This window comes from Myotis nattereri (assembly GCF_964212035.1).
Source record: "Myotis nattereri genome assembly, chromosome: Y".
Taxonomy (NCBI): Eukaryota; Metazoa; Chordata; class Mammalia; order Chiroptera; family Vespertilionidae; genus Myotis; species Myotis nattereri.
The window spans coordinates 21,944,501-22,088,679 of NC_138094.1; the positions used below are offsets into that span (position 1 = coordinate 21,944,501).

The 144,179-nt window shown below is 42.9% G+C and overlaps 1 protein-coding gene across 1 annotated transcript; it reads right to left on the reverse strand.

The window, feature by feature from the left end:
• Window positions 1-57,176: 57,176 nt before the first annotated feature.
• On the reverse strand, window positions 57,177-120,255 carry LOC308512376 (centriole and centriolar satellite protein OFD1-like; the record flags this gene model as incomplete). Its single annotated transcript, XM_081082144.1, is given in 20 exon segments — window positions 57,177-57,242; window positions 65,871-66,023; window positions 66,679-66,830; window positions 74,382-74,495; window positions 75,492-75,504; window positions 75,506-75,605; window positions 77,073-77,197; window positions 82,113-82,208; window positions 82,736-82,866; window positions 84,293-84,482; window positions 85,382-85,476; window positions 87,055-87,128; window positions 89,134-89,198; window positions 89,200-89,229; window positions 92,728-92,826; window positions 107,996-108,035; window positions 108,037-108,158; window positions 108,784-108,920; window positions 110,161-110,268; window positions 120,234-120,255. Coding segments are annotated over 20 exon segments (1,932 nt in total).
• Window positions 120,256-144,179: the final 23,924 nt, after the last annotated feature.

Below are 144,179 nucleotides of genomic sequence, written 5' to 3' on the forward strand. Positions count from 1 at the left end.
CTGTTCACAGCTGTTGTGGCTCTTTTGGCTGGTGGAGGGAGGCTTCACCCACAGCAGCTGTTCCTCAGACAGAGCGTGTGGAGATCAGGAGGCCACTGTTGCTTGGATCTGCTGCGTTGATTTAAAGGCACAAAATACAACACAACAAGGCACAACGTACCAGGCACTGAACACAAATGAATTACGGTATTAATAACCCCAAATAAAGATGGCCACCCAAGCTAAGAGAGTTGGGGGGTAAGGAAGAAAGAAGAGAAAAAGATAGAGAGAAAAACAGAAAAAACAGAAAAAAAAGAAGAAAAAGAAAAAAAAAAGAAAAATAGAATGAAGTAGAAGAGGGGAGGAGACTATTCATATGAGGAGAAAACTCCGATAGAACCGCCACTAATCCCAACAAATTCCAGCAACGGATCTCTGGAGTGAATACAAACTACAAACAGCCAATAATATCAAGTGAGGCAAGGGAAAGCAGAAGCACAAAAATAACTGGCCGGGGGCGGGGTGGGGAGGGGGAATGGGAGACAGAAAAAGAAAAAGAAAAAGCAGAACAACCTCACATACAATCCTTAAAGAAAAGAAAAGAAAAAAAAACACAATATACTCAACAATCGAGCAAGCAACAACAGAACAATAGAGAAAAGGAGAGAATAAAAAATTTGGATAGTGAAGAAAGATAAGGGAGAGGTGGATAAGGATTTAGAGCAGGTGATTGGAAAAGGGATATATAAGTAGGGTGAAATTTAGACAGGGCATATGAAGAATAGGAAAAATCTAAAGCAGGAATAGGGTAAGAGAAACAGGACAGCAAAAGGGGAAAAGTGGGGAAGAGAGTTTTAGCACAGCAGCACAATTGAGGTAGAGGAAAATGATGCTAAAGGAATGATGAAAATAGAATGGAGAACCTTAGTCCCAAAATAAAATAAAGAGAAAATAAAATGACACTTTAAAAAAAAAATGGTAAAATGGCAGCAGTAATAATACTGGTTAAAAATAAAAATGTAGTAATTAAAAGGGTAATATCAGGTGATGAAAAAAGAAAATAAATGGTTTCTTAGTTAAAAGGTGAAACAATAATTAAAAAAAAATAATTAAAAAAAAATGGGCTGTAATGAAGGTGCTTCAGATCTTCTGCCCCTCTTTTTGGCACACCAGGTATTCAGGAGAATGTTGAATTTTCCTCTGATACACTGTTCCTCTGTGTTGTAAGCCACAGTCCTGATTTTAAGGCAGGCTACATTGGTTTCCCAGACAGCCCTTATCTGTATTTACAGAAGAGTCAGTTCATGGCTCTGCCTCTGGGTGGCAGTGCGTCGGGAATGACCTCCGAGGGTATAGGACCTCTCTGACCAGGTGTTCTCTATTGTACCGGAAGCTGGTTTGGGAATGTCCTCCGCCCAGAGCTGGTTTTCCAGTAGTCACTCCCCGCTCTGTTTCCCAGGCTCCCCCAAAACAGCCTTCCCTTACAAGCTCTGTGACTGCCCCCAACTGGGTAGTCCCTTGCACTGGGTTCAACAATCAAACGCACAGATTTAAGAGCCTGGGAAGTTGTGCGAACTCGCAACGCTTCACCTTCCAAATCTGCGCGAAGTCTCTGCGCGCGCTCTGGCTCCTGGCACCGAGTAGCCGGCAAACTGGCGTAATCTGAGGCTGCCCGTTTGTGTCCCGTCCAACTGTGGGCTTATTTATAGCGTTCCCTTCTGCCAGCAGCCCTGGAGGTGCCCTTCTACACTCGTGGGTCACGCTGGCTCCAACGGCCGCGGTCTTTGTGGGGCGCAGAGCCCCCACCCCCCTGCGCGCGTTCCACTCTCCAACCTAAACTGCAAACCGCACCTTTGGGGAAAGTCTAACCTTTCTGTGGGGAGAAGCCGAGTTCTTCTGAGTTCACGTAGTCGCGCTGCTTGAGAGCCGTTGTTGCCGGGTTAGTAGCTGGTCTCTGGATGCTGGCGACAGTCACCCAAGATGGCACGGTCTCCGCGGCTGTGCCGGCGCACCTGGAGAGGTTTCAGCCTCAGCCTCTAACCGTTCCCTTTATCTAGGATTTCTCTGTCTTTCCTGGCTGCAGACTGTCTCAGCTGAATCTCCTCTGCTTATTCGGGCTGTATGCTACCCGTTTCAGCTGCCCGCCCTTATCTGCTCCGGGACAAGGCACCAACACGTCTGTCTAAACCTCCGCCATTTTCTCTAGCCCCCCACATAACATAATTACATATTGTTTTTGTGATTAATCACTATGCTTTAATTATGTTCAATTTGTAACAATGAAAATACATCCTGCATATCAGATATTTACATTAAGATTCATAACAGTAGCAAAATTACAGTTATGAAGTAGCAAAGAAAATAATTTTATGGGGAGAAGAAAATGGCAGAGGTATAGACGGACATGTCCTGTGCCTTGTTCCGGAGCAGATAAGGGTGAGCAGCTGAAACGGGTCACATACAGCCCTAATAAGCAGAAGATATTCAACTGAGAGACAGTTTGCGGCTGGGAAAGGCGGAGGACTCCCGGAGAAAGGGGAAAGTTGGAGACTGCGGCTGAAATCTCTCCCGGAGCACTGGCTCAGCTGCTGGAGACCATGCCATCTTGAGTGGCTGTTATTGGAAGCATATCCATCAAAAGACCAGGCATCCACAGCATCCAGATATCGGCTACTAACCCAGAAACAACGGATCCCAAGCATCGAGACTACATGAACTTAGAGGATCCCTGCTTCTCTCTATGGAAAGGTCAAATTTCCCCTAAAGGTGTGGTTTGCAATTCAGGTTGGAGAGAGGAACATGCATACGCGCAGGGGAAATCTGAGCCCCACAAAGTCCACGGCCGTTGGGGCCAGCGTGATCTGTGAGTGTGGGAGGGCTCCCGCAGGGCTGCTGGCAGAAGGGAAAGCTAAAAATAAGTCCATAGCTGGACTGGATGCAAAAAAGCAGCCTTGGATTTTGCCAGTGTGCCGGCTACTTTGCACTGGGGAAGAGAGGGTGTACGGAAGGGACTGCGCACAGAGCTGAAAGGTGGGGGGTTGTGAATTCGTGCAACTTCTCAGGCTCTTGTTCTCTCTCTTCCCCTTAAATCTTTGCGTTTGATTATTAAACCCAGTACATGGGATTGCCCAGTCAGGGTCACTCACACAGACTGCAGGGGAAAGTTGTTTTTGTGGAACCTGGGAAACAGAGTGGGAGTAACAATTAAAGAACAGGATCTAGGACAGTCGACGCTCCCAAACCAGTTTTAAGTGTGATCGGGAAAATAAACCCTAACTGCTGGACAGAGAGGACTTATAGCCTCGGAGGTCTATCCAGAAACAATGCCACCCAGGTGCTGATCCAGAACTGACTCTTCTTAAATACAAATAAAGGCAATCTGGGAAACAAATACAGCCTGCCTTAAAATCAGGACTGTGGTTTACAACACAGAGGAACAGTGTATCGCAGGGAAATTCAGCACCCTCCTGAAAACCTGGCAGGACTAAAGCATGCCAGAAAGAAGAGTAGAGGACCTGAAGCACCTTCACTACTGTACATTTTTATTTTTAGTTCTTTTTTCACCTTTTAATTAAGAAACTATTTTTTTTTCTTTTTTCATCACCTGATTTTACCTCTTTAATTACTACATTTTTATTTTAAACCAGTATTATTACTACTACCACTTTACCATTTTTTAAAGTGTCATTTTATTTTCTCTTTATTTTATTTTCATCGTTCTTTTAGCATCATTTTTCTCTACCTCAACTTTACCGTTATGCCAAAACTCTGTTCCTCACTTTTCCCCTTTGTTGTCCTGTTACTCTTACCCTATTCCTGATTTAGATTTTCCCTATTCCTTTTTTACCCCCTGTCTAAATTTCACCCTACTTATATATCTAATTTCCAATCCCCTGCTCTAAATCCATATATACCTCTCTCTTATCTTTCTTTTCTATCCAAATTTTTTTCTTCTCTCTGTTGTTTAGTTTTGTTTGCTTGATTGTTGAGTATATTGGGTTTTTTATGCTTGTTTGTGAGATTGTTTTGCTTTTGCTTTTTCTTCTCCTGTTGGTATTTTTTTCTCCGGTTATTTTTTTGCTTATGTTTTTCCTTGCCTCCCTTGATGTTAGTGGTTGTTTTTAGTTTGCATTCATCTCCAGGGATCTGTTGCTGGAATTGGTTGGGATGAGTGGTGGTTCTATTGGAGTTTAATCTCTATATAAATAGTCTCTTCCCCTCTTCTATTTCATTCTCTGTCTTTTCTCTCTTACTTTTTTTTTTCCCTTTTCCCAATTCCATTTTTGCACTCCTTTTTTTCCCTTTTCTCTTTTATCTTTTCCTCTTCTTTCTTCCTTATCCCTTAATTCTCTTTGCTCAGTGACCACCTTTATTAGGGGTTATTAATATTGTAAATACATTTGTGTTCAGTTCCTTGTATGTTGTGCCTTGTTGTGTTGTATTTTGTGTCTTTAATTCAACACAACAGAGAGAGAACTACATAACCAAACATCTGGAGAAGAGGGATCATGGTGAAACAAAGAAGGAGCCCGCATATGAAAGAAAAACAGGCATCACCAGAAAAGGAAGTAAACGAAATGGAGGCAATGGAGGCAAGCAACCTGTCAGAGAAAGAATTCAGAGAAATGGCCATACGGTGGATGAAAGAATGGAAGACAAATTCAACAATATGTGTAATAATCAAGAGGAAATGAATGAAAACCAAGAAGAATTGAAAAATGACATCACTGCTATAAGGAACTCAATAGAAAGCATCAAAAGTAGACTAGAAGAAGCAGAGTACCGCATCAGTGAGCTAGAAGACAAGGTAGAAAAAAATACCCAAGCAGAGTAGCTTCTAGAAAAAAATAAATAAAAAAAGGAAGAGAGCCTAAGAGAACCCTGGGACAACACAAAATAAAAGAACATCCGAATAATAAGGGTGCCAGAGGGAGGGGAAACTGAGCAAGGAGTAGAAAACCTGTTTGAAAAAATAATGACAGAAAACTTCCCTGACATAGGGAAGAAAAAACTCAAAAATCCAAAAAGCTCACAGAGTCTGAAACAAAATGAACCCCAAAAGACCGACTCCTAGGCACATTATAATTAAATTGGCAAACACCAATGACAAAGCAAGAATCTTAAAAGCAGCCAGAGACAGAAAGTTAACTACAAAGGACCCTCCATCAGACTAGTGACTGATTTCTCACCAGAAACACATCAGGAAAGAAGGGAATGGAATGAAATATACAAAGTCATGCAAAGGAAGGGTCTGAATCCAAGAATACTGTACCCAGCAAGGCTATCAATAAAAATTGAGAGTCAAGTCAGGAGCTTCACAGACATAAAAGGTCTACGGGAGTTTATTACCACCAAACCAGCAATGCAAGAAATGCTAAAGGGTCTGCTGTAAAAAGAAAAAATAGGAAACAAAGAAGGAACACAGGGGTAAAGAACAAAAAGGTGACAAACAAGTGTCTATCAATAATAACTTTAAATGTAAATGGATTAAATGCCCCGATCAAAAGACATAGGGTAACTGAGTGGATAAGAAAACATGACCCATATATCTGCTGTCTACAGGAAACCCACCTCAGAAAAAAAAGATGAACACAGACTGAGGGTAAAGGGATGGAAAAGGTTTCTCAGGTGAATGGAAATGAAAATAAAACCAAAAGCTGGGGTAGCAATACTTATATCTGACAAATTAGATCTCAAAGTGAAGGACATAAAAAGAGATAAGGAAGGCCACTTCATAATACTAAAGGGAGCAATCCAACAAGAAGAAATAGCTCTGGTAAACACATATGCACCCAATATAGGAGCACCCAAAAATGTAAGAAAACTTCTGGAGGAGATTAAGGGAGAGATTGATCATAGTAGGGGACTTTAACACCCCACTATCACCATTGGACAAATCCTCTAAACAAAAAATCAGCAAAGAAATATCAATCCTAAATGACTCACTAGATCAGATGGAATTAATTGACATCTTCAAAACATTTCACCCAAAGCCACAGAATATACATTCTTCTCAAGTGCTCATTAGTCATTTGCAAAGATAGACCATATATTGGGTAACAGGCAAAGTCTCCTCAAATTCAAGAAGATTGAAATAATATCAAGCATCTTCTCAGACCACACTGGCATAAAACTAGAAATCAACTACAACAAAAACAATCCAAAAAAAATCAACACATGGAGAATAAATAGCATGCTATTAAACAAGGACTGGGTTACCTGAGAGATCAAAGAAGAAATAGAAAACATCATGGCAACAAATGACAATGAAAACACAACAATCCAAAATGTATGGGACACAGCGAAAGCAGTCTTCAGAGGGAAGTTCGTAGCTCTACAAGCCTACTGCAAGAAACAAGAAACAATGAGAATAAATTACTTAACCCCACAACTAAAAGATTTAGAAAGAGAGCAAGAAGAATATCCCAGTGTAAGCAGAAGGAAGAAAATAATAAAGATCAGAGCGGAGATAAAAGACAAAAAAAAAAAAAACAATACAAAAGATCAACAAAACCAAGAGCTGGTTCTTTGAAAGAATAAACAAGATTGATACACCTCTATCCAGGCTACCAAGAAACAAAGAGAGAGAACCCAAATAAACAAAATCATAACTGAAAGAGGAGAAATAACTACAGACCTCACAGAAATACAAAGGATTGTTAGAAAATACTATGAACAACTCTACTCCAACAAACCAGATAAAGATACCAAAACCAGATAAAGACAACACAATGAAAGAGAATTGCAGGCCAATATCCCTCATGAACATAGATGCCAAAATCCTCAACAAAAATCTTAGCAAATCGTGTCCAGCAATACATAAGAAAGATTATACACCATGACCAAGTAGGTTTTATCCCAGGGATGCAAGGAAGGTATAATCTCTGCAAATCAATAAACGTAATACATCACATAAACAAATTGAGAGAAAAAAAACCACAGTCATATCAATTGATGCAGAAAAAGCATTTGACAAAATCCAACACCCTTTCTTGATAAAAACTCTCAGCAAGGTAAGAATAGAAAAATCACACCCCAACATAATAAAAGCCATATACGACAAACCGAAAGCCAACATCATAATCAATGGACAAAAACTAAAACCATTCCACCTAAGAACAGGAACGAGACAGGGATGCCCCTCTCACCACTTCTGCTCAACATAGTAATGGAAGTACTAGCATTTGCGATCAGACAAGAAGAAGAAATAAAAGGTATCCAAATTGGAAAAGAAGTAAGACTGTCATTTTAGCAGATGACATGATACTGTACATAGAGAACTCTAAAGACTCCATCAAAAATTTATTAGACTTAGAGGGCATGCGCTGGGGGGTGGGAGCAGCTGGGGAGAAGTCAATGGTGAGGAAGGGAGACATAGGTAATACATTAGACAATATAGAATTTAAATTTAAAGAAATAAATAGGAGAGACAGAAGATGGCGGCGATATAGGCAGACGCGTCCCAGGTCCTGTCCCGGAGCAAATGGAGAGAGCAGCTGAAACTAATAGCATCCACCCCGAATTGGCGAAATTGCTCAGCTGGTGAGACGGTTTGCAGCCGGGAAGAGCAGAACTCCCCCGGAAAGGTAAAAAAAAAACCAGGGTTGTGGGAAGGAAAATTTGCCACACCTCTGAGCCCAGAGAGTCGGAGTGAGACCGTGTGGCAGACAGCCGCGTCCCTTGGGACAGGCACAGCCCCTGACGGGGGAAAGGAGAACCGCGGGATTCCTGGCGCCGCCTGGGGAATTGAGAGCTGGGTTCTGTGATCACGGAGGACTGAACCTAAAGGGGGTAGCCTGAAGAGCTGACCAGACCATGCAGTCCCGGTAAGAGAAGAAGCTTACAGAAACCAAGCCTTTCCCGTTTCCGCGGCCGGCATTTGTTTGTTTGTTTTCACTGAATCCTGTTCATGGGACATTTCGGATACAGACACTCACCTGTGCTGAAGAGAGGGAGAGTGTGCGGAGGAGTGGAATCTGGGGAGAGACTGAAGAGAGAGGGGGGCCGGGAGAGGTGGCAGCGAATTGAGTGCTGAGACACCCCTGGGCCCATGTCTGGGGCAGCCATTCTCTCCGGAGAGTGAGACTCCTCCCCCCAGCCCCCAGGCAAGGAGCACAGCCACACCCAGATTCCACCCTGTAGGAGATCAAGGATTAAAATAATCTGATCAATCCCTGGGAGTTAACAGGGTCTGGCCTATAGAGGGATTTTCAATCCCAGCAACAACACAGCGCCGGTAACTAACTATTACGCAGCCAGCTCTGGACAGTGAACTTCCACTGGACAGAGAGGCCCTATAGCCTCAGAAGCCAACCCCAGAACACTGCCACCCAGAGGCTGACCCACAAACTGACTCTTTGCTAAAAACAAAATAAGACAGTCTGGGAAACAAATGCGGCTTGCTTTAAAATAAGGACTGTGGTTTACAACACAGAGGAACAGTGTATCGCAGGGAAACCCAACACTCTCCTGAATACCTGGCAGGTCTAAGGTGAGCCACACTGAAGAATAGAAGAACCGAAGGACCTTCACTACTGCAATTCTTTTTTTTTTTCCTTTTTTTTTTCTTTTTTCACCTTTTAACTAAGAAACCAATTTTTTTCTTCTTCTTTTTTTTCTTTTCTTTTTTTTTCTTCTTTTTCCATCACCTCATTTTACCCTTTTAACTACTACCTTCTTATTTTTAACCAGTATTATTACTGCTACCATTTTACCATTTTTTAAAGTGCCATTTTATTTTCTCTTTATTTTATTTTGGGATTAGTGTTCTCATTCTATTTTCATCGTTATATTATTGGTTGTTTCTAGTTTGCATTCATCTCCAGGGAGCTGTTGCTGGAATATGTTGGGATTAATGGCGGTTCTATAGGAGTATTCTCCTCATATTAAAAGTCTCTTCCCCTCTTCCACTTCATTCTCTCTTTTCACTCTTTTCTTTTCTTTTTTTTTTCTTGTCTTTTCTTTTCTCGCTTTTTCCCCCCCTCCTTTTTCCCAATTTCATTTTTGAACTCCTTTTTTTGGTCCTTACTTTTCTTTTCTTTTTTCTCTTTTATCTTTTTCCCTTCCATCCTCCTTATCCCCTAATTCTATTAATTCGGGTGGTCACCTTTATTTGGGGTTATTAATATCGTGAATATATTTGTGTATACTGCCGGGTACGTGGTGCCTTGTTGTGTTGTATTTTGTGCCTTTAAATCAATGCAGCAGATCGAAGCTACAGCAACCTCCAGAGCACCACACCCTCTGCTGAGGAACAGCAGCTGTATGTGAAGCCTCGCCCCACCAGCCAGAGGAGCCACCTCAGCTGTGAACAGCACACACCAGAGGAGCTGCTGCCAACTGAAGAGCAGCTGCTACCGCAACCGCCCGAAGAGCAACCACAGACCAAGGAGTCACTGCCAGCAAGGGAGCAACCACTGAACGACTCAACGTCTAGATATGTCAGTGAGATCAAACATGGGTAGACAAAGAAACCCCCAAAGGAAAGAGAAGGAGGACTCTCCAGAAAAGCAGCTAAGTAATACAGAGGCATGCAACATGACAGACAAAGAATTCAGAATAAGGGTCCTAGAGTGCATAAACCGGATGGAGGAAAAAATCGACATCCTCTGCAAGAAGCAAGAAGAAACAGATGAAAAAATCGATAACATATGGAAGAAGCTAGAAGAAACAGATGAAAAAATCAACAACTTAAGTAAGACCCAAGAAGAAATGAAGAGTGATATAGCTGCAATGAAAAACTCCATTGAAAGTATCAACAGTAGACTAGGAGAAGCGGAGGACCGAATTAGTGAATTAGAAGACAAGGAAGCAAAACACACCCAAAATGTACTGCAATTGGAGAAAAAAATTAAAAGACAGGAGGAGAGCCTAAGGGAGCTTTGGGACAACATGAAACGAAACAACATACGAATAATAGGGGTACCAGAACAACAGAAGGATGAACAAGGATTAGAAAACCTATTAGAAGAAATAATATCAGAAAACTTCCCTGAGGTGGGGAAGAAAAAAGTCACACAAGCCCAGATAGTCCCAAACAAGGTGAACCCGAAAAGACCCACACCAAGACACATCATAATTACCATGGCAAATGTTCAGGACAAAGAGAGAATCTTACAGGCTGCAAGAGAGAGACGGAAAGTTACATACAAGGGATCTCCCATTAGATTGTCAAATGATTTCTCAACAGAAACACATCAGGCCAGAAAAGAATGGACAGAAATTTACAAAGTGATGCAAAGCAAAGGACTGAATCCAAGAATACTCTATCCAGCAAGGCTATCATTCAAACTTGAAGGGGAAATAAGAAGCTTCACAGACAAAAAAAGGCTAAGGGAGTTTATCACCACCAAGCCAGCAATGCAAGGAATGCTAAAGGGACTGGTATAAAAATAATAAAAAGCTCAGAAAGAAAACAGCCACACACACAAAAAAAGAAATGGCTACAAATAAGTACCTTTCAATAATAACTTTAAACGTAAACGGACTAAATGCTCCAACCAAAAGACATCGAGTGGCTGAATGGATAAAAAAACATGACCCATACATCTGCTGTCTACAAGAAACCCACCTCATTAGAAGGGACTCACACAGACTGAAAGTGAAAGGATGGAAAAATATCTTTCAGGCAAATGGAAAGGAAAAGAAAGCTGGGGTAGCAATACTTATATCGGACAAAATAGACCTCAAAGTGAAGGCCATAACAAGAGATAAGGAAGGCCACTTCATAATACTAAAGGGATCAATTCAACAAGAAGATATAACCCTGGTAAACATATATGCACCCAATGCAGGAGCACCCAAATTCATAAAAAAACTCCTGGAAGATATCAAAGGAGAGATCAACAACAATACAATCATAGTAGGGGACTTTAATACACCACTGACAGCACTGGATAAGTCCTCTAGACAAACAATCAGCAAAGATACAGCAATCCTAAATGACTCACTAGATCAGATGGACTTAATAGACATCTTCAGAACACTTCACCCCAGTGCCACGGAATATACATTCTACTCCAGTGCTCATGACACATATTCAAAAATAGACCATATATTGGGTCACAAGCAAAGTATCCCCAAATTCAAGAAGATTGAAATCATAAAAAGCATCTTCGCAGACCACGATGGCATAATATTAGAAATAAACTACAATAAAAACAACCCAAAATACTCAAACTCCTGGAAGCTGAATAGCATGCTATTAAATATTGATTGGATTACCAATGAAATCAAAGAAGAAATTCAAAACATCCTGGAAACTAATGACAATGAAAACACAACAATCCAAAATCTATGGGACACAATGAAAGCAGTCCTGAGAGGGAAGTTTATAGCTCTACAGGCCTATCTCAAAAAACAAGAAAACATGGTAGTAAATCAGCTAACTCTACAACTCAAAGAATTAGAAAGAGAGCAACAAGAAAACCCCAGAGTGAGCAGAAGGAAGGAGATAATAAAGATTAAAGCCGAAATAAATGACATAGAGACCAAAAAAACAATACAGAAAATCAATGAAACCAAGAGCTGGTTCTTTGAAAGGATAAACAAGATTGACAAACCTCTAGCCAGACTCACCAAGAAGCAAAGAGAGAGGACCCAAATAAACAAAATCAGAAACGATAGAGGCGAAATAACAACAGACCCCACAGAAATACAAATGATTGTTAAAAAATACTATGGACAGCTCTACTCCAACAAACTAGACAACCTGGAGGAAATGGACAAATTCCTAGAAAAATACAACATTCCAAAACTCAATCAGGAAGAATCTAAAAATCTCAACAGGCCAATAACTATGGAAGAAATTGAAGCAGTCATCAAAAAGCTTCCAGCAAACAAAAGCCCAGGACCAGACGGCTTCACAGGGGAGTTTTACCAAACATTCAAGGAAGAACTAAAACCTATCCTCCTCAGACTACTAAAAAAAATTCAAGAGGAAGGAACACTTCCAAGCTCATTCTATGAAGCCAGTATCACCCTAATACCAAAACCAGGTAAAGACAACACAATGAAAGAGAATTACAGGCCAATGTCCCTCATGAACATAGATGGCAAAATCCTCAACAAAATCTTAGCAAATCGGATCCAGCAGTACATCAGAAAGATCATACACCATGATCAAGTAGGATTTATCCCAGGGATGCAAGGATGGTACAATATCCGCAAATCAATAAACGTGATACATCACATAAACAAACTGAAAGAAAAAAACCACATGGTCATATCAATTGATGCAGAAAAAGCATTTGACAAAATTCAACACCCATTTTTGATAAAAACTCTCAGCAAGGTGGGAGTAGAAGGATCATACCTCAACATAATAAAAGCCATATATGACAGGCCCACAGCCAACATCATACTCAATGGACAAAAACTAACACCATTTCCCCTAAGAACAGGAACAAGACAGGGATGCCCCCTCTCACCACTCCTGTTCAACATAGTACTGGAAGTGTTAGCCATTGCAATTCGGCAAGAAGAAGAAATAAAAGGCATTCAAATTGGAAAAGAGGAAGTAAAACTGTCCTTATTTGCAGACGACATGATATTATACATACAAAACCCTAGAGACTCCATCAAAAAGCTACTAGACTTAATACATGAATTTGGCAATGTAGCAGGATACAAAATTAACCCCAAGAAATCTGAGGCATTTCTATACACCAATAGTGAACTTTCAGAAAGAGAGATTATAAAAACAATCCCGTTTACCACCGCACCAAAAAAATTAAGCTACCTAGGAATAAACTTAACTAAAGAGGTAAAAGACCTCTACTCAGAAAACTACAGGACGTTGAAAAAAGATATAGAGGAAGACATAAACAGATGGAAGAACATACCGTGTTCATGGATTGGTAGAATCAACATCATTAAAATGTCCATACTACCCAATGCAATCTATAAATTCAACGCATTTCCCATTAAAATACCAACGGCATACTTCAGAGATCTAGAACGAACTCTCCAAAAATTCATCTGGAATAAAAAAAGACCCCGAATAGCTGCAGCAATCCTGAAAAAGAACAAAGTAGGTGGGATCTCAATACCAGATATCAAGTTGTATTACAAAGCCACTGTTCTCAAAACAGCCTGGTACTGGCACAAGAATAGGCATATAGATCAATGGAATAGAATAGAGAGCCCAGAAATCGGCCCGAACCAATATGCTCAATTAATATTTGACAAAGGAGGCAAGAACATTCAATGGAGCCAAGATAGTCTCTTCAATAAATGGTGTTGGGAAAATTGGACAGATATATGCAAGAAAATGAAACTAGAGCACCAACTTACACCGTACACAAAAATAAACTCAAAATGGATAAAGGACTTAAATGTACGACAGGAAACCATAAAAATTCCGGAAGAATCCAAAGGCAACAAAATCTCAGACATATGCCGAAGCAATTTCTTCACTGATACAGCTCCTAGGGCACTTGAAACTAAAGAGAAAATGAACAAATGGGACTACATCAAAATAAAAAGCTTCTGCACAGCAAAAGAAACCATCAACAAAACAACGAGAAAACCCACTGTGTGGGAAAACATATTTGCCAATGTCATATCTGATAAGGGCCTAATCTCCAAAATCTATAGGGAACTCATACAACTTAACAAAAGGAAGATAAACAATCCAATCAAAAAATGGGCAAAGGACCTAAATAGACACCTTTCAAAAGAGGACATTCAGAAAGCCAAGAGACATATGAAAACATGCTCAAAGTCACTAATCATCCGAGAGATGCAAATCAAAACAACAATGAGGTACCATCTCACACCTGTCAGACTGGCTATCATCAACAAATCAACAAACGACAAGTGCTGGAGAGGATGTGGAGAAAAAGGAACACTTGTGCACTGCTGGTGGGAATGCAGACTGGTGCAGCCACTATGGAAGACAGTATGGCGTTTCCTTAAAAAACTGAAAATGGAACTCCCATTTGACCCTGTGATCCCACTTCTAGGAATATATCCCAAGAAACCAGAAACACCAATCAGAAAGGATATATGCACCCCTATGTTCATAGCAGCACAATTCACCATAGCTAAGATCTGGAAACAGCCTAAGTGCCCATCAGTAGATGAATGGATTAGAAAACTGTGGTACATCTACACGATGGAATACTATGCTTCTCTAAAAAGGAAGGAACTCTTACCATTTGCAACAGCTTGGATGGAACTGGAGAGCATTATGCTAAGTGAAATAAGCCAGTCAATGAAGGAAAAATACCACATGATCTCACTCATTCATGGATAATAGAGACCATTATAAACTTTTGAACAATAATAGATACAGAGGCAGAGCTGCCTCAAACAGATTGTCAAACTGCAGCGGGAAGGCCGGGGAGGGTTGGGGGGCAGGAGGTAGGGGGTAAGAGATGAACCTAAGGACTTGTATGCATGCATATAAGCATAACCAATGGACATAAGACACTGGGGGATAGGGGAGGCTGGGGGACTGTCTAGGGTGGGGGGATAAAATTGACACATATGTAATACCCTTTGTAATACTTTAAGCAATAAAAAAAAAGAAATTAAAAAAAATTTATTAGACTTAATAAATGAATTGGCAATGTAGCAGGATACAAAATTAATACCAAGAAATCTATGGCATTTCTATACACCAATAGTGAACTTATAGAAAGTGAGATTAAAAAAGCAATACCATTTACCATCGCACCAAAAAAATTAAGATACCAAGGAATAAACTTAACTAAGGAGGTAAAAAACCTATGTGCGAAAATACGGGGCACTGAAAATAGAGATAGAGAAAAACATAAACAGAAGGAAGAACATACCATCTTCATGGATTGGTAGAATCAACATCATCAGAATGTCCATACTACCCAAGGCAATCTATACATTCAATGCAATCCCCATTAAATTACCAATGGCATATTTCACAAACTAGAGCAAATGTTTCAAAAATTCATCTGGAATAAAAAAAGACCTCGAATAGCTGCAGCAATGCTGAGAAAGAAGAACAAAGTAGGTGTAATCTCAATACCAGATAATAACTTGTATTACAAAGTCACCATTCTTAAACAGCTTGGTACTGGCACAAGAACAGACATCTAGATCAATGGAATAGATTAGAGAACCCAGAAATCGACCCAAACTACTATGCCCAATTAATATTGGACAAAGGAGGCAAGAGAATACAATGGAGTCAAGACGGTGTTGGGGAAATTGGACAGATACATGCAAAAAGATGAAACTAGACCACCAACTCACATCACAGACAAAAATAAACTTAAAATGGATAAAAGACTTAAACGTAAGATGGGAAACCATAAAAATACTAGAGGAATCCACAGGCAGCAAAATCGCAAACATATGCTGAAGGAATTTCGTCTCTAATAATGCTCCTAGGGCAATGGAAACTAAAGAGAAAATAAACAAATGGAACTACATCAAAATAAAAAGCTTTTGCATGGCACAGGAAACCATCAACAAAACAACAAGAAGAATCAATGGAATAGAATATAGAGCCCAGAAATTGACCCGAACCAATATGCAAAATTAATATTTGATAAAGGAGGCAAGAACATACAATGAAGTCAAGATAGTCTCCTCAATAAATGGTGTTGGGAAAATTGGACAGATACAGGCAAAACAATGAAACTAGACGACCAACTTACACCATGCACAAAAATAAACTCAAAATGGATAAAGGACTTAAATGTACGAAGGGAAACCATAAAAATACTAGAAGAATCCAAAGGCAACAAAATCTCAGACATATGCTGAAACAATTTCTTCACTGATACAGCTCCTAGGGCATTGGAAACTAAAGAGAAAATAAACTAATGGGACTACATCAAAATAAAAATCTTTTGCACAGCCAAGAAAACCATCAATAAAACTACAAGAAAGCCCACCATATTGGAGAACATATTTGTCAATGTTATCTCCGATAAGGGTTTAATCTCCAACATTTACAGGGAACTCCTACAAATTAACAAAAGGAAGATAAACAATTCAATCAAAAATGGACAAATGATCAAAATAGACACCTTCCAAAAGAGTACATTCAGAAAGCCAAGAAACATATGAAAACATGCTCAAAGTCACTAATCATCAGAGAAATGCAAATCAAAACAGTAATGATGTACCATCTCACACCTGTCAGAATGGCTATCATCAACAAATCAAAAAATGACAAGTGCTGGAGTGGATGTGGAGAAGAAGGAACTCTCGTGCACTACTGGTGAGAATGCAGACTGGTGCAGCCACTATGGAAGACAGTATGGAGTTTCCTCAAAAAACTAAAAGTGGAACTCCCATTTGACCCCATGATGCCACTTCTAGGCATATATCCCAAGAAAACAGAAACAACAATCAGAAAGGATATATGCACCCATATGTTCTTAGCAGTGCAATTCACCATAGCTAAGATCTGGAAACAGCCTAAGTGCCCATAAGTAGAAAAATGGATTAGAAAACTGTGGTACATCTACACGATGGAATACTATGCTGCTGTAAAAAAGAAGGAACTCTTACCATTTGCAACAGCATGGATGGAACTGGAGAATATTATGCTAAGTGAAATAAGCCGGTCAATGAAGGAAAAATACCACATGATCTCACTCATTTATGGATAATTAAGACCATTATAAACTTATGAACAAAAATAGATATGGAGGCAGAGCAGCCTCGAACAGATTGTCAAACTACAGTGGGAAGACCGGGGAGGGTTGTGGGGCAGAAGGGGTTGGAGTAAGAGATCAACCGAAGGACTTGAATATAAGTATAACCAATGGACATAAGACAGTGGGGGGTACAGGAGGCCAGGGGATTGTTAAGGGCAGGAAAAAAGGAGACATATGTAATACTCTTTGTAATACTTTAAGCGATAAAACAACTTAAAAAAATAAAAAAAAGAAAAGCAGAGAAATAAAAGAAACAACAAGAAGACCCACTGCATGGGAGAAGATATTTGGTAATGATATCACGGATAAGTGTTTAATCTCCAACATTTACAGAGAACTCATGAAACTTAACAATAGGAAGATAAACAATCCAATCAAAAAATGGACAACAGACCTAAAGAGACACTTTTCGAAAGAGGACATACAAAAGGCCAAAGACATATGAAAACATGGTCAAAGTCGCTAATTATATGAGAGATGCAAATCAAAACGACAATGTGGTACCATCACACACCTGTCAGAATGGCTATCATCAACAAATCAACAAACAACAAGTGCTGGAGAGGATGTGGAGAAAAAGGAACTCTCGTGCACTGCTGGTGGGAATGCAGACTGGTGAGCCACTGTGGAGAGCAGTATGGAGCTTCCACAAAAAACTAAAAATGGAACTCCCATTTGACCCCGTGATCCCACTTCTAGGAATATATCCCAAGAAGCCAGAAACACCAATCAGAAAGGATATATGCACTCCTATCTTCATAGCAGCACATTTTACTATAGCTAAGATTTGGAAACAGTGTAAGTGCCCATCAACAGATGAGTGGATCAAAAAACTGTGGTCGATTTACAGAATGGAATACTATGCTGCGGCAAAAAAGAAGGAACTCTTGCCTTTTGTAACAGAATGGATGGAACTGGAGAGCAGTATGCTAAGTGAAATAAGCCAGTCAGAGAAAGATAAATACCTCATGATTTCACTCATTTGTGGAATATAGAGAACAACAGAGACTGATGAACAGGGACAGATCCAAAGACTGAGAAACAGCGATCAGGCTATTGATCCCCAGAGGGAAAGTAGGCAAGGGAGGGGGCAAGACTTGTATGCATGCATATAAGCCAGACCAATGGACACGGACAACAGGGGGATGAGAGCATGAGTGGGAGTAGGAGGAGGAGAAAAGGGGTTTAATGGGGGGGACGAAGACACATTTGTAATACCTTAAGTAATAAAGAATTTTTTAAAAAAAGAAATCAACTACAATAAAAACAATCAAAAATTTCAAACACTTGGAAGCTGAATAGCATGCTATTAAATAATGATTGGGTTGCCAAAGAGATCAAAGAGAAGTTAAAAACATCCTTGAAACAAATGACAATCCATTGTTGTGAAAACACAACAATCCAAAATCTATGGGACACAGTGAAAGCAGTTCTGAGAGGGAAGTTTATAGCTCTACAGGCCTACCTCAAAATAAACAAGGAAAAATGTTAATAAATTATCTAACTCTACAACATAAAGAATTAGAGAGTAGCAAGGAAAGCCCAGAGTGAACAGAAGGAAAGAGATAATAGAGACCAAAACAAAAATAAATGACTTAGAGACCAAATATATATGGTCAATGAAACCAAGAGCTGGTTCTTTGAAAGAATAAACAAAATTGATGAAAATCTAGGCGGCTCACCAAGGAACAAAGAGATAGGACCTAGATAAACAAAATCAGAAATGAAAGAGGCAAAATAACAACAGACCCCACAGAAATACAAAGGATTGTTAAAAAAAATACTATGAAAAACTAGACAACCTAGAGGAAATGGACATATTTCTAGAAAAATAAGACCTTCCAAAACTCAACCAAGAAGAATCAAAAAATCTCAACAGGCTGATAACTAAGGAGGAAATTGACCTGTACTCAGAAAACTATAGAACATTGAAAAAATAGATAAAGACATAAATAGATAGAAGAACACACTTTGTTCATGGATTGGTAGAATCAACACCATTAAAATGTCCATACTATTCAAAGCAATCTATAGATTCAATGCAATCCCCATTAAAATACCAACAGCATATTTTGCAACCTAGAGAAAACAACAATTCATATAGAATTAAGAAAACTCCAAATAGCCACAGCAATCCTGAGAAAGAAGAGCAAAGTGGGTGGGATCTCAATACCAGATATCAAGCTACATTACAAAGCCACTGTTCTCAGAGCTGCCCAGTACTGGCACAAGAACAGACATATAGAACAATGGAATAGAATAGAGAACCCAGAATTCTACCCAAGCCAGTATGCTCAATTAATATTTGACAAAAGATGCAAGAGCATACAATGGAATCAATACAGTCTCTTCAATAAATGGTGTTGGGAAAATTGAACTGATACATGTAAAAAAATGAAACTAGACCACCAACGTACACCGTACCCAAAAATAAACTGAAAATGGATAAAGGACTGAAATGTAAGATGGGAAACCATAAAAATCTTAGAGGAATCTACAGGCAGCAAGATCTCAGACATATGCCATGATTTTTGATAAAAACCATCAGCAAAGTGGGAATAGAGGAATCATAGCTCAACATAATAAAAGCAGTGTCTTCACCAATACAGATCCTAGGGCAATGGAAACTAATAAGGGAATAAACAAATGGGACTACATCAATATAAAAACCTTCTGCACATCAAATGAAACCATCAACAAAACAATAAAAATGCCCACTGCATGGGAGAATATAGTTGCCAATGTTATTTCAGATAAGGGTTTAATCTCCAAAGTTTACAGGAAGTCATACAACTTAACAAAAGGAAGATAAACAATCCAATCAAAAAATGGGGAACGGATCTAAATACAGTCAATCCTTGGGTTATGTAGGTCTCGACTTACCGTTTTGTGGTTAGTCTTCATCTCCCATTTATTTATAAAAAAATGTTTCGTCATTTCGATGTATGTACATATGTGCTTTATGTTTTTTATTATTTATTTACCACAAGTAAAGGTCAGGATTTGCCGGGCTGAGGTAACCCTCCCACCCAAATACATGAATTTTTGTGCACTAGGCCTCTAGTCCTATATAATATAAGCCTAATATACAAATTGTTTCCTCGACTAGAGTTTGGCTGGGAGTTTGACAGCTTAACCAGTCTCTATGACATGCATTGACCACCAATGGGCGGACGCTCGGACCAGTAACTTAGCTTGCTGCAGGCGCTGGTGGGTTGGACTGGAAAGTGAGGTGTGAGGAGAGAGCTGTCAGGAAGCTCCCAGGGTTTGGCCGCTGGATGGATGAGGATGGCAGTGGGAGCCAAGAGGGATGGAGCGGGAGGGGAGGCTGCTACACTTGATTCAAGAGCCCTCTGCAGCCTGTGGCATTCTCAGTGCACGAGTTATAATATTCAGAGATGCTTATTTTTATTTGTTAAGTTTCACTAACTACTCCAGGAGAGTGGGTAGCACCATTACAGGGGGCAGGCCAGGCATACCTGCCCAAAGCCAAGGTGCAGCTTTGGGCCCCTGGAATGCAACAGAGAGAGGGGTGGGGCTGTCAGAGAAACTGAGTCCAAAACTTGAAGTGGAGGCATCAAGGGGTGGAGGGTGATAGTTGTGCAGGGGTCTAGAAAAGCTAATGGGTGGGGGCAGCTGAGGAGCTCAATGCCTCTCTCATGGGACAAGCACCACATCTCTCCCTCCTCCTCCCGGTGACTTGTCACCCCAGCTCTTCTCCAAAGCTTGGGCTTGCCCCACACAGCTCTCCACCACTGCACACCCCACACTGCTTTGCCTACCCCACCCCACTCTACACAACCCCCCTCAATTCCCACACAGCCTTTGGAGAGCTCCACTCCCAGAGGAGAAAGTGGGAGGCTGTAGACAGGAGGTCACATGAGGAGGGGTCAGAGCAGGGCTCACCAAGTTAGATGGAGGGGAAGGAGAGAAACCCCACAGGACTAGGGGCAGAGACAGGCGGGGAAGGAGGGCCATGTGGAAGCTTTGCCCTTGGTTGAAGTAGAAATCCTGACCCCATTTTACAGACCCTAGCAGAGTGTGTGTGTGGGGAGGGTCAAAGACAAAAGAGGGTTTGAGGGGACTGGATGGAGAGCAGCAACATTTGATTAATGGCCTATTTATTATTTTTGTTAATATATTTTTTTTTGATTTCAGAGAGGAAGGCAGAGAGAGAGAGAGAGAGAGAGAGAGAGAGAGAGAGAGAGAGAGAGAGAGAGAAACATCAATGATGAGAGAGAATCGATCTGCCTCCCACACACCACCTCCTGGGGATTAAGCCTGCAACCCAGGAATGTGCCCTTGACTGGAATCAAACCCAGGACCCTTCAGTCCACAGGATGTGGTTTTATTCACTGAGGAAAACCATCTAGGGAAACTCATGGCCTATTTATAACCACTGAAGTAGGCTGAGGAGGAGTCTTACCATGATGGTGTTACCTGATAATGAGGGTGTCTCTCCTTATGTTGGAGTAATTGGAACTGCAGCTAAGTTAAGACACATTCATGGAGCCTGCAAAGGGTTTACACACACACAATTCAATTTACTTCATGTGGCAGCTGATGATGGTGAGCAGAGCCTTGGAAAGACATGCGGTCTCCAAGACCAGGGGCAGGAGAAAGTGCATGCGGGGCATTCCGCACCTTGAGTTACTATCTATTCCTATATAATAAAGATGTAATATGCAAATTAACCCTCACACCCTCACAAGACCAGGCCAGCAGGGGGGATAGTGAGGGACAACCAAACAACTGAACAAGCAGTTGCATGGTGTGACCAGGTCGGCAGGGGGGTTAGTGAGGGATGACCAAATAAATAAACAGCAGGCTGCGTTGGGCGACAAGGCCAGTGGGGGAGGAGGCATCAGTGGTGACCAGGCTGGCAGGGGGCACAGTTGGGGGCAACCAGGCCAGCATGGGGGCAGTTGGGGGTGGCCAGGCCGGCAGTAGGAGGCATTTAGGGGCAACCAGGCAGGCAGGCATATGAGCGATTAGGAGCCAGAGGTCCAAGATTGTGAAAGGGATCCCAGATTGGAGAGGGTGCAGGCTGGGCTGAGGGGACCCCCCTCCCTTGCATGAATTTTGTGCACTGGGATTCTAGTCTTATCTAATAATAGAGAAACATGGTAATTAACAGTAACTTCGCTACCCTTCCCATTGGCTAATCAGCAAGATATGCAAATTAACTGCCAACCAATATGGCAGCCGGCAGCCGGACAGCTGAAGCAAACAGGAGGCTTGCTTCAGTGAAGGAGGAAGCCAACGTTCCCCGCCTGCTGCTGCCAGCCTCTGAGCTTGCACTCTAAGAAACAATGTTGCAATTATAGAAGCTAAAAAATCCCCAGAAACCTGATTTCAGGTGTCAGAGCTGGAGCGAGCAGGACCGCAAAAGTGTTACAATTATAGAACCCAAACAAACCCAGATAAATGCTTTCAGCAGCCAAGGTCTCAGAGCTGGAGCCAAGCCTCCGAGCTAAAGCCGGCTCTCAGCTCCAGTGACAGCCATAGCAGGTAAATAAATCCCAGAATTTAAAAAAGAAAAAAGAAAAAAAAGGAGAGGTTTGGAGCTTCAGTCACCTGCCAGTCTGAAAATGGCCCTCAGCCCCTCACCCAGACTGGCCAGGCACCCCATTGGGGACCCCCACCCTGAACAGGGTGTGACCAGCTGAAAACAGCCATCATCTGCTCATCCAGGCTGACCAGGCACCCAAGCAGGACCCTCACCCTGATCCAGGACACCCTTCAGGACAAACCAGCTGGCCCCCACCCATGTACCAGGCCTCTATCCTATATAGTAAAAGGGTAATATGCCTCCCAGCACCAGGATCAGCGGAGCCGCGAGGCCTCCTGGCACCGGGATCAGCGTGACAGGGGGCAGCGCCCAAACCCCCTGATTGCTGTGTGGCTCTGTGTGTGACAGGAGGCGGGACCACAACCTCCCTATCCGCCCTGCTCTGTTTGTGACAGGGGAAGGCGCCCCAACCCCCTGATCAACCCTGCTCTGTGCCTGATTGGGGGAGCTCCCCAAACCCCTGATCGCCCTGCAGCTCTGTGTGTGACAGGGTGCGGCACCCCAACCCTCTGATCGGCCCTGCTCTGTGTGTGACAGGGTGTGGCGCCCCAACCCCCTGATCGGTCCTGCCCTGAGTGTAACAGAGTGTGGCGCCCCAACTCCCCTATCAGCCCTACTCTGTGTGTGACAGAAGAGAGCTCTCCAAACCCCTGATTGACCCTGCTCTGTGCGTGACAGGTTACGGAGCCCCAACCCCCTGATGGGCCTGCTCTGTGCGTGACAGGGGGGAGCTCCCCAACCCCCTGACTGGCCCTGCTCTGTGCATGACAGGGGGTGGCGCCGCAACCTCCCCATTGACCCTGCCTTGAGTGTGACAGGGGGCGGTGCCCCAACCCCCCAATCATACCTACCCTGAGCGTGACTGAGGGTGGCATTGCAACCTCCTGATTCGCCCTGCTCTGTGCATGACAGGGGACAGCAACCCAACTCCCTAATCAGCCCTGCTCTGAGCCTGACCAGGGGCTGCACCTAGGGATTGGGCCTGCCCTCTGCCACCTGGGAGCAGGCCTAAGCCAGCAGGTTGTTATCTCCCGAGGGGTCCCAGATTGCGAGAGGGCACAGGCCGGGCTGAGGGATCCCCCTCCCCCCAAGTGCACAAATTTTTGTGCACAGGGCCTCTAGTATATATATAAAGCCTAATATGCTAAGTGTCGGACTGTGCAGTTGGCCGACTAGTCACTATGACATGTGCTGACCACCAGGGGGCAGATGCTTGGACCACTAGGTTAATTTGCAGCTTGAGTCCCGCCAATTAGGACTGGGTGAGATTAGGCCAGACAGGCCCTGGAGCCCTCCCTTGGTCTCTCTCCAGCTACTGGCCCCAATCAGAAGTGGGTGAGAGAGCCCTGATCAGCCCCAATCATTGGACAGGCAGAGGGACCCCAACCATGCATGGATTCAGGCAGTGTTGAGTAAGCGTGGTGAAAGTGGACATCCTTTTCTTATTCCTCTTGTTAAGGGAAACACTTTTAGTTTTTGTCCATTCAGTATTATGTTGTGTGTAGTTTTGTTATATGTGGCCTATATTATGTTGAGATATGATCTCTCTATTTCCACTCTTTTGAGAGTTTTTATCAAAAAAGAGTGCTTGATTTTATCAAATCCTTTTTCTGCATCTATTGATATGATCATGTGGTATTTATTTTTCAATTTATTTATGTGATGTATCACACTTATTGATCTGCAAATATTGTACCAGCCTTATAACCTTGGAATAAATCCCACTTTATCATGGTATATGATCTCTAATAATAAAAGCATAATGTGCTAATTGGACTGGACAGCTGAACAACCTTCCTCGCATCCTTCTAGATGGCCTTCTGGACGAAGCCAGGACTGTGAGGCCTAGGCAAGCCAAGGCAGCTGCAAGGGCCAAGCCCCTTGCACAAATTTTGTGCTTGGGTCTCTAGCCTTTTCAAAATATTGTTGGATCTGATATGCTAATATTTTGCTGAGGATTTATTTTTTATTTATTTCATTTATTAATACTTATTGTTGAGATTATTACAGATGCCCATCTTTTTTCCCCCCATAGTTTACCTCCACCCAGTTCCCACCCTACTCCAGGCCCTCGCCATCCTATTGTCTGTGTCCATAGGTAATGCATATAAGATCTTTGTCTAATCTCTTCCCACCATCCCTCCAAATCCCCTTGCCTATAAGAATTGTCAGTCTGTCCCATTTCCATGCCTCTAATTCTATGCCATTCACCAGTTTAATTTGTTCAGCAGATTTTTTATTCATTTGATTTTTAGATTCAATTGTTGATAGATATATCTTTGTTGTCACTTTGATGCTCATATTTTTTATCTTTACCCTTTCCTTCTTCCTCTTTTTTAAAATACATTTTATTGATTTTTTACAGAGAGGAAGGGAGAGAGATAGAGAGTTAGAAACATCGATGAGAGAGAAACATCGATCAGCTGCCTCCTGCCCACAACCCAGGCACATGCCCTTGACCGGAATCGAACCTGGGACCCTCCAGTCCGCAGGCCGACGCTATCCACTGAGCCAAACCGGTTTTGGCTTCTTCCTCTTCTTAAAGAATACCCTTCAGCATTTCATATAATACTAGTTTGGTGGTGATAAACTCTTTTAGCTTATTCTTGACTGAAGCTCTTTATCTGACCTTCAATTCGAAATGACAACTTTGCTGGGTAAACTTGGTCATAGGTTCTTGCTATTCATCACTTTAAATATTTCTTGCTTCTCCCTCTGGCCTGCATAGTTTCTGTTGAGAAATCAGCTGAGTCATATGGGCACCCCTTGTAGGTAACTAACTTGCTGCTTTTAAGATTATCTCTTTATCTATAGCCTTGGCATTTTAATTATCATGTATCTTGATGTGGTCTTCTTTGGATTCCTCTTCTTTTGGGTTCTCTGAGCTTCCTGGACTTGAAAGTCTGCTTCTTTCACCAGGTAGGGGAAGTTTTCTGCCATTATTTCTTCAAATAAGTTTTCAATATCTTGCTCTCCCTTTCATCTTCTGGCACCCCCATAATTTGGATATTGGTGCACTTAAAGTTGTCCCAGAGGCTCCTTACTCTATCTTCATATTTTTTAATTCTTTTTTCTACAGCCACTTGGCCTGGAGGTCAAACCCTCCCTGGTATTAGCTACAACAATCAAGTCTTAACTACAAGACTGCGCACAAAGACCACTACGGGGTGCACCAAGAAAGCATAACAAAATGCGGAGACAAAGAAACAGGACAAAATTGTCAATGGAAGCTATAGGGTTCAGAACCACACTTTTAAGGTCTCTCAAGAACTGTTTAGAAGCCGCCGATAAACTTAATGAGATCTACAAGAAAACTAATGAGACCCTCGATGTTATGATGGGGAAACAACTAGAAATTAAGCATACATGGACTGAAATAACGAATATTATACAGACTCCCGACAGCAGACGAGAGGAGCGCAAGAATCAAGTCAATGATTTGAAATGCGAGGAAACAAAAAACACCCAACCGGAGGGGCGGAATGAAAAAAGAATCCAAAAATGCGAGGATAGTGTAAGGAGCCTCTGGGACAGCTTCAAGCGTACCAACATCAGAATTATAGGGGTGCCAGAAGATGAGAGAGACCAAGATATTGAAAACCTATTTGAAGAAATAATGACAGAAAACTACCCCCACCTGGTGAAAGAAATGGACTTACAGGTCCAAGAAGCGTGGAGAACCCCAAACAAAAGGAATCCAAAGAGGACCAAGACACATCATAATTAAAATGCCAAGAGCAAGAGACAAAGAGAGAATCTTAAAAGCAGCAAGAGAAAGAAACTCAGTTACCTACAAGGGAATACCCATACGACTGTCAGCTCATTTCTCAACAGAAACTTTGCAGGCCAGAAGGGAGTGGCAAGAAATACTCAAAGTGATGAATACCAAGAACCTACAACCAAGATTACTTTATCCAGCAAAGCTATCATTCAGAACTGAAGGTCAGATAAAGAGCTTCACAGATAAGGAAAAGCTAAAGGAGTTCATCACCACCAAACCAGGATTATATGAAATGCTGAAAGGTATCCTTTAAGAAGAGGAAGAGGAAGAAAAAGGTAAAGATACAAATTATGAACAACAAATATGCATCTATCAACAAGTGAATCTAAGAATCAAGTGAATAAATATTCTGATGAACAGAATGAACTGGTGATTATAATAGAATCAGGGACATAGAAAGGGAATGGACTGACCATTCTTGGGAGGGAAAGGGGTGTGGGAGATGCGGGAAGAGACTGGACAGAAATCGTGCACCTATGGATGAGGACAGTGGGTGGGGAGTGAGGGAGGAGGGTGGGGCGGGAACTGGGAGGAGGGGAGTTCTGGGGGGAAAAAGAGGAACAAATGTAATAATCTGAACAATAAAGATTTAATTAAAATATAAATAAATAATTTTTTTTTCTCTTCTGGTTGGGTGTTTTTTGTTTCCTCATGTTTCAAATCATTGATTTGATTCTTCGGATTCACTAGTCTACTGTTGAATCCCTGTATATTATTTTTTATTTCAGTGTATGGTCCTTTTCAATTTTCTTGGCATTCTCCGTAAGATCCCTGTAAGTATCACTAAGTTCTGCTGGGATCCAACCCCAGCAGGTCCAGGGGTTCTCAAAGGCGTAGACAGAGTCAGCGAAGAAGGAAGGACACAGAGACAGTGTTCAGTTGATCAGCAGCCTAGCCAGGATCTCCAGCCAGGATCTCCAGCCAACTTCTGGTCTGGATCTCCAGAGAGGTTCTGCTGTTTATTGCCTTGTTACATCCGTATTTATACCAGTTGATTTTAATCCTGTCAATTTCTATTACAAAGGTTAGGGTGTTTCTTATCTCCATTCCAGGGAGTAAAGATTATGTAGCTTAAGCATGATTGTTTGTAGTTAAAGTGATTAACTACCCGCCTGGCACTTAGTTAAGGAGTTTCATCCCCTCCCTAACTTCAGGGAAAAATCCCTACCTGGGGAAACAACCTGTCTTGGAGAGGTGACCTTGGTTAAAACACACAGCGCTAAGGGGAGCAAACATATTAAGAACAGTATGCTATGTACGCCAGGTCCCTTGAAACATATGCTGTGCAGATGTTTCTATCCTGCAGCGACTGTGTCATGGACCGGTTTCCGGCAAATTCCCCCTTTCTTGTTTTTCAAATGATAGCACATGCAAATCACTGGCCACCTCTCAGATTGGGCCATTTAAAACTCGGAAGAAGACTGGCAAGCAATGGCAGTGAGCATAACTATAAACATAGTGGATGGAGTGCACAAGGAGCCCCATTCCTGTAGAAGGTTGCCAGCCTCTTCAGTCAAGGGATTTCAGCTGTCTTCAAGTTGTTGTTTTGATTGTCTTTGTTGGTCTGGCTAGCGGGCGGCGTCACTGGCGACGGGCTTCCCGAAGCATCAGCGAGTTGAAGGGCTGCATCAAAGCGTCCATCAGGGCCGTGGTTGATGGTGGTGCCGGTGTCCGAGGAGGAGTAAGCTGTGCCCTCTGGGTCAGCTGATATGGAAGATGGAGGGCAATAGAGAGAAAAAGAAGAGAAAGCAAAAGAACTACAAGGCATGGAAGTGTTTAGAAAAAAGAGGGAGAAGACAGGGAAGAAGGCAGCATCCTGACACAGCCCTTACCTTCAGCTGACCCTTTCCCCGTGGTCCAAGGTAGAAATGGGAAACAAGTCCTGTTGCAGTGAGAGGGCAGCTGCTGTCAGCCAGTCTCTGTCTTTACCTGGGTCCCGATCTGAGCTGGGTGTGGGAAGCAGGAAGCAGCCATGGCGACAGGAGACCTTCCTCAGAAGGGGCGAGTGTTCAAGCCCCTGAACCATTGGGGGGGGGTGAGGATCTGTGCCCCACCTCTGTTGAACCCCAAGTTCTCTCCTACTGGCCCTCCGAACTGTGCCTGTCTTCGGTTGCCCCACCCCTTGGGGTCTTACCCGTCTTTGACTACCAGCCATCTCTGGGCCAAGTAGGGTGATGTGAGGTTCAGTTCTGTCTCCTTGGTAGCCTATGTCCCTCTGGCCTCCATGCCCAGCAACTGCCTTGGGATCCCCTTGCCTGCTGGCGGGGCCCCGACATTGATCACATATCTTGGGGAACCCGGGTTTCTTCTCCAGGGAGGGCCCAGCTCACGTATTGGGTGAGAGACAGATCCACGGTACCAGCCACCATGAGGCTTCAACCTCAGCATGAACAGAGAGCTCAGGCAATAGCTATGGGCAATTGGATTGTAAGAAGAGGGTCCCTCTTGGCACAAGGGTAAGAGAGGCCAATACAGGACAAAGGAGAGTCCAGGAACAGGGCTTTCTCAGCCCAGGATGTCAGGCTCTTGGCACAAGGCAACTCCATGTATGGGACATATACCAAACACCCCTAGTCACGGCGTAAAAGAGAGGTGCCCTTCCTGGAACAGTAGGGTAGGGAGATTCTAGAAAAGGCTGTGTTCAGGAAAGAAGGAGAAAGGCCAAAGAACCATCAAACAAGTAGTTAGGTTTTAAAAGAAGGAAAAAAGGAAAGGAGATGTGGGGCAAAGCTGGGACATGTGGAAAGACAAAAAGGAGGCACATGTGATCCTCCCAACGGACAGATTGTTCCAGCTCAGGGCTGCACATCTGCTGCAGACGGGCACTGGTCAGGTGTGCTATGGTGAGGCAGAGATGGAGGGCGGTGAGACATAAGGTTGGACTAGACGGTCTGGAATCCACACAGGTGAGTCTGCGTCCTGTGGAAATATATAAGCATATCCTCTCCCCCAGGTTAAAAGTACATCAGGTCCCTTCCAGGTTCCTGTAAGCAAGTCTCTCCATTTGACGAGGGCTTTAGGTTTAGTTAAATCAGGGTTCCAATGCCTGTACATCGGGGAATTTCCCTCAGAATCTACATTTAGTATATTAATTACAAATAGAGTATGTTGTAGAACATGATGAGGAGAGGAATATTTAAACTCATTTTCTTGTAATATTTTGTAACAGGAGTAAATCAAACACCGCTGGGGCTATATAATAGAACTCCCATTTGAGATAAGATATCTCTTCCCCATAATGTAAACGGGATAGTCGTAATTACATAGGGACAGAATGTTCCTGAATGTTGATCTTCATCAGCCCAAGTTAAAATCTGAGAACTCTTTTTTACATTAGATGCCTTGCCTAGGCCTACTAGGGAAGTGGAGGTGGTGTGCGTGGGCCATGAAGAGGGCCAATCCTTCCCTGCTATGCAGGACACATCTGCTCCTGTATCCAATAGACCTTCAATTGGTTTTCCCTGAATTTGTAAAATTTTTGTAGGTCTAGTAGCATGGATTTCTTGTATCCAAAATGCTGCATCACTAGATCCAAAGCCTCTGGCCCCTCTAGCTTTCTGGGTAACAGCTGTCCCTATTTTATGTATTGGTAACAGGAGTAATTGGGCAATTCTCTGGTTGGGCTGAATCTGTATAGCTGTGGTGGGTGGGGAAAGTAAAATCTGTATTTCTCCTGTGTAGTCTGCATCAACAACTCCTGGGATGACTAAGATCCCCTGTAACGAGGTGGAGCTCCGTCCTAATATTAAACCTACAGTTCCCTCAGGCAGCGGCCCAGACACTCCTGTAGGAATGGCTGCTACTGGTGAGTCTGGGGTTAGTATTGCATGGGTGGTTGAGTGCAGGTCCAATCCTGCACTGCCTGGGGTTGCCCTGAAGAGGTCACTGACTGATCGAAATTTGCAGAGGGGTTGAAGGTTGATGCCCCTTTTATTGCAGGGGCCTGGGGCTGGCCCCTTCTCAAGTTTCCCAATTGAGGTGATGGGATATAAACTCCTTGGGAGCTATTTGTAGAGTTTAAAGGCCGACCATTTTTTTTTTAAATATATTTTATTGATTTTTTTACAGAGAGGAAGGGAGAGAGATAGAGAGTTAGAAACATCGATGAGAGAGAAACATCGATCAGCTGCCTCCTGCACATCTCCCACTGGGGATGTGCTCGCAACCCAGGTACATGCCCTCGACCGGAATCGAACCTGGGACCTTTCAGTCCGCAGGCCGACGCTCTATCCACTGAGCCAAACCGGTTTCGGCTGGCCAACCATTTTTATGGTATTTTGATCTACATTCCTTTGCCCAATGGAATCCTTTCTGACATCGGGGACAAACGGTTTTTGGAGGATTAATATTATTCCCTAATGTATTTCCAGGCTGTCGAGGAGCTTGCCATCTGGCCTGAGTATTATTATTTTTATTTGGGCATTCTCTGCTAAAGTGCCCAGATAAGCCACAAGAGTAGCAGTTCATATTTCTTTTATTACCTGTAGTATTGCTGGCTTGTCCTATACCCTGTACATATTGAGGGTATGTCTCCCCTTTGAGAGCTGCAGCTATAGCTACACCCTGTATAAATGCTGGACTTACATGAGCACACTGTTTTATAAAATCATTTATAGTTCCTGTTCTGCGAATCGGCCTTAATAAAGCCTGACAGGTATTATTAGCATTTTCAAAAGCCAGTTGTTTGATTAGGATATCGGCTGCCTCTTTGTTATTGATTACTCTCTTGACTGCCTGTATGAGGTGAGAAAGGAAATCCTGATATGGTTCCTCGACCTTCTGTTTAACCTCTGTAAGGGTGGTTGTTTTTCCTGCTGTATAAGGTAGGGATTTCCAGGCATTTCCTGCGCAACTGGTTACTTTGGTAAGTGCCCCTGTGGGCATATTCATTCGCTCCTGAGCCATGTTAAAATCACCTTCTCCTAATATCATGTCTAGGGTTATTCTTTTTCTTTTCTTTTTTTTTTGCTAGTGGCTACAGCTTTTTTATAAAGATCATCATATTCAGTTTTCCATAATAAGTAATCGCCTCCTGAGACACAGGCTTTACAAACCTGTGACCAATCATAAGGAGTCATCCATTTACTGGCTAGGGTTTCTACCAAGGTTTGTGTGTAAGGAGCTAGAGGTCCATATTCAGAGCAGGCCAATTTTAATTCTTTAAGTACTTTGTAAGGTATAGGCTCCCAGGTGGGGTTTCCGTCCCCACCAGACTCATTCTCATATGCAACTGGGAAGCAGAGTGAGAATTCAAGATCTCCATTAGCTTCAGCTTCTCTTATCGCCCTTTGAAATTTAGACATGGAGCTCTTAGGAGCCACAGTCTTCCTTTCTAATTTGGGGAGCCTGTTTTGAATGGGATGGCCTCTCTCCTCTCTACTGACTGGAAAGGACCAATGGTCATGTTTATGATATTTATTCTCCTCCCGATCAGTAGGCATAGCTAAATTGCTTTTAGATTGAGCTGAAGACAATGATGATGTGTCCTCTCTGGGTGGAGCCGAGGGACTATTTAAAATTTGAGAAAGTTCAACCGTTTTTGCCTCTGGTGCCAAGGTGTCACAGATTGAATTCCAGAGGGAAAAGACATTTGGCAGGACTTTCTCAGATCCATGGTAGCTGTAATAGTTCTTTAATTGCTTTCCTGCTTTAGTCCAAGTTTCTAAATTAACAGTTCCATCCTCAGGAAGCCATTGACATACGTCTTCTATAAAACTTTCTGTCTGACTGGGAGTAACCTTAACTCCTCTGCTAGCAAGCATATGCGTTAAAAGATTAATACAGAGTCTTTTTTCTTTAGACTCAGTATGACCCATCCTGTCAATCTAAGTTCTGTACTAACTACCCACTTACCCTACTTATCCTCTGGGGGGTGGGGGGTCTGCAGCACCCTAAGGTGCAGTCCTATCCGTCCCAAGTATAGGGGGAATTACCTAAGGGTTCCTGTTCGGGCGCCAGATGCCGGGGTCCAACCCCAGCAGGTCCAGGGGTTCCCAAAGGCATAGACGGAGTCGGCGAAGACGGAGTCGGCGAAGACGGAAGGACACAGCGACGGTGTTCAGTTGATCAGCAGCCTAGCCATGATCTCCAGCCAGGATCTCCAGCCAGGATCTCCAGCCAACTTCTGGTCTGGATCTCCAGAGAGGTTCTGCTGTTTATTGTCTTGTTACATCCGTATTTATACCAGTTGATTTTAATCCTGTCAATTTCTATTACAAAGGTTAGGGTGTTTCTTATCTCCATTCCAGGGAGTAAAGATTATGTAGCTTAAGCATGATTGTTTGTAGTTAAAGTGATTAACTACCCGCCTGGCACTTAGTTAAGGAGTTTCATCCCCTCCCTAACTTCAGGGAAAAATCCCTACCTGGGGAAACAACCTGTCTTGGAGAGGTGACCTTGGTTAAAACACACAGCGCTAAGGGGAGCAAACATATTAAGAACAGTATGCTATGTACGCCAGGTCCCTTGAAACATATGCTGTGCAGATGTTTCTATCCTGCAGCGACTGTGTCAAGCAGCAAGGATGGACCGGCTTCCGGCAAATTCCCCCTTTCTTGTTTTTCAAATGATAGCACATGCAAATCACTGGCCACCTCTCAGATTGGGCCATTTAAAACTCGGAAGAAGACTGGCAAGCAATGGCAGTGAGCATAACTATAAACATAGTGGATGGAGTGCACAAGGAGCCCCATTCCTGTAGAAGGTTGCCGGCCTCTTCAGTCAAGGGATTTCAGCTGTCTTCAAGTTGTTGTTTTGATTGTCTTTGTTGGTCTGGCTAGCGGGCGGCGTCACTGGCGACGGGCTTCCCGAAGCATCAGCGAGTTGAAGGGCTGCATCAAAGCGTCCATCAGGGCCGTGGTTGATGGTGGTGCCGGTGTCCGAGGAGGAGTAAGCTGTGCCCTCTGGGTCAGCTGATATGGAAGATGGAGGGCAACAGAGAGAAAAAGAAGAGAAAGCAAAAGAACTACAAGGCATGGAAGTGTTTAGAAAAAAGAGGGAGAAGACAGGGAAGAAGGCAGCATCCTGACACAGCCCTTACCTTCAGCTGACCCTTTCCCCGTGGTCCAAGGTAGAAATGGGAAACAAGTCCTGTTGCAGTGAGAGGGCAGCTGCTGTCAGCCAGTCTCTGTCTTTACCTGGGTCCCGATCTGAGCTGGGTGTGGGAAGCAGGAAGCAGCCATGGCGACAGGAGACCTTCCTCAGAAGGGGCGAGTGTTCAAGCCCCTGAACCATTGGGGGGGGGGTGAGGATCTGTGCCCCACCTCTGTTGAACCCCAAGTTCTCTCCTACTGGCCCTCCGAACTGTGCCTGTCTTCGGTTGCCCCACCCCTTGGGGTCTTACCCGTCTTTGACTACCAGCCATCTCTGGGCCAAGTAGGGTGATGTGAGGTTCAGTTCTGTCTCCTTGGTAGCCTATGTCCCTCTGGCCTCCATGCCCAGCAACTGCCTTGGGATCCCCTTGCCTGCTGGCGGGGCCCCGACATTGATCACATATCTTGGGGAACCCGGGTTTCTTCTCCAGGGAGGGCCCAGCTCACGCTATTGGGTGAGAGACAGATCCACGGTACCAGCCACCATGAGGCTTCAACCTCAGCATGAACAGAGAGCTCAGGCAATAGCTATGGGCAATTGGATTGTAAGAAGAGGGTCCCTCTTGGCACAAGGGTAAGAGAGGCCAATACAGGACAAAGGAGAGTCCAGGAACAGGGCTTTCTCAGCCCAGGATGTCAGGCTCTTGGCACAAGGCAACTCCATGTATGGGACATATACCAAACACCCCTAGTCACGGCGTAAAAAAGAGGTGCCCTTCCTGGAACAGTAGGGTAGGGAGATTCTAGAAAAGGCTGTGTTCAGGAAAGAAGGAGAAAGGCCAAAGAACCATCAAACAAGTAGTTAGGTTTTAAAAGAAGGAAAGAAGGAAAGGAGATGTGGGGCAAAGCTGGGACATGTGGAAAGACAAAAAGGAGGCACATGTGATCCTCCCAACGGACAGATTGTTCCAGCTCAGGGCTGCACATCTGCTGCAGACGGGCACTGGTCAGGTGTGCTATGGTGAGGCAGAGATGGAGGGCGGTGAGACATAAGGTTGGACTAGACGGTCTGGAATCCACACAGGTGAGTCTGCGTCCTGTGGAAATATATAAGCATATCCTCTCCCCCAGGTTAAAAGTACATCAGGTCCCTTCCAGGTTCCTGTAAGCAAGTCTCTCCATTTGACGAGGGCTTTAGGTTTAGTTAAATCAGGGTTCCAATGCCTGTACATCGGGGAATTTCCCTCAGAATCTACATTTAGTATATTAATTACAAATAGAGTATGTTGTAGAACATGATGAGGAGAGGAATATTTAAACTCATTTTCTTGTAATATTTTGTAACAGGAGTAAATCAAACACCGCTGGGGCTATATAATAGAACTCCCATTTGAGATAAGATATCTCTTCCCCATAATGTAAACGGGATAGTCGTAATTACATAGGGACAGAATGTTCCTGAATGTTGATCTTCATCAGCCCAAGTTAAAATCTGAGAACTCTTTTTTACATTAGATGCCTTGCCTAGGCCTACTAGGGAAGTGGAGGTGGTGTGCGTGGGCCATGAAGAGGGCCAATCCTTCCCTGCTATGCAGGACACATCTGCTCCTGTATCCAATAGACCTTCAATTGGTTTTCCCTGAATTTGTAAAATTTTTGTAGGTCTAGTAGCATGTATTTCTTGTATCCAAAATGCTGCATCACTAGATCCAAAGCCTCTGGCCCCTCTAGCTTTCTGGGTAACAGCTGTCCCTATTTTATGTATTGGTAACAGGAGTAATTGGGCAATTCTCTGGTTGGGCTGAATCTGTATAGCTGTGGTGGGTGGGGAAAGTAAAATCTGTATTTCTCCTGTGTAGTCTGCATCAACAACTCCTGGGATGACTAAGATCCCCTGTAACGAGGTGGAGCTCCGTCCTAATATTAAACCTACAGTTCCCTCAGGCAGCGGCCCAGACACTCCTGTAGGAATGGCTGCTACTGGTGAGTCTGGGGTTAGTATTGCATGGGTGGTTGAGTGCAGGTCCAATCCTGCACTGCCTGGGGTTGCCCTGAAGAGGTCACTGACTGATCGAAATTTGCAGAGGGGTTGAAGGTTGATGCCCCTTTTATTGCAGGGGCCTGGGGCTGGCCCCTTCTCAAGTTTCCCAATTGAGGTGATGGGATATAACCTCCTTGGGAGCTATTTGTAGAGTTTAAAGGCCGACCATTTTTTTTTTAAATATATTTTATTGATTTTTTTACAGAGAGGAAGGGAGAGAGATAGAGAGTTAGAAACATCGATGAGAGAGAAACATCGATCAGCTGCCTCCTGCACATCTCCCACTGGGGATGTGCTCGCAACCCAGGTACATGCCCTCGACCGGAATCGAACCTGGGACCTTTCAGTCCGCAGGCCGATGCTCTATCCACTGAGCCAAACCGGTTTCGGCTGGCCAACCATTTTTATGGTATTTTGATCTACATTCCTTTGCCCAATGGAATCCTTTCTGACATCGGGGACAAACGGTTTTTGGAGGGTTAATATTATTCCCTAATGTATTTCCAGGCTGTCGAGGAGCTTGCCATCTGGCCTGAGTATTATTATTTTTATTTGGGCATTCTCTGCTAAAGTGCCCAGATAAGCCACAAGAGTAGCAGTTCATATTTCTTTTATTACCTGTAGTATTGCTGGCTTGTCCTATACCCTGTACATATTGAGGGTATGTCTCCCCTTTGAGAGCTGCAGCTATAGCTACACCCTGTATAAATGCTGGACTTACATCAGCACACTGTTTTATAAAATCATTTATAGTTCCTGTTCTGCGAATTGGCCTTAATAAAGCCTGACAGGTATTATTAGCATTTTCAAAAGCCAGTTGTTTGATTAGGATATCGGCTGCCTCTTTGTTATTGGTTACTCTCTTGACTGCCTGTATGAGGTGAGAAAGGAAATCCTGATATGGTTCCTCGACCTTCTGTTTAACCTCTGTAAGGGTGGTTGTTTTTCCTGCTGTATAAGGTAGGGATTTCCAGGCATTTCCTGCACAACTGGTTACTTTGGTAAGTGCCCCTGTGGGCATATTCATTCGCTCCTGAGCCATGTTAAAATCACCTTCTCCTAATATCATGTCTAGGGTTATTCTTTTTCTTTCTTTTTTTTTTTTTTTTTTTGCTAGTGGCTACAGCTTTCTTAGAAAGATCATCATATTCAGTTTTCCATAATCAGTAATCGCCTCCTGAGAGACAGGCTTTACAAACCTGTGACCAATCATAAGGAGTCATCCATTTACTGGCTAGGGTTTCTACCAAGGTTTGTGTGTAAGGAGCTAGAGGTCCATATTCAGAGCAGGCCAATTTTAATTCTTTAAGTACTTTGTAAGGTATAGGCTCCCAGGTGGGGTTTCCGTCCCCACCAGACTCATTCTCATATGCAACTGGGAAGCAGAGTGAGAATTCAAGATCTCCATTAGCTTCAGCTTCTCTTATCGCCCTTTGAAATTTAGACATGGAGCTCTTAGGAGCCACAGTCTTCCTTTCTAATTTGGGGAGCCTGTTTTGAATGGGATGGCCTCTCTCCTCTCTACTGACTGGAAAGGACCAATGGTCATGTTTATGATATTTATTCTCCTCCCGATCAGTAGGCATAGCTAAGTTGCTTTTAGATTGAGCTGAAGACAATGATGATGTGTCCTCTCTGGGTGGAGCCGAGGGACTATTTAAAATTTGAGAAAGTTCAACCGTTTTTGCCTCTGGTGCCAAGGTGTCACAGATTGAATTCCAGAGGGAAAAGACATTTGGCAGGACTTTCTCAGATCCATGGTAGCTGTAATAGTTCTTTAATTGCTTTCCTGCTTTAGTCCAAGTTTCTAAATTAACAGTTCCATCCTCAGGAAGCCATTGACATACGTCTTCTATAAAACTTTCTGTCTGACTGGGAGTAACCTTAACTCCTCTGCTAGCAAGCATATGCGTTAAAAGATTAATACAGAGTCTTTTTTCTTTAGACTCAGTATGACCCATCCTGTCAATCTAAGTTCTGTACTAACTACCCACTTACCCTACTTATCCTCTGGGGGGTGGGGGGTCTGCAGCACCCTAAGGTGCAGTCCTATCCGTCCCAAGTATAGGGGGAATTACCTAAGGGTTCCTGTTCGGGCGCCAGATGCCGGGGTCCAACCCCAGCAGGTCCAGGGGTTCCCAAAGGCATAGACGGAGTCGGCGAAGACGGAGTCGGCGAAGACGGAAGGACACAGCGACGGTGTTCAGTTGATCAGCAGCCTAGCCATGATCTCCAGCCAGGATCTCCAGCCAGGATCTCCAGCCAACTTCTGGTCTGGATCTCCAGAGAGGTTCTGCTGTTTATTGTCTTGTTACATCCGTATTTATACCAGTTGATTTTAATCCTGTCAATTTCTATTACAAAGGTTAGGGTGTTTCTTATCTCCATTCCAGGGAGTAAAGATTATGTAGCTTAAGCATGATTGTTTGTAGTTAAAGTGATTAACTACCCGCCTGGCACTTAGTTAAGGAGTTTCATCCCCTCCCTAACTTCAGGGAAAAATCCCTACCTGGGGAAACAACCTGTCTTGGAGAGGTGACCTTGGTTAAAACACACAGCGCTAAGGGGAGCAAACATATTAAGAACAGTATGCTATGTACGCCAGGTCCCTTGAAACATATGCTGTGCAGATGTTTCTATCCTGCAGCGACTGTGTCAAGCAGCCAGGATGGACCGGCTTCCGGCAAATTCCCCCTTTCTTGTTTTTCAAATGATAGCACATGCAAATCACTGGCCACCTCTCAGATTGGGCCATTTAAAACTCGGAAGAAGACTGGCAAGCAATGGCAGTGAGCATAACTATAAACATAGTGGATGGAGTGCACAAGGAGCCCCATTCCTGTAGAAGGTTGCCGGCCTCTTCAGTCAAGGGATTTCAGCTGTCTTCAAGTTGTTGTTTTGATTGTCTTTGTTGGTCTGGCTAGCGGGCGGCGTCACTGGCGACGGGCTTCCCGAAGCATCAGCGAGTTGAAGGGCTGCATCAAAGCGTCCATCAGGGCCGTGGTTGATGGTGGTGCCGGTGTCCGAGGAGGAGTAAGCTGTGCCCTCTGGGTCAGCTGATATGGAAGATGGAGGGCAACAGAGAGAAAAAGAAGAGAAAGCAAAAGAACTACAAGGCATGGAAGTGTTTAGAAAAAAGAGGGAGAAGACAGGGAAGAAGGCAGCATCCTGACACAGCCCTTACCTTCAGCTGACCCTTTCCCCGTGGTCCAAGGTAGAAATGGGAAACAAGTCCTGTTGCAGTGAGAGGGCAGCTGCTGTCAGCCAGTCTCTGTCTTTACCTGGGTCCCGATCTGAGCTGGGTGTGGGAAGCAGGAAGCAGCCATGGCGACAGGAGACCTTCCTCAGAAGGGGCGAGTGTTCAAGCCCCTGAACCATTGGGGGGGGGGGTGAGGATCTGTGCCCCACCTCTGTTGAACCCCAAGTTCTCTCCTACTGGCCCTCCGAACTGTGCCTGTCTTCGGTTGCCCCACCCCTTGGGGTCTTACCCGTCTTTGACTACCAGCCATCTCTGGGCCAAGTAGGGTGATGTGAGGTTCAGTTCTGTCTCCTTGGTAGCCTATGTCCCTCTGGCCTCCATGCCCAGCAACTGCCTTGGGATCCCCTTGCCTGCTGGCGGGGCCCCGACATTGATCACATATCTTGGGGAACCTGGGTTTCTTCTCCAGGGAGGGCCCAGCTCACGCTATTGGGTGAGAGACAGATCCACGGTACCAGCCACCATGAGGCTTCAACCTCAGCATGAACAGAGAGCTCAGGCAATAGCTATGGGCAATTGGATTGTAAGAAGAGGGTCCCTCTTGGCACAAGGGTAAGAGAGGCCAATACAGGACAAAGGAGAGTCCAGGAACAGGGCTTTCTCAGCCCAGGATGTCAGGCTCTTGGCACAAGGCAACTCCATGTATGGGACATATACCAAACACCCCTAGTCACGGCGTAAAAGAGAGGTGCCCTTCCTGGAACAGTAGGGTAGGGAGATTCTAGAAAAGGCTGTGTTCAGGAAAGAAGGAGAAAGGCCAAAGAACCATCAAACAAGTAGTTAGGTTTTAAAAGAAGGAAAAAAGGAAAGGAGATGTGGGGCAAAGCTGGGACATGTGGAAAGACAAAAAGGAGGCACATGTGATCCTCCCAACGGACAGATTGTTCCAGCTCAGGGCTGCACATCTGCTGCAGACGGGCACTGGTCAGGTGTGCTATGGTGAGGCAGAGATGGAGGGCGGTGAGACATAAGGTTGGACTAGACGGTCTGGAATCCACACAGGTGAGTCTGCGTCCTGTGGAAATATATAAGCATATCCTCTCCCCCAGGTTAAAAGTACATCAGGTCCCTTCCAGGTTCCTGTAAGCAAGTCTCTCCATTTGACGAGGGCTTTAGGTTTAGTTAAATCAGGGTTCCAATGCCTGTACATCGGGGAATTTCCCTCAGAATCTACATTTAGTATATTAATTACAAATAGAGTATGTTGTAGAACATGATGAGGAGAGGAATATTTAAACTCATTTTCTTGTAATATTTTGTAACAGGAGTAAATCAAACACCGCTGGGGCTATATAATAGAACTCCCATTTGAGATAAGATATCTCTTCCCCATAATGTAAACGGGATAGTCGTAATTACATAGGGACAGAATGTTCCTGAATGTTGATCTTCATCAGCCCAAGTTAAAATCTGAGAACTCTTTTTTACATTAGATGCCTTGCCTAGGCCTACTAGGGAAGTGGAGGTGGTGTGCGTGGGCCATGAAGAGGGCCAATCCTTCCCTGCTATGCAGGACACATCTGCTCCTGTATCCAATAGACCTTCAATTGGTTTTCCCTGAATTTGTAAAATTTTTGTAGGTCTAGTAGCATGTATTTCTTGTATCCAAAATGCTGCATCACTAGATCCAAAGCCTCTGGCCCCTCTAGCTTTCTGGGTAACAGCTGTCCCTATTTTATGTATTGGTAACAGGAGTAATTGGGCAATTCTCTGGTTGGGCTGAATCTGTATAGCTGTGGTGGGTGGGGAAAGTAAAATCTGTATTTCTCCTGTGTAGTCTGCATCAACAACTCCTGGGATGACTAAGATCCCCTGTAACGAGGTGGAGCTCCGTCCTAATATTAAACCTACAGTTCCCTCAGGCAGCGGCCCAGACACTCCTGTAGGAATGGCTGCTACTGGTGAGTCTGGGGTTAGTATTGCATGGGTGGTTGAGTGCAGGTCCAATCCTGCACTGCCTGGGGTTGCCCTGAAGAGGTCACTGACTGATCGAAATTTGCAGAGGGGTTGAAGGTTGATGCCCCTTTTATTGCAGGGGCCTGGGGCTGGCCCCTTCTCAAGTTTCCCAATTGAGGTGATGGGATATAACCTCCTTGGGAGCTATTTGTAGAGTTTAAAGGCCGACCATTTTTTTTTTAAATATATTTTATTGATTTTTTTACAGAGAGGAAGGGAGAGAGATAGAGAGTTAGAAACATCGATGAGAGAGAAACATCGATCAGCTGCCTCCTGCACATCTCCCACTGGGGATGTGCTCGCAACCCAGGTACATGCCCTCGACCGGAATCGAACCTGGGACCTTTCAGTCCGCAGGCCGACGCTCTATCCACTGAGCCAAACCGGTTTCGGCTGGCCAACCATTTTTATGGTATTTTGATCTACATTCCTTTGCCCAATGGAATCCTTTCTGACATCGGGGAAAAACGGTTTTTGGAGGGTTAATATTATTCCCTAATGTATTTCCAGGCTGTCGAGGAGCTTGCCATCTGGCCTGAGTATTATTATTTTTATTTGGGCATTCTCTGCTAAAGTGCCCAGATAAGCCACAAGAGTAGCAGTTCATATTTCTTTTATTACCTGTAGTATTGCTGGCTTGTCCTATACCCTGTACATATTGAGGGTATGTCTCCCCTTTGAGAGCTGCAGCTATAGCTACACCCTGTATAAATGCTGGACTTACATCAGCACACTGTTTTATAAAATCATTTATAGTTCCTGTTCTGCGAATCGGCCTTAATAAAGCCTGACAGGTATTATTAGCATTTTCAAAAGCCAGTTGTTTGATTAGGATATCGGCTGCCTCTTTGTTATTGATTACTCTCTTGACTGCCTGTATGAGGTGAGAAAGGAAATCCTGATATGGTTCCTCGACCTTCTGTTTAACCTCTGTAAGGGTGGTTGTTTTTCCTGCTGTATAAGGTAGGGATTTCCAGGCATTTCCTGCACAACTGGTTACTTTGGTAAGTGCCCCTGTGGGCATATTCATTCGCTCCTGAGCCATGTTAAAATCACCTTCTCCTAATATCATGTCTAGGGTTATTCTTTTTCTTTTTCTTTTTCTTTTTTTTTTTTTTTTGCTAGTGGCTACAGCTTTCTTAGAAAGATCATCATATTCAGTTTTCCATAATCAGTAATCGCCTCCTGAGAGACAGGCTTTACAAACCTGTGACCAATCATAAGGAGTCATCAATTTACTGGCTAGGGTTTCTACCAAGGTTTGTGTGTAAGGAGCTAGAGGTCCATATTCAGAGCAGGCCAATTTTAATTCTTTAAGTACTTTGTAAGGTATAGGCTCCCAGGTGGGGTTTCCGTCCCCACCAGACTCATTCTCATATGCAACTGGGAAGCAGAGTGAGAATTCAAGATCTCCATTAGCTTCAGCTTCTCTTATCGCCCTTTGAAATTTAGACATGGAGCTCTTAGGAGCCACAGTCTTCCTTTCTAATTTGGGGAGCCTGTTTTGAATGGGATGGCCTCTCTCCTCTCTACTGACTGGAAAGGACCAATGGTCATGTTTATGATATTTATTCTCCTCCCGATCAGTAGGCATAGCTAAGTTGCTTTTAGATTGAGCTGAAGACAATGATGATGTGTCCTCTCTGGGTGGAGCCGAGGGACTATTTAAAATTTGAGAAAGTTCAACCGTTTTTGCCTCTGGTGCCAAGGTGTCACAGATTGAATTCCAGAGGGAAAAGACATTTGGCAGGACTTTCTCAGATCCATGGTAGCTGTAATAGTTCTTTAATTGCTTTCCTGCTTTAGTCCAAGTTTCTAAATTAACAGTTCCATCCTCAGGAAGCCATTGACATACGTCTTCTATAAAACTTTCTGTCTGACTGGGAGTAACCTTAACTCCTCTGCTAGCAAGCATATGCGTTAAAAGATTAATACAGAGTCTTTTTTCTTTAGACTCAGTATGACCCATCCTGTCAATCTAAGTTCTGTACTAACTACCCACTTACCCTACTTATCCTCTGGGGGGTGGGGGGTCTGCAGCACCCTAAGGTGCAGTCCTATCCGTCCCAAGTATAGGGGGAATTACCTAAGGGTTCCTGTTCGGGCGCCAGATGCCGGGGTCCAACCCCAGCAGGTCCAGGGGTTCCCAAAGGCATAGACGGAGTCGGCGAAGACGGAGTCGGCGAAGACGGAAGGACACAGCGACGGTGTTCAGTTGATCAGCAGCCTAGCCATGATCTCCAGCCAGGATCTCCAGCCAGGATCTCCAGCCAACTTCTGGTCTGGATCTCCAGAGAGGTTCTGCTGTTTATTGTCTTGTTACATCCGTATTTATACCAGTTGATTTTAATCCTGTCAATTTCTATTACAAAGGTTAGGGTGTTTCTTATCTCCATTCCAGGGAGTAAAGATTATGTAGCTTAAGCATGATTGTTTGTAGTTAAAGTGATTAACTACCCGCCTGGCACTTAGTTAAGGAGTTTCATCCCCTCCCTAACTTCAGGGAAAAATCCCTACCTGGGGAAACAACCTGTCTTGGAGAGGTGACCTTGGTTAAAACACACAGCGCTAAGGGGAGCAAACATATTAAGAACAGTATGCTATGTACGCCAGGTCCCTTGAAACATATGCTGTGCAGATGTTTCTATCCTGCAGCGACTGTGTCAAGCAGCCAGGATGGACCGGCTTCTGGCAAAGTTCCTCAGAGGTTTCTAGAAGATTCTTTAGTCATCTTATAACTGCGGTTTTGAACTCTATATCTAGTAGTTTGTTTTCTTCCATTTCTTTCATGTGTGACATGTTTCCTTGTCTCCACATTTTGGCTGCTTTCCTGTGTTTGTTTCTACGTATTAGGTTGCTGCTAAGTCTCCTTGAGTTAGTAGAGTGGCCTTGTGTAGTAGGTGTCCTATAGGGCCCAGTGGCTCAGCCTACCCAATCACCTGATATGGACATCCTTTGTATGCTGTGCGCACAGTTTTGTTGCAGTTAAGCCTTAATTGCTGTTGGTGTTATTTAGAGGAATTGACCTCCAGGCCAATTGGCTGTAGGGACCAGCTGTGACTAGAGTGGGAGAGCTGGTGTGCAGGAGACACCCTTATGGAGCAGGACTTGCTTTAGTGGGACTTTGGTGCTCACTGAGTCTGCCCCTTGAGTGTATCTCTTATGGATGTGAAACGTTGTAATCTGGTATGGTCTCACACTGACTACTGGGTACACTGGTTCTTGGGTCTCCAGGGCGGTGCAAAGACAGCCTCTGCCTGGAGCCATCCAGCAGGAGCTACAGAGACATATGCAGATTCCTCCTCTTTGAATCAGGTTTGGAAGTGTCCAGAGGAGGCCCAGCTGTGAAGCAAGGCAGGCTGGTTCTGATGCCAGTTTTGATGCCTTTTATTTATAAGTTTGGGACTCCCTGACCCAGCTGCAGCTTGTTTGACAGGTTTTAGCCTGAGAAAGAACAGGCCATTCATATGCAAAAGCTGCTGCACAGAGCTTGGGTGGTGTTATAAATTGGGTGGGGTGGGGTCTTAGGTATTCACCTTGGTGGAGCAAAGAGAAATGGCTGCCAGTCAGCTCTGCACCAGGGAGGTCTCAGCTTGGGAACAATGACCACTGAGAGCTCCTCCATCTGGAAGAAAGCCACCTCCGAGTTCCTGCCCTGCTGCTAAACAGTCCCATTTCTCTCCGTATATGTCTGGGACCACGACAGCCTCATCCAGCAGAGGAGCTCAGAGCTTATAAATGCAGTTTGTGGTGTCAGCCTTTTAAGAGGAGCAGCTAGGTCTCCAGCAACCTGTATGTTACTCAGCCCCAATCCACACTGGTTTTTGCAGCCCATATTTCTTACTTCCTGTAGGGACCTCTTTCCCCAGCTCTGGAACCCTGAGCTGGGTGTCTGATATGGGGCTGGGACCTCTTGCTCCTTCAGGTGGCCTCTGCAGAGGCAATCTCCCTCCTGATTAACAAAGTGGCACACCTAGGTGCCAGACCAGCCCGTTCCATGCCTCTGAACCTCCTATCAGTCTCAATGCACTTTCTTCTTTACCTCTCTAGTTGTAGTATTTCCACTCAGCCAGTTTTCTCATGGTCTGGAGGATGGTTGTTCTGTATTTTAGCTGTAATTTTGATTTGGTTGTGGGAGGCAGCAAGTACAGGCATTTACCTAACCTGCCATCTTGATTCTCCTCTTGCTGAGGATATTAGCATCCGTGTTCATTAGGGTTATTGTCCTATAATTCTCTTTTTTTGTAGTTTCTGGTTTTGGAATTGATATAATGCTGGCTTTGTAAAAAGAGCTTAGAAGTGTTCCTTCTTCTTGAATTTTTTTGAATAGTTTGAGGAGGATATGTGTTTGTTCTTTGAACATTTGGTAAAATTCTTCTGTAAATCCATCTGGCCTAGGACTTTTGTTTGCTGGAAGTGTTTTTATTATTATTACTGCTTCTATTTCATCAATAGTTATTGGCCTACTCAGCTTTTCTGGCTCTTCTTGATTGAATTTTATAAGACTGTATGTTTCTAGGGATTTGTCCATTTTGTTGGCATATAATTGTTCGTAGTATTTGTTTACCATTCATTGTATATCTGTGGTGTCTGTTATTATACCACCACTTTCATTTCTGATTTTATTTATTTGGATCCTCTCTCTTTGATTCTTGATGAGTTTAAGGATTTTCATCAACTTTGTTTATCTTGTAAAAAAAACCACCAACCACCCAGCTCTTATATTCATTAATCTTTTGTACTGTTTTTTTTTATTCTCTACATAATTTAGTTCCATTCTGGTCTTTATTATTTCCTTCCTTCTACTTCCACTGGGCTTTTCTTTTTCAAATATATTTTATTGATATTTTACAGAGAGGAAGAGAGAGGGATAGAGAGTTAGAAACATTGTTGAGAGAGAAACATCAGTCAGCTGCCTCCTGCACACCTCAAACTGGGGATGTGCCTGCAACCAAAGTACATGCCCTTGACAGGATTCAAACCTGGAACCCTTCAGTCTGCAGGCCGACACTCTATCCACTGAGCCAAACCGGTCAGGGCACTGGGTTTTCTTGCTGTTCTCTTTCTAATTATGTATTGCGGGTTAAAGAGTTTATTAGTGTTTTTTCTTGTTTCTTGAGGTAGGCCTATAGCATCTATCTTTTTGTGTTTTTTAGTTTTCATGTTGTGATTAATGTCAAGTTTCATAGCATTACGGTCAGAGAAGATGCTTGATATGCTTCAATCTTCTTAAATTTATTGAGGCTTATTTTGTGTCCTAACATGTGTCTGACCTATAAAATATTTCAAGTGCACTTGTAAATAATGTATATTGTACTGCTTTGGGTGAAATTTTCTGAAGATATCAATTAAATCCATCTGATCTGGTGTGTCATTTAAAGCCACCATATCCTTACTGATTTTCTGATTGGAATATCTATCCATTGATATCTATGAGGTGTTTAAATCCCCTACTGTGACTGTATTGCTGGTAACCTCCTGCCTTATGTCCATCAAGATTTGCTTTACATATTTTAGTGCTCCTATGTTTGGTACATAAATATTTACAAGGATTATATCCTCTTGTTGGATTGTTATTGTTATCATTTTATAGTGTTTTAGTTGTATTAACTATAACTTTTGCTTTAAAATATATTTTATCAGATATAAGTTTTGCCACCCAGCAATTTTTTCTATTTGTGTGAAATATCTTTTTTTTTTTTTGCTTTTAGTGTATGTATCTTTTGTAGACAACATATGTATACTTTTTCTGTTCTTATCTATTCAGCTGTCTTATGTCTTATGTTTGAAACTTTTAAGCTATTTACATTTAAAGTAAATATTATGTTTCATATATATTGCCATTTGAGTCTTTTAACTATGTTCCTTTGTTTTTCTTCTTTACCTCTTCCTCTTCCCTTTCTCCCCTCCTTCTTAATGCAGCCCCTTTAACATTTCTTGTAATACTTAGTGGTAACAAACTCCTTTTGATTTTCCTTGCCTGGGAAGCTCTTTTTCCTTTAATCCTATCTAATAAAAGAGAAACATGCAAATTAACCATCACTCCATTCCACCCACAAGCCACGCCTAGCAGCCAATCAAGAGCAAGTATGCAAATTAACCCAACCAAGATGGTGGCAGCCATGGAGCTGGAATGAGCAGGAGGCTTGGGTTACCCCTGGTGATGGAGGAAGCCAAACTTCTGGCCTGCCCTGACAGTCCCTGGCCTCCCTCAAGGCTACAAAGTTTCAATTATAGAAGATAAATAAATCCCAGATACCTGCTTCCAGCCGGCAAGAAGGGGCTAGGAGCTTGGGTCACTGGGGCCATGGCCATCCTGCAAAGAGCCATCAGGCCCTTACCCAGGCTGGCCAGGCACCCCAGTGAGGACGCCCACCCTGAAGGGGATGTGGCCAGCTTTAAAAAAGCCTTCAGCCCCTCACCCAGGCTGGCCATACTCCCCCAGCAGGGATCCTCACTCCATGAGGGCATGACCGGCCTGCAAACCACCACAGGCCACTTACCTAGGCTGCCCCATGCATGAAGAAAACCCCTACCCTGATCCAGGGCACCCTTCAGGGCAAACCAGAAGGCCCCCACCCATGCACCAGGGCTCTAGCTAATCTAATAAAAGAGAAACATGCAAATTGACTGTACCTCTGCTACACCCACAAGCCACGCCCATCAGCCAATCAGGAGCAAATATGCAAATTAACCCGACTCAGATGGCAGCGGCCACGGAGCTGGGGCAAGCAGGTGACTTGGGTTGGCCCCGGCAATGGAGGAAGCCAAGCTTCCAGCCTGCCCTGCCGGCCCTGAGCTCTGCTCAAGCCTACAAAGTTTCCATTCTAGAAGATAAATAAATCCCAGATACCTGCTTCCAGCCATGGCCGTGGCCAGCCTGGAAACAGCCATCAGTCCCTCACCCAGGCTGGCCAAACCCCCATGGGGTGAAGGTCCCCACTGGGGGGCTTGACTAGCCTGCAAACAGCCATCAGCCCCTCACCCAGGCTGCCCAGGCATCCCAGTGGGGACCCCCACCCTGAAGGGGGTGTGGCTAGCCTAAAAACGTCTCTCAGCCCCTGACCCAGGCTGGCAGGCATCCCATAGGGACCCCCACCCTGACCTAGGACACCCTTTAGAGCAAACCAGACAACCCCTACCCATGCACCAGGCCTCTATCCTATATACTAAAGGGGTAATATGCAAATTGACCCTAACAGCAGAATGACTGGGAATGACTGGTCACTATGACACACACTGACCACCAGGAGGCAGATGCTCAATGCAGGAGCTGTCCCCTGGTGGTCAGTGCACTCCCACAGGGGGAGCTCTGTTCAGCCACAAGCCAGGCTGATGGCTGCCAGTACAGCGGTGGTGGTGGGAGCCTCTCCCACCTCTTCAACAGCGCTAAGGATGTCCAACTGCAGTTTAGGCCTGCTCCCCACTGGCAAATGGACATCCCCTTAGGGCTCCCGGGTTGCCAGCGGGATGTCTGACTGCCAGCTTAGGCCTGATCCTCTGGGGATTGGGCCTAAGCCAGCAGGTGGACATCCCCCAAGGGGTTCCAGACTACAAGAGGGCACAGGCCAGGCTGAGGGACCTCCCCCCACAAGGTCACAAATTTTTGTCACCGGGCCTCTAGTCTATACTAATAAAAGGGTACTATGCTAATTAGACTGGGAGACCTTCCAGGAGACCTCTGGACATTCTTCCGGACAAAGCCATGGTGGCAAGGCTGAGGTAGAGGTGGTTAGAGGCCAAGAGGGGAGGGCATTTGTGGGTGATCAGGCTGGTGGGGGGCAGGGCTATTGGGAGTAACAGACCAGCAGGGGGACCAGTTGTGGCAAGCAGGCCATCAGTGGGGGTCAGTTGGAGGTGATCAGGACAGTGCGGGGGGAGGGGGAATGCAGTTTGGAGTGAGCAGACCAGCAGGGGCACAGTTGGGGGCAAGCATGCTAGTGGGGAGGGAAGTTGGGGACAAGCAGGCCCGCAGAGGGGGAAGTTGAGAGTGAGCAGGCTGGCAGGGCAGGAAGTTGGGGGCAAGCACACTGGCACAGAGGGTAGTTGGGGGTGACTAGGCTGGCAGAGGGGGCAGTTGGGGGCAATCAGGCAGGCAGGCAGGTGAGCAGTTAGGGGTCAGCAGTCCTGGATTGTGAGAAGGATGTCCGACTGCCATTTTAGGCCCAATCCCTTCGAGCAGTCCCAGATTGGAGAGGGTGCAGCCTGGGATGAGGAACACCCCCTACTCATTGCACGAATTTCGTGCACCAGGCCACTAGTTTTAAATAATTGCATTTCTTGATAATGTAGCCTTGTTTGTAGGTCCTTTATCTTCATCTCTTTGACTATTTCATGCCAATCCCATCTGACCTGGTGTTTCAGCTGATAGTCCTACGGGACCCTCCTTTTAGGTAACTATCTTTATCTTGGAGCTTTTAAGATATTCTATTTGTCCTTAACCTTTGCAGTTTTAATTACTATAAGTCTTGGTGTGGGCTTCTTTAGTTCCTCTTGTTTGGGACTATGCTTCATGACTGTGCTGTTTTTCTTCACCAGGCTAGTATAGTTTTTGTTCATTATTTCTGAAAATAGGTTCTCATTCCCTTACTCAATCCCTTCTCTTTCTGGTTCCCCTGTGATGCAGATGTTGGTACATTCTATATTGTCCCTAAGTTGCCTTGAATTATCCTCTTCCTCCTTCTCTCTCTCTCTCTCTCTCTCTCTCTCTCTCTCTCTCTCTCTCTCTCCCTCCCTTCCTCTCTGTGTTAATCCTCACCTAATAGTATTCTTCCCATTGCTTTTCAGAGCATGGAAAAGAGAGAGATCAATGTCAGACATATCAACTGATTGCTCCTGCATGCATTCTAAACAGGGGCAGGGACAAACCCTCAACCGAGGCCCATGTCCTCAACCAGGAACATGGTGTGCAGGTTGATGCTCTAACCAATGAGATAACCAGCCAGGGATAATTATCATTTTTTCTGTTCATCTGATTGTGTTTTTTTATACCCCATCTTCCAAATTGGTGAATCAAACCTATGCTTCATTTAACCTACCATTTATTCCTTTCAGTGTATTCCTCATTTCAAATATCATACTAGTATTCTTTTTTTTTAATGAGCAGTTAAAAGTGAGGTATTTTTAAATGTATTTTCAGGAGAGAGAAATGTCAGTGTGAAAGAAAAATAATTGATTTCCTTCAAATGTACCGACTGGAGATTGAACCCACTTTTAGTTTATGAGACAATATTCCAACTAATTTAGCCACTGGCCAGGTTCAGATATTGTATCCTTTATTTCTGACTGGTTATTTCTTATGGTTTCTATATTCTCTTTCATGTGGTTGTAGTTTTCATTAAGTACCTTGTGGTTCTAAGTTCTTTGAGCATCCTTATAACCTTTTCCTGAACTGTCAGATAAGTTGTTTGCCTCAATATTACTTAGCTCTTTGATTACATGGATCACTACCAAATAAATGCCCCTTGAATAAATCAGATAAAGATTTGAAGTAAAATAAAGACCACCCATTTATTTTCTGTGATAAAGGACTTTTATGGGCGGGCCTGTTTTTCCCCCAACACAGTCTTTCCTTGCAGAGCCCACAAAATTGGTAACTGTAAATTCTTTTTGAGTAGTAGCTGATTTATCAAAGCCAGTTCTCAAATTACATGTAAGATTTTTATGGGAAGAAAAACTGTTCCTGGATCTGAAAGTGTTAAATATGTTGAAATATAAGGAACTTGAAATGTAGATTTTGTAGGAAAGATGAGGGAAATAAATGTGAAAAAGTGTTGCCACATCAACTGTAAAAATTCCCAATCAGAATTTTTACTTTTTTGGAATGAAATAGTTATAAAATGAAAAATGTATTTTTACTACTAGAAATTAGTTAACACAGACTGCATGCTTTGCTTGTAATTTTTAAGGTTGATTTTGAAATTCACTTAATTATTTTATGTTAATTATGTAGTTATTATTTACCCAAAATAAACATTGTTTACATTTTTTAGGTCTTTCGTGTAATTGATTTTTATTGTGTAAAAGACCTTTCATAGGAAAGATATTTGCTCTACAGTTACTTGAAAATAACCACAATGTTTCTTAATTTCTGCATTAGTTTATGAAATTACTCTATGGTAAAAGCACCCCCTTGTTTTATATTTGCCTTTTCTTAATAACTTTGGCCATTTTTCCAAGTGCATTATATCTGTATAACTTTTCTTCTGCCTTTTAATATTGACTCTACTAGAACATGCTTTCAGTATCTGATGCCTCTGATTGCAGAATGAGTATTGAACTTGGGTGGAGCAGCAGAGCCTAATCCCAGGTCCCTGCCACAGCCCACTTGGGCGGAGCCAAGACTGACAGGCAGAGCTGCGGGGACTCTGGGGCCCATCACAGGAGGAGATATATAGGTCAGAGCCTCCCCACTAGTTCAGTTCTGGCTTTGAATCTGGAATTCCTTGGACTAGCAGATCTGTGAAATAAAGGTTAAACTTTCCTCCCTCAGAGTGTTAACTGATTGTTCTCCCATGATTTCTGCCACATTTTTGCTGTACAGAAGCTTTTTGCTCTTAGGTAGTCTCATTTGTCTCTTTTTCCTTTGTTTCTCTTTCCTTGGAGACAAATAAGAAAATATATTGCTTCAAGAGATGTCTGAAATTTTACTACTTGTAATCTTTTAAGATTTTTATTATTTTACAACTTATATTTGTCTTTAATCCATTTTGAGTTTATTCTTGTGATTGGCTTAAGATGGTGGTCTATTTTCATTTTTTTTTTTTGCATGTATCTGTCCAGTTTTCCCAATATTTACTGAAGAGACTGTCTTTACTCCCTTCTATGCTCTTGCCCCCTTTGTCAAATATTTATTGGCTATAAAGGCGTGGATTGAATTCTGGGCTCTCTATTCTATTCCACTGATCTATGCCTGTTTTTGTGCCAATACCAGTTTGTTGAGACACAACAATGGCTATATATGACAAATCCACAACTAACATCATACTCAACAGTGAAAAGCCAGAAGCTTTTCCTCTAAAATCAGAAGGATGTGTACTCTTGTAACTTTTATGCAACACAGGATGAAAGACCCAGCCAAAACAATTAGGAAATAAATAACCCACCTATCCAAATCAGAAAGAAGTAAAAGTGTCTCTATTTGAAAATGACATGGTATCATATATAGAAATCCCTAAGTACCCTACTACTGTTGGAACCAATAAGAAAAATCTGTAAACAATGAAAAACCAATATATAAAATTCAATGCACTAACAATGAAAACTCAGAAAGAAAAATTAAGAAAACTATCATTTACAACAGTATCTACACCAATAAAAGAGAAACATGCAAATTGGTGTCACTAAGCTACACCTACCAGACAATCAAGGAGAGTATGCAAATTAACCCAACAAAGATGCCAGCAGCCATGGAGCAGGAGGCTTGAGTTGCCCCCGGTGATGGAGGAAGCCAAGCTTCCCCCCTACCCTGGCCACGCTCAAGGGAGGAAACAACCCGCAGCCGCGGCCAAGAGCCTGAGAGATCAACACAGAGGGGTGCCTGCTCCAATCCTCAGCAGTGTGGCTGGGGGCAGGCCCCCAGTGGACACGGACACACACACACACACACACACACACACACACACACACACGGGGTGCCTGCTCGCCAAGCCTCCGACACGGCTGGGGGCAGACCCCCAGCGTACACACACACACACACACACACACACACACACACACACACACACACAGAGGGCCTGCTCTGAGCCTCTGCTGCCAGACTGTGGCTTAGGCCCACTCCCTGTCAGTAGGACATCCACTAGGGCTCCCGGACTATAAGAAGGGGCAGGCTGGGCTGTGGGACCCCAGACCCTCAGTGCAAGAATTTCGTGCACTGGGCCTCTAGTAAAAGTAAGAAAATACTTAGGAGTATATTTAACAAAGATAAAACATCTATACATTGAAAACTGTAAGACACTGATAAAAGAAACTATAGACACAAATACATGGAAAATATTCCATGCTCAACTGGAAGAATGCTGGTAAGATGTTCATATTACCCAAAGAGATCTAAAAAGTCAATGTAACACTTATCAAAATTACAAAGTCATTTTTTTTCATAGCAATAGAAAAAAAATCCTAAAATTTGTATAAAATCACAAAACAACAAAAATCTGAATAGCTAAAATGATGTTAAGAACATAATTGGAAGCATCACACTTCTGATTTCAAAATATGTTACAAAGATATAGTAATCAATAGTATGGTATTGGCATAAAAATATACATAGATCAATGAAACAAAATGGAGATCCTAGAAATAAATCCACGCTTATATGGTCAATTAAGTTATGACAAAGCAGCCAACACTGTACAATAAGGAAAGAAGTCTCTTCAACAAATTTTATCAGGAAAGTTGGGTAGGCACATGCAAAAGAATAAAAATTGGACCGCTATCTTACACCCTATACAGAAATCAACTCCAAATGGAATACAGACTTGAATGTAAGACCTGAAACAGTAACATTCCTAGAACAAAACATAAGCAAGCTCCTTAACAGATTTGGCAATTATTATTTTTTTTTTTGGGGGGGGGGGGGTTAAGACCAAAAGCAAAGCTAACAAAGCCAAAACAGATAAGTGGGACTACATCAAAGTAAGCTTCTGCACAGCAAAGAAAATCATCAACAAAATAAAAAGGCAAACTAGATAGGATGGGAGGAAGTATTCACAATTCATCTACTATTATATGATAAGAGGTTAATATCCAAAGTATATATTCTGTCCCTTTCATACAACTCAACAGCAAAACACATTAAAAACAATTAATCCAGGCACTAGGAGCTACAGCTGGCATGGACCCTGCAGGGCTGGATGGCGGTGGCGGTGGCGGCAGCCATGGTGAGGACAGACCCCACTCCCAGTGGCCATTCAGGACCTTTACCTGACGGGCCCATCACTCGGGATCCAGCTGCCATTTTGCTCAAGACAGGAAGGCGTCCCAGGACTGCAGGTACTTCAGCGAGGATTCTGCTTCCATGGAGACTGGTGCAGCTATCAGCACCCGCAGCCCCCGGGCCACTTGCAGTGGGGGCCGCCGCCATTCCTAGCCGCTTGTCACCCAGCCAGGACCCCCGCTGGGGCTGACCCGCAGGGGCTCCGAGCCCACCTACTTGCCCACAGTGGCTGTGGGTTAGGGAGGGGCTGAGGCCGAGGCTGAGGCCATCTGGGACACGGAGCCTGGCCTCGAGGGGCTGGCCAGCCGGAATGAGGAGCTTGGTGGCTGACATCACCTGATGGAGATCACGGCTACTCCCAGAAGTCTCGGCCTAAGTCAGACCCTGCCCAGGGGCTCTGGGCCCCACTTCAGAGCACGGACCTTGCGAGCGAGCAAGACAGCCGCGATGTCGTGTGTGGCATCTGCATGGACAAGGTGTGGGACAAGCCGGAGGGCAAGCGGATCTTCGGCATCCTGCCCAACTGCACACAAGCCCACTGCCTGGGCTGCCTGAGCACCTGGCGGATGAGCCGCCAGCACTTCCCGCTGAATGTCATCAAGGCCTGTCCCCAGTGCCGTGTCTATTCCAGCTACATCATCCCCCACAAATTCTGGGTGAGTGAGGGGGGCAGAGAAGGTGCAAATCATCAGGAACTTCAAGGCTCGGACCAGCCAGATCCGATGCTGGTACTTTGCGCAGGGGAATGACCGCTGCCCCTTCAAGTCTGACTGCATTTACCTGCACCAGCTCCCGGACACGGCCCCATCCTCGGCTTCTCCCTGCCCATCCTCGGCTTCTCCCTGGCCCAGATTGCACATAGCCGGCCTCCGGGAGTGAGATGGTGCTGGGCTCCGCAGTGCTGCTGGAGGACAGATGTTCCTGGATTATAACCTGGCCGTGGCCTTCTTGGGGTTAGAACTCCTGCTGGATGGCACCAGTTCTTAACCACAGGCTCCTGCAGCCAGGACCAACGTGTGAGGGGTGGGGTTGAGGGGCAGGGTGAGTTAGGGGGAAGGTCTTTCCCCTTTTGGGGTTTCTAACACGTCTGTGACAAATGTAAAACTTGTATGTTACCTATGACGTTAACGGAGCCCACTAAGTGGGATGGAATTAGCCCCCTCTCCACCTCCATGAACATGAGAAGGGTGGAGGGCTCTGGGTAAAGGGGAGGGTTCTCACTGCCTTACTAGGGACTTGGATTTTAACTTTGCCCTTTTGTAGAAGGATTCTGACAGAAAACCAATAAAATGCACCTAAGCCAAAACAAACAAAAAACAATTAATCCAAAAAATAGGCAGAACTGAAGACGTTTTTCCAATGAAAACATACAAATCGCTAACAGGTACATGAAAATGTGTTCAAAATCACTAATCAGGGAAATGCAAAATCAAAACCACAATGAGCTATAACCTCACACATTTAGGTTGGCTATCATAAAGAAGACAAATGTTGGTGATAATATGGAGAAAAGGGGAACCCTTGTGCACTCTTGGTAAGAATGTAAATTGGTCCAACCACTATGAAAAACAATATGGAGGTCCCTCAAAATATTTAAAATAGAACTACCATATGATCAGCAATTCCACCTCTGGGTATTATCAAAAGAAAATGAGAACAGAATACTGAAGACTCTGCACTCCAATGTTAGCAGATATAATGCAGCATTAATCACAATAGCCAAGATATAGAAACAACCTAAGTGCCTAGTGTCTATAAGGGATGAATGGAGAAAAATATGTGTGGGTGTGTGTAAGAGACTACTATGAACAATTATAGGCCAACAATTGAACATCCTGGATAAATTCCTAGAAACACAGCCATGAGAAGACATGGAAATCCTCGCATATGCAACAACATGGATGATTCGTATGCTAAGTGAATAAATTACAGAGACAAATGCTAAATCTCTATATGTGGAATCTTAAAGAGAACTCATATGAACAGAGACTAAAGTAAGGGTTTACCAGAGGCTGAGTAGTGGGCAAAAAGAGATGTTGGCCAAAAAGCATATACTCCCTGTTAGGGAATGAGTAAGATTGGGAAGTCTATTATGTGTTATAGTAACTATAGTTATAATGCTATGTTGTATAATTGAATATTGATGAGAGCAGGTCTTAAATGTTCTCACCACAAATATTTGATAATTATATGATATGATGCAGGTGTCATTGAATTCCATGGTGGCAAACATTCTGCAGTAGTGTGCCAAATGAACACATTATATACCTTACCTTAAACTCACAATCTTCTGTCAATTTTATCTCAATAAAGCTGGAAGAAAAATAATGTTATCTAAGAGCTGTTGCAAGAGATGTCAAATTCTTGGTGGCAACATGAGTAAATGTTTTGCTTATGCTAATTGTGACAAAAAAAATAGTGCTTAAATTCTTTCAATTACTTTCCAAAATATTCTTCAATAGCCCTGGCTGATGTGGCTCACTTGGTTGGAGTGCACCAAAAGGTCACAGGTTTGATTTCTTGTCAGGGCACATACCCAGGTTGCAGATTTGATCCCTGGTCAGGCACGTAGGGGAGGCAACCAAATTGATGTCTCTCTCTGTCCCCGTCTCTAAAATTAAAAAAACTAAGAAATGAAAAACATATTGTCAAGGATTAAAAATACTTCAAAGATAAATTTCTTAAAGCCTAAAGAATAACACTAAAAAGCCTTATCATTTTGTTGTAGAACTCAAGGGCTAGACAAGTATTAATGGCAAAAACAATTCAGCTTAGCTTGTATTTGTAAAGGAAGATGATCCACTCCAGGATTTTCATGGAAGGACTGACCAGATAAATCCTTCCTGTGTTAGGCTGGATTTGGGTGAAATGCATTTTCTAAAGGCCATTCTGGAAGAGCTTCTAGGGGCTGAGACATTCCCAGTCCTGGGATGTATTCCATAGAAGCAGCTCCAGCACAGCCCAGGCTAGAGGCAGCGATGCTGGTCTAGACACCTGGGTCCTGGCTGCACAACTGGATGGTCACAAGACCTTGGTCAAGTCTCTAACCTCTGTGTCCCACGTTCCCTAATCTATAAAATGCAGGCAGTCACACTTCATATGGCTGATATGAGCATTAAGTGAGTTAATACAGGTACAAGTTTAAAGAATACCTGACACACAGTCAGTAAGTGCTCAGTAACTGTTACCTTTTCTTCTCAGGGTTTGGGTTCATTCTCAAGACAAAGATGTCAGAAATAAAGCCCAGTGTACTATGCTGTTTCTGGCACCTAGAATGAAAAACCTTTGTCTTTATTTTGAGGGACAAATCAGAAGGATGGTGCTGGGGAAGATGGCCTCTGGTTTGACAGGCAATAGCCCAACTCTGGAGAGCAAGGAACACAGAAGAAACGACCAAAATGCAGTCCGGAAATTTGACCAATAACATGATTTTCAAAGAAATATCTAACACAAAAATGAGGAAAAAAACACGTAACAGCTCATTCTAGTGTAATGAAAGGTCTAAGTATGAGAAATTCTGATTATTTTTAATTTTATACACTAGAGTACCAAATTAAATGATGAAAAAGAAACCACCCTGTATTAAACAAACATTTTTTATTGAGAATTGTATTTATTACATTGTGTTACATGAGAAAAAAGCTGGGCAACACAGGTGGTTACCAGAAGTCATCTGGTTCTTCATGAGACAGCCCTGTGAAACTAAATTAGAGAAAGACAAAAATTTTAAAAATTTGTTAAATTCTTGTCAGTTCATTAGGGGACCTTTCTAATGTTCTCATTCCTTTCCTAATCAGTAGCCATATCATAACTTCAAAATGTAAAAGATTCTTTTGGCAGTCAGTAATTTTGATTAATTCAATAGTTTCTTAGAGGCAGACCTCAACATATGAACAATGCTCTTGGGCTAACAAAGTCAGCAATGTGATGAATGATTTGCATAAGAACACAATGTTGGGGAAAGCATACCTTTAATCTTTATCACTAGGGAGCAGCTTGTCCACTTGTGAGTCTTCTCTGACACTCTTTATTGAACTCTGAAAAGAGGAGAAAGAATAATTTTGAAATTAGAGGTGTATTAATGTATTAATTTTATTAAACAACTAGGGGCCCGGTGCACTAAATTCGTGCACCGGGTGTGTGTGTGGGGGTAGTGTCCCTCAGCCCAGCCTGCCCCCTCTCACATACTGGGAGCCCTCAGGCGTTGACCCCCATCACCCTCCAATCGCCGGATCAGCCCCTTGCCCAGGCCTGACGCCTCCGCCAGAGGTGTCAGGCTTGGAGAAGGGACCCCCATCTCCCCCCGATCACTGGCTCTGACCCCCGCCCAGGCCTGAGGCCTCTGGCCCAGGAATCATGCCTGGACAGGGGACCCCCATCTCCCTCTGATCGCTTGCTCCACCCCCCGCCCAAGCCTGACACCTCTGACCCAGGCTTCAGGCCTGGGCAAGGGGACCATCATATCCCCCCAATCCCAGGCTCCGCCCCCCACCCAGGCCTGATGCCTCTGGCCGAGGCGTCCGGCCTGGGCAGCGGGGACTCGCAGCGGCAGCAGCGCCGTGATCCCCCGCTCTGCCCCTGCCCAGGCCTAACACCTCTGGCCGAAGCATTAGGCCTGGGCAGGGGACCCCCAGCTCCCAGTGGTTGCAGGCTCCGCCCCTGCCCAGGCCTAACGCCCCTGGCCTAGCTGTCCGGCCCGGGCAGCGGGGACCCGCAGTGGCAGCGGGGGGCGCCGCCATCGCGCGGGCTCCGCCCCTGCCCCTGCAGGACGCCTCTGGCTGAGGCATCCGGCTCGGGTAGCGGGGACCCGCAGCTGCAGCGGCCCCGCGATCATGGGCTCCGCTTTAGGCACAGGCAAGGGACCCCTAGCTCTCAGGACTGCCAGTTTCGACTGTGCCCAGCTCCCATCGCTGGCTCCACCCCTACTTCCTGCTATCACTGGCCAGGGTGGCAAAGGCGCCTGATTCTCCGATCATGGCTGGGGGGCAGGCCAAAGGTGGCCCCAGGGCCGCCTTTGAACTGCCCCCCACCTCTTAGCTCCCCCCTGGGTTTCCCATCACTGTCAGTGGCAGGGAGCTTCTTCCTGCTTTCCCTTTCGCCTCCCTGCATGTGCCTACATATGCAAATTAGCCGCCATCTTGTTGGCAGTTAACTGCCATCTCAGTTGGCAGTTAATTTGCATATAGCCCTGATTACCCAATGAAAAGGGTAGTGCCGTACGCCAATTACCATTTTTCTCTTTTATTAGTGTAGATTTTGATTTCTCTGAAACTCTTAAAAAAATGATTTTGAAAATATCAGAAGATCACAGACATTCCAGAAAACTGGGATCTTAACCCAGCCAAAGGAATGACATTTCAATTTTTCAATTTTATTTATTATTTTGTTAGCTTTTGTTTTTCTTTTTTGTCGTCCCCCCCCCTTTTTTTTGTTTGTTGCTTTTATTCTTTCTTCTTTCTTTGTTCTTCTTTTTTTGTTGTTTGTTCCTTTATTTCCTACTTCTGTACACATTATTTTTTCAACCACGTGAGCAAAAGACATGTGAGCGGTGCACTCTTGTCCAGGGAGCATTAGCCCCGTGAGCAGCCTGCGTTGAGCCAAAGAGAGGCAGCCTCATGTGGCCTGCCCCTATCCAAGGAGCAGCAGCTGTGTGAGCAGCCCACTTCCCCGTCCGAAGAGCAGCAACCACATGAGCAGTCTGACCTGTCCGAGGAGCAGCAGCTGAACAAGCATCTTGCCCTTGTCCAAGCAGCAGCAGCCGCACAAGCAGCCTGCCCAATCCAAGGAACAGCAGCTGTGTGCCCATCCGAGGAGCAGCAGTTCTGCAAGTGGCCTGGCCCCATTCGAGGAGCAGCGGCAGCCGAACCCGGTCCAAGAAACAGCAACCACATGAGCAGACCGGCCACATCTGGTGAGTGGCAGCTCTACACAGCATGCACCGGAGGAGCAGAGCCACAACAGCCTGCACCTGTCTGATGAGCAGCAGCCGATACTAGGAGCAGTAGCCCCACAAGCAGCCCACCACAGAGGAACAACAGCAGCATGCAGCCAGCCCCCAATCAAGGTTCAGCGGCCACGTGAGCAGTCCGCCCCAGGTCAAGGAGTAGCAGCTGCGTGCGTAGCCAGCCCCAACCAAGGAACAGCAGCTTCGTGATCAGCACATCCTCTGTCTCAGGAACAGATTCTGTGTGTGAAGCCTCCCCCCACCAGCCAGAGGAGCCACCACAACTGTGAACAGCACCCACCAGAGGAGCTGCTGCCAACTGAGGAGCAGCTGCTACAATAACCGCCAGAGGAGCAACCACAGCCCGAGGAGCCACTGCCACCCAAGGAGCAGTCGCTGAATGACTCAACATCTAGATATGTCGGTGAGATCAAACATGGGTACACAAAGAAACCCCCGAAAGAAAGAGAAGGAGGACTCGCCAGAAAAGCAGCTAAGTGAAACCGAGGCATGCATGACAGAAAAAGAATTCAGATTAAGGGTCCTAGAGTGCATAAACCGGATGAAGGAAAAACTCAACAACTTATGCAAGAAGCAAGAAGAAACAGATAAAAAAAAATCAATAAATTATGTAAGAACCAAGAAGAAATAAAGAGTGATATAGCTGCAATAAAAAACACCATTGAAAGTTTCAACAGTAGACTAGGAGAAGCGGAGGACCAAATTAGCGAATTAGAAGACAGGGAAGCAAAACTCCCAAACTGAATTGCAATTGGCGAAAAAAAATTAAAAGACAGGAGGAGAGCCTAAGGGAGCTATGGAACAACATGAAACGAAACAACATGTGAATAATAGGGGTGCCAGAACAACAGAAAGAGGAACAAGACTTAGAAAACCTATTTGAAGAACTAATATCAGAAAACTTCCCTGAGGTGGGGAAGAAAAAAGAGTCACACAAGCACAGAGAGTTCCAAACAAGGTGACCTTAAAAGACCCACATCAACACACATCATAATTACCATGGCAAATGTTCAGGACAAAGAGAGAATCTTAAAGGCTGCAAGAGAGAGACGGAAAATTACATACAAGGGATCTCCCATTAGATTATCATATGATTTCTCAACTAAACACATCAGGCCAGAAAAGAATGGACGGAAATTTACACAGTGATGCAAAGCAAAGCAATGAATCCAAGAATACACTATCCAGCAAGACTATCATTCAAAATTGAAGGGGAAATAAGAAGCTTCACAGACAAAATAAGGCTAAGGGAGTTTATCAATACCAAGCCAGCAATGCAAGAAATGCTAAAGGGATCAGTGTAAAAAGAAGAAATAAAAAGCTCAGAAAGAAAACACACAGAAAAAATAGAAATGGCTACAAACAAGTACCTTTCAATAATAACTTCAAAGGTAAATGGACTAAATGCTCCAACCAAAAGACATCGAGTGGCTGAATGGATAAAAAAAACAACAAAACAAACAAACAAAAAAAAACCATGACCCATACATTTGCTGTCCACAAGAGACTGACCTCAGAATCAGGGACTCACACAGACTGAAAGTGAAGGGATGGAAAAATATCTTTCAGGCAACTGGAAATGAAAATATAGCTGGGGTAGCAATACTTATATCTGACAAAATAGACCTCAAAGTGAAGGCCATAATAAGAGATAAGGGAGGCCACTTCATAATACTAAAGGATTGAATATACAGAGGATTTAACCCTGAAAAACATATATGCACTCAATACAGAAGCACCCAAATACATAAAAAAAAAACTCCTGGAAGATATCAAGGGAGAGACTGACAACAATACAATCATAGTAGGGGACTTTAATACACCACTGACATCACTGGATAAATCCTCTAGACAAAAAAAAAAAAAAAAATGGTAAAGAAACAGCAATCCTAAATGACTCACTAGATCAGATGGACTTAATTGACATCTTCAGAACATTTCACCCCAAAGCCACGGAATATACGTTCTTCTCAAGTGCTCATCGGACATATTCAAAAACAGACCACATACTGGGTCACAAACAAAGTCTCCCCAAATTCAAGAAGATTGAAATCATACCAAGCATTTCCTCAGACCACAAGGGCATAATACTAGAAATAAACTAGAATAAAAACAACTCAACATTTTCAAACACTTAGAAATAAAAACACTTAGGAGCTGAATAGCATGTTATTAAATATTGATTGGGTTACCAATGAGATCAAAGAAGAAATTAAAAACATCCTGGAAACTACTGACAATGAAAACACAACAATCCAAAACCTATGGCACACAATGAAAGCAGTCCTGAGAGGGAACTTTATAGCTCTACAGGTCTATCTCAACAAACAAGAAAAAATGGTAGTAAATCATTTAAAACTACCTCTCAAAGAATAAGAAAGAGAGCAACAAGGAAAGCCCAGAAGGAGCAAAAGGAAGAAGATAATAAAGATTAGAGCAGAAATACATGACATAGAGACAAAAAAAACAATACAGAAAATCAATGAAACCAAGAGCTTGTTCTTTGAAAGGATAAACAAGATTGTTGAACCTCTAGTCAGGCTCACCAAGAAATAAAGAGAGAGGACCCAAATAAACAAAATCAGAAATGATAATGGCGAAATAACAACAGACCCCAGAGAAATACAAATGATTGTTAAAAAATACTATGGACAACTCCACTCCAACAAACTAGACAACCTGGAGGAAAAGGACATATTCCTAGAAACATACAACATTCCAAAACTCAATCAGGAAGAATCTAAAAATCTCAAAAGGCCAATAACTATGGAAGAAATTGAAGAGTCATCAAAAAGCTTCCAGCAAACAAGAGCCCAGGACCACACGGCTTCACAGGGGAGTTTTACCAAACATTCAAGGAAGAACTAAAACCTATCCTCCTCAGACTACTACAAAAAATTAAAGAGGAAGGAACACTTCCAAGCTCATTTTATGAAGCCAGCATCACCCTAATTCCAAAACCAGGTAAAGACAACACAATGAAAGAGAATTACAGGCCAATATCCCTCATGAACATAGATGCCAAAATCCTCAACAAAATCTTGGCAAATCAGATCCAGCAGTACATAAGAGAGATCATACACCATGAACAAGTAGGATTTATCCCAGGGATGCAAGGATGGTACAATATCCGCAAATCAATAAACATGATATACCACATAAAGAAATTGAAAGAAAAAAAACACACAGTCATATCAACTGATACAGAAAAAGCATTTGACAAAATTCAACACCCATTTTTGATAAAACCTCTCAGCAAGGTAGGAATAGAAGGATCATACCTCAACATAATAGAAGCCATATATGACAAACCCACAGCCAACAGCATACTCAATGGGCAAAAACTAAAACCATTTCCCCTAAGAACAGGAACAAGACCGGGATGCCCACTCTCACCACTCCTGTTTGACAGTGTACTGGAAGTATTAGCCACTGCAATTAGACAAGAAGAAGAAGAAATAAAAGGCATCCAAATTGGAAAAGAAGAAGTAAAACTGTCTTTATTTGCAGATGATATGATATTATACATAAAAAAACCTAAATACTCCATCAAAAAACTATTAGACTTAATAAATGAATCTGGCAATGTAGCAGGATACAAAATTACTGCCAAGAAGTCTATGGCATTTCTATGCACCAATAGTGAACTTACCGAAAGAGAGACTTAAAAAGCAATCCCATTTACCATCGCACCAAAAAATACTAAGCTACCTAGAAATAAACTTAACTAAAGAGGTAAAAGACCTCTATTCAGAAAATATTCATGTTCTTGGATTGGTAGAATCAACATCATTAAAATGTCCATAATACCCAAAGAAATGTATAAATTCAAGGCACTTTCCATTAAAATACCAATGGCATATTTCACAGACCTAGAACGAACTCTCAAAAAATTCATCTGGAATAAAAAAAGACCCCAAATAGCTGCAGCGATCCTGAGAAAGAACAATGTAGGTGGGATCTCAATACCAGGTATCAAGTTGTATTACAAAGCCACTGTTCTCAAAACTGCCTGGTACTGGCACAAGAACAGACATATAGATCAATGGAATAGAACAGACAGCCCAGAAACGGGCCCGAACCAATATTCTCAATTAATATTTGACAAAGGAGGCAAGAACATACAATGGAGTCCAGATAGTCCCTTCAATAAATGGTGTTGGGACAATTGGACAGATACATGCAAGAAAATGAAACTAGACCGCCAACTTACACCACACACAAAAATAAAGTCAACATGGATAAAGGACTTAAATATACGACCAGAAACCATTAGAATATTAGAAGAATCCAAAGGCAACAAAATCTCAGACATATGCCAAAGCAATTTCTTCACCGATACAGTTCCTATGGCATTGGAAACTAAACAGAAAATAAACAAATGGGACTACATCAAAATAAAAAGCTTCTGCACAGCAAAGAAACTATCAACAAAACAACAAGAAAACCCACTGCATGGGAGAACATATTTGCCAATGTTATCACCGATAAGTTTTTAATCTCCAACTAGGGAACTCATACAACTTAATAAAAGGGAGATAATCCAATCAAAAAATTGGCAAATGACCTAAATAGACACCTTTCAAAAGAGGACATTCAGAAAGCCAAGAGACATATGAAAACATGCTCAAAGTCACTGAAATCATCCGAGTGATGCCAATCAAAACAACAATGAGGTACCACCTCACACCTGTCAGAATGGCTATCATCAACAAATCCACAAAACACAAGTGCTGGAGTGGATGTGGAGAAAAAGGAACACTCGTGCACTGCTGGTGAGAATGCAGACTGGGGCAGCCACTATGGAAGACAGTATGGAGTTTCTCAAAAAACTACAAATGGAACTCCCATTTGACCCTGTGATCCCACTTCCAGGAATATATCCCAAGAAACCAGAAACACCAATCAGAAAGGATATATGCACTCCTATGTTCATAGCAGCACAATTCACCATAGGTAAGATCTGGAAACAGCCTAAGTGCCCATCAGTAGATGAATGGGTTAAAAAACTGTGGTACATCTACACGATGGAATACTATGCTGCTGTAAAAAAGAAGGAACTCTTACCATTTGCAACAGAATGGATGGAACTGGAGAGCATTATGCTAAGTGAAATAAGCCGGTCAATGAAGGAAAAATACCACATGATCTCACTCATTTATGGATAATAAAGACCATTATAAACGTATGATCAAAAATAGATACAGAGGCAGAGCTGCCTCAAACAAACTGTCAAACTACAGCGGGAAAGCCGGGGAGGGCTGGGTGGCTGGAGAGGGGTGACAAGAGATCAGCTGAAGGATTTGTATGCATGCATATAAGCATAACCAATGGACATAAGACACTGGGGGTAAGCGAGGCCAGGGGATTGTCAAGGGCGGGAAAAAAAGGAGACATATGTAATACTCTTTATAATACTTTAAGCAATAAAACAATAAAAAATACTAAAATAAAAAATAAAATAAAATAAAATATCAGAGAGGAATGGAGAGGGAGAGATAGAAACATCAACAATGAGAATCATTGATTGGCTGCCTCCTGTACGTCCCTCACTGGGGATCGAGCCAGCAACCTGGGTTATGTGTCCAGACCAGGAATCAAACTGTGACCTTCTGACTCATAGGTCAACACTCAATCACTGACCATGCTGGTTGGGCTGAAAACTTTTTGAAATATACAGTAGGTCCTCGGGTTATATCGCGACATAATGCGATTTTCCCCGTTAAGTCGGAACCCACCTATAGAATCACCTACATCACTCACATGGAGCACATACACAGCAGTAATGAAGTGAAAGAGTAAAAAAAAAAAAAATAAAGCAAGATAGCAATTCCTGACCTTTACTTGTGGCAGATAATAAAAAACAAAGCACATATGTACATATGTCGAAATGACGGGACTTTTTTTTATTAACACTGTAAATGGGAGATAGTGATGTAACCGCAAAACAACATACATCGAGTTCAACGTAACCCGAGGACTGCCTGAATATAATTTGAGTCCAAAACGTTGACTTTTAGATGTGAAATTTACCAAGCACTCTAACTGTCCTGTGCGCATTCTCAATAGCCATAGTATTCTAGACTTATGTAATATATTAGAGGCCCAGTGCATGAAATTCGTGCACTCAGGGGGTCCCTCAGCCCGGCCAGAACCCTCTCACATTCTGGGAGCCCTCGGGGGATGTCCCACTGATCGCTTCGCGATGCTACAGAGGTGGGAGAGGCTCCCACCACCACCGCTGCGCTCGCCAGCCATGAGCCCTATGGGAGCGCACTGATCACCAGGATGCAGCTTCTGTATTGAGCATCTGTCCCTGGTGGTCAGTGCCCATCATAATGACTGGTCATTCTGCGGTTCAACCATTTGCATATTAGGATTTTATTATATAGAATTCATGTCTCAGATAGTACCAATCCATTTGTTTTTCATTGATAGCACTTTCATTCTTGTTCTGAAAATAATGAGATAGCTCCAATTTTACAAACCTTACCAATCAAGATCTGTTCACTCTTTGGCCCAAGCAAAGGAGATAACATTTTGTCAGAAGTGTAATATACATACGACTTGAGGCTCCATTTGAATTTTGGATTTCCTCTGCTGTTACCTTTTGTCTCCAACTCCTGTCCCAAGGTTTTCTAACAAACCACAGAAGCCCTCACATCCTCACATACAGACCACTGGTCCATAGCATCAGTACCTTATCCACCTTCTTCAGGTCTTGGTCCTTTTGGGTGATATGCATGTATTTCTTTAAAGCATATTCACCACAAACAGATTTGTCTTTCATTTCCTGAGCACTCACTTCTAATTCTTTCTCCATTTCCGTCTTGAAAGACTCTTCAATAATCTGCTGTAAATAGATGACCAGCAAAATAGGAGATACACATATACATTTTAAAAACACATAGTACTATAACTCTGTTTCTTTATGTGACATGTGCATGACAGAAAACTGTTTCATTCGTTGCTACTATCAAAGAGGCACAAATATATCATGTAATGAAGAACAGGAATTACTGTGCCTAAAGTGTCTGTGTTCCAGATCAAATGAGCCAGGAATTCAAGGAACATGATACAGAAGATTAATCTACGTAAGGTCCAGCAGGCATGAGAAGTAGCAGGGTAATCCATCTGCCTGGGACCAGAATCAGGACATAGAAAGTCAAAGACAATGAGGAGGGAGGAGGGCAGGGCAGCCTGAGGAAGCCACCAGATTGGCAGCCACCTCCCCCAGTTTCTTCTGGTCCTAGCCAGCTGACCTTGAAACCCCTTACACAGGGAAGTTCTACAGCAAAGCAGAGTCCATCTCCTTTCCGAGTGTGTTTTCAGGAACATGAGAATGCATGCTCACAGACTTGCAAAGCTCCCTTTTCCTATGAGACTCCTATTATGCCCATGTACAGCCCTTTTCAGTGGGCTTAAGCACAGGAGAGGATTGGGATGCCTGCAGCAAGCTTTTTAAAAGTTACCTACTAGCATGGAGAACTGAGCTATGCTTATTATACCTTTTCTCGATCCAGTTTTTCTAGTTTTCTCCGTTCTCTTTCCAAAGCTTTCTGTTCATTCTGCCTTCTTTCTTCTCTCAGCTTCTGTTCTTTCAGCAGGTTCCATATTCTTGCTTCTTCACTCTCTTCTCTAACTTCTTTCTCATCTGCACCTAAAGAGACAGAAAATAAAGAGCAGAGGCCCAGGGAGACTGCTCGACTCTCAGTTGATTGTGTTGGCCTGCTGATCCATCTTCATGGTCTCGCAGCCTCCAGCCCCACACCTGGCACAGCATCTGCCTTTTACTTTACTTAGATGAAAACAAGTCACCCTTGCCATGAACAACTTCAACTGTCCTCCTGCCACAACACATTTCCTTATCTTCCTCACCCCTTCTTCTGTACTCTGCCCTTCGCCAGCCTTGCATTTCTGCCTCTATCCTCAGTTGTAACTCTCTATTTAGGATTCTAACTTAAACATTAGTCTGTATTTATACAGCAGTTGTATAACTCTTCCCCTAATTCCCACAAAAGCAATCGAGCCTCTCCCGCCCAGAACAGTACAAAATTAGTACAAAACCAGCACCCCGCCCCTGAACCCCCCTAGTCATCTTACCAACATTTCCCACTTGCCCTGGGCCGATCCCTTCCTGGAGTTTTAGCTATTACCTCTGCCCTGATCATTCTCACATCTTTTTCTCTAGCACAGATCTCTCCCCGAGTCTCATCCGCATTTCTGGCCAGTTCCCTACCATCAACACTTGGAAATCCCACAGCATCAGCTTCAGACCTGAAGTTATCATTCCTGTCCCTTTTTATCATGCCTTTCTACACTACATTCACTCATCCACCAGGGCTTACAGGCTCTAACTCCCCCAGATACTGCAATAAGACTACCTCTCACCTTTTACCTGGACAGCTGAGCTGAAATAACCTAATCAATGTGCTCACCCTGACATCAGTCTCTCTGCCTTCAAGCAACCACCATCAGCAGCACCCTTCATTTCCTGAAAATAAGACCTGGATTTCTGTTGCTGTCTCTGCTCTGGTGGTGTCCACACCTTCTTTCCGGACTGACCTGAAATAGTACACTACTTCTGCACTGGGAACACTGCACCTCCAGCAGCAGACTCATGCTACCTGGGTATATTTGTGCCTCCCTTGCTCTGTGCTTTGCTTTCAATCTCTCCCTAACCTAATACTCACTTCCTCCCACCTCTCCCACACAACCCCACCACTGAGCAAGCGCCCAGGACCCTGAAAAAAGAGATAAACGAACAGAAGAATATACCATGTTCATGGACTGGTAGAATTAATATCATTAAAATGTGCCTACTATCCAAAGCAATCCTTAGATTCAATGCAATCACTATTAAAATGCCAAGTGCATATTTCACAGATCTAGAAATATGCAAAAAATTTATATTTGCATATAAATTTGAATGTTCTGAACATTCAAATGAGATACAGAACACTGAAAAAGACCCCAAAATAGCCACAACATTCGTTTTTGTTTTTGTTTTTGTTTTTGTTTTTGTTTTTTGTTTTTCGGTATAGCAAAGGCGGAGATTTGTTAAAGAACAAGTACAGACTCCAAAGTAGGGAGGGGGAAAGAGTACCACAGAACAGACTCCCACATAGGGAGGGGGGTAGGGTCCCCTAGCCTCAACATTCTTGAGAAACAGGAACAAATGAGACTACATTGAACTAAAAAAACTTCTGCAAAGCAAAAAAAAATCAGCATCAAAATGAAAAGGGAATCCACTGTATTGGAGCACATATTTGCCAATAATACATATGGTAAGGGGTTAATTTCCAAAACACATAAAGTACTCCTATAATCCACCAAAAGAAAAACAACCCCATTAAATGTGGACAGAAAATCTAAATAGATACTTCTCCAAAGACAACATACAAATGGCAAGAGACATGAAGATAGGCTCAATGTCACTAATTATTAGAGAGATGCAAATTAAAATGACAATGAGGTGCCACTGCAAACCAGCCAGAATAGCAACCATTAATAAGTCATACAATAAGTGCTGGTGAGGTTGTGGATAAGAAGGAACCTTAGCACACTTCTGGCTAAGGAATACAAGATACAGCCACTAAGAAAAACAGTATTCCTAAAGTGACACCTCTCCACCACCACATTTACACAGTATTTTGTACCTGCCTTCTCACAACCACATGAATCTGTTTGTTCTACATCTATTGTTCCAGGCTTTATTTGTCTATTCCCTGTAGCTCAAAGCAAAAGTCCTCACCTGTCACAGGTTTAACTCAATGTCAATCCCACAGATGGCTATGCTTGCCTTTCTCCTCTGGCTCTGGAAGAGCCTAAACTTTTGTAGGCTACACTTTCCCCCCAGCAATGCTAAGAGACAAATTCATAGGTTCACCAAAGGATTTTGAAGGTTTTTGCTAACAGGACAGAAACAACACAGTCATTTCGGACTCATACTCCTGGTCATGAAATTCAAATACCAGAGGAGGCAGTTGATCATTTTCACAGGCAGAAATGCAATCTTCTTCTTGCTTGCAGACCTAAATGCCATCACTTTATCACATGGAATAGCAATCTCAAAATAGAAATGCTGTTTGGTTGCTGACTTTAAACAATAAAGAAGAAAAAAGGACTATATCTTTGCTGTGCATTGCATAACAACATTTCGTTCAACAGACCACATATATGACAGTGGTCCCATCTTCTCTCTATATAAAAGTCCAAGCAACGGTTAAGACTGGCCGGTAGCTATGATGTGCACTGACCACCAGAGGGCAGATGCTCAAGGCAGAATCTGCTCCCTGGTGGTCAGTGTGCTCCCATAGCCAAGCTCCCATGACCAGACAACTTCCCATGGTTGCTCCCGCGACCCCACCCCTGCCAGTAGGCCCCGATCAGGAGTGGACAAGATGGCCCTGTTCACCAGCCAGGCCAAGGGACCCCCCAAAATCATGCACCAGGCCTCTGGTAAGATTATAATGGAGCTGAAAAATCACTACTGTCTAAGTGGTGTGGCTATCACCACATGGTAATGTAATACAATGCATTACTCCCGTGTCTATGGAGATGCTAATGTAAACCAACCCACTGTGCTGCCAGTCATATAAAAGTACAGCACATACAACTACGTCTAGTACCTAATACTTAATAAATATAATAAAGGACCATGTCACTGGTTTATGTATTTACTACACTACCCTTTTAATCACTGTTTTATAGTGGTTTTTTTTTTTTTTTTCTAATGATAAAGAAAAGTGTGCTGTGAAACAGCATCCCATGTTATATGGGCAGCAACTTCATATACCTCATGTTTATTACATCTCTCGATGGCGTCATTTTCTCCTGTGCTTGATTTAATCTTGTTTTGTACAGTAACATGCTGTATGTGCTTGTACCGGAGGGGCAATAGGCTACCTGGATGTACAGGAGGCTGTACCACCTAGATTTACAAAAGTGCACTCTGATGTTCACACAACAATGAAATCCCGAAGGACACATTTCTTAGAATATATACCTGCTATTAAAAGGTGCATGACTGTACTTTGTAGCTACCTAATTAGTATTTCCACTGGACATCTCAAAGATATCAAGTTTTGGATTTTTTCACTTCCCTTTGTATCCAAACGAAGAGGGGAAATGATGATTATAAGAGAATTTTTCAATGATCAATGTAAACATTACTTAAGGATAATTTTAAAAGCCATTGTTATAATTTTCATTCTATCTCTGAGATAGAACACCTATGAACTCAGTTGGTTTCCTTTATTGTATTATTTTTATTTCCTACTCACCCAGGTCTCTGCGAAACAACCTATCACAGCCACTCTTGGGTGGCCACTGCCCCTACTCAGTATCTATCCCATCAGAGGTCTTGGTGATGGCTAGCTGACTGCTGACTTTCCCACTAGAAGCTCCATGAAGAAAGGGCTTGGGTTGTCCCACTGCAGTATGCCCAGCACCCAGCACACAGGAGGTGTTTGTTTTTCTTTTTTCACAATTAAATCAATGAGGTGATATTGGGTGATAGAGTTTTCATATATGAAGTGAAGGTTCTCAATGAAGTCTCGCTGAATGAGTGCTTTACAGGATGGTGTACCCTGGAATCAGTGAGAACAATCCTTTCAAAGTCTTGTTTCCTTTGGCAATTCCTCATCTCCCTGAGTATGCTGACTTGAACCAAGAAACTACTTACAAGAGGTGTTGAACATGATAGTCCCATCCAAACACTGGAAAAACAAGAGGTGGTTTTACTTAAGAAATCTCCTTTCAAGCTTGAGGCTTAAACTCTTTAGTTCAAGGAGAAAAAGATCTGGCTGGAGTATGAGACAAAGCTCTAATCTCCCCCTAGAGCTTTCCTCCCTGATTCCACACAGGGGAGGGAAGTGTGTAAATTAGAGACAGTAAGAAGAAAGAGAAAGTGGGCCAGACAAGTTTGATGACGAGTTTTCCTCCAATGTCATCAGCTCTTCTGAAAACTGAAATATAAAGGTTCTTCTGTCCTTATTTTTTTTTTTAAAGACATGAAGGAAACAAAGAATTATTAACATACTACAATCACATTGAAGATGTATATGGGTATTAACCGCCATTTCAATTTTATACTATGATTTCCCAAAATGGAATGGTTTCTGAAGAACTGTCTTAAGCAAAAAGGTAACTGCTTTGTCAGACTATGGACAAATAAGAAAAATACAATCTTCCAAAACTCAATCAGGAAAAATCAGAAAACCTGAATAAGCCAGTAAGTACTGATGGAATTGAAGCAGTAATTAGATAACTTCCAGCAAACAGAAGTCCTGGTCCAGATGGCTTCATAGGGAAGTTTTATCAAACATTCAAAGAAAAACTAATACCTAATCTCCTCAACTATTCCAAATATCCAAGGGAAAGGAACACTTTCTATGAGGACAGCATTACCCTAATCCCAAATCCAGATAAAGCCACTACAAAGAAAGAGAATTATCCCCGATGAATACAGACCCTAAAATCTTCAACATAATTTTAGCAAATGAGATCCAGCAATACATTAAAAAGACCATACATCATGACCAAATGGCATTTATTCTAGGAATGCAAGGCTGGTACAATATCCACAAATCAATAAATGTGATATATCACATTAACAGACTGCAACACTCAAAAATCACATGATCATTTCAATCAATGCAGAAAAAGCATGACAAAATCCAACACCCTTTTTTGATAAAAACTTTCAGTAAAGTAGAAATAGATCATATCTCAACATATTCAAAAGCCATATATTACAAACCTACAGCCAATATCATACTCAATGGCTAAAAACTAAAACCATTTTCCCTAAGAATAGGAAGACAGGGATGCAACATAACAGGATATAAAATTAACACCCAGTAAACTATGGCATTTTTATATACCAATATTGAACGCTCAGAAAGAGAAATAAAAGAACAATCCCAATTAGCACTGCAACAACAACAAAAAATTGAGACTTATGAATAAACTTAACCAAAGTGGTAAAATACCTATACTCAGAAAACCATAGCACATTGAAAAAAGAGGTAGAAGAAGATATAAACTAGAGGAAGAATATACCATGTTCATAGATTGGCAGAAATAAATACCATCAAAATGTCCATACTACCCAAAGCAATCTTTAGGTTCAATGCATACCTATTAAAATACCAATGGCATATTTCACAGACTTAGAAAAATACTCTAAAAATTATACCAATAAAGACCTCAAAAGCTGCAGCAAGCTTGAGAAAGAGAAAAGTTGGAGGAATAACAATACTAGATATCAAGTTATACTAGAAAGCCACTGTAATCAAAATAGCCTGGTACTGGTACAAGTATCGCATACAGAGCAATGGAACAGGACTAAGAACCCAGAAATTGACCCACACCACTATACTAAACTAGTATTTGACAAAGGAGGCAAGAGCATACAATGGAGCAGAGGCAGTCTCTTCAAGAAATGGTGTTGGGATAATTAGACAGATATATGCAAAAACATGAAATAAGACCAACTTATACCATACACAAAATAAACTCAAAATGGATAAAAGACTTAAATTTAAGTTGGGAAACCATAAAAATCCTAGAAGAAATCACGGGCACCAAAATCTCAGCCATCTTACACAGCAACATGTTTATGGATACAATGCCTAGGGCAAAGGAAACTAAGAAGGAAATAGACAAATGGGGCTACATCAAAATAAAAAGCAGCTGCACAGCAAAAGAAACCATCAAGAAAATAACAAGAGCCCTGACTGGTTTGGCTCAGTGGATAGAGCGTTGACATGTGGACTGAAGGGTCCTAGGTTCGATTCTGGTCAAGGGCATGTACCTTGGTTACAGGCACATCCCCAGTGGGGGGTGTGCAGGAGGCAGCTGATTGGTGTTTCTCTCTCATCGATGTTTCTAACTCTCTATCCCTCTCCCTTCCTCTCTGTAAAAAATCAATAAAAGTATTTTTTTAAAAAGAAAATAACAAGAGAGTCTACTGCATGGGAGAACATATTTGCCAATGATACATCCAATAAGGAGTCAGTTTCCAAAATATATAGAGAACTCATACAATTTAACAAAAACAAGGTAAACAGTCCAATTAAAAAATGGGCAAAGGACATAAATAGACACTTCTCCAAAGAGGACATACAGAAAGCCAAGAGACATATGAAAAAATTCTCAAAGTAACTAATCATCTGGGAAATGCAAATCAAAACAACAATAAGGTACCAGCTCACACCTGTCAGAGTGGCTATCATCAAGAAATCAAATGACAGCTGTTGGCGAGGATGTGGAGAAAAGTACACTGCTGGTGGGAATGCAGACTGGTGTAGCTACTGTGGAAAACAGTATAGTTTCCTCAAAAAATTCAAAATGGAACTCCCATTTGACCCAGTGATCCCACTTCTAGAAATATATTCTAAGAAACCCAATGCACTCATTAGAAAGAATAAATGCACCCCTATGTTCATAGCAGCACAATTTACAGTAGCTGAGATTTGGAATGAGCCTTAAGTGCTCATCAGCAGATGAGTAGATAAAAAAAACTATAGTACACTTACACAATGGAATACTGTGTGGCAGTAAAAAAGAAAGAACCCTTACCATTTGCAACAGCATGGATGGACCTGGAGAACATTATGCTAAGTGAAGTAAGCCAGTCAAAGAAAGATAAGTATCACATGATCTCCCTCATGTGTAGAATCTAATGAACAAAATAAACTGATGAACAAAAATAGACCCAGAGACATAAAAGCATGGAACAGACTGTGAAACCTCAGAGGGAAGTCAGGGGAGGGGAGGTGGGTAGGAAGAGCTCAATCATTGAACTTGTATGCATATATGCATAATGAGTGAACACAAATAATGGGATGGTGAGGGCCTGTGTGTGTGGGGTGGGGGTGGGGGGGCGGGCGTGTGCCAGGAGCAGGCTGGAAGAGGTCAATGGGGGAAAGAAGGGGACTTCTGTAATAGTTTCAACAATAAAGATTTTTTTTTTAAAAAGCCACTGTTGGGGAAGATTAATGAGAAGCAACTCCTTTAATTTTCTCCTCTTTACATGTTCAAATTTATTTCAGAAATGTATTAACAATGGCAATACTCAACTCTAAGACTTTGAATAATTTATGCTTATAAAGGTCCTCCCTCAATAAATGAAATAACTCACTAGGAACAGGCTGGCATTTAGTAGCTATCATACTATCTGTAGTTACAACCAAGGAAAACTTACTTGGGTAATGAGAGGAGATAGGTCTGGCAGGAGGAGCACCCAAGGCAGTTCCCAAGAGAGGCATGTCACCAGCAGGATGGAGGCCATTCACTTCAAACTGTATCGGCATGTCTGCTGCATCTATAATAGGTACAAATGAGTGTCCCAGGAGTCCTTAACAACAGCAAAAGAAGGCAGGGCAGTATGGGGGTAACTTTGGCTGCGCTCAAGTCTCAGCCAAAGCAACCAAGCCAGATCTTTTCCTACAGAATTAATCCTAAGACTTTCAGCATACCACTTGACAATCTATTTGCTTCTCAAAGTGTTATTACACTTAAAAGAATTAGATTTGTTTCCAAAACTAGATTTATAACCCAACAGGAAAGTGACAGAATTCACCTGACTTGCTGATAATTATATGAACTCCATTTAGATAGTAAAGCCTTAACAAAATTGTTAAAAAGTTAGTTGCAAAGAATTTACCAATTTTACTAAGCTCTTTCATTTAACTGTTCAAAGTAGAGTACTTTCAGATTTGACAATGAAGCTCACAATGCAAAACTACAGATTATATACAAATATAAAGATTTCCTAGGCTAGAGAGAACCTTAGAGCTGACTGACTTCTATATCCTAATTTTATACTTAAGCAGTATGCTCCCAGAGAACAATCTAAGGCAGAGCCAGAGCCAGGCCTCCAGTTTTCAGATAAGGAAGCTAATATACTTCCACCTCCATTCATTCACTAAGAATGAGGTTTCTACATCTGATGCAGTCATCAGAATCTGTATAACTTAAATAACTTAGCATCTTCATATTCCATAAAAAGAAAAAAAAATTAAGAATCAGGTATTTTAATCTGAGGCAATCCCAAACTTGGTAAATTAAGTTAAGGGTTCACTTGTGAGCTTAGCTCCAACTTTGAAATTATTGGTTATCTTGAAAATTAAAAAAAAGTAACACTCAAATAGACCCATCAAAATCTGTGATATAAAAAAGGTAATACATCTGTATCCATGTTTTTATCACAAAATACAAATGTTGTAATTTTTAAGGCCTTTGATTTAACAATGGATATATTTCACCAAGACTTAGCTTTCTACATTTTCAACTGTTAAAAACTGGTACTTACATTTAAACTTAACGTTCAAAAGATGATCCAAATTCCTCATTATCCTCAAAAGATAGTTCATCCACATTTGAAAATTCATGTCTGTCTTGAACTTCAGTTTGTCTTTGATAAAGACTGGGTTGAAAGAATAAAATTCATGAGTGTGAAGTTGTAATAAGGTAAAACCAAGAGCACAGGGCTATGAAAAGCCTTTGTGACTCTGGAAAAGGCTCTAGAGCAGTGGTTCTCAACCTTCCTAATGCCGCGACCCTTTAATACAGTTCCTCATGTTGTGGTGACCCCCAACCATAAAATTATTTTCGTTGCTACTTCATAACTGTAATTTTGCTACTGTTGAGAATCGTCATGTAAATATCTGATATGCAGGATGTATTTTCATTGTTACAAATTGAACATAATTAAAGCATAGTGATTAATCACAAAAACAATATGTAATTATATATATGTTTTCCGATGGTCTTAGGCGACCCCTGTGAAAGGGTCATTTGACCCCCAAGGGGTCTCGACCCACAGGTTGAGAACCGCTGCTCTAGAGAATGAACTGTGCTCTGTGAAAATGAAAGCTGTCCTGCACTGGGCACGCTCCATGCAACTGGCATCATTCCAAGTAATCAAGACATTAGCTTGGGCACTCTGCAGAACCACCTTACACTGTGAGGCAGGTATTAATTATATTGCTGACAAGAAATAATGTGGCACTCTCAATGCTTTTATATTTTCAAGAACCACAAAACGTTTTTGAAAAGAACAAATTCTGCACAGCATCAGTATGAGTCAGCTGAAGATGCAAAACTACAAGCCCCATGTGCATCCAAGTGCCCTAACTCCCACATGGGTGTGCTGTTTCTCCTCTTGGCTTTATCATGAGAAAGCAATATAAATAAATGCACATTACACGCATTAGGACCATGATGGACACATGTGGCAGTTTTCAACTCTGTACACTGGGAGTGAATCAAAATATGCAGACAGATGTCCAGCCTGGAGCCCAGAACTAAGGAGTCAGAGTGCCGTCCATATGGATCAAGCACAGACAGGAGTCTCCTATGCGCCTCAATCCCAGCCTGGGTGACCCGCCACCCAACTTCTACATACGCCATTCTACTTCAGCAATCAGACCCTACAACCCACTACCAATTCAGTATTTATCTCAATAGACAAATTAGACTTTTGTTTGGACTAAATGCCCAAATATTTTTTAACTGACTTATTTTTTTTGAAGGACTTTAAAATTAAAATGTGTGAAACTACTTCAAGTTTAAAAATAAACTGAATTTGCTTTTGTAGATTTTGTATGTTGCTTTTTTATTTCTATAAACCAAGTCTATTCATAGAACTATGAAAATGCTTACTGCTACCATAGTGCACTGTGTACACATCAGGTTTAGCAAACAAGGAAAAATTAATTATTTGCTAAAAGGAATTTTCCCCAAATAATTCAGATGATTCTTGAAGATTACACATCATCTTACAATCTGATTCTACACTCCACATGGTCTTGAGCGTCACTTTAAAACAACGCAAAGTCAGGGCCATTCAGCTAACCAGACTTGGCTGGGCCAATCAGAATGTGGAACTTACTTGGCTTTCTGCTCCAGAAGGCTTGAGAGTGAATGGATGGAAAGGCTGTGCCTAGATTCAGTTGCTGAAGGCGGGAGCATTCTTTCAGGACAAGGACTGGGAAAAGCAAAGGACTGGGATTGGTCCAGACCTAAAGGGCAAAAGGTATCAGGACAAGAGTATTACAAATTACACAGTGAAAACAGCAACATGGTTCCTAAGGAGTTTAATTTGAAAAGAAATTCTATTATCCTTGCAAATAGTTGAGTATGACGTATAACTGACCCACATTATTAAGGATTCAGCATTAATAATAAAACTAATCAGCAGTAAGGGAAAAGCCATTGATTACCATTCTCTGAACACGTCTGCATGTCAAGCAAAATGCTGAACTTGCTCTAACCCGTTGCCTCCCACAATGTTATGTCACAGGGGAGAAGTCTCTGGTAAGCAGGCAACCATAGGTGCAGTGAGGATGAAGCTACTCAGGCTAAAGATTTCCCAGGTACAGCAAGCATAGACTTCTCCTCCTTCTTGCTCTCTACAGCTCACTCACTCGTACTCAGATAAAAGGACCATGAAAGTCCTGAAACCCTTTCTGCAGAAGCTTACCTACATGAGTGGAGGCAGACTCTTAGATGCTAGTGGGCTTCTAGCAACAGAATACCGAAGAAAGCTTTTTCTAAGCAATCAATCTCTTGCTCTAGCTCTTTCATTCTTGCCTTGGTGTGATTACAAACTAAAGATCAGAAATGTGGGAGCAAACAACTGTGCTTGTATTTGGATGATTTATGATCCTTGGTGTAACTGTCTCTCCCATCAGCTTTTCCTGTTTGAGATGATTTTTTTTTTCAAGAAATCCCTGCTTGTTTCACCAGTAGGAGACACCATAAATCTGCTGGCAGAATGATGAAACAGAGATGGCTTTGGCTGGGGGCTAAATGAAAATAATGTGACCAATGAGCAGGAAAAAAAATTCAAATATGCTTGATATTTTTTTTTAAATGAAGAGAGATGTATTAATAAGAACAAATATGCACACTAAACAATTTCTGAAGCCAATTCTTATTTATTAGCATTTTTTTGAGAGCTTTATGTACCAGTTATAACTTCACAGACCTTGTTTTTAGGCCTTTTTTTTAGTCCTGATTTAAAGATGTATTTTCCATTGAAGAGTGAAAGGGAAGAGTAGAGGAATAGGGAGAGAGAAGAGAAACACTGATGTGAGAGACACCTCAACTTGGCCTCCCACATGCACCCCCAACCAAAGATGGTGAGAAAACCCACAACTGAGGTATATGTGGTTGACAGAAATGGAACCCACCATCTTTTGGTCTGCAAGCCATCGCTCTAACCACTGAACAAAATTAGCCAGAGCTAGGCCTTCCTTCTTAATGCATGATATTATTTCACAACCCACGATCCACAATCATATTCATAAATTTGGTAACAAAGCCTAAGCAGACCTGAATTCACTGTTGATAAACTTTACCTGAACTGATGCAAATCCATTCATTACCTTTATTTATTCTACCCAGCATGGATAGTCACATATTTGACTGCAAACATGGTTCACTAAAGGATGCTGCCCCAGAACTCCCAGGGCTGTGGCAAAACCACTATAGGGCCCAATCTATCTATGCTAATATAAGTTTATGTGGTTGTTAAGCCCTCACGCCGCAATGCCCTCATGCCCATCACATCCATCATCAGGAGGCTGCGTGCACAGGTGGGCGCAGACTTGATGCTGTGTGCACGGAGGTGGGGCCTGGCAGCTAGCTCCACATGGCGTGGCCTGGGGTGCCGCAGTCTTTTTGCATCAAGGGTTCAGGAATTTGGAGAAGGGGCTGACACATAAATGGATACACTGGACAAGAAGTATAAATTTGGAAGGGATGGGGGAAAGCCAGGCGGAAACCAGCTCTCTAGTGGAGTGGCTTGCCGAATTTCTGGACCCATGGCTTTTTATTTACACATTTTGCCCTTTAGCAAAATAAACACACATATCAAAGGTCAGGTTTGATAAACAGGAAAAAATTATCAGGTTAGAGGAACTGCTTTTGGCCTTTCCTCTAGCAGCAGGTAATAATTTGCAGATTTTCAGCCCTGCTGAATATCGAAGCCCATCAGCCTTCTGGTGAACTTCTCGCATTTATTATGACCTGCTGGTCTTAGCTTCTAGCACTGGGGGTCCCGAGGCTTTACATGCCTGCAGGCAGGGACCCTACTCCAGCCTACCTCTTTGGGGCAATTCATCCAGGAGCCTACATCTTTGGGGCGATCTATCGTGGGGCTCCAGAACTGAGAGGGCACAGGCCAGGCTGGGGGGCCCCTTCCGCCTGACTGCAGGAATTTTGTGCACCAGGCCTCTAGTCGATAATAAAAGCATAATGTGCTAATTAGACCGGACAGCCGAATGACCTTCCAGACATCCTTCTGGACAACCTTCCAGACAAAGCCACAGCTGCGAGGTCTGAGGCGAGCCACCGAAGGTGAGTGCACAAATTTCATGCATCAGGCCTCTAGTTTTCAGATAAGGGTATGAGGACCTGCAGCCACAACAAGACTAACAACTCTGCTCCTCCCACATTACACCTGGGGAGCTAAGGCTAGGTCATACAGGTAGGGAGGTGTACAGATGCTGGGACTCCCTAAGCAAAACCTGAACATGCATAGCCAGTCTTGTGGCCGCTACTCTCCAGCAATGCCTCCAGGGCAATGCATGTGTTTGAAAAGGTTCCATCCTCACACTATTCATCTTTCGAGATCACTGTGATTTCAGCTGTGGGCAGTTTAGCAAATAGGCGTGAGAGAAAATAAGGAACAGGGAAGGAGTCAAGAGATAAAAATGAAACTAGCGTGGAAGATGGGAAAAGGAACTGAGGAGGAGTGAGTACAAATAGGAACTGAGGAAGGCTCCAGGCCAGGAAATGTGGAAACCAGTTCAACTGCTAACACACAGAAACTTTCTTTTTGAGCTTTGTATCTCAGCTTCAGTACACCTGTTATGAAGAAGAGGCAGGCAGTATGCATCCTCAGGGCAAACATGCAGTAACATGATAGCAGTAATCCTTCTGAGTATCTGATGTGTTGCAGGCACTCAACTGAGAGCCATCTCATTTTGCCTTCTTCACCATGGCAAAGTAGATATTCATATCCCCATTGCAAATGAGGAAACTGAGGTCCAACTGTAGCTGGAGAAATCACTGGGTCAAATTTTTCCGACTTTAGTGGTAGTGGGTGGCTCTTGCAGTATCTTTAGAAAAAGACTTTTCTAAGACTCCCATGGGAGAATGAATGTATTTTATTGGTGTGTAATTATATTTTCTGGTCTGCAGGGTTCAATGTCCCTTAGCCTAGTCCTGAAAAGAGTGCAGACGGGGCTCCAGCAGAATCAAAGAGTAGGGCCAGTATCCAGAGTGTCCATTCCATGGTGGAGCAGGGCATGATTTAGTGTCAGGCTACATTTAGTACATCAGTACACTGTGTGAAGTCTACATGGCTGTGGGTCACAGGGTGAGTAGAGGGAGGTAAGAACACCATAAGCTGGGAATCTGAGGTGAGCAGCGAGAGAGAGGGGCTTCTTTGTTCAGGAGCTTAAAAATTAAATATTCCTGTACTTGCGGTGGCATGCCTATTTCTGGCTACTGACTTATTCCCTGGTGTGACTGACTAACAGATAAGCAACATCCCACGTCATGCAGACCTCACTGGGCATGGGTCCATTGTCTAGTGCCTTCCCACAGTGATCTTTAGGTAATAAACTTGGAGACTATTAACTGCAATTCCCTGGCAAAGCTGTATAAATGGCATGTCTCTATTACCTAATCTTCCTTTTACTCCTTCCCTGTTAATAACCAGGTTATTATAATGGTTATCACAAAGAAGTTAAATGTGTCCAACCAAGGTTAATCAGTAACTTCAAAATTGAGGTGCAAAAACATAAACACTGTATATAATCAATGTGATATATACTAACCTCTATCTAAAGCAACTGAATGACAGGTCCACCAGTCACTCTGACATGTACTGATACCAGGGGGCAGACACTCAACGCAGGAGCTGCCCCCTGGTGGTGAGTGCGCTCCCACAGGGGGAGTGCCGCTCTGCTGACTGACCTGTTCCTGGAGGCCCACCAGCCAGCAGCAGTAGCCACTCACTCCCTCAGTAGTCCTGCAGGTCCAATCTCTAGAGAACAGGCCAGGCACCAACAGACCAGTACCACTAGCACAGGGCCACTAGCCTCCTGAAAGTTGGCCTCAGGCACCGCAGCTGCTTCCCCTCCCTAGACACTCTGCAAGGAAGAAATCTTGACAATCCCTGCGAACGTCAGGGACAGATCTGGATCCTGGGCAGGCAAGGGCATCCCACCACCTGCCCAAAGGGCAGATTGCGTTCTCCCCCCACTGCCCCTCCATCCCATACCCATTGGGACAGGCGCCAGATGCAGGCAAGCGCCACTGCAGCAGACGAGCTTCTCCTGATCAGGACTGACTGGGCGTGAGCCTGCGGCAGGTGCAGCAGGATCAGGATGAGCGAGAGTGGTAGGCAGTAGCAGCAGGTGGTGCTGGACTGCCAGTTTCAGCACAATCCCCACAGGCCACACTGAGGGACCCCACCCATGCACAAATTCATGCACCAGGCCTCTAGAGTGACATAAGTCACCCTGCTTCTCACATATTTTACTCATCTCTCAAGGAACACGTAAAAACCCTGAAGGGTCAGATTGATCTTATTATCAAGGTAACAAATATAAAAGAAAAACCAAGGTCCATGAATTTGGGAACCTCTGTGCCATTACACCTTTCTTATTTGGGGTACAAGGCTCTTCCAAGCCAAAGGAACCTATAAAAGCAAGTCACGTTAGCTGATGACTGACTGGTTGGTATTCCTGAAATGGACAGAGTTTTTACTTCTAAGATGACATATTTCTATGGCTTTTCCCCTACTATGAGAATTACTGAAACTTCAGTAATGATCATTACATTTCCATATATACTGGAAGTTTTACACATACACATTTGTAAGTTAAAAATCTCTCTAACCTGTCTCAATCTGCTTCAGTTGCAATTTTAAATCAGCCACCTGCATAGTTAACCTCCTTACAGAAGCATCATAATTTAATATCCGGGCCTTCAGCTTTGCAGAATGCTCAGTCTGAAAAGATTTAAAGAAGGGAAGAAATCAATGTAAAAGAAATCCCAGTTCACTTCAAAAGGAACAAGTCTTTTATAGGGCTTATTCTCTTTTCCATTTTGCCCATTCTGAGCAGCTTCATGCCTGTGGTCCACAGGTCCCTAGAAAACAATAGAGCACACAAACAAGTTTGCCACCTCCATTTGCACTCATCTCTAAGAACAGTTCTATAAGGTATGAGGCAGACACCAGAGTGTCAACAATTCTAAGTCACAGGGCAAGAATCAAGAGACATTACTAGAGGGCACAACCGAGACTGGGACAATTTCTGTTTATGAGTGCGCTTTCCTTGGGATTTTATTACTGTTATAAATATAGTTATATCATCACCCAAGAATTTCTCAGGTGAGAAGGTTACCTTAGAATAGTGGGGGGATAATTTTTGATGTTAAAACCAATCTGATTTACACTGGTGTGACACACACCAAGCTTACATGTGTACACAGTGGATCAGACTAACACCCGACCAAATAAAGATCAGTACTCACTTCACTTTGCACCTGTCTCTGCAGAGCCTCCTTGTGAGTTTCAAACTTCTTATGCCCTAACACGAAAGCAGCTCCTGCTTCCTTCAACTGTTTCTGCAAATTTACCAGTTCAGGAGGTGGTTGAGCTATAACTAAGAAGGTAAAAAAAGCCTAGTGATTATCAACAGTAAGTTTTCCCATTTCACTTAGCAAAAGCAGCTAAAGATATTTTAAATTGTTCTTTCTTTTCTTTGTACACATGTAGTTAATACCATATTAATTCTATGGAATGGACTAAGAGCACAAATTTCAGAAGAGTTTAATGCATGCAGAGGCAAAGTTCACTACTCTTTTCTAATGCAAATGAAAGAAATTCTTTCAAATCCTTTAACTAACCTGAAAGCCCACCTCTTTCCTCTATCACACACAGGAGGCATAAAAGGAGTTCTCCATCAAAACCTGTTAAGTACCCCTAGGTCTAATCTGATCTGTGCACCAGTCAGCAACACTCAGGGTTCAAGCAGACATCAGATGGAGTTCCACCATTTCAGTCACTGAAGAACCACTAAAGGGTGATTCATGTAGGTTAGCCACTAAGGGTGGTATAGTTCTCTGGGCTAGTAATCGGGCCATGCTGTTAACTCCGTGGGCCCAAAGTAGGAGTGGGGAAACTTTCTTCTGCCAAGGGCCATTGGGATATTTATTTTTAGTTAGTTATTTATTTTTAAATATATTTTATTGATTTTTTACAGAGGGGAAGGGAGAGAGATAGAGAGCCAGAAACATCGATGAGAGAGAAACATCGATCAGCTGCCTCCTGCACATCCCCCATTGGGGATGTGCCCGCAACCCAGGCACATGCCCTTGACCGGAATCGAACCTGGGACCCTTCAGTCTGCAGGCCGACGCTCCATCCACTGAGCCAAACCGGTTTTGACATGGATATTTATAACATCATTTGCAGGTCATACAAAATTATCAACTTAATTAGCCTCCTATATTTGGTCAAACATTTAATTAACTCACCCCTAATGCCTTGGCAGGGCCAGATCAAAAGATTTTATGGGTCTTCTATAGCCTGTGGGCAGGACAGTCTCCACACTTGGCCTAAACCATCAGGGAGGGAAGAATTCCCAGAATTGGGAGAGAAAGATCTGGCACAGGCACAGAGCAATGGTGAGAGGTCATCCTGTAAGCACTGGATCTTGCCTTGCTGAGAGGCACAGGGCCAGCCCACAGCCAATATATACAGTGGGGGTGAGGATGCAATGGTGGAGAGGGAATAATAACCTCAACCTCACTCTCATTCCTCCTTCTCAATGGCCAAATCTGAGCAGCAGAAAGTGAGGGGAGATTTGTACAACCCAGAAGGCAGATTTGTAGTTTAAAGATACTTCTTAGTGACACTAATAATATACTATAGTAATAGCAAGCAAAAAAGGAAGTAACTTCAAATTGAGAATCTTAATTTTACAAAAATTTTCCTGATTGAAGCCTTCCTTACAGATACAAAGCATAGTGTCATAATATTAAGCTAATATGAATTACAAAGACATGCAAATCAGGAAAAAGACATACGGTTAAAAAGATGCAAGTTTTCATTTCTGCTCTCTTCCAGTTGTTGTTTAAGTAATTTATTTTGAGCCTGAAGCTCTAATTTCTCTTCTTTTAGAAGCGAATAGCCACTCATCTCTTTCATCTCTTCATTCAGCAGGTGGTTTTGCTTGGTTATTGCCAAGAACTGGGCCTTGAGAGATTCGAGTTCAAGCTGGAATTGAAAAAAAACTTGCATTTGAACAGTTACTGCAGTACTTCTTATGCAAAAACTGGCAGGCTGCTATAAACTGGGTGTCATAGTAAGTAAGGTCACTGGACAGAGGACTCATTCTCTGCAGTAAGAAGAACCTGATTCCAACATGGAAGCTCATCTTTGCCCTAGAAGGGGCGGGGGAAGTTCATCCAACCTTATACTTATGCAGAACCCTGGCCTACAAAGCAAGTGCTTCAGATTAAGTTTGTTGCCCATTTTCCAGATACAACTAAGGTCCCAATAGCAATCACAGACTGCAGCAATGTTTATAAAAATGAAAAGCTGAGCTATCACAAACATGCTGTGGTGCTTTCCTTTTTTTATACATTTCATGTTTACATACAAAAGTCTACAATGTTCTCAAATAAATAGATCATTACAGCTGCAAAAATACATTTTATGTGCAGGATATATCCAGGTACATCAAGTTCCAGCTCTGTCCTTCAGAGAGCACACGTGATGAACAGCAAGAAAATAAATGGCATGTGAAAAACACATCTCATTCTGTTTTATCCTGTAAGATCCCAATGTAATGACAGGAATGTTCACCTTCTGCTGATGGGAAGGAAGGAGAGGCTAAGGCAGAAACTAAAAGCACTGGCCACCTGCTATGGGCTAGGCACATAGGTCAGCTCACCACGGAACCTCAACCACCCCAATGATTAAGGAACTTGTTCGAGGCAACAAGCAGGAAGGACTAAAAGGAAGAACTACTAAATTAACTTAAGTTGGGCCTTCTCAGTCATAAAATAAACAGTCTAAACACATCAAGCTAAATAATGTATGGCTGAAACTAAAATTTCATCTACTGCCTTGAAGTTTTATCGACTTCAAAAAACAATAGGCTTAGCAATTACCTCAAGTTCTTTCACACGAGTTGCAGAATGATTGCATTCTTCTTCCTGTTTTGAATTGGTAGCCATGGACTGCTCTTGCAAAAGAATAGGTTTTTCTGAAAGAGAAAGCCAACCAATTTAAGATGTTTTTCTAGTGAATAAAAACTCATTTAAGAATTTATGTACAATGTCAGACCTAATGACGATTATTTCATCATCTAAAATAGCAGGTGTCATAGTCAAAAATCAGTAGGGAAAGTAAGAAATAAGTCCTATTACCCAACAGGTGATGGGAAGTCTTAATGGTCACATATATTGTGAACTTTCTTCCACTACACATACCAACCAGTTGCACCAGCTGCTCAGAGCCCTCATACCCAAAGATCTGAATTTCCTTAAATACAAAGATTTGTCTTATGATTTTAGTGTCTATTTCATCATTTTCACTTCATTCAATATGAGTCTTTGCAGATATATCATTAAAAAAAATTAGCTGACTACATGATGGTACTAATTCCTAAGAAGTATTAGTCTAGTTTTCACAAGATAGTCACAGAGGAGCAGCCACACACTGGGTGACCTTATGGGTCTTTATCAAGTACCCAGCTCTGGTTCCTTTGAAATTTCTACTTAAGTTCACTTCTTTTCATAGACAAGTTTCTACAAATATACTGAGACATAAAATATCAGGAGATTGAAAAATTATTCAACTTTCCTACTCCTGGGTTAGTTATAAAACAGTTTAGGAAGTTATATGTCAGGTAAAAATATCATGAGGCATAAACATATGTTACAAGTAAAAGAAATAAGGAAACAGGTCACAGGGAATGGAGAAGTTAAAATTTTCCATAAGTAAAAAATGAAGTCTCTCATGCTTAAAACCACAATGAGATATCACCTCCCACCTGTTAGAACAGCTATCATCAATAAATGGATAAATAACAAGTGCTGGCCAAGATGTGGAAAAAAGAGAACCCTCATACACTGTTGGTGGGAATGCAGATTGGTGCAGCCACTATGGAAAAACAGTGTGAAGTCACTCTCCCCACCCCCACCCCCCCAAAAAAAATAATAATAAGAGCGGCCATATGTTCTAATAATTCTACTTCTCAGTATATGTAAAAAACAACAACATGCCAATTTGAAAAGACATACATGTGCACCCACATGTTCACTGCACCATTACTAGTAACAGACAAGATTTGGAAGCAACCTAGACTACCATCAATAAATGAATGTGTGGATACAGAAGATGTGATATATTACTCAGCCACTGAAATGAATAAAATCTTGCCACCTGTGACAACATGGATGAATCTAAAGGATATTATGATGAAATAAGTTACAGAGAAAAACAAATACCTTATGATTTAACTTACATGTGGAATCTTAAGAAATAAAAATAAACAAAACAAAACAGACAGGCCCATAAATATAGATAACAAGCAAGTGGTGGTCAAAGGGGAGGGAGGAAAGTAGATGGGGGAAGAAAAACCTCCTGAATACCCTACCTCTCTCAGGTTAAGGTCATTTTTGATACGTAAAATTAAAAGAACAAAATAATGATTAATTTTGTAGTAAGAGTAAAATGTAAGCTACACACACACATATAAATTTAGAACAGGCCCAATTTAGGAAGCTAATAACCTATACCAGAAATTTACAAATGCAGCTTTCTTCTCCACAAGAATCACCTTTATTCTTCCTGTCCTCTTCACCCAGTCTGTTAGATCTATTGATGTAGTCATCCTTTAGCTCAAGTTGATACCTGAGAATTAGAATGACCAAAATGATTTTCTTGTCACTTTCCTGAACGGATTCCTATCAATGTATGGGTTTCTGTGGCACCCGGGCACCTAAGGGCATGAACATGGCCATGCATAACTTCAAGGACTATCAGTACCAAAGCCCAGAGATGCAAATTCTGAATATAAAACCTGCTACAATCCTTTAATTTGGTCCCCAAAACTCGTTATTGTGAGGTTATTGAGAACAATTATTCCATGGTGGTCTGGATTGGCACACAAAAGTAAATTAAGTTCAATTTACACTGGTACAACTGACTCTAAATCCCAAGAACAAGAAGTCAGTCACATCCACCTGCCTTGCCTTGCACCCCATCCCCACCCCAAAGAACTTTTGCCCTCAAGGGCTGGGCATAGGGTTCGGGGCCAACTTCGACCACCCTCATATCTGGGTTAGCAATACCAAAAGCACACTTTCAAGTTTTACTTATCTCCACCAACTGCCACTAGCAGACGTTTCAGTTGAGAGAGATGGTGAGTATCCTGTGAATTCCCACCCTTGCTCAAGTCATAGAGGATACCCAAACCAGACAACATCAAACAGTACATGATCTGCGAAGCAGTGGGAAAATTAACATACACATTTACTCATTCATTTATTCCTAAGGGTTTAACAACTACAGACATGTCAGCACTTGCTATTACACTCGAGAAGCTGACATACTATATGTATGTCATCATTTCAAAATCTATACATGGAAAGGTACTATATTTTAATTAGAATTCTTTTAAAGAATAAGCTCAGTACTATGTAATGTAAGTACTATGTAATGTAATCTCATGACAAATTACGGGCAAGGCAGTAAAAAGAGACCACTTATTAAGACATACCAAAAGTTAGTTGAGTCATCTCTTCACCACAAATTCATTTACTCAATGAATATTATATGAACACCTGTGTGCTAGACACTACACTGAGCACTGTAGAGAAAAGTTACCATATGGGCTTGATGTCTGCACTGAGTAGTTAATCACTGCAACACATTAAAACTCAGATTATAGGGAAGTCATAGTAACCATAGTTATCATATTTTCCTTTTCCTGTATAATTTTTTTGCTCCATTGTTAATTTCCATTTATTTCTTTTGATTCTGGCTTTGCAGAATCTTGAAGGAATACAGGGCACATGTTACCTGATAAGCACTAAAACCACTAGGCAGAATAATTTATAAATTGATAGATACCTCCATCGTAGTGGCAAGTATGAGGCGGGAGAGGAAAAGAGAACTAAAAGGCATTATAATTCCAGCCCTGGTCAGCCTGATTCAGATGGTTGAAGCACTGTCCAGTGCATTGGAAGGTCATGGGATCAATTCCTGATCAGGGCACATACAGGAGGCAACAGATCAATATTTCTCTCTCATGCTGATTTTTATCTGTCTCTCTCCTTTCCTCCCTAAAATTATTATTATTTTTTTTTAAAAAAGTCAATTTTTAAAAAGTTGATCAACCTGTGGGTCGCGACCCCTTTGGTGGTTGAACGACCCTTTCACAGGGGTCGCCTAAGACCATCCTGCATAACAGCTATTTACATTACGATTCATAACAGTAGCAACATTACAGTTATGCAGTAGCAACGAACATAATTTTATGGTTGGGTCACAACATGGGAAACCGTATTTAAAAGGTCAGAAGGTTGAGAACAACTGCCTTAGATCAACCACTTTTATAGTTTATCTACAATGTGAGCTGAGCAACTCACAATGTGCCATAAAATGAAAGCAAATCACAGACCCTCAATACATGTTAGAAAAGCTATGAGTAAGAAAGAGCAGAGGATGCTATTCCCTATACTGTAACTCTGTAAAATTATCTTAAATATTCATGGGAAAGGCTTGACTGTCAATAAAAAACACGTATTTTTTTAAACACTATCACCATAAAATGTTAAGTCTTATCTACTTCACTAGTATTGCTGTGTTTCCATCAACTTATTCCAAATCTATTACTTGTTTAAGAACACCAAACAATTTCTTTAGAATTTCATTCTTGAGCTTTTGGTCACAGGTCTCCTCCATGCTCTTTATATTCAGGATCCTGTCTCCTAAGTGCATCAGCCACACTTTTATGATTTTCTTCTGTAGCCTCTGATATTAGCAAAAATATAAAAAGCAAAAAAAATAAAACTGTAATTGCTGAAGTAAAGACTTTAGGAGAAAAAAATAACATAATTTTAGCTCCACAAGCTAAAACTGTTATGTGACTGTCACTGCTGGGAAGTAACTGGAAAGAGCTGGAGTTCTCCATCTATTTTATGAACTGACCAAGTTATGTGGGATCTGAAGTAGCAGATGGAGCAGCATGGTGCACCAGGCTGCAGGGAGTGTGCAAGTTTCAAGACCAAAGTGCTTTTCATAGAAGATGATGAACACTTAAAAAATGATTGCAGGTAATAAATGGCCATAATAAATTCAGAGAAAAGCTACATACCAAACTTAAGTTAGTGTACTTTTGCTTTAGTACTTATTTCTTCAGTAAGATTATTTCTGTGAGGTTTAACTGATCAGCCCATAGGTATGAAAGACAAAAGATTTGTTTCTGATATTTAATAATCTAGTGATTGAATACTGAGGAGTGCTGAACAATAGAAAAAGATAGATAGGTCAATCAGAACTTCCAAATACTGAAGAATGGAATGGTCTTCCCTTTGATCGAGCCAGGTAAGTGCTAGGGAATGCTGACCATTCCAAGCAAAGGATAAAAGCTCTATGTGTTAGCACCCTCTGCTGACTAACATGTAAAGCAAAGGAGCAGTAAACAATACTTATTAGCTTACTAGATGCCTGGTGCACAAATTCATGAATGGCAGGGGTCCCTCCACCTGGCTGATCACGGTGGTCTCACACAGTCCTGATCTTCTCACCCAGTCCCAATTGGGGCTGGGGTGGGATCACAGGAGGGCTCCAGGGCAAGTCTGGTCCTGTCTTGCCTGGTCCTGATGGGCCCCACCCCAGCAGCAAGCAACTTACTGGTTGGAACATCTGCCCCCGGGTGGTCAGTGCAAGTCGTAGCGACCAGTCAGTTGACCACTCGGTCAGACACTTAGCATATCATGCCTTTATATATATAGGTTGTAACTCACAGCACAGAATGTTCAGCATGAACTTTCCCCTGCCCCTGGTCTTGGAGACCGCATGTTCTTCTAAGGCTCTGCTCACCAAATTCAGCTGCCACATGAAGTAAATTGCATTGTGTGCGTGGAAACCCTTTGTAGGCTCCATTGCTGTGTCTTTACTTCGTTGCAGTTCCAATTACTCCAACATAAAGACAGACACCCTCATTATCAGGTAACACCATCATGGTAAGACCCCTGCTCAGCCTACTGCAGTGGTTTTTAAATAGGCCATGGGTCGCCCCAGATGGTTTGGTAGAGTAGGTACAGCCGCAGCCTGCGAACTAAAGGGACCTAGGTTTGGTTCCGGTCAAAGACACATTCCTGGATTGCGGGCTTAATCCCCAGTATGGAGCACATGCAGGAGGCCATGGATTCTCTCTCATCATTGATGTTTCTCTCTCTCTCTCTCACTCTGCCTTCCTCTCTGAAATCAATAAAAATAGTAAGTAGGCCATTAATCAAACGTTGCTGCTCTCCATCCAGTCCCCTCAAACCCTCTTTTGTCTTTGACCCTCCCCACACACACACTCTGCTGCGGTCTGTAAAATGGGGTCAGGATTTCTACTTCAACCAAGGGCAAAGCTTCCACATGGACCTCCTTCCCCGACTGTCTTTGCCCCCAGTCCTGTGGGGTTTCTCCCTCCTTCCCCTCCATCTAACTTGGTGGGCCCTGCTCTGCCCCCTCCTCATGTGACCTCCTGTCCGCAGCCTCCCACTTTCTCCTCTGGGGGCAGAGCTCTCCAAAGGCTGTGTGGGAATGGAGTGGGCTGTGCAGAGTGGGGTGGGGCAGACAAGGCAGTACAGGGTGTGCAGTGGTGGAGAGCTCTGTGGGCCAAGTCCAACCTTTGGAGAAGAGCTGGGGTGACAGGTCACCGGGAGGAGGAGGGAGGGATGTAGACCTTGTCCCGTGGGAGAGGCACTGGGTTCCTGGGCTATCCCCACACAGCAGCTTTTCTAGGCCCCTGCACAGCTATCATCCTCCACCTCTTGCTGCCTCCGCCTCAAGTTTTGGACTCAGTTTCTTTGACTCAGCCCCACCCCCCTCTCAGCTGCGTTCCAGGAGCCTGAGGCTGCACGTTGGCTTTGGGCAGCTATGCCTGGCCTGCCCCCTATAATGGTGTTACCCACTCTCCTGGAGTAGTTAGTGAAACTTAAATAAACATAAGCAGCTCTGAAGATTATAAATTGAGCACTGAGAAGGCCACAGGCTGCGGAGGGCTGCATAGTCCAGGCTCTCAGCATAGAAGCCTCCCCAGCCACCCGGTCCCTGCTGGCTCCCGCCCCCACCTGCCTCTGCCCAGGGCTCAAGACAAACCCCAGGAACTTCCTGACAGCTCTCACCTCACATCTCACTTTCCAGTCCAGCCCACCAGTGCCCACAGCAAGCTAACCTACTGGTCCGAGCATCTGCCCCCTGGTGGTCAGTGCACGTCATAGTGACTGATCGACTGATCCAGTGGTCAAACTCACAGTGGAACTCCAGTAGAGGGAATAATTTGCATATTAGGCTTTTATTACGTAAGATATCAGCGATTTTCAACCTTATTTATCTCTGACACACATAAACTACTAAAATTCTGCAGCATGCCAAAAATATATTTGCCCATTTATAAAAAACACAACAGGTATATTTTTGAATCGTTCACAATGAACCGCTATTTTGTGTTGACTGTTGTCTTTTTTTTTTTATTTGAAAATCTAAGGAAAAAGAGGTTAATGCCCTTGACTACAGTCAGGTATGTCATGTTTTATATATTCTTGCAGCACACCAGTTGAAAATCGATGGCTTATTTGTCACTTTCCTTTTCTGTCATGATCAATTTACCACTTCAGTACTGCTTAGAACAGAGTAATGTAGCAGAGATGAAAAATAAAATGAATTAAAGCCTATATAAATGATCTAACCACATTAATGAAGACCAGGACAAATCCACTAAGGAAGTAAGAGTCAACTAATAGTAGAACCTAATGGAAATGAAACCTGTTTCATAAACTAGACTGGTGAGCTTGCCATTAATGGCAGGTACAATGTGAAGAATGAAATAGTGGTGAGTACTTAGTACACACACATCCATCACCCAGTACAAATCAAGTCAGAGCCACTGCATTGAGTTACTACATGCACATGGAACCGTTAGATCTCAATGACTAAACATAAGTGTGTGACTGAACATAATTTGTTAACAGTTGTTAGCTTCTTCAAAGTACTGGTCTGGTTTTACTGTAGCCTGATGATGGTGTCTCACTGCTTTTCATCCCAATAACTAATATTTCAAAAGCAAAATCCTAGTCTTTGTTTCTCTCAACTTATGCCTTTTAAAACTAGCCGAATGTACCTTTATAAGCAAGAACTCTACTTGGCAATTAGCATTAGAATAATTAGTAGTATTTGTTTTAAACTCACAGTCTCTGAATAGTCAAAATGAAAACATTACTTACAAATCAAAAGCTTCAATTCTTTGCTTCAGTTCTGCTTCTCTGCCTCTTAGGAAATCGGTATCTTTCAGTAGAAGCTGTATTTGAGCATAAAGTTCTTTTGTTTCCATCTGTAGAGGAAAGCATTAATTGTAGCAAGCAAGCTGAGGAAAATAAGACAGGTTTGAACTAATGGACTGCTTCCTACATTCCAGAGAACAAAGTACAGACATTTAGAGGAACAATTTCACTTTTAAAACATTCCATCTCAAGGTATGCATTTTGCCTATTCTAGTTACACAAGAACTTACCTCCTAGTCCAGGGGTGGGCAAACTTTTGGACGCGAGGGCCACAATGGGTTCTTAAACTGGTCCGGAGGGTCGGAACAAAAGCATGGATGGAGTGTGTGTGTGAACTAATATAAATTCAAAGTAAACATTATTACATAAAAGCGTACGGTCTTTTTTTCTTTTAGTTTTATTCATTTCAAACGGGCCGGATCCGGCCCGCGGGCCGTAGTTTGCCCATGGCTTCCCTAGCCCAATGACTGTTACGCTATATTACCCTAATATCCCTTGTGCAGAATATCCTGACACTTCCTTAACATTTTTGTAAGTTCTCCAGAAAAAAAAAACACAAAAAACAAAATGGGGGAACTTAACAAAGTAGAATTCCCATGGTTCAATAGTCGTCTGAAAGTTTCAATTCATGGGCGGTTCTGACTCAGAATGAACAAGCTGGAATGAAACTGTGAAAAATATATCACACTTACATTTGTGTGTTCACTGAGCAAGGATTTACTGAATATCATGTCAAAAAGCACAGTGAGCTGGATATGAAAAGATGAACAGCTACAGTCCCCATCCTTTAAAAAATTCACAATTTACTGAGGGAGAGAGAAATAATACTACAATGTGATAATTTCACAACCAGAGTCCAGTCTCCACGGCAGGAATGATGCCTAAATGAGTCTATCAATGGGATTCAGGGAAGGCGTCACCAGGAAGCATCATTGAAGCTAAAGTTTGAAGGACAGGACAGTTTTATCAGGGAGAGAAGGGGGTGAACAGTCGGGTGGCAGAGTAAAAGTATGGTGCCTTTTATGAGGATGCCAAGCTTCTCCAGTGCCTTCAGAGAATCTGACTGAATGGAGACAGGCTGTCAACTGGTTGATCTGATCTAGTCAGTCACTCATTTTAAGGTTCAAAGTGTTAGTCTGAACACAACCCATCATCTCAAAGACCAGTGCTTCCATTTATTTTTATAGCTAAAATTAACCCAATTCCCAGAAACGCCAGAAAAAATTGGAGAGGGGGTGTGGTCACCATTAATAACTGGGTTTTACTGAGAAGCTCCAAGAAAGGTTGACACTGGGAGGAAGCCTTTTAACTTCAACCATCTCCTGGTATCAGTAGTCCTGGCTGAGGAAACCATGACCCCAACCTAGTTAGGTCTGACAACCCTTGGGAAAGGAACTGTTTTTCCAAAAGAAACAATCCAATCTCTTTTGCTGGCATGCACTCCCCACCATTCCTCAACCTCTTCATGTCCTGTCCAGTCATTTTCTGGGTGACAAGATCAAATGGCCACTGGATGACACTTATAAGCCCCAGACCCTTCTACTGCAGGGACCTTTGCCTTTGCTCAGATGGAAGCACATTGCATTTGGTTTCCAACTTCACCTAGAACCCCAACCTGCAACTCTGTCCTGTTGGTCCACCCTTATTCTTCCATCTGTCTGTATCCCCAGACTTACTCCTTGATGTCTGAGACTGCCACGTAGCTCTCCCTTCTCTCCTGGATTATTAGTCATCCACACTCTGCTCTGGTTCCGCTCACCATCATGCTGAACCCCAATGTCTTCAACTAAACAGGCTGCCTTTCTCAAATGAAATAAATTCAGCTCTATAAAGCTACACTCCTCAACTACGACCATTTTTCTGCCCTCATTGACCTTCCAAATCCTCCCAAGAGCTGCAACAGAACAATCACCTACAACAAGCATGTCAAACCGCACGTGGCCCACAATGAATATTTTTGTGGCTCAGCGAATATAACAGTATGTAGCGTTTTAATAAAAATTTCGTAACCTGATTTTTACAATAACCTGTTTTACATAATTATTAATTACTAACTACATTTGCTAATGACTGATTATAATTGTGTTGCATTCATTTCCCTTATGTGCCTTATGCGCAGGCGTGCCATTTCTCTCCATTAATACTAGCAGACAATATTTTAGCACCCGTTGGCCACATCATTAGTCTTGTACTGACTTGTTTGGTATGTGCAACAGGAAATACTTTGCTTTTGGAGAATGAGAAAAGTAGGTTTATTTGCATTGTGCTTATTAATCTGTCCAGTTATTCAGTGTCTGGGAAGTTAATGTTCAATGCAAAATACTGATTTTTATTAAAACGTTCTATTATTTTTTGTTAACGATTACTCATTTATTTCAGCCCTTTGTATTCAACATGTCTTTATCGAAATAAACCTTTCTATGAAAATTGAAGCTTTTGTTTTGCAGCCCACATAAACTTGGTTCGTGTTAGTGTTTGAAATTCTTGACCTACATGCACTTGGTCTGGTCTACTTCAATTCCAGGTTGCCCACTTCAGCAGTACCCTCAAAACAGCTCGAGAATCCTGTCAGCTTCAGAGAGCTGCTCTGCTCCTTCTGCAACCCCCCGCCACCCAGTGGCCATTCCTTACATCTGGTCCTCTCCTCAAAGGTCACTTATCACTTAATTCTCACATCTGCTGCAATTTTAGTGAGGTTGTCTCATGCCCCTGACTCAGACATTCACTTCCACTCTTCCTTCCAGTAATCTCGAAAAAAGAAGTCTTAGTATCCTTTTCAAAGCTGATTCTTCCAGGTGTATTCTTGACCGCAGTCCCTACTAGTCCTCTAGGCCAGTGATGGCGAACCTATGACACGCGTACCATTTTGGGTGACACGCATCGACAGAGACAAAAAATTGCGTATTCATATATTTGTCTCTCGCAATGGCCAGAGCTGGGCATCACTCGAGTAATATTATTACTCATGTTACTCATGATCAATTACACAATTCTAAAACCAGATGTAAGCATGTACATCAGTGTTGCGTAGCAAAGATACATTGTGAAAACATCCAAGATACACTGTTCCAATATTGGCATTAATATAAAAAGGTTAAGAATTGCACTATAAAGAGATTAATCTTTACTCAAGACACTTTATTTTTACTCGAGTGACAAAACGCCCAATTCTGGAAACGGCCTCATTATTGTCAACATGTGCCTCGGGTAAGCTTCCTGTGCGTTCGGGTGCATTCGGCAAACGGACGCACTTGATCGCCATGTTCATTAGGGGACAGGAGTGGGAGGGTTAGAAGAAAAAGATATAAGGGGAGAAAAATGGCGGAGGTATAAATGGACGTGTCCTGTGCCTTGTCCTGGAGCAGATAAGGGTGAGCAGCTGAAACGGGTAACATACAGCCCGAATAGGCAGAGGATATTCAGCTGAGAGACAGTCTGCAGCTGGGAAAGACAGAGAACTCCCAGAAAAAAAAAGGACGGTTGGAGACTGCGGCTGAAACATCTCCCTGTGTGCCGGCTCAGCAGCGGAGACTGTGCCATCTTGAGTGGCTGTTACAGACAACCAGAGATCAGCTACTAACCTGGAAACAAGGGATCTCAAGCAGCGTGACTGCGTGAACTCAGACGAGCACTGCTTCTTCTCACAGAAAGGTTAGACTTCCCCTAAAGGTGCGGTTTGCAATTCAGGTTGGAGAGAGAACCGCGAGGGGCGAAATCTGCGCCCCACAGAGTCCGTGGCCCTTGGGACCAGCGTGACCCTCAAGTGGCGAAGGGGCCCCACAGGGCAGCTGGCAGAAGGGAACGATAAAAATAAGCACATAGCTAGACTGGATGCAAAAAAGCAGCCTCGGATTCTCCCAGTCTGCCGGGTGCTTGGTGCCAGGGGCGAGTGGGTGTGTGGAGACTGTGCGCAGACCTGGAAGGTGGAGGCTTGCAAATTCACACAACTTCTCAGGCTCTTGTTGTTACAGTTCCCCTTAGATCCGTGTGTTTGATTATTAAACCCAGTGGATGGGATTCCCCAGGTGGGGTCATTCACAGAGCCTGTAGGGGAAAGACATTTTGGGGAGCCTGGGAAACAGAGCGGGGAGTAATGATTAAAGAACCAGCTCTGGGCAGTGGACTTTCCCAAACCAGTTTCAAGTAACATAGAGAAAATAAACCCTAACTACTGGATAGAGAGGACTTATAGCCTCGGAGGTCAATCCAGACACACTGCCACCCAGAGGCAGAGCCACGAACTGTCTCTTCTGTAAATACAAATAAAGGCAGTCTGGTAAACAAATACAACCTGCCTTAAAATCAGGACTGTGGTTTACAGCACAGAGGAACAGTGTATCGCAGGGAAATTCAACACTCTCCTAAATGCCTGGCAGGACTAAGGCGTGACAAAAAGAAGAGTAGAAGATCTGAAGCACCTTCACTACTGTACATTTTTAACTTTTTTTCTTTTTAATTCTTTTTTCACCATTTAATAAAGAACCTATTATTATTTTTTTTTCATCACCTGATTTTACCTTTGTAATTACATTTTTTAACCAGTATTATTGCTATCATTTTACCATTTTTTCAAGTGTCATTTTATTTTTTTTTCATTATTTTATTTTGGAATTAGTGTTCTACACTCTATTTTCATCGTTCCTTTAGCATCATTTCTCTCTATCTCACCTTTACCCTTAAGCCATAACTCTTCCTCACTTTTCCCCTTCTGTTGTCCTGTTTCTCTTACCCTATTCCTGCTTTAGATTTTCCCTATTCATTCTTTTTACCCACTGTCTAAATTTCACCCTACTGATATACCTAATTTCCAATCCCTTGCTCTAAATCCATATACACCTCTCTCTTATCGTTCTTCACTATCCAATTTTTTTTCTCTGTCGTTTTGCTAGTGTTTGCTTGATTTTGAGTATATATTTTTTTTTTATGCTTGTTTGGGAGATTGTTTTGTTTTACATTTTTATTTTTCTGTTTTGCTTTTTCTTTCTCTGGTTATTTTTGTGCTTCTGTTTTCCCTTGCCTCGCTTGATATTAGTGGTTGATTGTAGTTTGCATTAATCTCCAGGGATCTGCTGCTGGAATTCATTGGGATTATTTGTGGTTCTATTAGAGTTTTCTCCCAATACAAATAGCCTCTTCCCCACCTCTAATTCATTCTCTCACTTTTTTTTCTTCTTTCTTCTCTCCCTTTTCCCAATCTCATTTCGGCATTCCTTTTTTTTTTTTCTTTTTCTCTTTAATCTTTTTCTCTTTTTTCTTCTTTATCCCCTAATTCTCTTCACTCAGTGGTCACCTTTATTTGGGGTTATTAATATCGTAAATACATTTGTTTTCAGTGCCTTGTATGTTGTGCCTTTTTGTGTTGTATTTTGTGCCTTTAAATCAACGCATCAGAAAGAGAACTACATAACCAAACACCTGGAGAAGAGAGATCATGGTGAAAAAAGAACCAACCCACATATGAAAGAAAAACAGGCATCATCAGAAAAGGAAGTAAACGAAATGGAGGCAATGGAGGCAAGCAACCTGTCAAAGAAAGAATTCAGAGAAATGGCCATAAGGTGGATGAAAAGAATGGAAGACAAATTCACCAATATGTGTAGGAACCAAGAGGAAATGAAGAAAAACCAAGAAGAAATGAAAAATGACATCACTGCTATAAAGAACTCAATAGAAAGCATCAACAGTAGACTAGAAGAAGCAGAGGACCACATCAGTGAGCTAGAAGACAAGGTAGGAAAAAATACCCAAACAGAACAGCTTCTAGAAAAAATAATTAAAAAGCATGAGGAGAGCCTAAGAGAACTCTGGGACAACACTAAACGAAACAACATCCGAATAACATGGGTCCCAGAAGGAGAGAAAACTGAGCAAGGAATAGAAAACCTGTTTGAAAAAATAATAAGGGAAAATTTCCCTGAGATAGGGAAGGAAAAAACTCACACAAATCCAAGAAGCTCACAGAGTCCCAAACAAAATGAACCCAAAAAGACCGACACCAAGGCACATAATAATTAAATTGGCAAACACCAACGACAAAGCAAGAATATTAAAAGCAGCCAGAGAGAGACAGAAAGTTACCTACAAAGGATCCTCCATCAGACTAGAGACCGATTTCTCAACAGAAACACATCAGGCAAGAAAGGAATGGAATGATATATACAAAGTCATGCAAAGGAAGGGTCTGAATCCAAGAATACTGTACCCAGCGAGGCTATCAATCAAAATTGAGGGTCAAATCAGGAGCTTCACAGACAAAAACGGTCTACGGGAGTTTATTACAACCGAACCAGCAATGCAAGAAATGCTAAAGGGTCTGCTGAAAAAAGAAAAAATAGGAAACAAAGAAGGAATGCAGCGGTAAAGATCAAAAATGGTGACTAACAAGTTTCTATAAATAATAACGTTAAATGTAAATGGATTAAATGCCCCAGTAAAAATGCATAGGGTAAATGAGTGGATAAGAAAACATGACCCATATATCTGCTGTCTACAGGAAACCCACCTCAGAAAAAAAGACGCCCACAGACTGATGGTGAAGTAATGGAAAAAGGTTTTTTAGGCCAATGGAAGTGAAAAAAAAAGCCGGGGTAGCAATACTTATATCTAACAAATTAGATCTCAAAGTGAAGGACATAAAAAGAGATAAAGAAGGCCACTTCATAATACTAAACGGAGGAGTCCAACAAGAAGAAATAACTCTGGTAAATACATATGCATCCAATATAGGAACACCCAAATACGTAAGAAAACTTCTGGAGGAGATCAAGGGAGAGATTGACAGCAATACAATCATAGTAGGGGACCTTAACACCCCATTATCGCCACTGGACAAATCCTCTAAACAAAAACTCAGCAAAGAAACATCAATCCTAAATGACTCACTAGATCAGATGGAATTAATTGACATCTTCAGAACATTTCACCCCAAAGCCACAGAATATACATTCTCCTCAACTGCACATTTGTCATCTTCAAAGATAGAGCATGTACTGGGTCACAGATGAAGTCTCTTCAAATTCAAGAAAATTGAAATCATATCCAGCATCTTCTCAGACCACAAACGCATAAAACTGGAAATCAACTACAACAAAAACAATCCAAGAAAATCAAACACATGGAGACTAAATAGCATGCTATTAAGCAACGACTGGGTTACCAGAGAGATCAAAGAAGAAATAAAAAACATCATGGCAACAAACAAAAATGAAAACACAACAATCCAAAACCTATGGGACACAGTGAAAGCACTCTTGAGAGGGAAGTTCACAGCTCTACAAGCCTACTGCAAGAAACAAGAAACAATGAGAATAAATGACCTAACTCTACAACGCAAAGAGTTAGAAAGAGAGCACCAAAAAAGCCCACTCTAAGCAGAAGGAAGGAAATAACAAAGATCAGAGCGGAGATAAACAACACAGAGACCAAAAAAACAATACAAAAGATCAACAAAACCAAGATCTGGTTCTTTGAAAGGATAAACAAGATTGATACACCTCTAGCCAGGCTCACCAAGAAACAAAGAGAGAGGACCCAAGTAAACAAAATCAGGAATGAAATAGGAGAAATAACAACAGACCCCATAGAAATACAAAGGATTGTCAGAAAATACTATGAACTCTACTCCAACACACTAGACAACCTGGAGGAAATGGACATAATCCTAGAAAAATACAACATTCCAAAACTTAATCAGGAAGAATCTAAAAATTTCAATAGGCCAATAACTATGGAGGAAATCGAAGCAGTAATCAAAAAGCTTCCAGCAAACAAAAGCCCGGGGACAGACGGCTTCACAGGGGAGTTTTACCAAGCATTCAAGGAAGACCTAAAACCTATCCTCCTCAGACTATGTCAAAAGATCCAAGAGGAAGGAACACTTCCCATCTCATTCTATGAAGCCAGCATCACCCTAACACCAAAACCAGATAAAGACAACACAATGAAAGAGAATTATAGGCCAATATCCCTCATGAACATAGATGCCAAGATCCTCAACAAAATCCTAGCAAATCGGATCCAGCAGTACATCAAAAAGATCATACACCATGACTAAGTAGGATTTATCCCAGGGATGCAAGGATGGTACAATATCCGCAAATCAATAAATGTGATACATCACGTAAACAAATTGAGAGAAAAAAAACGTATAATCATATCAATTGATGCGGAAAAAGCATTTGACTAAATCCAACACTCTTTCTTGATAAAAACTCTCAGCAAGATAGGAATTGAGGGATCATACCTCAACATAATAAAAGCCATATATGACAAACCAATAGCCAACATCATAATCAATGGGCAAGAACTAAAATCATTCCCCTTAAAATCAGGAACAAGACAGGGATGCCCCCTCTCACCACTCCAGTTCAATACAGTACTGGAAGTACTAGCCATTGCGATCAGACAAGATGAAATAAGAGGCATCCAGATTGGAAAAGAAGAAGTAAAACTGTCCTTATTTGCAGATGACATGATACTGTACATACAGAACCCAAAAGACTCCATCAAAAAATTATTAGACTTAATAAATGAATTCAGCAATGTAGCAGGATACAAAATTAATGCTAAGAAATCCATGGCATTTCTTTACACCAAAAGTGAACTTACTGAGAGTGAAACTACAAAAGCAATCCCATTTACCATTGAACCAAAAAAAATTAAAATTCCTAGGAATAAACTTAACTAAGGAGGTAAAAGACTTATATGCAAAAAAACTACAGGACACTGAAAACAGAGGTAGAGGAAGACAGAAACAGATGGAAGAACATACCGTGTTCATGGATTGGTAGAATCAACATCATCAAAATGTCCATACTACCCAAAGAAATCTATATATTCAATGCAATCCCCATTAAATTACCAATGGCATATTTCACAAATCTAGAACGAACGTTCCGAAAATTCATCTGGAATAAAAAAAAAAAAAAAAGATCCCGAATAGCTGCAGCAATCCCGATAAAGAAGAACAAAGTAGCCAAAACCGGTATGGCTCAGTGGACAGAGCGTCGGCCTGCGGACTGAAAGGTCCCAAGTTCGATTCCGGTCAAGGGCATGGACCTGGGTTGCGGGCATATCCCCAGTAGGAGATGTGCAGGAGGCAGCTGATCGATGTTTCTCTCTCATGGATGTTTCTAACTCTCTATCTCTCTCCCTTACTCTCTGTAAAAAAATCAATAAAATATATTTTTTAAAAAAAGGAGAACAAAGTAGGTGGGATCTCAATACCAGATATCAAACTGTATTACAAAGCCACTGTTCTTTTTTTTTTTTTTTAAATATATTTTATTGATTTTTTACAGAGAGGAAGGGAGAGAGATAGAGAGTTAGAAACATCCATGAGAGAGAAACATCGATCAGCTGCCTCCTGCACATTTCCCACTGGGGATGTGCCCGCAACCCAGGTACATGCCCTTGACCGGAATCGAACCTGGGACCCTTCAGTCCGCAGGCCGCCGCTCTATCCACTGAGCCAAACCGGTTTCAGCTAAAGCCCCTGTTCTTAAAACAGCTTGGTACTGGCACAAGAACAGACATATAGGTCAATGGAATAGAATAGAGACCCCAGAAATCGACACAAACCACTATGCCCAATTAATATTCGACAAAGGAGGCAAGAGCATACAATGGAGTCAAGACAGTCTCTTCAATAAATGCTGTTGGGAAAATTAGACAGATACATGCAAAAAGATGAAACTAGACCACCAACTCACACCATACACAAAATTAAACTCAAAATGGATAAAAACTTCAATGTAAGATGGGAAACCATAAAAATACTAGAGGAATCCACAGGCAGCGAAATTGCAAACATATGCCCAAGGAATTTCCTCTCTGATAATGCTCCTAGGGCAATGGAAACTAAAGAGGAAATAAACAAATGGGACTACATCAAAATAAAAAGCTTTTGCACAGCAACGGAAACCATCAACAAAACAACAAGAAGACCCACTGTATGGGAGAACATATTTGCCAATGATACCACCGACAGGGGTTTAATTTCCAACATTTACAGGGGTCTCATGAAACTTAACAAAAGGAAGATAAACAATCCAATAAAAAAATGGGCAACGGACCTAGATAGACACTTTTCGAAAGAGGACATACAGAAGGCCGAAAGACATATGAAAACATGCTCAAAGTCACTAATTATAGGAGAGATACAAATCAAAACGACAACGCATTATCATCTCACAACTGTCAGAATGGCTATCATCAAAAAATCAACAAACAAGTGTTGGAGAGGATGTGGAGAAAAAGGAACCCTTCTGCACTGCTGGTGGGAATACAGACTGGTGCAGCCACTGTGGAGAACAGTATGTAGCCACCTCAAAAAACTAAAAATGGAACTCCCATTTGACCCAGTGATCCCACTAGTAGGAATATATCCCAAGAAACCAGAAACACCAATCAGAAAGGATATATGCACCCCTATGTTCACAGCAGCACAATTCACCATAGCTAAGATTTGGAAACAGCCTAAGAGCCCATCAGCAGATGAGTGGATTAGAAAACTGTGGTACATATACACAATGGAAAACTATGCTGCGGTAAAAAAGAAGGAACTCTTGCCTTTTGCAACAGCATGGGTGGAACTGGAGAGCATTATGCTAAGTGAAATAAGTCAGTCAGAGAAAGATAAATACCACATGATCTCACTCATTTGTGGATTATAGAGAACAACATAGACTGATGAAAAGGGACAGATCCAAAGACTGAGAAACAGCAATCAGGCTATCAATCCCCAGAAGGAAAGTAGGGGAGGGCGGGGGTAAGGTGAAGAGATCAACCGAAGGACTTGTATACATGTATATAAGCCAAACCAATGGACATGGACAACAGGGGGATGGGAGCACGAGTGTGCGGGGAGGTTGGGGAGGTTGGGGGTTAATGGGGGGGAAGAGGACATATTTGTAATACCTTAACTAATAAAAAAAGAAAAAGAAAAGAAAAAGATATACAGTGCAACAGTGCTCGACGAGACATTCTGCGTGTCAGATAATTGATTACAGCACCATATATTTGTTGGTTATACATACTATTTTTGAATTGTTTTGCACCAGGAGTCAGTGCAACAACACTGCAAAAAGTTAATAGGTAAGAAAACTATCAACCTTTTGTAAAAAATGCCGTCATTTATATTCATTTTTGCAGCCTTGTGATGGAGAATCAAAAAAATAAAAAAGCAAGATTGAATGATAAGGGAAGTGGAAGTAGCAGTAGCCGACCCTTTCAAGACATATGCACCGAGATGTACGGGATTGTCAACAGAAACAACAATTCATTGTGCATACTGTTTAATGAAACAGTAGTAAGCAGAACGTGGAATGTAAAGAGACATTTTGAAACTAATCATTGTCAGTTCTTGAAAAAAAGTATTGATGAGAGGAAGGAATGCATTTCTAGGCAGCTACACCTCTATAAAAGTCAATCAAATTCCATCATTAAATTTGTAAGATGCTCTACAAATTTAATATCAGCAAGTTACTATATTGCTCTCTCCATAGCTCAGCATGGAAAAAGCCCTCAGTGACGGAGAATTTAGTAAGGAAACATTTCTAAGAGGTGCACCAGCTCTATTTCACGATATGAAAAAAAAGATGATGTTATTAAAAGAATTTCTAAGTTACCACTCAGTAGAAATACTATCAAAGGCAGAATAGCTCTCATAGCCAGTTAGCCTGGAGGCCAAATCACCCCCAGTATTGCCGACAACAATCAAGGCGTAACTACAACAAGACTGCACACAAAGACCACTAGGGGATGCACCAAGAAAAGATAAAAAAATGCGGAGACAAAGAAATAGGACGCAAATGTCAGAAATGGAAGATATAGAGCTCAAAACCACACTTTTAAGGTCTCTCAAGAACTGTCTAGAAGCTGCCGATAAACTTAGTAAGGCCCTCGAAAAGACTGGTGAGACCGCCGATAAATGTAGTGAGATCCTCAAGAAATCTAATGAGACCCTCGATGTTGTGATAAAGAACCAACTAGAAATTAAGCATACACTGACTGAAATAAAGAATACTATACAGACACCCAACAGCAGACCAGAGGAGCGCAAGAATCAAGTCAAAGATTCGAAATGCGAAGAAGCAAAGAACACCCAACTGGAAAAGCAAAAAGAAAAAAGAATCCGAAAATACGAAGATAGTGTAAGGAGCCTCTGGGACAGCTTCAAGCGTACCAACATCAGAATTATAGGGGTGCCAGAAGATGAGAGAGCGCAAGATATTGAAAACCTATTTGAAGAAATAATGACAGAAAACTTCCCCCACCTGGTGAAAGAAATAGTCTTACAGGTCCAGGAAGCGCAGAGAACCCCAAACAAAAGGAATCCAAAGGGGACCACACCAAGACACATCATAATTAAAATGCCAAGAGCAAAAGACAAAGAGAGAATCTTAAAAGCAGCAAGAGAAAGAAACCTACAAGGGAATACCCATATGACTGTCAGCTCATTTCTCAACAGAAACTTTGCAGGCCAGAAGGGAGTGGCAAGAAATACTCAAAGTGATGAATACCAAGAACCTACAACCAAGATTACTTTATCCAGCAAAGCTATCATTCAGAACTGAAGGTCAGATAAAGAGCTTCACAGATAAGGAAAAGCTAAAGGAGTTCATCACCACCAAACCAGGATTATATGAAATGCTGAAAGGTATCCTTTAAGAAGAGGAAGAAGAAGAAAAAGGTAAAGATACAAATTATGAACAACAAACATGCATCTATCAACAAGTGAATCTAAGAATCAAGTGAATAAATAATCTGGTGATCATAATAGAATCAGGGACATAGAAAAAAAAAATCATACACCTATGGGTGAGGACAGTAGGGGGTGGGGGTAAGGGCAGAGGGTGGGGTGGGAACTGGGTGGCAGGGAGCTATGGGGGGAAAATAGAGGAACAACTGTAATAATCTGAACAATAAAGATTTAATTTAAAAAAAAGGTAGAATAACAGATCTTGACAAAAACGTACAAAGTCAATTAAAAAAAGACTTAAATAGATGTAAATATTTTTTGATTTCTCTTGATGAAACTACTGATGTCACATCATATGCTCGGTTAGCCATTATTGCTAGATATTCTGATGGTCTCACTATGAGAGAAGAGTTGATAAAGTTAGAATAAGAGCCAATGAGTACATCAGGAAACCAAATATGTAAAGTTGTTATAAAAACATTCAGTGTCCTAAACATTGATATCTCTAAAATTGTGTCAGTCACGACAGACGGGGCACCAAAGATGGTGGGAAAAAAGTGGGATTCCTGAAATTGTTTATGGAAGCTATTAGACATCCACTTGCACCTTTTCATTGCATTATCCATCAGGAGGTGTTGTGTGCCAAATCGGGATTCTCTGAATTGAATGATTTAATGTCAGCTGTAACAAAAATTGTGAATTTTATAGCTTCTCGACCCCTTCACAAGCGAGAATTTTCTGTACTTTTACAGGAAGTTGATTCAACCTACAGTGGACTACTGATGTTCAATCGTGTGAGATGGCTAAGTCGAGGAAAACTACTTGAGCGATTTGTGGAGTGCTTTCAAGAAATTATGGTATTTATTGAGAATAAGGATCTGGCAAACTTTCCTCAGATCAATGATCATAAGTGGGTCAGCAATTTGATGTTTTTTACAGATCTCTCTGTTCATATGAATGAACTGAACTTAAAATTACAAGGTTTTGGCAAAAATATTGACGTTATGTTTGGATACATCAAATCTTTTGAAAGTAAACTTAAAATTTTCAAGCGAGATATTGAAACTAAAACTCGTATTTTCCTCAGATGAAAAAGTATTTCGAGAAGGCTACTACAAGTGTAATGGAGTCTATACTTATGTACCAGAATATAGTAAACACGTTCTTTGAACAGTTCAGTGAAAGATTCAACCAATTTAGAAGCCTAGAACAGACCATTAAAATAATTAAGTATCTGGATGTAGTTTACAGTACTTTGGAATTGAATAATTTCCAATGGATGCAAATTGATGATTTAGAGATGCAACTTGCAGATTTTCAAGGTAGCATTTGGACTCGTGTTTGTCGACTTAAGGTCGAAACTTGAAAATCTGGAACGAAATCGTTTGAAACATGAAGAGTGCAACTATGAAGAAGAAATTTTGAGTGCTTGGAACAGAGTTCCTGACACTTTTAGCAATATAAAAAATCTAGCGATGGCTTTGCTAACAATTTTTTCATCAACATATTTTTGTGAGACTTTGTTCTCAGTATTAAATAATATTAAAATGAACAAAAGGAACCGGCTAACATGATGTTAGTGGCGCTTGCTTGGCTTTGAAGTGCACCAAGTATGAACCTGCAATCGAAGAATTAGCAGACAAACTTCAGCACCAAAAAAGTCACTAATTTCTAGTTTTCGTACCATTTGATTATCATTGTTTGTTTGTTTTTTATTTTTTTATTTTTTATTTATTTATTTATTTATTTATTTTATTTATTTTAATTTATTGCTTAAAGTATTCCAAAGGGTATTACATATGTGTCCACTTTATTCCCCCGCCCTAGACAGTCCCCTAGCCTCCCCTATCCCCCAATGTCTTATGTCCACTGGTTATGCTTATATGCATGCATACAAGTCCTTTAGTTGATCTCTTACCCCCCTACCTCCTGCCCCCCATCCCTCCCCGGCCTTCCCGCTGCAGTTTGACAATCTGTTTGAGGCAGGCCTGCCTCTGTATCTATTATTGTTCAAAAGTTTATAATGGTCTCTATTATCCATGAATGAGTGAGATCATGTGGTATTTTTCCTTCATTGACTGGCTTATTCCACTTAGCATAATGCTCTCCAGTTCCATCCATGACGTTGCAAATGGTAATGATTATCATTGTTTTTATTATTATTTTTTCTTAAATGTACATTGTTTTTCTGTTTTTGTTCATTTTATACATATTTTTTGGTTGATTTTTCTTTGTTAAATGGCATTTAAATATATAAAATAAATATCAAAAATATAAATCTTTTTTTATTATGGTTGCAAATATCAAAAAAAATATATGAATATTTCAATATGTGACATGGCACCAGAGTTAAGTTAGGGTTTTTCAAAATTTTTGACACGCCAAGCTCAAAACGTTTACCATCACTGCTCTAGGTCCTCAACTGTTCCAGCAAATGTCTCATCTCACCCCTGGACTTTTAGCAAATCTACAAGCAGCTGCAGGAAGGAGCCATCCAGTAAATGATTTTAAAATATTGCCTTCTGGTGCTTTTGAATTCTCTCAAGGAACATCTTTTCCCAAGAAGGCTTCCGATCTTGCTTGACAAGCTCTCCAACAACATTCCCAAACCACTAACTCCTCAGACTTTCCTTTCTCTTCCATTTTAATTTGTACTACTTCAGTATTTTTAAAATGCTTCAACTGCAAATTGACTACAAATCATTGTAAATAATAATACTAAACAATTAGTAACAAATTCTCCATGTTTAAGTTCAATATTCATTAATTATACAGGGTATCCCCCCCAAAATGTATACACACTCTAACAGCCGATAGCTCAATTGTGAAAATGTTGTTTAATATACACTGCCTTTATAATTATTCAAGGTGTGTTTATATATTTTTGGGACACCCTATATTTATAGTTTAATTCATCTTTGGTCTCATTAACTGTTCCTGTAAAACTCATTCAAAAGGCAAAAAGAAACAACAGCAAGTGGAAAGAAAAATAATAACATGCACAAGAGTACATATCATATTAACTATATAATAAAAGCCATATATTCAAATTGTCCCCTTCACCGGGAGTTCAAGCAGGGGCGGGGCTGGCCAACCACCTGCAGCCCGTCCCCTGAGACCAGCCCCACCTGGCAGCAGGTGGCCAGGGAAAGGGAGGCCCCACCAGCAGGTAGCTACTAGGGAACCTACACATGCCCTGGGCCTCTAGTTTATTAAAGATTCTAGATATTTTCCTATATACCTAAGATTAAGAATGAAAAGATAAGCAAAAATATCACTTTTGTTAACAGCAACAAGATAAACTTACCCTTTCATGCATTTCTGCCTGAAGCTGCTGTTCTAGTTCTCTCTTATATTCATTTAACTTTATTTCTAAAGTTCCTAATGTTGGATGCTGAGGGTAAGCACCTGAAAACTGATCATCAATATGTTGAAGCTTCTCAGCTATTAAAAAAAACACAAACAGGGCAGAGGACTCAGGGTAGGTGAGCAAGAAGTCTGTTCAAAAGCAAAGAGTACAGGGATACGGACAGGGGGCATCTGCAATTTACTCTGAAACAATTCAAAAAATTGAGATAGATTACTGGATGAACAGAAAGTGATCAAGCAAACATAATACAAACTTACTGGTGAACTGTAAAACTTTCAACTTTTTTGAATGCTGGAAAATTTCCATCATAAAAGTCAGGGGAAAAGAAAGCAAAAGGTAGGTCAGAAAACAATGGCATCTTTTTCCAGTCTCCAAGTGCCAAAGAGTTCTTTTATGGTCTTTGGTGAAAGCTGAGTCACATGTTCAAAACACTGATCTTAAAATGAATCAGAGATTCTTAGTTTTAAGTCTTCCATTTTACAGAGACACTGGTGCCCACATAGTGTAGGTGACTCCCAGAGGGCTTAGCAACTACACAACGGCATAACTGGGACAAAAGCCAGGTCTGCTATTTCTCTCATTCCAGTGCTCTCTGCAGCAGACCCGAAGCCCTCAAACCAAATGTGGATTAGAATCAAACATTAACAGAGTGCAAAACCCACACGAGAGTGCAATCTCAATCATGTAAACACCAGTGCCCACTAAAAAGTATGCACAGGAAAAAAAGACTGGCAGAATCAGATTAAGATATTTGAATTTATTGTCTAACAAGTTATTGCTTTTAATGAGTAAGGAGGAGCCAGGATTAATCACAGCATTTTAGCCACCTGTTTCCCTTCTGAGCATATGCCTAAAGGCAGGATGGTACTGTATGTAGAAAGGCTGTCCCATGGAAAAGGATCTGGATCATGGACCAGAAAACTTGGACTCCAGTATCACTTTTCCTTCATCTGGTGACCTTGGTTTCCTCAACTATAACATGAAGTGACGGGCCACTGACTTCTCTAGTTTTCCGCAATGCAAATAGTCTAGGATCTTCTCACGTTAATGGCTATACGATAAAGTTAGATGAGTCACAGGGAAGAGCCTCCCAGTTGAGGGGTTGACCCAACAAACAAGAACATGGGCCTTTGCATCCACCTGGTGATCACAGAGGGAGGGGCAGCACTGAAGATAGGACTGTGCTGACACAATGGGAAATGAGCACTCCACCTGCACACAGTTTAGGAACACACACAACATAGGAAAGCAGATCTTTTTCTTCATTCAAAAAGAAAATAGAAACCTGGAATCATGAAAAAAGCCTGAAATTACCAAGAGAGTCTTTGCTAGGCAAAATTGCACTTGTCTGAGGGTCCATGTCACAAGTCTCTTTAGCCTGATGATATTCTGCCATTTCTTTTAAAAACTCCACGAGAAAACCTAAAAAACACAATGTACAGTTTTGTCTCACAACTTTCATTCAACCATTACTCAGTCACTTTATAAATTTTGGATTTATGACATTATCCTGTTGTACGTTATGTATCTCTTAAGAATAATTTCTGAAGGAAGTCCTTCCCAAGCATGATACAAAAATCTAGAAGTGATAAAGAGAAATATTTAATAACATAAAAATTAAGAACTTATATATGGCATGAAATAAAGTCAAAAGACAAATGACACACTGGAAGAAAATATTTGCTATAATGAGGAGAAAGCACACTAACTTTCATAATATTAAAGAGATCTAATAAATCAGTAAGACAATTTAATGTCGATAAACAAAATCCTAAGAAAATGCAAATTAATACTAAAACAAAGAGGTCCTATTTTCCCAATAAGACTGCTAAGATTAAAACTCTCACCATACTTGAAGTGCTGGCAAGAAAGCAGGGAAGTCGGCAGGTTCAATCACTCAGGAGGGAAATTTGTTAGTGTTTGTGTATTCAAAAAGACATGTGTTCTTTAACCTAGTCTTTTCACCTCTAGGAATTCACACAGCTACACTTCCACAGGGAAACAAAGAGTGTACACTGCACACCGCTTCTAATGGCAAAACCCAAACAATAAAACAACAAAATCTCAATCAACAGGTGCTTAATTAACTATGTTCTTCACGATTAATTCATTTAAATATATAATACTAGAGGCCCGGTGCACAAAATTCATGCACGAGGTAGGGGGAAAGAGTGGGGTAAGGGAGTGGGGAGGGAGGATCCCTCAGCCTGGCCTGCACCCTCTCCAAATCAGGACCCCTCGGGGAATGTCCAACTGCCAGGAATGGGTCTAAACCGGCAGTCCAATATCCATCTCCCAATCTGGAACCGCTGGCTCCTATCCGCTCACCTGCCTGCCTGATTGCCCCAACTGCTCTCCCCTGCTTGCCTGATTGCCCCTAATTGCCTCTGCCTCGGCCCTCACCAACATGGCTTTGTCCAGAAGGATGTCTGGAAGTCATCCAGTCTGATTAGCGTATTACCCTTATATTAGTACTAGAGGCCCGGTGCACAAAAATTTCTGCACTCGGGGGAGGGGGGGAAGAGGGGATGCCTCAGCCCGGCCTGTGCCCTCTCGCAGTCTGGGACCCCTCGGGAAATAACAACCTGCTGGCTTAGGCCTGCTCCCGGGTGGCAGAGGGCAGGCCCAATCCCTAGGTGCAGTCCCTGGTCCTGCTCAGAGCAGGGCCGATTGGGGGGTTGGGGCACCGCCCCCCGTCACACTCAAGGCAGGTCTGATGGGGAAGTTGCGGCGCCACCCCGTCACACACAGAGCCGGGACAATCAGGGGGTTTGGGCGCTGCCCACTGTCACGCACAGAGCAGGGCCCTAATCTGTGTGTGGCAGGGTAGAGCCATAACCTCCCCATTGGCCCTGCCCTGAGTGTGACAGTGGCAGCGCCCCAACCCCCACATGGGCCCTGCTCTGCGTGTGACGGGGTGGAGCCGCAACCTCTCCATCAGCCCTGCCCTGAGTGTGACAGGGGGCAGCACCCCAACCCCCCAATCGGCCCTACCCTGAGCGTTACTGAGGGTGGCATCACAACCCCCTGATCGGCCCTGCTCTGTGTATGATGGGGGGAGCTCCCCAACCCCCCAATCGGCCCTGCTCTGTGCATGACAGGGGGGAGCTCCCTAACCCCCTGATGGGCCCTGCTCTGTGTGTTGACAGGGTACGGAGCCCCAACCCCCCTGATGGGCCCTGCTCTGAGCGTGACAGGGGGCAGTGCCCCAACCCCCCAATCGGCCCTACCCTGAGCGTGACTGGAGGTGGCATCACAACTTTCTGATCTGCCCTGCTCTGTGCATGACAGGGGGCGGCACCCCAACTCCCCTGTCTGCCCTGCTCTGAGCCCGACCAGGAGCTGCGGTAAAGGCATCTAGGGATTGGGCCTGCCCTCTGCCACCTGGGAGTGGGCCTAAGCCAGCAGGTCGTAATCTCCCGAGGGGTCCCAGACTGTGAGAGGACACAAGTGGGGCTGAGGGGCACCCCCCACCCCCGCCAGTGCACAAATTTTTGTGCATCCGGCCTCTAGTAACTATGTAATTGACTATTGCTCAGGCAAACTTAAATACAGCATATTTAAGTTTCAAGTTTTTCAAATACTAACACTGTTCAAGATTTCTTAAAACTTCTGAATAAGAAACTTTTGGACAACTACAGCTAATAGAAAGAGAATTAAAACATAGGGACAACATAAAGAGTGCACCCTAACGTTAATTATGGATTTTAGGTGACAATGATGCCACCATGTAGGCTCATTGACTGTAAAAATGTTGATCATGGGGAAGGCTGTGCATGAAGGAGGAGGAGACATACAGAAACTCTCCGTTCTGTTCAATTTTGCTATGAAGCTGCTCTAAAATATTAAGTAAATTTAAAAAATATATGGAAAGTTTGCTATATCTGCCTTTAAGATAAAATGTAACTAATATGTTCAAAGGCAATGGTGTAGGAATATAGTTAAAATAATTAAGAAGTGGTAAACATATGTTTTAATACTTGAGGATTAAAACAGGTTTCAAAAAAATTAATGTATTCTTTATTTCTCTTATCTAAAGAGCACATTTTAGAGATCTAGATTTACTGCCCTGTGTTGCCATCTTGAAATCCTGTTACCTTAAGCAAATTACCCACTTCTGCAGACTCTGGTTTCTCATGTGGGAGACAGGTATACCTGCCTATTAAGAGGGCGCTCCTGCCCTGGCTGGCTTGGCTCAGTGAACAGAGCGTTGGCCTGGGGACTGACGGGTCCGGGTTCGATTCCAGTCAAGGGCACATGCCCAAGTTGTGGGCTCAATCCACAGTGGGGGGGCATGCGGGAAGCAGCCAATCAATGATTCTCTCTCATCATTGATATTTCTCTCTCTCTCTCCCTCTCCCTTCCTCTCTGAAATCAATAAAAATATGTTTTAAAAAGAAGAGGGCACTCCCTTCCACTGAAATGGTGGAGGACTTCCACTCAATACAGGGTGCATCAATTCGTGAATGACCTGCTTTCTCAGTTGCGTCTAGCTCAATGACAAAAAAGAGAAAAAAAAACAACAAATGGGAACAAACTTTCAGGTTTGCTGCACTAGGAATACACAGATTTGCCACACAAATTAGAATCGTTTTATTAGAATTGTTTTATTTAGGCCTGCTCCCCGGTGGCAGAGGGCAGGCCCAATCCCTAGGTGCAGTCCCTGGTCCGGCTAAGAGCAGGGCTGATTTGGGAGTTGGGGTGCCGCCCCCTGTCATGCACAAAGCAGGGTGGATTGGGAGGTTGTGATGCCACCCTCAGTCACGCTCAGGGTAGGGCTGATTGGGGGGTTGGGGCACCGCCCCCCGTCACACTCAAGGCAGGTCTGATGGGGGAGTTGTTTTAGATCCATGGCCAAAAGTTAGTACTACTCTGCTGCACACTTTGTCTTACTCTATGAGATAAGCAGCCCATGGATTCTGGCCAGAGAAGCTGTTTTCACCTGCTTCCAAGTGAATTGCTGCTTAGTCAGAACACATGAAGACTCTAACTATCTTCCCTATGAGTCCATTTCAGCAGTCTTTGATTCAGATAGCATGTGTAAGAGAAAATTCTGTTGCTTCCTCAACTCTCTGTGGATTGATGAAGAATATGAAAATAATATTGGAAGAAATATTGGGTGCTGGTTTCGATTCTGGTCAAGGGCACATGTCCAGGTTGCAGGACTCCACCTCCAGTTGAGGGTGTGCAGGAGGCAGCTGATCAATGATTCTCTCTCATCATTCATTTTTCTATCTCTCTCTCCCTCTCCCTTCCTCTCTGAAATCAATAAAAATATATTTTTAAAAATGCACTTCCATATATATTATTTACATCTCAAGACACTGTGAAATACAGTAATTTTCCCACATTTTACAAATATGAAAACTTAGGTTCAAAGTGGGTAATTTTCTTCAAGGTTATAATGTGTTAGTTTTCCTTTGAGTTTTAAGAAAACCTCTAAATTAACTGAACTACTGAATATTGTCCTAATCTACTTTGCATATAATCTGGAAACATATTAATTGAGCAGAGCTCAAGACAATGTTGCCTATATCCACGCAACGTATTCATATCAATACTATACAAGCAGGAAACAAATAGAGTTGCTATACCTCTATCTTCTATCCTACACCTGAAAAGAACAAGAGTATATAACTACAAGTTCAGAACAGTACTTATACATCAAAAATCCTATAGTACAAAAGACATTTATACTGAGAAGAATACACATGCTCTGCCAAAGAGCCTTAAAAAAAGTGCTTTGCCCTAACCCAGTGGTCAGCAAACTCATTAGTCAACAGAGCCAAATATCAACAGTACAACGATTGAAGTTTCTTTTGAGAGCCAAACTTTTTAAACTTAAACTATATAGGTAGGTACATTGTTATTAACGTAACTAGGGGCCCGGTGCACGAAATTCGTGCTCTGGGTGTGTGTGTGGGGGGAGAGTGTCCCTCAGCCCAGCCAGCTCCCTCTCACATACTGGGAGCCCTCAGGCGTTGACCCCTATTGCCCCCCGATCACTGGCTCTGGCCCCCGCCCAGGCCTGAGGCCTCTGGCCCAGGAATCATGCCTGGACAGGGGACCCCCATCTCCCTCTGATCGCTTGCTCCACCCCCCGCCCAGGCCTGACGCCTCAGCCAGAGGAGTTGACCCTCATCACCCTCCGATCACAAATCACCGGATCGGCCCCTTGACCAGGCCTGAGGCCTCCGGCAGAGGTGTCAGGCCTCGGAAGGGGAACCCCAGCACCCCACGGTTGCAGGCTCCGCCCCTGCCCAGGCCTAATGCCTCTGGCCTAGGTGTCTGTCCCGGGCAGCGGGGACCTGCAGTGGCAGCGGGGGGCGCCGCGATCATGGGCTTCGCTTTAGGCCCAGGCAAGGGACCCCTAGCTCCCGGGACTACCAGCTTTGACCGTGCCCAGCTCCCATCGCTGGCTCCACCCCTACTTCCTGCTATCACTGGCCAGGGCGGCAAAGGCACCTGATTCTCCGATCATGGATGGGAGGCAGGGCAAAGGGCTGCCCCCCAGCTCTTAGCTCCCCCGTGGGTTTCCGATCACTGTCAGTGGCAGGGGGCTTCTTCCTGCTTTCCCTTTCGCCTCCCTGCATTGTGCCTACATATGCAAGTTAGCCGCCATCTTGTTGACAGTTAATTTGCATATGGCCCTGATTAGCCAATAAAAACGGTATTGCCGTATGCCAATTACCATTGTTCTCTTTTATTAGTGTAGATTAGGATACTCCTAAGGCTTAGGAAGAGCCACACTCAAGGGGCCAAAGAGCCGCATGTGGCTCGCGAGCCACAGTTTGGCGACCACGGCCCTAACCGGTTTGGCTCAGTGGATAGAGCATCAGCCTGAGAACTGAAAGGTCCCAGGTTCGATTCTGGTCAAGGGCATGTACCTGGGTAGGGGGTGTGCGGAAGGCAGCTGGTCGATGTTTCTCTCTTATCGATGTTTCTGACTCTCTACCCTTCTTCCTTCCTCTCTTTAAAAAATCAATAAAATGGATTTTTTAAAAAATGCTTATGGCCTTTTATTTTCCAGGACTAAAGGCCTGATGCAAGAAATTAGTGCATAGGTAGGGTCCCTAGGCCTGGCTGGCAATCACGGCTGATCAGGTTCCCTGCTTTCCTGCTCCCTCATGCACCACTACCACGCGGTTCCCCCCTCCCCTGTTCCTGCTTCCCCTTTCCTTGCTCCCTCAGTAACCCGCCAACACCAGCTCGCTGCCTGCAATTTTCTGTGCGACCCCCCGATGGTCAGCCCACATCATAGTGAGCAATCGAATTCCCGGTCTCCCGGGCTAACCTCCAAGGAAACACTTTGCATATTAGCCTTTTCTATATAGATAAAGTCATACAAGAATGTAAGAATGCCACGTAACCTAGGCAAAAATGAGAAATGCAACTGAAGGATGCACAGACCTGGTTATAACCTATTCAGCATTTATATTTCAGATATACTTCTGAAATATATGTAGTAATGAAAACACATTTAAACCAATTCTATTACTGATGTTACTTTACATGTAAAGTGTATTAGTAAATTATTCTCTGCCAAGATTAAACATTCACCAGGGACTGCTACATAAATTACCCATACATCCAATCATGGGACACTTAAATGGAGGGTTTCAAGGAACTTTTCGGGTCACAGGAAAATGCTCACTATACAACAGTGAACTAAGAATACACACACACACCACTGTGCCAATAATAGCTGAATCAGAAAAGACTCTCTTCCTCTATGTTTTTATGGGTTTTTCAGATAGGTATAAAGTGTTCTGTTTTGTTTTTTAAGTTACGAAAACAATGGGGGGAGAAGGAAAAACTCAGTATTTCCCCTGATAAGTGTAAAATACACGTCTAACTGTATATAGTAATGAAAACACATTTGAGGTAACCCTAATCCTTGCTGTTAATTCATACTATATGTATGTGCTGCCCAAGTGAAACCTTCAGAGCTTTCATTATATTTTAAAGAAAAAAGCTGTCATTCTCCAGACTATTGTACTGTAAGCAGCACACAATGCTTATTATATTGTCTCGATATCCTTCATCCAAACATGACTATTACAAAACCACGTATTAATTCAAGAACCTACAAACCAGTTTCACAAAACTTGCCTTGTTGCTAAAATGTTTTCATTTTATACAGCTACTCGCTCCTACCTGAATGCCAGTCAATAAATCTATTTGAATATGAAGACCGGGCAAACTCTCAACCGTTTGAAAATGCTCTCCAGGATAACGAGTTCTACAAAACATAAAAGCGTCACTCCCCAATACCACCTGCATATCATATTATTTTTAAAACCAAGACCCAGTGGGTTTAAATGCGGACTCCCTGTTACCGCTTCCACTTGTAAAAGTTACAGAACAGATATGCCTCAAGCCGACACCTTGAGGGAGTCCAGGATACCTCGGCGCTTGAAGGTCTGGGACAGCTTTGTGCGTAGTTCGTCTTGACTCAACACGTCATATTTGGGGGGCACGGTGAGCTGGAAGAGAAGATGCCAACGGTTACCAGGCAGGCAGCGGGCACGGGAATTTCTGAAGACGGAACAGTGGCTGACCTGCGGGAAAGCGGGAAAGCACGAAAGCCCAGCGGGGACGGCGCTTGCAGGACAACAAGCAAGAAGGTTCGCCTCCTCACCCGCGCACCGGGTTGGTGCTTTAACGGAAACAAACAAGATGCTACATCTCCTCACGTGTGCTCCCGGTACTTTTTCCTCACCTGTCCTCAGAGCCCAACCGCGGGCCGGGAATCAAGAGGAACGGGTATACCTCAAGGCTCTCCCGCCCACTCGAACTAGGAAATGGCGGATAAACACATTTCCTCCCCTCGGCTTGCCACGGGTGAGCGGGTTGTGTACCGGGCGCGACTCTCACCAGCGGCTGGAGAGTAGAGATACGGAGCGAGGCTGTGAAACCCGCGGCCCTGGAAGTGGAGGCACCTCGCGGCGGGTGGGGGCCTCACAGCCGATCCCGCCCTCTCCCCGAGACCCAGCCAGCCCAGCACGGGAATCCGGGAATCCGGGAATCGGGAACCCAGAGCTTTACAGCCAAGTCAATGCCAACAACCGCCGGAAGCTCCGCCCACTTCTCGCGAGAGCTTGGCCTCCGAGTCCCGAGAGGACCGCTGGGCTAGAGCGGGGATTGGAGGAGAAGCCATGTGCTCTGCACCACATCCGGGGCCTGCGGGATCTGGGTGTTAACCCTGTGTCTTCCTCCTGTTGGGCCTAGGGCGCTGGACCCAACCTGGCTATCCCCTGGCCAGCTGGTCCCATCACAGCCCAGGCATTGCACCCAGCGAGCTCAGCCAGCTCGGGCTTTGCTTATTTTGCCTTTCATTAAGTCACTCAGTAACCGCGGCACTGTTGCCTTTTGGGACCCGAAAACCCTTTGTAGGGGGCTCCGTCTTGTGCACCGCCGGGTGATTAGCAGCATCCCTGGCCTCTCTGCCCACTAAATGCAGCGCCTCTTACCAGTTCTGACCTTACTGAATGTCTCAGACATTGCCTGATGTTCTTGGAGAGGCAAAAGTCACTGGTTGAAAATCAGTGAGCTAAACTTTAAGTATCTACCTTTTTTTCGTTTTTTGGTTTTTGGTTTTCTTTGTACCTCTCCCAAGGAGTAAGGACATATTTTCCATTGATTTTAGAGACTGGAAGGAAGGGGGGGTGGCAGGGGGGGGGGGAGTCAGAAAAACACCAATGTGAAAGAGACATCTATAGGTTGCCTCGTGCAGCACCCCCATTCCACTCCACTGTGGGCTTGGACTTGCAACCCAGGTATGTGCCCTTGGCCAGGAATCCAATAGGTGACTGTGCTGCTCAGGTTGATGCTCTAACCACCGAGCAACACAGGCCATGGCAAGTACCCACTCTTGTGCATACCGAGGAAGATAAAGGTAAGCTGGCTTACCAAGATGCTGTGGGTGAAAGGGGCCACATGGTAACCTGACAAGCTCAGGGAAGGCCTGTATGATGGTCTTGCAAACTCAAAGACCTGAAGTAACCACAAAGGACGATCGGAAATTAAACTTTAACCAAAAGCAGTAATAGTGGGTAGTTACATTCTAGGACAGTATCTTCACTGAGCCTATCTGTCTTTTTGCATCTATAATAACACTAGAGGCCTGGTGCATGAATTTGTGCACATTGAAAGGAAATTAATTAGAAGAAATATTTTAATATCCCTGTTCACCCTTTCTCAATAATAGAAGTGTCAACCAAATTCATGATCGACAATGACAGATTGAAATGCATGTGATTGCTGCCAATGAGAGCTTTATATGTATCACCCATGTGCGAGTCAACTTACCCTTTTATAGATATAAAACAAACTTGTTAATTAGAGCTGCTTTCTGATTTAGCTAAACTTTTTCCAGCCCAGTGAAGCACTCCAACTTCTTTTCAGGTAATTGTCAGCAACACAGCAGTAAGTATCAACACAAAGAAGCACATTATTATTGTAGATCACGCAGGGAGAACAAAGGGTAAAATATTTAATTTGCAGCAGTGTTTGACTATATTTTGTGCAGTGAAAAAACCTGAAGTCATTTTTAAGGTCCACCATTTCTTTTCTTTATTTCTTTTTGAGCGGGGGAAGGGGGGGTTGGGGGGGGGCCACCATTTCTCAATTCTTTTCAGTTGGGTCGAGTTTCTAAACTTTCTAAATCTTCATTTTCTGTTTAATGAAAAGAAAATAGGATTCTACCAAGTCTCCGATCTACCTACTCCACGACTTGTGTGAGGATCAAATGAGATGAGGCACAGGAAAATACTTCACAGACATTTGGTTAACTGTGAATGTTTCTACCTGGCTATAAAGCAACTTGTGTTCCTGGGCTGAAGAAACTTCTAGGAGGCTAGTCGCTAGGGAGAGGAAGCTGGGCATTGCGACATAACGTATTACCCTGATGGCAGGACACTTAGCATATTTGTCTTTTATATATATAGACTAGTAGCCCGGTGCACAAAAATTTGTGCACTCGGGGGTGAGGGTGAGGGGTGGGGTCAGACCCCTCAGCCCGACCTGCGCCTTCTGTCATGTTCCTGGAGCCCAGCCACTCCTGGCCTAGGCACAGGCCTACAGGCTTGGGGCGGCCTGGCTCCCGAGGCCCCATTGTATCAAGAGAACAAAGTCGGCATTAGTTACTGCTCTCACTGAACCCAGTACACTGCATCTGTGCGTACAACTGCCTTGTTCATGTGCCTGCTTCGCCCTACTGAATTACTAACATCTTGAGGACATTGCTCTGTCTTATCCTGCTTCAACTTCAGTGCCTGGCCTGGTGCCAGGGACCTGAGATGGTTTGCTGAGTGAGTGAGTGAGTGAATAATGGGTGAGTGAATGAGTGAATGAATGAGCGAGTAAGTGAATGAGCAAGCAGCTACGAGGCGGGAACTTCTGCTGCATTGCCGTGACAATGCGGCAGAAGTTCCCGCCCGCTCCCAGCTCCCTGCTGCAAACCCAGGGAAGTTCCCACCCTGCTCCCAGCCACCTGGTGCCCCTCTCCTGGCTGCATAGTTCTCGCCCCTCTCCCGGCTGCCTGATGCAAACCCCGGGAAGTTCCCGCCCTGCTCCCAGCGGCCGCACACCCCTCTCCCAGCTGCATAGTTCATGCAGGGCAAAGGCGGCCCAGGTACTCCACCTTTGCCCTGCCACCCGGCTCTTGCCTGCTGCCTGGGTTTCCGATCACTGTCAGCGTCAGGCAGCTTCCTCTGTCCTTCCCCTTTCGCCTCCCATCATTGTGCCTATGTATGCAAATTAACCGCCATCTTTGTTGGCAGTTAATTTGCATATCGCCCTGATTAGCCAATGGGAAGCATAGCGGAGGTACGGTTAATTACCCTTTTGTCTTTTATTAGCTAGGATACCCTTGAAATATCTGGGTAACTTGTAACTTCCCTTTTTCTGGGCCCCTTGTGGCACAACCTACTCTGCTTGGGCTCCCGGACAGTTACCACTAATTCCTTCATTGTTCTCATGTTAATTGTTGACTGTTGGCTATCCTACACCCTTCTAAGTATGTGTCTATCATTTTATTTTTTATCCAGTCCCACAGGTTCTCTCCCTCACCCCCAAGCCCCCTTTGGTTTCTCCCGCCTCTCTAATGTATCACCAATGAATTTCTTGTAACCTACCTATGTCTCCTCCTTTGGTTGTAATGTATAAAAATAGAAGAAAACCCGCCACTCTCCAGAGCACTTTCCCAATCCATTGAGGTACTGCTTCCAGGCACTTGTCGACAGTTTGCTCAAATAAACACAAAATTCTTTACAGGTTTGAATGTTTCTTATGTTAACACGGTAATAAAAACATAGCCAGAGAATGGTATAGGAACTAAGATGCACTGAAGCCTTGCGGGTGTTGTTCAGTGGTTAGAGAATTGCAGGATACCCAAGGGTCCTGGGTTCAATTCCCAGTCAGAGGTACCTACTTTGGTTGCAGTTTGCTCCTCTACTCCCCTAATCCCCAGATTGGGATAATGTGGGAGGCAACCAGTTGATGTCTCTCTCTCCGCCCTCACTCTCTCCTTTCTACTCTCAGAATCTTTCTCAGCACCAGGTCCTGGGAGTCACTACCAGTTGATTAGAACTGGCTCAGGAAAGGAAACCCATTTGCCATTCCTAGTCCACTCCCTTTTCCATTATGCAGCATATCCTCTTTACAGATGAGATGAAAAACAAAATAAAACAGTTTAAACATCCCCAGTTCCTTCACTAGCTTTTGTGCAGAATATTCCCTAGGCTAGATCCCACCCTTCTCCCAACACACAGTTCAGTTATTGATTCTTTTAAAATGTGATTCCCAGAACTGAGTATGGTCCCCAGGATGATATTATTTGTGAAGAGGACATTGTCTTCTCTTAATGCAACTTAGAATTGCATTAGCTTTTTGGGACCACTGTTTCAGACTGCTGCCTCTTGTTGAGCTTGCAATAAACGAAAATGTGTTTTTGTAGATGCACTGGTCTTAAACTAGGTTATCCTGTTGTGCAGGTTTTTTTTTTTTTAAAGCCCTAGTACGAGACTTTATTTTGCATCCTATTAAATTCTACTTTGTTAATTTCCCACCTAATTCTGCTAGTAGGGGAGATATTTTTGAATCTTGACTTTTGCCATATAATAAATTTGTGGTCTTTAGCATGTTATCTTTGTTTTTATCTGTTTGTTTATATTTTTACTAGTGGCCCGGTGCATGAAATTCATGCACGGGGGACAGTGTGTTCCTCAGCCTGGCCTGCACCCTCTCCAATTTGGGACCCCTCGAAGGATGTCCTACTGCCAGTTTACAGCAGTCACACATCCCTCTCGCAATCTGGGACTGCTGGCTCCTAACCGCTCACCTGCCTGCCTGCCTGCCTCGTTGCCTCTAATCACTCTGCCTGCCGGCCTGCTCGACCCCAGCTGACCTCCCCCCGCCCCCCGCTGCTGGCCTGCTTGCACCCACATGCCCCCCCCCCCCAACGAGCCTGATCACCACAAACTTCCACCCCTGCTGGCCTGCTTGTCCCTCCCTTCCCTCCCCACTGGCCTGCTCATCCCCAACTGTCCCCCTGCTGGCCTGCTCACTCCAAACTGCCCCCCACCCCCGCTATCCTGATCACCTCCAACGGACCCCCACCGATGGCCTGCTTGCCCCCAACTGGCCCCCCTGCTGATCTGCTTACCCCCAACAGCCCCGCCCCCCACCAGCCTGATCACCCACAACTGCCCTCCCCTCTTGGCCTCTAACCGCCTCTACCTTGGCCCCACCACCATGGCTTTGTCCAGAAGAACATTTGGAAGGTCTCCTGGAAGGTCTCCCAGTCTAATTAGCATATTGCTCTTTTCTTAGTATAGATATATTTGTCTGTAAATATGATTATGATTGCAGATATGAGTAGGACCAGGTAAGGTTTTATAGAATGGGCCTTTTATTACAGATGGTTTGCCAGGTATGCATTTTTTCTAAAGAAGTAAAAATTACTTTAGAAAATGTTTCAGGAAGACTTTGAGAAATTTACAGTATCTGCTTTTCTTCCAAGAAAGTTGTCACTTTTATGCCAGAGTGAGAATTATTTGTATGCTTTGTATGTCAGCATTGGGCCACTGTGACTGGGGGGCACTTAGCTTGACTTGAGAGTAATTGTCTTGCTCACTGGCTGGGAGGGAGAGTGTGTGGCAGAGGAGATAAATACTGGGTTCTGGATTACTCATAGATTGCTGATTTTCTGGATTGATTGTGCAAGCCCCTCCTTTTATTCATGTCCACCTTCTGTTGACAGACATCTACCCTGGGAGAGAAATTAGATGAAACTCTCTTTCTTGTCATTGTAAAAAGCATTTGATTTCCTAAGGTGTGATAAGGCCACCCAGCCATCCTCAGTCAAGGTACACATTTTCATGGAGGATGTTCCCACTCTTGAATAAAGTAAAACAATTATTTTTTCTTTTAATTTAAACTTTCTTCTATAACTGTTTTCTTGCTACTTAAAAGCTAGTTGTTGTTTTTTTTAAACTGCTTTCAAAGCTTTTCAAGCTGTATATGTCCTTGGAATGAATTTATAAATAAGAATTGAGCCCGGCCAGTGTGACTCAGTGGGTTAACATCAACCTATGAACCAGGAAGTCACAGTTTGATTCCAGGTCAGGCCACATGTCTAGGTTTTGGCCTGATCCCTAGTACGGGGTGTGTAGGAGGCAGCCGACCAACGATTCTCTTTCATCATTGATGTTTTATCTTCCTCCCTCTCCCTTCCTCTCTGAATCAGTAAGAATATATTTTAAAGAGAAAGAGAGAGAGAGAGGAGAGAGAGAGAGAGAGAGAGGATAGAGATAGATAAAGAGAGAGAGAGAGAGAGAGAGAGAGAGAGGAGTATATATGTTTATAAATTAAAAAAAAACATGTATTTGATGCTCTTAGAAAGTCTTATTTTCTTTCATTAAAACTGTGCAGTAGAGGGAACTCCATAGATTCTCTTAATTTGAAGAAAGTTAGAGGGAAAGGTACTAATTCAGAGTTCCATGGGAAAATGTGTCACTTATATCCTGGGGAAGGCATCACTGGATGTGGAGGATGGGCCGTATTTCCAAGTGAGGTCCTAGGTCCTGCTTGCAACTCCCAGCCAGGTTAGAATGTGCCTTCTTTAATCAGGACAAAACAATCACAGTGAGCAGAACATGACTAATGTTTTTTATAATTAACTAGAGGTCTGGTGCACGAAATTTGGGCACTCAGGGGTGAGGGGTCCCTCAGCCTGGCCTGCACCCGCTCACAGTCCGGGAGCCCTTGGGGAGTGGACCTAAACCATCAGTCAGACATCCTTAGCACTGCCATGGAGTCAGGAGAGGCTCCCGCCACTGCCACTGCACTTGCCAGCCATGAGCCCAGCTTCTGGCCAAGCAGTGCTCCCTCTGTGGGAGTGCACTGACCCCCAGAGAGCAGCTCCTGCATTGAGCATTTGCTCCCTGGGGTCAGTGCATGTCATAGCAACTTGTTGTTCCACCTTTTCGTTGATTTGCATATTAACCTTTTATTATATAGGATAGCTAGTCTTGAATGTTCTATTTCTGCCCCTAACAAAGTCACCCTAGCTACTCGAGACAGATGCTATCTTCCCCACAGGAGCCAGTCAGGGCTCCCCTACCTTTAGGCAACAGGCCCTGTCCCTTGTAATGAGGATTGCTTTATGTAAGGACCTTAACAACTTCAGCCGGTTCTCAAAAAGGTGGTGATAATTGTTCAAACACAGACTTCAGCTCTCAGGCCTGAGACCACCCCTTTCCTCCATGCCCTCAAAGGTCCTCAACTGAGCTAGTCAATCCCACCCTGCCTTTCATGCCAGCATTACCTCTGCCCTAATCTCAGGGTCATCTTATACTGTCTAAATTACAGTCCCCTCCTTGCAGCTGCATTCTGCAAACATTGAGCACTTATTATATCCTGGTCTCAGTGTTAGGGAATCAGGCTGGAAAAAAACACAACGCTGTTCTTTTCCATACTCTTTCTCCATATTGCTGTAAGTAGCTCCACGTTGATGCAGCATTGTGCTCAGACCAACCTTTCTGACAAAGTTTTACAATCCATGTGCCATAGTAAATGAACTCCCTCTATCCTCACTTTCCTTTACCTTTTTGCTGACACTTCTTTAAATATTTTTTCCTCATGCCTGCAAGGTTTTTTTAAGCTTTGACATGTGTGTTAGTTATCTACTGCTGCCGTAAAAAATTATCACAAATTTAGTGGCCTGAAACAATGCAAATGTGTTACAGTTATTAGCACAGAAGTCTGGTGTGGGGCTCACCAGGCTGCAATCCAGGTATCAGGAGGCTGCATTCTCTACTGGAGGCTCTTGGGGAGACTTTCTTTCCAGCTTCTGGAGACCACCCATATTCTGTGACTGGTGACCGCTTCCTTCATCATTAAAAGCCAGGAATATTGCATCTTGTGACTCTACTGAAGTCACATCTCCCCCTGATTTCCTCTCATACCTCCCTCCGCAACTTTGAAAGCCCCTTATACTTGAACTAGAGGCCCAGTGCACAAAAATTTGTGCACTGGGGGGGTGGCTGGTCCCTCAGCCTGGCTTGTGCCCTCTCACAGTCTGGGACCCCTTGGGAGATAATGACCTGCAGGCTTAGGCCTGCTCCCGGGTGGCAGAGGGCAGGCCCAATCCCTAGGTGCAGCCCCTGGTCGGGCTCAGAGCAAGGCTGATTGGGGAGTTGGGGCACCGCACCCTGTCATGCACAGAGCAGGGTGGATTGCGAGGTTGCGATACCACCCTCAGTCATGCTCAGGGTATGGCCGATTGGGGGGTTGGGGCACAGCCCCCTGTCACACTCAAGGCAGCGTCGATGGGGAGGTTGCGGAGTCACCCCATGTCACGCACAGAGCAGGGCCCATCAGGGGTTTGGAAACCTCCCCCCTGTCATGCACAGAACAGGGCCAATCAGGGGTTTGAGGAGTTCCCCCCTGTCACTCACAGAGTAGGGCCAATAGGGGAGTTGGGGCACCGCCCCCTGTCCCACACAGAGCAGGGCGGATTAGGGGGTTGGGGCACCACATCCTGTCACACTCATGGCAGAGTCAATGGGGAAGTTATGGCTCTACCCCATCACACACAGAGAAGGGGGGTTGAAGTGCTGCACCCCACACAGAGGGGCTCCATATGGGGCTCCATACCCTGTCACACACAGAGCAGGGCCAATCAGGGGGTTGGAGCGCCGCACCCTGTCACACACAGAGCCGCAGGGCGATCAGGGGGTTGGGGCGCCTTCCACTGTCATGAACAGAGCAGGGTTGATCAGGGGGGTGGGGCCACGCCCCCTGTCACACAAAGAGCTGCTGGGTGATCAGGGGGTTTGGGCGCTCTGCCCTGTCACGCTGATCCCAGTGCTGGGAGGCAAATAACCCTTTTGCTATATAGAATAGAGGCCTGGTGCACGGGTGGGGGCCGGCTGGTTTGCCCTGAAGGCTGTCCTGGATCAGGGTGGGGATCCCCACTGGGGTGCCTGGCCAGCCTGGGTGAAGGGATGATGGCTGTTTGCAGCTGGTCACACACCCTTCAGGGTGGGGGTCCCCACTGGGGTTCCTGGCCAGTCTGGGTGAGGGGCTGAGGGTTGTGTTCAGGCTGGCGGGTGACTGAAGCTCCCAACCGCTCCTTTTTGTTTTATACTGGGCCAGCTTTTGCTCTGATGTAGCATACTATTCCACTATGTAGATATACCAGGGCTTTTTAACCCACTCATCTGTTGACCAGCACTTAGGCTGTTTCCAAATCTTAGCTATTGGAAATTGTGCTGCAGTGAACATAGAGGTGCATGCATCCTTTCAGATTGGTAATTCTAGGTTCCTGGGATATATTCCTAGAAGTGGGATCACTGGGTCAAATGGGAGTTCCGTTTTTAGTTTTTTGAGGAAACTCCATACTCTTCTCCATAGTGGCTGCACCAGTCTGCATTCCCACCACCAGTGAAGGAGGGTTCCTTTTTCTCCCCATCCTCACCAGCACTCGCCCTTTGTTGATGATAGCCATTCTGACAGCTGTTAGGTGGTATCTCATTGTCCTTTTGATTTGTATCTGTCAGATGATTAGTGACTCTGAGCATGTTTTCATGTGTCCCTTGGCCTTCCTTTTGTCCTCTCTGGAAAAGTATCTATTTAGGTCCATTGCCCATTTTTGTGATTGGGTTGTTTATCTTCCTTTTGTTAAGTAGTATGTGTTCCCTATAAATGTTGGAGATGAAACCCTTATCAGAGAGAACATTGGCAAATATGTTCTCCCATGCAATGGGCTTTGTTGTTGCCTTGTTGATGGTTTCTTTTGCTATGAAGAAGCTTTTTATTTTGATGTCTTCCCATTTGTTCATTTTAACTTTATTTTCCATTGCCCCAGGAGCTGTGTCTGTGAAGATATTGCTTCCGCATATATCTGAGACTCTGCTGCCTATGGATTCCTCTACTATTTTTATGGTTTCCAGCTTTATGTTCAAGTTATTTATCCATTTTGAGCTTATTTTTATGCATGGTGTCAGTTGGTGGCCTAGTTTAATTTTTGCATTTGTCTGACCAAATTTCCCGGCACCATTTATTGAAGAGACTGTCTTATCCCCATTGTATGTTTTTGCCTCCTTTGTCAAATATTAATTGAGCTTGGTTGTTTGAATTGGTTTCTGGGTTCTCTATTCAATTCCATTGGCCTATGTGTCTATTCTTGTGCCAGTGTCAGGCAGTTTTGAACACAGTAGCTTTGTAATACAGCTTGATATCTGGTATTGAGATCCCTCCTACTTTGTTCTTCTTACTCAAGATTGCTGCCACTATTCGTGATCTTTTTTTTTATTCCAGATGGATTTTTGGAGAGTTCATTCTAGGTCTGTGAAATATGCTGTTGGTATTTTAATGCGGAGTGCATTGAATGTATAGATTGCTTTGGGTAGTATAGCCATTTTAATGATGTTGTTTCTACCAATCCATGAACAAGGTATGTTCTTCCATCTGTTTATGTCTTCCTTTATCTCTTTTTTCAACATCTTCTAGTTTTCTGATTGGAGGTCTTTTACCTCCTTAGCTAAGTTTATTCCCAGTTATCTTAATTTTTTTGGTGGGATGATGAATGGGATTCTTTTTTTAATCTCCTTTTCTGTAAGTTCACTATTGGTGTATAAAAATGCCATATATTTCTTTGCGTTAATTTTGTAGTCTGCTACATTGCCGAATTCATTTATTAAGTTTACTAAGTTTTTGAAGGAGTGTTTGTGGTTTTCTATGTACAGTATCATGTCATCTTCAAATAATGACAATTTACTTCTCCTTTTCCAATTTGGGAACCTTTTCTTTCCTTTTCTTGTGTGATCACTGTGACTAGGACTTCCAGTACTGTGTTGAACAGGAGTGGTGAAAGTGGGTGTCCCTGTCTTGTTCCTGTTCTAGAGGGAAATGGTTTCAGTTTTTGCCCATTGAGTATGATGTTGGCTGTAGGTTTGTCATATAAGGCTTTTATTATGTGGAAGGATGATCCTTCTATTCCTACTTTGCTGACTGTTTTTATCAGAAAAGGCTGTTGCACTTGGTCAAATGTTTTTTCTGCACCAGATGATATGATTGTGTGGTTTTTCTCTCTCAATTTGTTTATGCGATGTTTCATGTGCATTGATTTGTGGATATTGTACCATCCTTGAATCCCTGGAATAAATCCAATTGGTCATGGTGTATGATCTTTCTAATGTAATGTTGTATCCGGGTTGTAGAATTTAGGTGAGGATTGCAGCATCAATGTTCATCTGGAATATTGGCCTGTAAGTCACTTTCTTTGTGGTGTCTTTTTCTGGTTTTGGGATTATGGTAATGCTGGGTTCATGAAAAGATCTTGGAAGTATGCTGTCCTCTTGAATTATTTGAAATAGTGTGAAAAAGATTGGTTTTAGTGCTTCTTTGAATGTTTGGAAAAACTCCCCTGTGAAGCCATCTGGTCCAGGGATTTTGTTTTTTGGAAGCTTTTTGATTACCGTTTCAATTTTATCAGTAGTTATCGGCCTGTTCAGGTTTTTTGCTTCTTTCTGATTGAGTATTGGAAGCTTGTATTTGTCTAGAAATGTGTCCATTTTGTCCAGGTTTTCCATTTGTTGGAGTAGAGTTCTTATAGTTTTTACAATCCTTTGTATATCTGCCGGGTTATTTGTTACTTCAAGTCTTCCATTTCTGATTTTGTTTATTTGGGTCCCCTTTCTTAGTTTCTTGGTGAGCCTCCCTAGAGGTTCATCAATTTTTTTTTCTTTTTTTCAAAGAACCAGCTCTTGCTTTCATGATCTTTTGTATTATTTTTTTGGTCTCTATGGCTTTTATTTCTGCTCTGATCTTTATTATCTCTTTCTTTTTTGGTAATATGGGCTTTTATTGTTGCACTCTTTCTAAATATTTAAGTTGAAGATTACTTAATTTATTACCATTTTTTTCCTGTTTTCTAAGCTAGGCCTGTAGAGTTGTGACCTTCCCTCGCAGGACTGCTTTCATTGTGTCCCATAGATTTTAGGATTGTGTGTTTTCATTGTCATTTGTTTCCAGGATGCTTTTCATTTCTTCTCTGATCTCTTTGGTAACCCAACTATAGTTTAATAGCATGCTATTTAGCCTCCAAGTGTTTGATTTTTTTCATTGTTTTTATTGCACTTGATTTCTAGTTTTATGCCATTGTGACCTGAGAAGATGCTTATTACGTTTTCTATCCTCCTGAATTTGAAGAGACTTTGCCTGTGTCCTAATATGTGGCCTATCTTTGAAAATGTCCCGTGTGCACTGGAGAAGGATGTATATTTGGTAGCTTTGGGATGAAATGTTCTGGAGATGTCAAGTCCATCTGAACTGGAGAGTCATTTAGGATTGCTGTTTGTTTGGAGGTTTTTTGTTTAGAGGATTTATCCAGTGGTGTCAGTGAGGTATTGAAGTACCCTACATTGATACTATTGCTATCTATCTATCCCTTGATACCTTCCAGAAGTTGTTTTTTGTATTTGGGCACTCCTGTACTGGGTGCATATATGTTTACCAGAGTTATATCCTCTTGTTGATTTGCTACTTTTAGTATTGTGTAGTGGCCTTCCTTATCCCTTGCTATGACCTTCATTAGAGTTCTATTTTGTTCAGATATAAGCATTGCCACCCCAGCTTTTTTCTCATTTCCATTTGTTGAAAATTTATTTTTCCCTCTTTCACTATCTGTGTGAATCCTTTGCTCTGAGGTGAGTCTCTTGCAGACTGCAAAATATGGGTTTTGTTTCCTTATCCATTCAGCTACCTCATGTCTTGATTGGAGCACTGAATCCATTTACCTTTAATGTTATTATTGTAAGTACTTGTTTGTCATATTTATTCTTAATGTGTGTGCTTCTCCTTGCCTTTCTGTTTCTTCTTTTTACTTCCATCCCTCTAGCATTTCTTGCATTGCTGACTTGGTGGTAATAAACACTCATAGCCCTTTTTTGTCTGTAAATTTCCTTATTAGTTCTTCAATTTTGAATTATAGCCTTGCTGGGTATGGATTCAGCCCCTTGTTTTACATCACTTTGTATATTTCATTCCATTCCCTTCAGGCCTGGTGTGTTTCTGTTGAGAAATCTGTTGATATTCTAATGGGAGATGCCTTGTAGGTAACTTTCTGTCTCTGTCTGTCAACCTTTATTTTTTTTTTTATTTTTTTTCTTTTTTTTTCTTTTTTATTATTAGTTAAGGAATTACAAATGTGTCCTCATCCCCCCCCCCCTTTAACCCTCAACCTCCCCCCCACACACAAACTCGTGCTCCCATCCCCCCGTTGTCCATGTCCATTGGTTTGGCTTATATACATGTATACAAGTCCTTCTGTTGATCTCTTCCCCTTACCCCCGCCCTCCCCTACTTTCCTTCTAGGGATTGATAGCCTGATCGCTGTTTCTCAGTCTTTGGGTCTGTCCTTTTTCATCAGTCTATGTTGTTCTCTATAATCCACAAATGAGTGAGATCATGTGGTATTTATCTTTCTCTGACTGGCTTATTTCACTTAGCATAATGCTCTCCAGTTCCATCCATGCTGTTGCAAAAGGCAAGAGGTCCTTTTTTTTTACCGCAGCATAGTATTCCATTGTGTATATGTACCACAGTTTTCTAATCCACTCATCTGCTGATGGGCACTTAGGCTGTTTCCAAATCTTAGCTATGGTGAATTGTGCTGCTATGAACATAGGGGTGCATATATCCTTTCTAATTGGCGTTTCTGGTTTCTTGGGATATATTCCTAGGAGTGGGATCACAGGGTCAAATGGGAGTTCCATTTTTAGTCTTCTGAGGTAGCTCCATACTGTTCTCCACAGTGGCCGCACCAGTCTGCATTCCCACCAGCAGTGCAGAAGGGTTCCTTTTTCTCCACATCCTCTCCAACACTTGTTGTTTGTTGAATTGTTGATGATAGCCATTCTGACAGGTGTGAGATGATAACGCATTGTCGTTTTGATTTGCATCTCTCGTATAATTAGTGACTTTGAGCAGGTTTTCATATGTCTTTCTGCCTTCTGTATGTCCTCTTTCAAAAAGTGTCTATCTAGGTCCGTTGCCCATTTTTTTATTGGATTGTTTATCTTCCTTTTGTTAAGTTTCATGAGATCCCTGTATATGTTGGAAATTAAACCCTTATCGGTGGTATCATTGGTAAATATGTTCTCCCATGTAGTGGGTCTTCTTGTTGTTTTTTTGATGGTTTCCTTTGCTGTGCAAAAGCTTTTTATTTTGATGTAGTCCCATTTGTTTATTTTCTCTTTAGTTTCCATTGCCCTAGGAGCATTATCAGAGAAGAAATTTCTTCGGCATATGTTTGCGATTTCGCTGCCTGTGGATTCCTCTAGTATTTTTATGGTTTCCCGTCTTACGTTTAAATCTTTTATCCATTTTGAGTTTATTTTTGTGTATGGTGTGAGTTGGTGATCTAATTTCATCCTTTTGCATGTATCTGTCCAATTTTCCCAACACCATTTATTGAAAAGACTGTCTTGACTCCATTGTATGCTCTTGCCTCCTTTGTCGAATATTAATTGGGCATAGTGGATTGGGTCAATTTCTGGGGTCTCTATTCTATTCCATTGATCTATATGTCTGTTCTTGTGCCAGTACCAAGCTGTTTTAAGAACAGTGGCTTTGTAATACAGTTTGATATCTGGTATTGAGATCCCACCTACTTTGTGTTTTCTCAGGATTGCTGCAGCTATTCGGGGTCTTTTTTTATTCCAGATGAATTTTTGGAACGTTTGTTCTAGATTTGTGAAATATGCCATTGGTAATTTAATGGGGATTGCACTGAATCTATAAATTGCTTTGGGTAGTATGGACATTTTGATGATGTTGATTCTACCAATCCATGAACACGGTATATTCTTCCATCTGTTTATGTCTTCCTCTATCTCTTTTTTCAGTGTCCTGTAGTTTTCAGCATATAAGTCTTTTACCTCCTTAGTTAAGTTTATTCCTAGGTATTTTAATTTTTTTGGTGCAATGGTAAATGGGATTGCTTCTGTAGTTTCACTTTCTGTAAGTTCACTATTGGTGTAAAGAAATGCCATGGATTTCTTAGCATTAATTTTGTATCCTGCTACATTGCCGAATTCATTTATTAAGTCTAATAGTTTTTTGATGGAGTCTTTAGGGTTCTGTAGGTACAGTATCATGTCATCTGCAAATAAGGACAGTTTTACTTCTTCTTTTCCAATCTGGATGCCTTTTATTTCTTCTTCGTGTCTGATCGCAATGGCTAGTACTTCCAGTACTATGTTGAACAGGAGTGGTGAGAGGGGGCATCCCTGTCTTGTTCCTGTTTTTAGGGGGAATGGTTTTAGTTTTTGCCCATTGATTATGATGTTGGCTGTGGGTTTGTCATATATGGCTTTTATTATGTTGAGGTATGATCCCTCAATTCCTATCTTGCTGAGAGTTTTTATCAAGAAAGGGTGTTGGATTTTGTCAAATGCTTTTTCCGCATCAATTGATATGACTATGTGGTTTTTTTCTCTCAATTTGTTTATGTGATGTATCACGTTTATTGATTTGCGGATATTGTACCATCCTTGCATCCCTGGGATAAATCCTACTTGGTCATGGTGTATGATCTTTTTGATGTACTGCTGGATCCGATTTGCTAGGATTTTGTTGAGGATTTTGGCATCTATGTTCATGAGGGATATTGGTCTATAATTCTCTTTCATTGTATTGTCTTTATCTGGTTTTGGGATTAGGGTGATGTTGGCTTCATAGAATGAGCTGGGAAGTGTTCCTTCCTCTTGGATCTTTCGACATAGTCTGAGGAGGATAGGTTTTAGGTCTTCCTTGAATGTTTGGTAAAACTCCCCTGTGAAGCCATCTGGCCCCGGGCTTTTGTTTGCTGGAAGCTTTTTGATTACTGCTTCGATTTCCTCCATAGTTATTGGCCTATTGAGATTTTTAGATTCTTCCTGGTTAAGTTTTGGAAGGTTGTATTTATCTAGGAATATGTCCATTTCCTCCAGGTTGTCTAGTGTGTTGGAGTAGAGTTGTTCATAGTATTTTCTAACAATCCTTTGTATTTCTATGGGGTCTGTTGTTATTTCTCCTCTTTCATTTCTGATTTTGTTTATTTGGGTCCTCTCTCTTTGTTTCTTGGTGAGCCTGGCTAGAGGTGTATCAATCTTGTTTATCCTTTCAAAGAACCAGCTCTTGGTTTTGTTGATCTTTTGTATTGTTTTTTTGGTCTCTATGTCGTTTATCTCCGCTCTGATCTTTGTTATTTCCTTCCTTCTGCTTACAGTGGGCTTTTTTTGTTGCTCTCTTTCTAATTCTTCGAGTTGTAGAGTTAGGTCATTTATTCTCATTGTTTCTTGTTTCTTGCAGTAGGCTTGTAGAGCTATGAACTTCCCTCTCAAGACTGATTTTGCTGTGTCCCATAGGTTTTGGATTGTTGTGTTTTCATTGTCATTCGTTGCCATGATGTTTTTTATTTCTTCTTTGATCTCACTGGTGACCCAGTCGTTGTTTAATAGCATGCTATTTAGTCTCCATGTGTTTGATTTTTTTGGATTGTTTTTGTTGTAGTAGATTTCCAGTTTTATGCCTTTGTGGTCTGAGAAGATACTTGATATGATTTCAATTTTCTTGAATTTGAAGAGACTTTGTCTGTGACCCAATATATGGTCTATCTTTGAAGATGACAAATGTGCACCTGAGGAGAATGTATATTCTGTGGCTTTGGGGTGAAATGTTCTGAAGATGTCAATTAATTCCATCTGATCTAGTGAGTCATTTAGGATTGATGTTTCTTTGCTGAGTTTCTGTTTAGAGGATTTGTCCAGTGGCGATAATGGGGTGTTAAGGTCCCCTACTATGATTGTATTGCTGTCAATCTCTCCCTTGATTTTCTCCAGAAGATTTCTTACGTATTTGGGTGCTCCTTTATTGGGTGCATATATATTTACCAGAGTTATTTCTTCTTGTTGGACTGCTCCCTTTAGTATTATGAAGTGGCCTTCTTGATCTCTTTTTATGTCCTTCACTTTGAGATCTAATTTGTCAGATATAAGTATTGCTACCCCGGCTTTTTTTTCACTTCCATTGGCCTGAAAAACCTTTTTCCATCCCTTCACCATCAGTCTGTGTGCGTCTTTTTTTCTGAGGTGGGTTTCCTGTAGACAGCAGATATATGGGTCATGTTTTCTTATCCACTCATTTACCCTATGCCTTTTGACTGGGGAATTTAATCCATTTACATTTAAAGTTATTATTGATAGAAACTTGTTAGTCGCCATTTTTGTTCTTTACCGCTGCGTTCCTTCTTTGTTTCCTGTTTTTTTCTATTTACAGCAGACCCTTTAGCATTTCTTGCATTGCTGGTTTGGTTGTAATAAACTCCCGTAGACCATTTTTGTCTGTGAAGCTCCTGATTTGACCCTCAATTTTGATTGATAGCCTCGCTGGGTATAGTATTCTTGGATTCAGACCCTTCCTTTGCATGACTTTGTATATTTCATTCCATTCCCTTCTTGCCTGATGTGTTTCTGTTGAGAAATCGGTCGCTAGTCTGATGGGGGATCCTTTGTAGGTAACTTTCTGTCTCTCTCTGGCTGCTTTTAAGATTCTTGCTTTGTCGTTGGTGTTTGCCAATTTAATTATTATGTGCCTTGGTGTCGGTCTTTTCGGGTTCATTTTGTTTGGGACTCTGTGAGCTTCTTGGATTTGTGTGAGTTTTTTCCTCCCTATATCAGGGAAATTTTCTGTTACTATTTTTTCAAACAGCTTTTCTATTCCTTGCTCCGTTTCCTCTCCTTCTGGCACCCCAATTATTCGGATGTTGTTTCGTTTAGCATTGTCCCAGAGTTCTCTTAGGCTCTCTTCCTGCTTTTTAATTTTTTTTTCTAGAAGCTGTTCTGTTTGGGTATTTTTTTCTACCTTGTCTTCTTGCTCGCTGATACGGTCCTCTGCTTCTTCTAGTCTACTGTTGATGCTTTCTATTGAGTTCTTTATGGCAGTGATGTCGTTTTTCATTTCTTCTTGGTTTCTCTTCATTTCCTCTTGGTTCTTCTTCATTTCCTCTTGGTTCCTACACATATTGTTGAATTGGTCTTCCATTCTTTTCATCCACCTTATGAGCATTACTCTGAATTCTTTCTCTGACAGGTTGCTTGCCTCCATTGCCTCTATTTCGTTTACTTCCTTTTCTGATGATGCCTGTTTTTCTTTCATATTTGGGTTGGTTCTTTGTTTCACCATGATTTCTCTTCTCAAGGTGTTTGGTTATGTAGATCTCTCTCTGTTGCGCTGATTCAAAGGCACAAAATACAACACAACAAGGCACAACGTACAAGGCACCGAACTAAATGCATTCACGGTCTTAATAACCCCAAATAAAGGTGACCCCCCCCGAGCAAAGAGAATTAGGGGATAAAGAAGAAAAAAGAGAAAAATATTAGAGAGAAAAATAAAAAACAAAAAGGAGTGCCGAAATGAGATTGGGAAAAGGGAGAGAAGAAAAAAAAAAAACACAAAAAGACCAAAAAAACCAAACAACAACAACAAAAACAAAAAAATTAAGAGAATGAAATAGAGGTGGGGAAGAGGCTATTTGTATGGGGAGAGCGAGGGATTGGAAATTAGATATATAAGTAGGGTGAAATTTAGACAGTGGGTAGAAAGAAGGAATAGGTAAAATCCAAAGCAGGAATAGGGTAAGAGAAACAGGACAACAAAAGGGGAAAAGTGAGGAAGAGAGTTTTGGCTTAAGGGTAAATGTGAGATAGAGAGAAATGATGCTAAAGGAACGATGAAAATAGAGTGTAGAACACTAATCCCAAAATAAAATAAAGAAAAAAAAATAATAAAAAATAAAATGACCTTTGAAAAAATGGTAAAAGGATAGCAATAATACTGGTTAAAAAATGTAGTAATTAAAAAGGTAAAATCAGGTGATGAAAAAAATAAAAAATAAAAAAAAATAAATAAAATAGGTTCTTAATGAAATGGTGAAGAAAGAATTAAAAATATATATATATAAAAATATTCGGAAGTGAAGGTGCTTCAGATCTTCCACTCTTCTTTTTGGCACGCCTCAGTCCTGCCAGGCATTCAGGGGAGTGTTGAACTTCCCTGCGATACACTGTCCCTCCGTGCAGTAAACCACAGACCTGAATTTAAGGCAGGTTGTATTTTTTTACCAGACTGCCTTTATTTGTGATCGCAAAAGAGACAGTTCGTGGCTCTGCCTCTGGGTGGCAGTGTGTCTGGATTTACCTCCGAAGCTCTAAGTCCTCTCTATCAGTAGGGTTTTGTCCTCTATGGTATTTGAAACTGATTCGGGAAAGACCACTGCCCAGAGCTGGTTCCTTGCCACTGTCCGCTGTTTCCCAGGCTCCCCAAAAAGAACTTTCCCCTACAGGCTCTGCGAATGACCCCAACTGGGGAATCCCATGCGCTGGGTTTAATAATCAAATGCACGGATCTAAGGGGAACTGTAACAAGAGCCTGATAGTTGTGCGAATTCGCAAGCCTCCACCTTCCAGGTCTGCGCGCAGTCTCTGCGCGCAGTCTCCGCGCGCAGTCTCAGCGCGCAGTCTCCGCGCGCAGTCTCCGCGCGCAGTCTCCGCGCGCAGTCTCCGAGCGCTCACTCGCCCCTGGCACCAAGCAGCCAGCAGATTGGCAAAGTCCAAGGCTGCTCCTTTACATCCAGTCCAGCTATGGGCTCATTTTTCGCGTTCCCTTCTGCCAGCAGCCCTGTGGGGCCCCTTCCCCACTCGCGGGTCACGCTGGTCCCAGCGGCTGCGGACTCTGTGGGGCGCAGATTCCGCCCCGCGCGCGCGAGCTCGGTCCTCCCTCCAACCCGAACTGCAAACCGCACCTTTAGGGGATGTCCAACCTTTCTGTGAGAAGAAGCAGTGCTCGTCTGAGTTCACGCAGTCACGCTGCTTGAGATCCCTTGTTTCCAGGTTAGTAGCTGGTCTCTGGATGCCGGCAACAATCACCCAAGATGGCGCAGTCTCCACTGCTTAGCTGGCGCACCAGGAGAGGCTTCAGCCGCAGTCTCCAACCGTCCTTTTTTTTCCCTGGGGGGTTCTCAGTCTTTCCTAGCTGCAGACAATCTCTCAGCTGAAAATCCTCTACCTATTCGGGCTGAATGTTACCCGTTTCAGCTGCTCACCCTTATCTGCTCCAGGACAAGGCACAGGACACGTCCGCTTATACCTCCGCCATTTTTCCTCCTCCCCTGTCAACCTTTATGATTCTTACTTTTGCATTAATGTTTAATTATGATGTGGCTTGGTGTTGGTCTTTTTGGGTTCATCTTATTTGTGACTCTGTGTGGTTCTTGGACTTGCATAGTTATTTTCTGGCCTGTATCAGGGAAGTTTTCTGTCGTTATTTCTTCCAACATGTTTTCCCCTCCCCCATCTGACTGGAAGAACTGGCTGGGTCTATAGACCAAGACTGAGCACAGACCTGCTGAGAACCTGGATTGCGGTGAGTGATGGTCACCTAAATGTACACTCCTGCTTTTTGCCCATGACCCTGATCATGTCCACCGCTGCCACACATAGAGTGGCATGTTCCCATTCTCCGGTGACTTCTCTAGGCACACTCCCATCAGGCTGGCCCAGGTGATGGACATGGGAGCCTTACATCAGGAACCAGTGCCTTGTTCTTGTGTCACCGTCCCATGACCCACTCAGAGATACGAGTGCAGGCGACTGATTCAGGCATCAGATACTGAACATGGAGAAGGAAGTCAATTGATGGCCCCTGCCAAGGTCTCTTGCCTGGAGAGAGAAGTAATGAGACTTGGAAAGTGGAATGCTTCTGTAATTTCTTAAATTCTGCCGAACATGAGGAATTACTTTTACTCATCATCTTGACTCAGAATCCAGCTTCAGGTTCACAATGGCCAGCTATCAGACAAGTGTAAATGAGCAACATGGTTGTGACCAAAAAAAGGATGGAGAGATCCCAGGGCAAGCCATGAGGCCAAAGAGCTTCACACTAAAGGAACTCTCCCAGAGACGGGTGCCCACGTAGGCAGCAGGAAGGATGGGACCTTGGAAGCTTATCCAAAACTAGTAAGCAATGTGACAGTTCACCAGGGCATGGAAAAGACTCTCACTCTGTGTGGAAAGTTGTATGAGCAGAAGACCCTCAAGCCATGTTTAAACTACTCTTGAAATAGTTTGCAAAGGCGCATGTCAGTGTTTAATTCTCAAATATTTAAAATCACAGGGTGCTAACTAGTGATTTTACTACTTTATTTATTTACATGTATGGTATGTTTATAACAGTTTTTTAATGTTGTGACATAACTCTGTAATAGCCATTGAAAAATAACAACTTTTCCTATGGTTATTTGGATTGCTGGGCAGGGTATTAGCTGGAGGTACTATTCTATGTGGGTTGCTCTACAGTGCAAAGCAAGACTAGTCTGTGATTTACTCATTTTGCATTTCATTTGTTTTGTTTGTTTGTTGGTCTCCTCAATCTAGTGAGGGTTCATGGCTCAGAGATACCCTGAGGAAGATCATGAACGTCTCATGAGGTGTCCGAGCTGATCACCCAGAATAGCAGTGGATGTACCCTTAGGCACTCAGTAAATTTTTTGGAGTAAATCAAGGATTGAAGAGCGAGGAGAGGTGTCTGGCTTTGGCAGGTGAGGATCAGCTGACCCGTGGACATCCCTGAGAAGATGTCCACTCTGTGCCAGTGCCTCCTGCCAGCCCTCACATAGGGCATAGAGGGATTTCCTGTCAAGTATGGATACAGAACTTTTGTGGCCATGAGTCTTATGGAACCGTCTCCAGGGGAACAATCAGCAGTGGAACGGGCTGTACAGCCTATAGCATCTGGTTTTCCTCTCAGCCACAATAGTCTTCCTCTGGCTTCGAGTTGGAGATTTAGGGTCAGTGGATGACAGGGATGCAGTAGCAGGAACCATTCTCTCCTTCTCTGGTCAGAAGCATAATTCTTACCATCTGATGAGGCAGAAGTGCAATCTTCACCAGAAGCATCCCTCTGCAGGCCTGAATGCCATGGTCGGGCCCTCCCTTTCCCTCTCGACCTCTCGTCTTCTTTGTGTCCAGGATCGGTGTGTGCCATTCTCCCCACCTTGCCCTGCACTCTCTATTGGAATGACCCAGTGCCTTTGGGGTTGGGATCTGGGAATGTCACTGGCACTTCATCTACGCCAGGCCAACCCTGCACCCCAACCCCTCCCCAACACCACCGCTGTCTGCATAATCTGGTAGATTATGTCTCTGATATTTAAGGGATGCAGATCACAGATTCAGCAAGACTGGCCCATGCTCTGCTGCCATTTCACTTTTGTGCCTCATTCTGGGTCCCTTTTGGGATTCTCTGGGCCATTTTCTGCCCTGTCCCTCTAGCCCAGAGTGAGTGCTCTTCCTCATGCACCTCCCTTGTGCCTCTAGAAGCACTGCCCTTGGCATTAAATGGCTAGAGCCAGGCATGTCTTGGATATGAGGCATGTTCTCCTTGGGGAGCAAAAAAGAGGGGCAATCCCTTGTTTAGGTCTAGATGTCATTGGAACCAGGTCTTGTTGGGCACGGGCAGGGCAGGTAGTGCCAGCAGAGACTTGTGAGTTTGAAAAAGGCACAGAGGACAAAATATGTCAGGGTAGGAAGAGGTCTGACTGCAGAGGGAAAGAAGCCAGGTGGAAGGCTGTCTGCTCGAAGGCTGGGTTAAGAGAGCGGACGATGGGAAAGCCCATGCATGGGGACTGGTCCCCAGGGCCTCTGAAGGCGCATAGAGGCAGGGCTTGCTGTGGAACCCAGGAAGGACATCCTCCTGCCTCTTTGGTGCCTCTTTGGATCCAGAAAGGCAGTTGGGATGTTGATTTTCCTTCTGTACACTGTAGCTTGTCACGTTCTCCAAAACAGCTCAGAAGAATTGGGGAGAACTCCTGATTTCTGTTATCAGTGGGTGTCCCCAGCATGAGATTTCTGATGGGCTGACTGACATTCCAGGGATGCATAAAGAGGGTCCCAGACTTGGAGCACATTCTAAGGACCCCCTTTCTTCCAAAAAAGGTCACAAGGGCAGATGACCTGGGATCGCAGTAGGAATTTTGTGACTGGAGCAGGTTGCAAAGGACGGCCCTATTCGTGGGCTCAGAGGCTACTGTGTTCTGTACGTAAGTGAGGGCTATGATGAGAGCAGGTGGCAGGTGACCAGGATGTGGTGAAAACATCCCCCAAATTCATGTGTGGGTGCTGGGAGTCGGCAGGGCCTGTCCATTACTGGGCAGGAAGTTCTCCTGCCCACAGTGCCATAGCACATGCCCTGGGTAAAGCTGGCTCCGCATGGGGGGCGTGGATAGAGGAGTGTTTCTTGCTCATGAAGAAGGCATGTTGGGCTCAGATTTTGTTTCTAGGTCATTCTAAGTGGTCCATCCTGCCTCCCTGTATCTCCTGGACACTGGGATCTCATAGAGGCAGCCTGAGCTTGGGCTCCTATAATTTTCCAGTTTCTGCCTGGTACATGTAATGTCTGTGTTAAAGAGAAAATCTCAGCCCCCAGGTGGCACCCTCAGGCTAAAATCCCATGATACCAAGTCTAGGCTCAACTGCTGAACTCATTACAGTTTGCACCTCTTCCAGAAACCTAAACAGCCAGTCTGAAATTTTCTGGACAACACCACTGTGCTAATCTGTCATGTGGTCCCTCTGCCTGGAATATGAAGTTGTTGGGGCATCACAATGCAGGGGGTACAGAAGAGCCTACAGAAAATCTGGGCCTCTCTGTCTCTTTGTACTGGGTCAGCACACACAAGGCGCATCCATAGGGACTGGAACAAGTGGTTTCCAGTGAGCACCACCGAGGTACAACTTCTCTGGGGCTGTCACCGGTAACTAGTCCAGGCCCTGGTCTCCAACACTCCTCCCCAATTGCTTGTGGCGGCTCCATGGTAGGGCTTCCCTGTACACAAGTCAGGCCCCCAATACTGAAAGGGACATAAGCCTGTCAGGAACCCAGAGCCCTGGCCTCACCAGTCCATGCCTGTTATTCCCCTGGATCAAGGCCCTACTTGAACTCAAGTTCCTGTGGCCTGGAAACACATTTACATTCTTTTCAGCAAAATATTAAGCTGGCATAAACCTCTGCTTTGTTCTGTGTCCCGCCCTAGAATAGGACATCCTTTTGTAGAGGATGGTCTAATGTTCGAAGACTATCCCTCATGATCCTCCTTCCCATCAATCAAGGAGGTGGTAAAGCAACTCTCAGCCAGTGACAGGCCCTGGGTCTGAAGAGTGGACAACCCCAAGCCAGTTCCCAGAGAGCATTTAAGTGGACACAGGTGAAGGTCACACCGGGGAGATAGGGGTATGGAGGGCCACCCTGAGGGTCAATACAACCAAGTGAAAGGGAGATGTCCTAGTGTGCTGTTGGATCCCACAGTCAATGGACAGTTAGCTGGCCAGCAAGGAACAGGCTCCCTGCCCACCTGCCACTGCATTCTGGCCCTAGGCTGTCTCAGTTTGCTCACTGTGTGGCCTGCCGGAAAGCACGTAGGGAGAAGGCCACACATCCAGGCCCAGGGGCAGGACTCCATTTGCCTGTATGTCTCCCTAATTGTGAGGAAGTCAGTCCTGCGTTTTCTACTTCTACTGCTCCTCATTCAGTGCCAGCCACTCATGTGCTTGCTGCTCTCTGCTGGGTTTCAGCAGTTCATAGCTTGTCACATACAGCACCTGGCCCTTCGTTCTCTTTTTATTGCTCTTCCTGTCTTTGTCTTCTACCTTCCAGTCTTCTAGCTTGGGCCCATCAGAGTAGGAGCTCATTTTCCCGTTTCTTAAGTACATTTTTTTATTGATTTCAGAGAGGAAGGGAGAAGGAGAGATGGATAAAACACCAATAATGAGACAAAATCATTGGTTGGCTTTCTCCTGCACATCCACCTGGGGATCCAAACATAAACTCCGGCCCCTCCTCCAATTGATAATTGAACCATGTCCTCTTGGTTCATAGGCCTACTGAGCCACACTGGCCATCACACTCTGCTTCTTCTAGTGGGAAGAGAAAATGCTGAAGTCTCTGTAACAGTCTGTGAGCTCCCCACTCCCCCAAAAAAGAGGATAAGAGAACAAGGCTCAGAAAATGTGTATCTCTTACAGCAAACGCTCTCTTTCTCTTCCTCTCCCTCTCCTATTCCATCTCCCTCTCCCTGTCCCTCTGTCTGACATGCACCTTGTCTTCCCATTCCCACCTTAACAGGAAATAGTGTCCATAATGGGAATCAGAACCTCTGGAATTTGGGGAAAAGTATACAAATGGGCAGGTTCTTAGGGAGGAAGGGCATAGGCAAAACATCCTGTGGTCTGGGTGTTAATTCCTCTGCACAAAGAGATCGTGCCCATTACCTTGTGTGGAGATTCACCTGTGGGGCCAACTTATGTAAAGCTCTTGTCAGCATGTCCTCCTCTGGAATTGCCCACTGTTATTAGCATTGATGGTATTTATTATCCACCAGATGCAAGATAAGGAAGAAAATGAAAGACAGTGCACACTGGCCAGTGTGTCTGGGCATTTTCCTGTGCACCAGAAAGTTTACTGATTTGATTTCTGGCCAGGGCACATGTCCAGGTTGCAGATTCAGTCCCCAGGCATCCAACATTGTTTCTCTCTCACAGGAATGCATGCTTCTGTGTCTGTCTCTCTGCATTTACCTCTCTCTAAAGAATTAATTTTAAAAAACCCACCATATTAAAACACAACAAAAGAAAACTCATTGCTGCATGTTGCCTCTAAAACCAAGTGTCCTGCACTTGACGCTTTATTTGTTCTGGAGACCACAGTGAGAAATCTAGCAAAATTCTTTATTGGAATCTGGATTATTCTATAAAATATTCAGAAAAGCATAGTATTAAGGCAATGAGGCTGAGAAAGCTTAGATAGAGACTACATCTGTGAAGTTGGGCGCAGAAGGGGCCTGGATAGGAGGTGACTGCTGGTGCACAGGCATCTTGTACATGAAGGCCCTTGGGCAGGGTCTCTAGGGCATCAGAAAGCAAGCAGGGAGAGTAAGGCACACATAATAGGTTCCTTACTACTAGAATGTACCCTAGAGTCCACCAATCTGCACTGCAGTCAGGCAGGCTGGATACAGGGCAGCTGGAGCACACGAATGTCAAAGGGAAGACTCTGAATAAAGAAGAGCCAAAGCCTGACATGCTTGGCTCATTGGATGAGTTTTGACCTGTGAACCAGGAGGTTAGGGTTCAATTCCCAGGCCGGGACATGCCCATGTCGTGGGCTCTTAGCCCAGTTGATGTCTTGTAGGAGGCAGCCAATAAATGATTATCTCTCACCATTGATGGTTCTAACTCTTTCTCCCTCTCCCTTCCTCTGTGAAATCAATAAATAATATATATATATATATGTATATATATATATATATATATATATCTAAAAGTATGTACATAGTTTAGGGTTTTGATACCCTGAATATCCGTTTAGAAATACAAGAGAGCCTTTTGTCATGGTCAGGATTTATATGCTGTTCCTTCTTCCCCTTTAATCTTCCTTTCTAGTCCACTTCCCCATGGGATTGTATATAAAGTGATCTATTTCATGCTGGGACGTTTTGTATTGTTTGTCTTGTTGTATTTCTCTGTACCATAATACGTTATTAATACAAACCTACAGTGGAAAAATTAGGCTGAGTAAATTTGGCATCCAAATGGCTTTACTAAGTATTTCACCAATCCAGGTGCATGCCAGCTGGCAATGAAAAATGGGCTCACTGAGCCATGCCATTCATGGTTTGTTCCACCCCACAACGTGCAATCTGACAGGCTACATTTTAAAATCCTTAAAAT